Genomic DNA, 144179 nt, shown 5'->3' on the forward strand with positions numbered 1-144179 from the left:
TATCAGTGTGACTTGCAGTAACCTATGATAGTCTATGGGACACATAAATAGTTGTATGACCTGCAGTTACCTATAGACTATGGTACAGATAAAACGCTTTGGGACCAGCAGGCACCTATGATAGGCTTTGGTGCAGATATATGGTGATGTGACCAGCAGGCGCCTATAATAGGCCATGGTACAGATAAATAGCAGTGTGACCCATTATAGGCTATGGTGCAGAAAAAAGTTGTATGACCTACAGGCACATATGATAGGCTAATTAGTGCAGATCTGTAGTGAAGTGACCAACAGGCACCTATGATAGACTATGGTGCAGATCTATGGTGATGTTACCTGCGTGCACCTATAATAGGCCATGGTACAGATAAATAGCAGTGTGACCCATTATAGGCTATGGTGCAAAAAAAAGGTGTATGACCTACAGGCACATATGATAGGCTATAGTGCAAATCTATGGTGATGTGACCTGAAGGCACCTATGATAGTCTATGGAACACATAAAAAAGTTGTATGACCTGCAGTCACCTATAGACTGTGGTACAGATAAAACGCTCTGGGTCCTGCAGGCACCTATGATAGGCTATCGTGCAGATCTGTAGTGAAGTGACCGACAGGCAACTATGATAGACTATGGTGCAGATCTATGGTGATGTGACCTGCATGCACCTATAATAGTCTAAGGTACAGATAGATAGCAGTGTGATCTGCAGGCACCTATTATAGTCTATGGTACAGATAAATAAGCAGTGTGACCTGCAGGCTCCTATATGATAAGCTATAGTGCAGATCTATGGTGATGTGACCTGCAGGCACCTATGATGGGCTATGGAACATATAAAAAGGTGTGAGATCTGCAGGCACTCATGATATGCTTTGATCTATGGTGATGTGACCTGCATGCATCTATGATAGGCTATGGTACAAATAAATATCAGTGTGACCTGCAGGCTCCTATGATAGGCTATGGTGCTGATCATAAGTGAAATGACATACAGGCACCTATGATAACTGCGAACACTCTCAGATCTGTACTTTTTGTTTTGTTATTCGCATGTACAAGTACCCATCCTCGTCAACTTTGTATTTTTGTTAGATGTATTTCTGTTTGTATCAATCTGGTGAGTTAAGCCTTTTTCAACTGATTTTTATAGTTTGTTCTTATGTTGTACTGTTACACCACTGTCCCAGGTTAGGGGAGGGTTGGCGCCTTCAAACTATTTCTGTTTGTGCCTGTCCCAAGTCAGGAACCGGTAATTCAGTGGTGGTCATTTGTTGCTGTGTTACACATTTGTTTTTCGTTCATTATTTTGTACATAAATTAGGCCGTTAATTTTCTCGTTTAAATTGTTTCACATTTGTCATTTCGGTGCCTTTTATAGCTGATTATGCGGAATGGGCTTTGCTCATTGTTAAAGGCCGTACGGGGACTTATAGTTGTTAATTTTTGTGTCATTGGGTCTATTGTGGAGAGTTGTCTCATTGGCAATCATACCACACCTTCCTTTTATATATATGGTGCAAATCTATAGCGATGTGCCCTGCAGGCACCTACCATACAGATATATAAATGAAAGTGTGACCTGCAGGCACCTTTTGATAGCATATGGTGCAGATCTATGGAGATGTGACCTGCAGGCACATATTATAGTCTATGGTACAGATAATTAGCAGTGTGACCTGCAGACTCAAATGATAGGCTATGTTACAGATCTTAATTGATGTGATCTGCAGGCACCTATGGTACATATAAATTTTAGCGTGACCTGCAGGCACCTATAGTTTTGTTTATGATTATATGCGTAGGTATATGCAGCACTACTTTTTTATAAGTGGTGACTGGCAGTAACCGTTCACATAAGCTTTTATCCTCCTGCAAAAATGGCTTCAAGCTTTTTTTGCTAGCGGGGTCATTCGTGTCCTTTCGACATCTAGTTTATTTTTAATTTGGATCTTTTATAGGGCCAGTCAACAAAATGATTTGATTGTAATTCTAAACCGAAAACAATGGACTACAGAACAAATTTCTCTCATTTTTTTTTGCATGCATACAATTCAGTTTTAAGGGGAGAGTCTACTTAATTTTTTTTTACTGACTTTTAAGTGTGTTTGATATGGCATGCCAGTCTCACATCAGCGTGTAAGTGTAAATGTGTGCTAAAATTAGTTCATTATTTTAATATGCCAATAAACAAATGATAAAGGAAAAGGTATCATGATCAAAGGACTTTTTTGGCCCCTTCAATTCAAAAATCAAAAAGTATAGGAAATCTTCCAAATAACATCATTCAGAGGTTCATAAGACATTAGTCTGTTTGACATCATTATTTGTATTTTTGAATTTTGTCTTACATATTGGCATAAGGGTTTTAAACTTAACATTTAGTGCAAAACAGCAAAAAATACCAAAATAGTCTCATTTTGAGATCTTGTAAAAATTAAGTTCACAATAGACAGTAGGTAGACTTTGACATTCTTATCATTTGGATACCAGCAAGATTTTCTGTATCTATAGCATTTTATCCATATGTTCTATTTTTAGCCATGGTGACCATGCTGATGGCAGTCTGGATCATCGGGCATATGTTTTAAACTATTGAACCCAAAGATGATTGTGGCCAAGTTTAGTTTGAATTGGCTCAGTAGTTTCAGAGGAGGTTTTTAAAGTTAACAGCCTTCTGACGATCGACGAGAATAAACAGTGTGATTACTGTTGGCAAAAGTTCACTGACAAAAATGGGAATGTTTAGGAGAAAATTTCAAAATCAAAATTGGTTTTGAATAATGAATTATATTTGTTAACCAATAAGTACTTTTCTGCTTAATCACTCAATTGTTTAAATGCTAACCATAAATTGATTGTTAATAATCAATTAACAAATACGTGGATTATTAGGCAAACATATGTGTATCTATACTTCAAAATTTAAAGAGTTTCCATAGACCATAATTCCTCTGAAAGTGAAAAATATTTCATTTTTTATGAATATATTTTGACGTAGCATACTAAGCATAGTAATATGACATTTGTTTGCTTATATGTGTATTTTGTATTTGGAATAAAGTTTTGTTTTTATAGTTTTGCTATACTTTTATTAAATACACCATATCCCCTTTTATTTATATCCTCTAATTCTCTCCTTGTGCATGCACAATTGATATCCAGAATAGTAAGTATAAGATATGACTAAAAATCAATTACTTTCAAAAACATGAAACAACTATTATAATTAAAACATTTATTAGGCTAATGAAATGAACTCACACAACACAATAGTTCAATAATAATCAATAAACAAATTTAAGAATTACCAATATAGAAATTCAAAAATTGTTAATACATAAAATTAGTAGAAACAAAATATAATGTCATACACATTTATAAATAGGGCACGGGTGGGTGGGTTAAACAAAATTAAAAATGCTAAATTAAAGTAAAATTCTAAAAATATCACATTTACAAAGCTTAGCAAAGTAATGTCTATCTAGAATTAAAAATGTTCTCTAAACTCTCTAAACTGTCGAAATTGTTGATCGACGCTTCAATTCGAAATTCCAAAAATAGTATAAAAAAAACTAATTGTTTACCGTGTGAAAACAAATCTTGGAGTGAAGAAAAAAGGTATGTAATTTAACAGGTAAATGAAAGTAAGTTAAATTCAACTGATAATCCAATAAGAAAAGTTATGGCAAACTTAGGATGACGAAAATTAAGTACCAATTAAACAAATTTAATTCGTTAAGAGCAGATAAAACAATAATGAATCCGCGAAAAATTTAAATCTAGCAAGAATGGAAATTTCTTTTTCTCGGTAATTAATCATTTTTATTAAAATAAAAATTTCCAAATTACTTTCAAAAATATGAAACAACTATTATAATTAAAACATTTATTAGGCTAATGAAATGAACTCACACAACACAATAGTTCAATAATAATCAATAAACAAATTTAAGAATTACTAAGATAGAAATTCAAAAATTGTTAATACATAAAATTAACCCGCCAAACCGAAGGTCAGCCAAAAAAGAAGGTGTCAAAAATGAACCAAGAGTGCACTCTTATTGTTAATATTAACAGAATCTGCCAACAAATAAGCCTCCCTAGCGTCCATTAAGGATAAAATTAGGGATAAGCTAAAGTCAGCTTCTGAAAAATTCAAAGAGAAATCTGCTACAAAACTCTCTCCCTGAACAAAAAGAGGTTAGAATTAAACGTAACCTTTCTCGTAAAGAGTGTCCTCTCAACTCAAATGAGCCAATGTATTGGCTATAAAATGAACAAATTTTTGAATTCCAGCATACTTCAAATGTAATCGGTCTGTATTATGAAATAAAGTGAAAATCGGCCTATCAAATCTGTTATTAAAAGATTTACAAGCAGCCATGTAGCTAACCTTTACCCATCCTGTTCTAGAAAAATCAAGAAGTTGTGAATTAAAATGTTTCACTAAACTGTCGGAAAGTTTAAAATCTACTGGTCTTGGCAATTGAAAAGATAAAACACTCCTAGTTTCTTGAAAAAATCAAATTGATATTTATCCTAAATTGATCACTAGATATAATGAAAATATCATCGGTGCCAACATGAATAATAACATTACAGAATTCATTTATATTAAAATAGCCATGTCTAATTTTCCATAGCAAACGTTCACTCGTTAGACCATCAAAAGCTTAAATATCTGTATTCTTTAAATCCGGAAAATATTTGAAAACAGAATCACTTAAAACCAGTGTGCTCCTACACCATGCTTTGCCTCCTAAAACGAGAATAAAATGATTAAAAATTAATCAACAATAAAACATCATTCTGTTTGCCATAATAAGCTTCATTCAACCCATAACGGAGATAAAGTTTATAGGCAGAATTTTTCCAGTCACCTTGAAGTTGAATTAAATCAGATGGTAGACCACATTTGAAAGCCCGCGTGGCACCACCCCTACTAAAACTGTCAGTTGAAAATTTTTCTGCATCCAAGTCAATACTTGTAATGCATTTTTTTCAAAAATGAATTGAACATGTTGTAAGTAGCTGGTTTTAAAACACCATTCTTTTTTACAACAAAAGCTGAAGCGGAATCTGGAACAACAAATTTATTGCACATAGAAATATAAGCCGAAAAGGGACAAAGCGGAGAGAGAAGAAGTATTTCTAACAAGTGGAATTTGCAAACTCCTTTCTCCAAATTGTATAGTTTTAGACCAATTAAAATTCACAAGGCGGTGCCTACCAAATTAGACTTCCGACACATAAGGAAAAAGGCAAACAAAAATAAACACCAAAATGTAAAATGATTATTCTCCTCGAAATCTAAAACGTTTTTAAATTGCATTAAAATATCCGGAGAAATAGGAAAAGCGGACTTAACTTCATGCGGATTTACTCTTTTCAATCCTTTGAAAAATAATTTAAAATAGAACGAATTTAAATGCGGGAATTATAAATCTCAATGCAAATGAACACATTTAGCACCATTAATATAGTTTCTAATTAAATCAGTGCTATTAAATGACCGATTTAAAAACTGACAGTATAAACATATAATTTCTATTAAACAAGGCAAAGGAACTAAATCAAAAAAACTACAAAACAGAAAAAATGTTTTCCATTGTGTTTGCAAATTTTTTCTAGTACCGGCACATTCGACATCATGAGCGCTTTTTATTGAATTTCTTGCTTCTCTTTTCAAACTGACTAAATCACCACTCATGTTGAAACCTAAAAATAAAATCTTGTATTTCAATTTCCTGGAAAAACTTTTTATTGACAAGATTTAAAAAATCAGATTGATAAAAGGGAGACAAATCCCACCCAGATAATAAATCTGACACTCTATTATCCTTTATTCGTGTGAATTGCTTTAACCTCACACTCATTTATAGCACAAGCAAATGCAATTTCTCTTAAACAAGCTAGCTTGTAAAAACCTACTCCTCGAACAACCATGGTTTAAGACCTGGACAGAAACAGCATTGTCACAATAAATGCAAACTTTCTTTCCCCTTTGAACCCACACTTTTAAACAGTCAACAATTCCAAAGAATTAGTATGTTAATTTTGCTCAGTTATAAAACTCGGAAATGCACAGAGAAAATACTGTGAAGATGAAATTCCACCGCAACCGGACAAACATGCGTCACAAGAGAAAAACTGATCTGGTTCTGTCCATTCTTCCAGACTTAAAATGGAAACACCATTAAAAATCAGCAAGAATTCTGACCACCAGAAAAGGTCCCATTTAAACTTCTCTGATAATTGATAATTCTAAATACTGATCATCGGAATCAAACTCTCTCAAAAAGTATAGAATTCTAGTAATAAATATTCTTCCTGGTTTAACACAACTGGCTATGAAGTTTAACTTTTCAATCAACGATTGCACTTCTTTTCTGAACACCTTACTTTTTAACAACCAAGCATTAACCAAAGCCAAACTTTCAGTAAGCCTAGCAGGAGTAACTTCTAACGTCATTTTCTCCGTATCAAACCAGACGCCTAGAAAAGACATCAAGGTAACAAGGGGGACAAGCTTTTTCAAGGGATTCTTCTAAACCACAATTGTCGACCACCAGTTTTAAAATCTGATATGCATTTTCAGCTTTGTTTGGAGATTCAGCACCCGAAAAATCGTCCAGATAATAAACGACTTCAACACCAAACTTTTTAACAATATAAGACACTGCATTTGTGATTCTTTGACAAATGTATGCCGACGATTTTATTTCCATGATCAGTACTCTGTAACAAAACTAAAGAGTTCATAAAAAGGGAAAAAAACACAAATAATAATGGTGAAAACAGTTTTACTTAATATATATTTTCGAGGTCCTTCGGAATCCCAAAGATTGATTCATCAATATGTTCCTTTCATCAGTAAAATTGTCATATTACATGGTGTTGGTTACTAAACGTCCATAGGATATTTTATGAATAATAAGGAGGAGAACTGGATAGAGAATTGTATCGGAGGATTATAGTTTTGAAAGTTATCAGATTTACTTTTTACCAAGATATGCGATAAAACGAGCCATTTACAAAGTGACTTGTAAACGACAAATTACAAAAAAGATCTGCTTCATATCTTTCATTGACTTATGGTCAAGGTTTGTTGGACCCGAGGCCCCTTCCATGATTTCTGAGGGTCCCTCTTGTATCTTATGTCTCTTTATTTTTTACGTTTATCTAGAAATTGACAAAGAGGGTCGGTTAAGAACTTAAATTTACGAATTTCGATTCTTCCATTTCTATGTAGCAACATTCTAACAACACCTACATTTATTTGATATGATACTCAAGGGTTTTAGTTTCATATCGCTAGTAACTTTGACATATTCCCCATTTCCATTCTCAATTTTATTGATGGATGGTTGCTGCTAAAACAAAGTTTGTAAAACGTTAATTTTGAAAACTTAGTCCCCCTTCAAAGATTTGACGAATGACATCATGATTTGTTTGACGTTTGTATTATTGTCTCACAGTAATCAACAGGTATTTTCAATTTGTCCTGACCACAATCCCGTCCTCTTTTTTTCGATTATGAAATCGTCTAGCGTGAGCAACACTGTAAAGGTATTTCTAGAAAAGGAACTACTAACCCTTCCAAAGCACCATGCAGAGTTCACATCTGGGTTAATGACGGGCTCTGTTGCTCAGTCTTGAGTTTTCAGTGTAGACTTAGTGTTATGTGAGATTCTGTTTAATAATATTGTGTCGATTTTTCTTTCGCCATGTAGCTGTCTGTTTTTTATGACATGGCTTTTGACAGCCAGTTCCCATTAAACAATAGATCCATGTCTCCTTGAGCAAAGGTATTTTAAAATTCAAAAAGTGCTTCATTTGGTATCATCACGTCTTTTTAAAACGAAAGAGAATTGAACAATACAAGTTTAAAGCTCGTGTCACTTGTGCATTCTGTTGCACAAACAATGAAACTACCCACAACCTTTTAGATTTTGAAACTGCCAAAACACTTGGATACTTTGTGAAATACAGACAAAATGTAACATTGATATTTACTGTAAACCAAACCGAGGGCAGGGGGTGGAGGATGGGGGGAAGGTTCCCGGTTGAGTGTTCACAAACATGTTAAACCACGACACAACCTTTATATGCTTGTCAAAAGCTAGGAACCTGTGAACTAGCTGTTGTCGCTGGTTACTGTCGGCCACATTTGATTTCTTTTTCATTATCGTAGTATACTAGTAAATCCGGGCGATGGTTTCACATTTTGTAATACCGAGGTTTTATCAATTACTATACGGTATGAATTATGTTTAATGTTAATGGCCGTACTAGGATCCGTAATTGGTTAAATCTTTGTCCTTTTTGTCTATTGGTAGATGTCTACTTGGCAATCACACCAATTTTACTAAACCAGATGCGTATTTTGTCAATAAATGTCTTTACAGTGTTGCAAGAGGTCAACATATTTGAAAACCAAATCTTATACAAACGTTGAAGAGCTGATCAAACTGAAAAAGACCTAACATAATATAGCAAATTCCGGACAAGTAATCGGAGCTTTGCATGAAGGAAATCTATTTCTTAATTTTGAATTATTTCCAAAATTTTAAAACAGCAACTTCCAGATAGAAAAATTCAGAAATTGGATCAATAACTTTACTGATTTTTAAAGCCAAATTCGTATAATTTTGTATTTTTCTAGTTTTTTCCGGTTCTTTAAAGCTCAGGTAGACTTAGACACCTTAAGACAAAGTCCCTTGTGTAGGGCAACCAAATAGCAACAAATTTTAAGTTTGCGCCCCCCCCCCCCCCCCCCAACCTAAAATCCTGGATCCGCCCTGTCAATCATTTATTTAATTCGATTTTAATGCACATTTTAAGTTAAGTTTCCATAAATAAATACAGAACATCCCATCAGTCAATGGACATTTTTTATCGTTCCTGTGTTTAACATTCATATCAATACAACCACTTTTATCTGTCATCTTGGATCTTGTCCATTACAGGCTCGGGGAAATTGATGCTGACTGCTAATCATTGATGGTCTCTGTTAAAAATATGTACATAGAGACTCGCATCTCTTTATATTCAATTTCAAACACGTTGGCATTTAAGAAGATGACATGAAAATATTCTCCTTTCATATAATTTCTTTTTCTTACAAATATTTTGATGCCATCGATTATGGTAATATTCTTCAACATGTAGACATGTCAATTCTAGATTTCGTCCTTATTTCAAATATAACTTAACATCTGTTCCAATAATCTGTTATTCTTATATTACGCAGACGATAAGCAAACAACAATCAACCAATCCTAAATTACGCTTATTGTATCCAAGATTTACAGCTGCTGCAAAAATGTTTTGGCAATTCTCGGCATTGATGCCTCAGGTCTTAGGCCAGGTCCCATTGGTATTTTATAATCAAAATGGTAGTCCCTTCATTACTAGTGACCCTTAAGTTGACAACTAGACTTCTCTACAAAATGGGTTGGCTCTGTCAACGTATATGATTTCCTACTCTGGAAACTTTATTAATACCTGTTTTTTGCTGAAGACCGTATGTTTACTCCTAAAGGTCATTTGGTTATTTGTGCCGTTGGGTTGTTGCCTAGTTGAGGTTTATAGTGCATTTGCTGCCCATATAAAGGTGTACTTATAAACCTTTGCTTTATATTCTACTAGACGTATACAGTCTCCTGGTACCCCGCGTTTTTGAAGAGCGAAGGGAAAAAGACAATTTTTTTCGGTTGAACGCGAACCGCGCTGTAGACATCCAATAAGAAATTGGCCAAATACAATATCTCATTGTTTTCGCATATTTGTGTGTAATTTTGACATTTTTTTTCATGCATAAAGTTGAAGCATAAACACAACATACATACATTGTCGGCAAATATATAATGTATTTGTAATCGCTACAAAAGAGGGACGAAAGATACCAGAGGGACAGTCAAACTCATAGATCGAAAACAAACTGACAACGTCATGGCCAAGAATAAAAAGACAAACAGACAAATAATAGTACAGATGACACAACATAGAAAACTAAAGACTAAACAACACAAACCCCACCAAAAACTGGGGGTGATCTCAGGTGCTCCGGAAGGATAAGCAGATCCTGCTCCACACAAAACAGGTGAGAACAGTTCGCTAAAGCCCGCGTTTCTTCCGGTTTCTAAAGCTCATACAAATGAATTTTATATTTGCCGACAATGTACGTATATTGTCTATATATCCACCACTCCCTTAATTCGTTATAACAAAATATATTACGTTGATTTACATCTGTGGATTGCTTTTCAGTTAACCTTTGTGAATAGAGTACCCATAGTGCAGTATCTATACCATTACTTTGTTTGTATTTGTTTTAGCAATGATATACATGCTGTTTCTGTCGATTGAAGTGATAACCAGATTATGCAGCTTATGCATCAAATTTGAAATAGCAAATGCATATTGCTTCTTACAATGAAGCTATTGAAGAAAGGGTTCTTCTTGTTGAAGCTGAGTCAGACGTCCTGTATTCAAAAGTGTTACGGACATCCTATAAATTGGTATCATTTAATATCTGTAACACAGATGACTGCGGAAGCTGCTTATGTCGTAACCAAAATCTCGTCTACCCTTTCTTTATAGCATCATCGACTGTGCACTAACGTTTTTATTTGTCATTAGCAACACGCCTGATGCCACAAGTAGACCAGTAACTGTTCGTCCGTTTAAACCACCTGGTTAACCTTGATTTTTAATGAGATGTTTGTTGCTATTAAAAATGATAAGTTTTGTGTTTTCTGTTTTCTGGACTATTTTTTGTAGTATTTAAGTCTTTCTTTTAAATCTGGTTTTTGATTAACCCTTGGCACCCTCAAACTTTTTATCGCATGGACACTACGAAATATTTCAAGAATGGAAATAGTTGCTTAATAATCCAAAACACTGTCATACCGCTGATCTGTTACCGAAAGTCGTCGTCTCTTGTGTGTACTGTTTATGACGTTGCAGTTAAAATATACACCTAAGTAAAACCACATTTCTCTTTTTATTCATACCTTTTTGGCTAAAAGAAATCAGGTGTATACAATCTAATAAGTTGATTAAAATACTACATGATAAACTCACAAAGATGCAAAATGTAAGTCTTTAGTATAATTACTTTTTTATATTTCTTTTAAAAAATTCTAAAACTTTCTGAAACTGAATAGTAAAGAGATATTTTCTTCTGTTTTATTGTAAAATTATATCGTTTAGTTTGCTTTCTATTCACACCAAAAAAGGTTTTTCCACGTATTATTATCTTGACAAAATCGGACAAATTTGCACAACCTGTAGCTTGACAAAAAAGCTCAATGACCCAAAAGTACACCTCATTCTCAGGTAAGATAAAATCTTTGAAATAACTTACCGCATGCTGGGTTTGAATAATGTTTTCCGTGAAACAAAAAATAATCAATTCTTAGAAAAGCCATTCGACGTTTTTACTGGGAATTCTGTCACCTAAAAATAGTAAACCTATATATATATATATCAAAATGTAATTTATCTTTTAAATATTAATGTTTAATTTTGTCTTTACTATTGCAAAATTATGTCCTTTTATTCATACCTTTTTTCAATAAAGATACATATTGCATCTTTGTTTATTTATTCTGTGATGTAGTATTTTAATCACTTTATCTGGCTTGTATACACCTTACTTCTTCTTGTAAAAAGGGTATCAATAAAAGAAGACAAAGTTATTGTTTTATGAATCAAGTTTGTAATGAAAGTTCAATATATAAAACCAGCAAATAAATTGTAAACAAATAACCACTTTTCCTTAAAAGACTTATCTCGAGGGTATCATCCGCTCAGCAGTCAGTACTTCGGTACTGACGTGACTTGACATGACATAACAAACCTTTTTAAAATTGTCTGTTTATAAATTTTTAAATCATAATGAAACTAAAGTTTCAACTCCCTCAGGCAAAGTTGTCCTTAGATTGATTCGGCTATTTTTTTAGATCATATAGCTCTTCAACTGTTTCGGTTCTTATACATCCTTGGCTTTAAAATATTCGGTTTTGAGCGTTCCTGATGAAGGTAAATCCAGAAAATTATAAAAGTTATAACATGTTGTTTTCATTTTGTACAGCACTGGGTCGATACCTCTGCTGGTGGACTATCAGTCTCTGAGTGTATCATCAGCTCAGTAGGTAGTACTTAGGTACTGACATGATTTATAACAAACCTTTCTAAAATTGTCCGTTTATAAATTTTGAAATTACAATGTATAAAGAAACTCCCTCAGGCAAAGTTGACCTTAGATTGATTTTGCTATTTTTATGCCCTTTTTGGTCCTATAGCTCTTCAGCTGTTTCGGTTCTTATACATCTTTGACTTTCAAATGTTCGGTAGGTATGATGAAGGTAAATCCAGAAAAGCACTTCGGACGCATGAAATTTATAACGTGCTATTTTCCTTTTTTATCAATACGAAACAAGTTCCCCCAAGCAACAAACAAGATGTATGCAAGATCGAGCCCTATTTGAAATTGGTTAATATAAAATAGCGTATTTCAACCTAGCTATTATCTTCTGACATAACGAAATTAATTTAAAAAAAGTAGTATTTTCGTTTTAAGGAGAAAGTATGATGAGACATTTTTTTACCCTTTGAGTTCTGTCAAAAGGAACTATGAATCTGTCTAATAAGATTGTGCAGAGGTTCACAAGAAATATCAGTATTAACTTTTTTGTCTAAAGAAGTTTGCTTGAGGATTCCAACTTCTTGCATTTAATTGAAAACTACAAAAACTGCCAAAACCTCCGGTTTTGGTATTTAATAAAGTATTCTGATATAGTTTTACAACAAGATATGTACAATTACTAGTTGTTCATGTGGGTAAATATCTACTTAGGATACGTTTGTAACTCACATCTAATTTTGTCAAAAGTAATGTGTAAATGTAACAGCCACTATGTTCCGTCAGTTACTTTGTTCCGGCGGAACTTTTCAACTAGTTATTTCGTTCCGATGGAACTTTCCAACTAGTTGTTTTATTCCGAGTGCAGTCGAAAAGTTCCGGAAAAAAGTAGCTAGTTGAAAAGTCCTGGAACAATGTAGCTAGTTGAATAGTTAACCCTAACCCTAACCCTAACCTAACCCTAACCCTAACCCTAAGAGGAACTTTGTGACTAGTTGATAAGTTCCGTTAGACTTTTGTGGCTAGTATCTTTGTTCCCCTTTGAAAAAGGTTCAAAGATAATATGTTGCGCTTTTACTTTGCATCAATTCTCCAAATGGAACTTTCTGCCTGGTTGATAAGTTCCGTTGGAACTTTTGTGCTAGTTTGTTAGTTCCGGTTTTGACTAATTTGGCAAAAAGAAACTTTCTAACTAGTTGATATGTTCCATTGGAACTTTTCAACTAGTCACTTTGTTCCGGTGGAACTTTTAAACCAGCGGAAGAACACAGTAACTAGTTAATAAGTTCCTCCGGAACTTTTCGGCTATTTAGTTCTTTCCGCCCGGAACTTTCCAACGTCGGAACAAAGGAGCATTTACATAAAATGGTCATTTTAGGTCCAATTTTTTTTTTTTTTTTTTAATTAATCAATTTTATTGCACCTTTGCTGTTAACAATTTACTCAATCTACAGCTTCAATTAAGTATCCCTTTAAATTAGGTCCAATTTGTTAATCGAAATGTTTCTAAAATCATTTTGACAGCAAAATTGACATTTTCACACTTAAGTGTCCAGATTATATAACCCTATTAATATATCAATATAATTTACATTTTACATAGTTAGAAGGGATTAGATTTTGCAATTTCAGGGACCAGATGATGGCTCTTAGTATAAATAATCCGTTGGATTCTCCCAAAAGGAATGAAGAAAAAGTATTTTTTTATAAAGACCATAATTTTGAAATTCAGTCAAAAGGTTGTCTAATGAAAAAAAAATATCGGAATGTCAACTCTATATGCTACTCATTACAGCAAGAAAAAAAACAATTGACGCCGAAATTGCAAGCACAAAGACTAAGGTATAGACATGGTGTATGGTGGTACAGAAAGACGTACATTGAGGAGTGTGGTTTTAACACTTAGGGATGGAACATAAATCATAGAATAAGAACAGCAACTAAAAAGAGATTTGACCAATTTCACCTGATTTTATTTTTCGCATCAGAGCCATTTTCAAAAAACCTTTCAATCTTAACTGACATTTACAGTATCACAGCTAATAAAATTCTGGGTTATCTCTAAACAGATGACCACATTATAAACACATGAAGAAAGCTTAAAACCACAATTTTGACAGAATCAGGCAAATTACAGTATTTTTTCCAAATAAATATATAAGAAGGACATTCTTAACCAAAAACCAAACCGCTGTCGGAGGTAAAATTATGCATTATCTTTCTGGTACAAATAAATTCATTTTTATAAGAAATGTTCTTCAATGCCAAATTTTACAAAAAATATGGAATAATTACCAATTTGTATCAAAATACCTCCAACAGTACCTTTTTGCGCTGAGTAAGATTTTGAGTTTATGGATATAGGTAAAATGGTTGGAAATGTTACAAAAATATGAAATAGACTCTTCAATATTGAAATTCCAGTAGGATTTGACAACTGTTAGATTTTGACAATATGAGTGAAACAAATACAAGGGAAATTGACCTTCCTCTTTATTGCAAGACTTGGATACTATCCCTCATCAAGTAATCGCAAGCTATGGATTGGCAAAAAAGGAATTTTGGGATTGCCCAATTGTAATTAGAGATGATTATTACGAGATGTAACAAAATCAAAGTAAAATTAAAAACAATTCATGGCGAGGTCTTTTATAACTTACTATATGGTGTGGGTTTTTCTCATTGTTGAAGGCTGTACTGTAACCTATTTATACTTACATCGTCATCCTTTGGTCTTTGGTGAATATTTGTCTATAATAATGATTCCAAATTAGGAATAGACCACTTACGCAGAATTCATGATTTACTAGTAAAGGTAGAATGTCATCTATGCACAATAAAGGTATTTACCACCCTCTTTCATTGTTACAATTTTACCATGAATCAAGATTTTGTGCACTTACAACCTTTAATGTGCATTGTGATTTAAATCTTTCAAAGCATAAAACAAAGATTATCTTTGTCATGATTACAATCAGATTTTAAACAGAAAATATATTTTTGGATATTTTACAAATGGTGTGAATCAACGTGATATTTAAATATATATACAACACATAGCTGACAGGGTGAAGGGGTAGTTTGTTACAACCTTGGCGAATAATAGAGTAGATTGTTATCCAGAGAAAAACGTCATCCGAGGCGAAGTTGTGTGTCATTTTATTTAATATACTGAAGATTGTGTCTTTAAAAATATAAAATCATTGTCTTTAAACAAAGTATGTCGACTTTGAAACCAGAAAATTTGAAACTGCACATGTCATTTAGATTAAATCAAAATTTTGAAATAATATACTTCATTCTGAGATTAAATCATGTTTTGTATGCAGCAAAAAAAGTCAAAATTCTGCGAACAAATCATCCTATACTTTTAACATTTTTAATTATGATTCACTAATCTGAAATATGGTCAATTTTAAGTATCAAAAAGTAAAATAACAAAAATACTGAACTCCGAGGATATATCAAAACGGAAAGTCCCTAATCAAATGGCAAAATCAAATGATAAAACAGATCAAACGAATGGACAACAACTGTCATATTCCTGACTTGGTACAGTTATTTTCAAATGTAGAAAATGATGGATTGAACCTGGTTTTATAGCGCTAAACCTCTCACTTGTATGACAGTCGCATCAAAATGTCGTTTACCTAACTTATAAAACAAAACACGTATTGTAATTTTGTATAAGTTCATTATTTACTCGGATGAAAACATGAACACAATTGAAAATAAAGAATTGACGAATAACACATTTCCATATACATTGTTCATTATTTTAGAATTAGGATTAAAAGTAATGATGAGCGGCGAGATACACAGCAACGAGAGCGCAACAAACAATAATGGACACAAGATTGTCCAAAAAGGTTGTAATCATTCAAAAGGAAAATCCAATAAGGTGATACAACATTGAATTACGACTAATGATAAACCCAAAGAGGTTCTGGACTTCTGCTCATAAAAGTTTCAAGTAAGATTATCATACTCAGACTAAGAATTCAACCAATCAAAATACTGGATTTGATATTTCGAACAAAAGTTTTGAACACCGAGTACTGATTAAAGTTTAAGACCGGATGCCCTAAACTCTAGACAGACACATACAAATATGCTTTTTTGGATCTGTTTTTTTTTTCAGCATGTTCAGTCATCTCCTTTTTATCGATAAATGGAATAAAGTACATGGCTTTATAATACCGGTATGATATAAAATGAAAACAACCAGTGGCGGATCCAGAGGGGGGCGTAGAGGGCGTACGCCCCCCCTTTGCTTGCACTTTTTTTCTGTTTTTTTTTTTTGTAAAATGATTAATCAGACTAGACTTCGCGAACTTTGCCATTTCCCGTGTATTTAATTTTTATACGACAATTCTTTACTTATAAATATATTTTTTGAACGTATTTACTGTAATATATTATTGATTATGTCAAAGTCAAGTGATTCGCTACGGTGGAGTTGACTAGTACGTCGAAAAAAACGTCACTCAGTCATTTTACAGTCAATTACAGTAACACATTGCTTAGGCTGAGGATGACAAGCATGACGCCTTCAAAGCGACAAAGTATTGAGCAAGAACGTATTGACTTCTCTTTCACAATTCCACCCAACAGAAAGTAATACTCTATTACACTCTCAGGAAAAAAAAAGTTCCACAGCAATATTATTATATTGGGGAATAGTGAAGCTCCAGATATAGATATAAATCTAAGGTACGGACCATTTGATTTGAGGGGGCAGTCTGAGATATTTTAGAGAAAAAATTCTGACCCTGATTTTTGCCTTAAACAAAAATTCTGGCCGTATCTGGATTGAAAACAATAATCTTGTCCACTTTTTTGCTATTAGAAAAAAATATTTTCAACAAAATTATTTAGCATTAAATGAACATGATGAATAAAAAACGGGCGTAATTTTTTTTTGGGGGGTGGGGGTTTCATGTGAATCCCATATCTGACCGGAATGTCTGTTTCGCCGAACTGATATACTGAATACTTTTTTCAAGGCCCGACTGCAACCTGCCTGCTGGGTGTGGCCTTTGTCTCCATGTGTCGACCGTCATTCACAACTTCATTGTCATTTCCGACTCATTCGTAGCCTTTGGTTGATTTGGAACCCCTCACTTCCCTTGTTGGTTGAAACATTTCAACCAAACATTTGGATAAAAACTGCTTGTTTGTCTTTCTTCGTGTCGGTCGTATTGTAAATTTCATTGAATAGCCGTATATCTTGTTTACAACAAGAAATCTGTGAGGATATGCTAACTAACCATACAACAAACGAGAATTTTCCATGTCCATTTTTTACTGACAAATCCCACATCAAATATATTAATTAGTACATAGCTTTGGATCCATCCAATCATTTCATAATAGACAATTAATGGAGAGAATACGGCACCAAAAATGTCCAAACCCTACACTTTAACTATAAAATGCATTTTACACTTATTTTATGTTTTTTAGCCAAAAAAGGGTCTAAATTTTCTGGATTTACCTGCACATGGAACGTTCAAACATAAACATTTGGAAGCCAGGGATGTATAGATACGTAGAAATATTAGAAGCTATATGAACAAAAGGAACTTAAAAAGAAAAGGCAATATTTAAGATCAGCTTTGCCTAAGGGAGTTGGAACTTTAGTTTCTTAATATTTTCATAATTTATCAACGGGGATGTTACGGTTATCTCGTTTGCTCGTTCGTTCGAAGGTCATCCAGTCATTAATAAAGGGACAAAATTATAACAGCGATGTAAACAAAAATTATTAAAATTGCTAAAATATAGCCGGTTTTGAAAGAATTATATAAAAAGTTAAAAGATTGCATGCAGGTGGATAATCAAAAATCACATGTCCAAGCAAGACAGAAACGCTATGACCAAAAGAAAAAAGACAAACAACAGTCTATACAAGTTAAAATAAGAAAATTAAGGATGAACAACACATAAACAAGCAACATCTGTCAGTGAAATAAGGTATAAACGATTTGTAGTTCTTGCTCCACTAGTGGCATCCATTGTGTTGCTCGTGAAAAGTAAAAATCCTATTATAAGTCGCATTTTGTAATTAGCTATCAACGACAAAAAAATGAGACGGGATTGTGGTTACTACGAATACAATTATCCATTGTATTATGTGACACCAAATCACGATGTTATTAGATACGCAGTGTGATCAAATCTTCAATATTAAGAACCTACTTCCATTGATCTATTCAAAAACAAGTGCCAACAATATCAACTTGTTAGCTTTTAATGTGTTTTCTGCATCTTTTTTCAATCGTTCATCATAAATTTCTTCATCTGTTGTCCGGGCGAAACGTTTCAGATTTTTCATCAACGCCGTGTTGTATTTATAAAGGGACGTACCACTACTAATCGTATACTAAAATAAAACACGCCAACTAACCCTATATTAAATATACAGGGTCTGCACGTGTTCGCCTTAAACCAATGATATTCCTAGAAGTGTATATGAGGTAGGATAAATATATACATATGATGTCCGGAAAAACTTGCGATGCTTATATAGATATAGGAAGATGTGGTACATGTATGAGTGCCAATGAGACAACTCTCCATCCAAGTAACAATTTATAAAAGTAAACCATTATAGGTCAAAGTACGGTCTTCAACACGGAGCCTTGGCTCACACCGCACAGCAAGCTATAAAGGGCCATAAAAATTACTAGTGTAAAACCATTCAAACGGGAAAACCAACGGTCTAATCTATATAAAAAACGAGAAACGAGAAACACTTATGAACCACATCAACAAACGACAACTACTGAACATCAGATTCCTGACTTACGACAGGTGCAAACAATTGCAGCGGGTTTAAACGTTTTGATGGTACCAAACCTTCACCCTTATCTGAAACAATAGTGTAACATCACAACATAGAAATACACACTATAAAATATTAATTGAAATGGCTTAACTCAATCAAAAGACATATTAACACAAGTGAACATTCACTGAACGAATAAATTTGATCTATGATACAATGTAAATACGAAATCAATAAAATAAGGGATGAATAATTAAAGTAACAGTATTATACTGCTGTGAAATGTTAAACAATTTCAGAAAAACAACAATAACCTTAAACAAAAATCCGCCATTTACAATAATATTATACACAGGTAAATGAAAATAATTTTGTTGTTAGGTATACAGTTTAATGAGAGAAAGGAAATATTTTTACAAATAAATAATGTTGATGCTCATAGTTCGAAGAAGTGAAAATTTATAGTAATACCAAACACTTATCAAAGCTGGTATATAGACCAGATATAACCAGAATAAGTAAACATTAAATAACAAAAAAGCATTACAAATAGTATCAACAGGTTAAATTAACAAGAAAGTACGATTTGAGAGTACTCACAGTTACTGACAGCTAGTTAAAAGCCAAAAACAATTAATAATAAAAAAATCATGCATCAGAGACTAAAATCAACCAAAACACATCACAGGGATTTAGTATTTTAACGACATGGACAGTCAAAGAAGACATGACTTGTGCAATGCCAAAAATAAAAGTATCGACAGGCAGTAGGATAGTTGGGAGTTAACCTCTTAATAGATAAAAATGAACGTAGGTGTGTTTTTATACATCCCGTTTGAAAAGAATACAAATGAATATATACATGTATATGAAAATAACTTTTTATTAAAAATCTGTAAAAATAACAAGAATAAATACCGTATAAGGACAACGGCTATCCCACTGAATAAGAAAAATATGTTTCTTCTTCATCAGATTGAATAAGCAGATAGGCGATTGTTTAATTATTTGTCTCAGTTTGAAGATACATTTCTTTATAATTTACAAAAAAGGTATACTTGGTTTTTTTTTGGTTTTTTTGGTTAAATACACATAAGTTCTGCACTTCTTTTTACCGTATCAATATGCCTTTAACAAATTTAAAGTAATTTAATATGAAAGGAGGTATTCTTTGGCCACTGAAATATCAAAATTAGTAAGAATTAGTCAAACTTTTCCAAATTTATGTTCATGTTATTGATACACGAACAAGGAGATATTATTTGGACACTTTAGTGCAGAAAGGTCACTTGCAATTTCACTATGATGTCTTAAACATGTCGAAATTGACACGTCTGACCTTAAATTGTTAATTAACACATGCTTTTAGTCGAAATAGATATGAGTCAAGGCCTTACCCCAAAAAGATATTTTACACACATTTTAAAAATAAGAAGATGTGGTATGATCGGCAATGAGACAACTAACCAACAAAGTTCAAATAAATTGGATGTAAGCAACTATAGGCAACTATACAGCCTTCAACAATGAGAAAAACCCATACCGTATAGTCGGCTAAAAAAGTATGTATCTGATCAAATTTGTAACAATGTCCTGCGTCGGTTCACTGTCTGGTCACTGTCTTAATCTCTATCGGGTCACATTGTGACTTTGTCGGAACAGATTCAGCTGTTTTTCCACCATGCGAAAGAAACAAATCGGATCGAAAACGGGATAATCGGGATGCTTCCTGTCTAATATCTGATTGTTGCGGTGATTGAATACCGACGTTCAAGACAAACTTTAATCGGAATGGTCATATCAACGACGGCAGTAAAAATTCTGATGTGTTACTGAGGCCTAATGCAAATATATCAAAATATGTTCAAAAATATAAATACCGATGATTGACAGTCTAATGTCTAATGAACATCTGAAGGATGTTATTTGGAAAATTTATTCTGATTTTCAAATTCAGAGGTCCAAAAAGTGGCCTTTTCATACCTTCTCCTTATATGTTACAAAGACTTTGACGATTTCAAAATTGTAGCTTTTAACTTTCGGTTGGTTGTAATAACCAGGTTTATTCGTATGTAGACACGCCTATGCATTTAGGAGTTTGCACTAAAAAGATAACCCTTTAACTATTTTATTGTTTCATTGGTTTTATAAATAAGTCATTACGTCACGTGGTACTGGTTTTCCGTGAATTTTCAACAATTTAAGGTCGATCACAAGGACCAAAGGCACATTTGGTCTATACTGGAATACTTCAGTTTCAGCTTCTGTTTAAGGTGAGACAAATCTTATTCACTTATTTAAAAGACGTATTTATACTATCAAAAATGGAGAATTAGGTAGAAAAATGTCGTTATTATGTTATATGATTGACACATTTGTTGATTACACTGTAACAGTGACTTTTATCATGGGTTAGGGGGGAGATGGCTTAGTTTACCTCTTTTAAATATCACGATTTATCATAGGATTAAAACAATTGTTCTTTAGATTATTGATGTGTTAACTGGATCGATTAACTCACGGAAAGCTGCATAAAAGTACCAATAAGTTTTATATGAAGTTTGTGAGTCAGAAATTTCATTCAAGTTGTTTGTTTGCACATCAGTATTACATCTAGAAAAATGTGATTAATTCTTACAATTCTCAATCCTACATTTGTTTTATTTTCAATCAGTTTCAACTTTCTTTGAAACCCAGCATTCCATCATGTGTATAACATGCATAAACCCCTGATCGAGTTAAGCCATTTCAATTGATATTTTATAGTCTGTCTTTTAATTTTGTAATGTTACACTACTGTTTCAGGTTAGGGTGAAGGTTGACGCCTGTTAAAACGTTTAAATCCGGTGCATTTGTATGCACATGTCCTAAGTCAGAAGCCTGTTGTTCAGTGGTTTTCGTTTGTTGGTGTGGTTCATAAGTGTTTCTCGTTTCTCGTTTTTTTTATATAGATAAGACAGTTGGTTTTCCTGTTTGAATTGTTTTACACTAGTCATTTTGTGGCCCTTTATAGCTTGCTGTTCGGTGTGAGCCAAGGCTCCGTGTTGAAGGCCGTAGTTTGACCTATCATTGTTCACTTTTTGCACATTGTGTCTTGGATGGAGAGTTGTCTCATTGGCACTCATACCACAGCTTCTTTTCTATATAAATATACTACAGTAACATTGACATAGTCTGTACATAGGTTACAGCAACATAGTCTACCGAAAAGTCAGACAAGGACAAAAATTCGAACGTACCAATCATATTCAAGTATTTGTACACATGCATATTGAATAATTATTATTATTTCATATTCTTCACACTTAAAAAGTGTGAATTTGTTAATGTATTCAATCAAACTTTCCGTAAATAATATGGAAATTTATAAAACAATCTATATTTTCAAAAATCAGAACGAATTTGCTAAAGTGGTACTGGAAGAGTATTGTGCGTCAAGGGAATGCGTTAGTGACCTCTGGAAAACATCATGTAACATAAAACAGTGTTGGTCTTCGACAAAATAAGAACACAATGGATTATTTGACTTTGTTTAGTCAGAATGCAAAACATTATCATGATAATTACTTCAGTTTGTTCTGAGTTTTTTTAAATACATCACCTTATGAACATTCGTTTTATTGAAGTTCACATAATCACCATGATCATATAATTAACCGTTGGTGTATTTCAATGGAGAGGTAAACGTTGAATCTAAATCTAAAAGTGTCAGCACGAAACAAAACAAATATATAAATTTTCAAAAAAGTTCGTATGTATAATATCTCTGTTGGAAGCAGATTATATCTACTTTCATCATCTAGAGCTTTATATATTTTTATATTATAGTCATTTTGCTTTGTATATTCTATGATAGGAAAAGATTGTACGAAGAATTTAACATAATATTTTGGAATAACTTATTGTTTCACTTCTCGTGTTTAATCTTTCATGTATTCTAAATATATCTTCTAAATGTTCTTTGTCAAATATCGTAAATAAATTTAAATGACTACCTATAACTATACAAATATCAATGAGGTATGCGTTAAACTTATTAAAGACAATTCGAGGAAATATTTAACTTTTATAATTAATCTGTACAATCAAATTTTCTGCGGACTTTGCACGTTTTTTAAAGCAATGATTCTGAACTTCTGATAGTTTATCATTGCCTAACAGTCTGAGGCAAAGGCATTAGTCTGATTAATCATGTCAAAATAGAATGAAACCACCTATTTCCAAGCAGTGTGTCAGTTTTAATGAAAGTAAAATTATCAGCATATAGTTTGTTTCTGAGTTTCATCACCTCATGCACATTCATTTTATTGAAGTTCAAAACAAACATGTTAATTTTCAAGAACGTTCGTATGCATTAGATCTCTGTAAGTGTAAAACTGATAGAAATGAAATCAATTTACCATATTTGCTACTAGAGTGGTTTATAACATAACGTTTTAAATTGTTCATTTATGAGTTAAAACTAAGGTTCCTACTCCCTCAGGCAAAGTTGGCCTTAGATGGATTTTGGCTATCAATTTTAAGTCCATTGGGTGGATTTTACATAGATAAATAAAATCGTATAATAAAAAAGCATAATGAGATGTTAAATTTGATGTATGCCCTTTTTGTGCCTCTTTGTTACATTTATTTGTTTTTATAGTGAATAAGATGATAACACAATGTTGACTGCTGTACCCCTATTTTTGACATTTTTACCTATTGTGTCTGTTTGTTTTGTTCACGCATCGTTGTCAATATAATGGAATTTGATGCGACTGTCATACAAGTGAGAGGTTTAGCTAGCTATAAAACCAGGTTCAATCCACCATTTTCTACATAAGAAAATGCCTGTACCAAGTCAGGAATATGACAGTTTTTATCCATTCGTTTGATGTGAATGAGCTTTTGATTTTGCCATTTGATTAGGGACTATCCTTTTTTAATTTTCCTCGGAGTTCAGTATTTTTGTGATTTTACTTTTTCTGTCAAATAGATCTTCACCTATTTCGTTTCCTATACATCATTGGCTTTCAAATATTCGGTTTTAAGCCTTTCTGGTGAAAGTAAATCAAGAAAAATGAAGTGTTAGTTTTATTTATTATTTTGACACTTGGCTTGTTGTCTAAACCTATCTAACGAAAATGTCTCATTTTTGTTTTTTATATTTTCGTTATATTCTAACCTCATCTGAATTAGACTATTTCCCAATACGCATCAAACATATCGTTTTTGAAAGATTTTTTAACGTAATTCCAGACAAATTGGTAAAGTGTTATTTTCATTTTATTAATTTTTTTTGGCACTTCTTGTTGACTAACCGCGTTTACGAATATGCTGGATTTTTGTGTGTTATATTTTCGTCATATTCTAACCGCATCTGAATAAGACCTTTACCAAGACGCAAAAATTGTCGTTTTGAAAGATTTGTCATTCATTAGAAGAGAATTGTACTTAATATTTCTTATATTTATATATTATAGTCATGTTGCTTTGTATGTTCTAAGAAAGGAAAAGATTGTACCTAGAATTTAATATTAATTTTTGAAATTACTTCATGTTTCACTTGTATTGTTTAATCTTTCATGTATTGTAAATATATCTTTTAAATGTTCCTTGTCAAATATGGTAAATAAACTTAAATGACTACCTATAATTATACAAATATTTATAAGGTATGGGTTTAAGAATGTTAAAATCAATTCGAAGAAATATTTAGCTTTTAAAATTAATCTGTAGAATCAACATGATCAAACTTTCTAAGAACTTTGCACTTTTTTTTTATAAAGCAATAATTCTGAAGCCCCGACGGTTTGTTATCGTCTAACAATCTACGGCAAACGCTTTAATTTGATTACAGCAATTTGCGAAAATAGCACAAAAAACCTATTTCTAAGCAGAGTAGTTCACAATATCGCCCTAATCACACCATTGACTGTTGTATATTTTAATGGTGAGGTAAAAGTTCAATCCAAATTTGTCAGAAAGAAACAAAACAAATATGTAAATTTTCAGGAAAATTCGTATGCATTACATTTCTTTAAGAAGCTGATTATATCTCCTTTCATGATCTAAAGTCTTAAAATTGAAAATGGAAATGGGGAATATGTCAAAGAGACAACAACCCGACCAAACAGCAGAAAATAGCCGAAGCCCAACAGTGGGTCGTCAACACAGCGAGAAAATCCCGCACCCGGAGGCGGGCTTCAGCTGGCCCCTTAATAAAAATGTATACTAATTCAGTGAAAATGGACGTCATACTTAACCCCAAAACATATAAATGAACTCAAATTAAAAAACATACAAGACTAACAAAGGCCAGAGGCTCCTGACTTGGGACAGGCGCAAACATGCGGCGGGGTTAAACATGTTTTGTGAGATCTCAACCCTCACTCTTTACCTCTAGCCAATTTAGAATAAACAAACACACAGCAATACTCACAGTAAAACTCAGTTTAAAAGAAGTCCGAGTTCGATGTCAGAATAGGTAACAAAAGAAACTAAGCAAAATGACAATGATACATAAATTAACAAAGGACTACTAGCAGTTACTGACATGCCAGCTCCAGACTTCAATTAAACTGATTGAAAGATTATGTCTTCATCATATGAAAATCAAGCACAATCCCTCCCGTTAGGGGTTTAGTATCATAAAATATATGAGAAGAACATAACTTGTATCATGCCAAAAACTGGTTTTAGAACAAATGTATTTATTTCCGATGAAAAGAGCCTATGAGTGAATCAATATTAATACCAAAATATGCCATCATTAGTAAGAGTTTTAGAGTTTTTTGTTGTTTCATATCTTTCGTAAAAAGTCACAAATATGAAAGACTCTAAAGATATTCTTGTTTTCTCTGTAAATGTTATTATGACAATATGCATCACAGTAGACAAACTGCTAAAGTATCAACACAGTTGTAGTTGAATTTCACATTAGACACATTTACTAATGACAGAAATTAATCTTTTGCAGGTATTTAGATGACCAAATTTACGTTAGAGTGTAAAACTGCATGATAGAAATGATTATCAATTCACTAATTGGGTATTTAAGTGATTTATAGCATATCGTTTTAAATTGTTCGTTTGTAAATTAAAACTAAGGTTCCTACTCCATCAGGCACGGTTGATCTTAGATGAATTTGGCTATTATTTTTTTTGGTCACATAGCTTCACGCCTATTTGTTTCTTATACATCCTTGGCTTTCAAATATTCGGTTTTTAGCGTTCCTGGTGAACGTAAATCCAGACAAATTTGTAAACTGTTATTTGCATTTTATTTTCTTTTTTTTTTGCACTTTTCTTGTTGTCTAATCGCGTTTACGAATATGCTGGATTTTTGTGTGTTATATTTTCGTCATGTTCTAACCGCATCTGAATTAGACCTTTAACAAGACGCAAAAATTGTCGTTTTGAAAGATTTGTTTTCCAGTAGAAGAGCATTGTTACAAACTAAAACCGAGGAAAAACACATCAACTATAAGAGGAAAACATATCGTTTTTAAAAGATTTGTCATTCAGTCGTACTTAGATGTTGGATTTCTGTTTGTTATATTTTCATTAAATTCTAATAGAAAAACAAAGGATATGGGAATTCCATCCATGACACAAAATCAGTTCATGCACAGCAACAACAAAAAAAAAAAACACACACACACACAGAAAGCAAAGGAACAGCGCTTTTATTCTGTTCATCATCTCAAAGTCACAGTGAGGCCTTCAACACGGAGCAAAATAACTCTCACCTCACTGCAAGTTAATCTGAATTAGACTATTTACCAAAACGCATCAAACATATCGTTTTTGAAAGATTTGTCATTCATTAGAAGAGCATTTTAATTTCAATTTCTTATATTTTTATATTATAGTTTTTTTCTTTGTATATTCTAAGATAGAAAAAGACTGTACAAAGAATTTAATATAATTTTTTGGAATAACTTCATGTTTCACTTCTCATGTTTAATCTTTCATATATTCTAAAAGTTCTTGATCAAATATCGTAAATAGATTTAAGTGACTTCCTATAATTATACAAATATTTATGAGGTATACATTTAAACTTGTTAAAGGCAATTCGATAAAATATTTAACTTTTAGAATTAATCTGTACAATCAAATTTCCCAAGAAGTTTGCCCGCGTGACATTTTATCATGATAAATGGTTTATTTTAGGGCTATTATTTGGAATCTTCTCTCTGCATTTTATTGTTTTATGGGATTTTTCTTTCAGACAAAGTGATTTCATTGAAATCAATTACCATGGACTCTTTAAAATATTTCGGGGAACTTTATGGATGCACAATGCCAGTGGATGATACAAAAAATATCAAAGCGATAGTCCAAGATGTTGCGTCGTATAAAGGTAGGTGATAAAGCATTCCATTTCTTTTTTTCAACATGATTCCTTCACAATTTGAATAATTTGATTCTTATGGGAATGTTCTTTCCATCATTGTATTTTTGATGAATAAAAGGCGATGTGCGTATACGTACATGAGACAGCAACTCAACATAAGACATCTAGAGCGCAATATACAATATTGAAGAATAAAAAGATGTCTACCAAAGTGGATGCGCTTACACTTATTAACATTAAACATTAAAGCTAGCTATAAAACCAGATTCAATCCACCATTTTCTACATAAGAAAATACCTGTACCAAGTCAGGAATATGACAGTTGTTATCCATTCGTTTGATGTGTTTGAGCTTTTGATTTTGCCATTTGATTAGGGACTTGCTGTTTTGGGTTTTCCTTGGAGCAGTATTTTTGGGATTTTACTTTTTCATACCACATGATTTGTGTCAGTTGTAAAGTAAATCACGGTCATTGTGTAAGATATCAGGTACGTCATTATCCATAAAAATTTGACAAATCCACATTGATGTCGACTAACAGTAAGATATAGGATATTCCAGAACGAAAGTCAAAGGGGAATTCTAAGTAGAGGATTATTTATTTGTTAATGGATACTGTATTTTGAAATTTAACACACAATTGAAGTCCAACTGACTGATCTGTAGTTTCCAATATCCAACTTGCTACATTTAATTTAAAAGTTGAGTTATTCTAGCATTTTGCCATTCTTTTTGAATATTTCCAATGTCAATCAACTTTTGATAGTCAAAGGTTTTGAAAAACTTTTTTCTATACTCTTCACAGTCAATAGATGATAGAAGCATTACAGCACAATATTAATACTGCTAACCTTTTTAAAAGGTGTTTATCCAATGAAAAAAATATAGAATTTTTATTATTATTATTTTGTATTTTATACATAATTATTTCCAGCCGAAAATTTTGATGGAGATCAATCGCCCAATCCTTTCCCGACAACCTTGGAAGAACTCATTGAAGTAATGGATGACCTCAGAAAAAACAAAAAGCGTATGAAAGCCACTTCTACAAATCACAGCAGAGAATGGTGTAATATTATCAAATCAGAAAATGAAGTTGACGTAAATGTTATTGATTTCAAGTACGTAAGACAATACCCGATCGTTCGATTTGCATTTTGGTTTCAACTTTTATCAAAATGATTTATAGTACAACTCATCGCCGTATTAGAATATCAAAAATAAAACACCGCGTGCCCGAACGACGCATGGCTCAAACGAGTGCGCATCGGCGTTCGGTCACAAGTGGTCTTATTTTTTTTATATTCAATCACGGCGATTGGAAAATCGCTAAACTTTAAGATTAAGATCGAGAGAGAGAGCAAGATTTTGGACCATTGAATTCGAAAATCCAAAAGTATTGTCATCGATCTATACAGACGCATCCATTAAATGTTCACTAGACATTGATTACTCTGTCAGATATCATTTTTTATATTTGTGAATGGTGTCTTGCATATGAATAAAAGACGATCTGGTTCAATGACACATCACCCCAACGACAAAACATACATTTATGTTTGCTATAGGGCTTCATACGTCTGTGCACAAACTGCCAAAATAGCACCATTTTGAAATCTTAACATTACTATTTAGATATGAGCCATGAACTTAACCGATAAGACATTTTGCTACAAGGTAACTGTCACAGGGTGAATTTGTTTACTCACATATATGTTGTTATTTTGGTTGTTAATTCTATTTCGATTTGCAGAACGTCAGTATCTTATAAATGCTATATTCTGCAGACTTCGGTGTATAATACATGTCCACATTTTACATCTAATTAATTAAGTAGTGTCCACTATTTACTTGGGCATTTACCGGTAAACTTGTCGAACGGGTTGAGTAACAGTGATACCTGTATTTGATGAGCTGACTATTCACTCTCAGGTAACACCTTAACGAGTCAATGTGTGGTCAGAAATGTTTGTATAAAGTTAGTTTACAATGTGGCGTGGACACACACACTGGATTTCTGAGGTAGGATTCAATTTATTCTTATTTATTTAATCATTATTCGTTCTAAAGTGTTCAGTTTTCTGCAACAACGCAAATATAGAATAATTATTTCAATTGTAATTGTAATTTTTGACATTGCTATTTTATAAATGTAATAAGTTAATTAATGTTCATTATAATGAAAGTTTAACACGGTTATATGTTTCCGGCTGTAGTAAATATTCGAGTATCGAAATTGTTTGGTATTTTAGGAACGTTTGCGTACGATAATGCAATGATGTATGTATCTCCATAAGTATGTAAAGTAATATGCAACGTATAAGCATAAATGTATATTCAGCGTTAAAAGCTGTATATTGTGTGTAGTAATTGTATAATGATAGTATACAATAAAGTCAATTATGTGACTTGTAAAGTAAGGCATTGTACGATATGCCGTAGTTTGTATTGTGTAAAGTAAGGCATTATACGATATGCCGTAATTATTTGTGTATAAGTAATGCATTATTCAATATGCTATAATCTTCTATAGATTGAACATAAGTAGTTGTACTAAGTATTTGTCATTATTTATGCGACATGTGTAATACATAAACATATGTATATTTCTTAAGTATAGTATTGTATCTTAACGTACAGTATGTATTTCAATAGGTCCCAGTTTGCGGGCTAGGTGTATGTAGTTTTGTATTGTAAAGTATGGAGATATAGTACAGATGGTGGTGAAACCTGTTGACAGTGCGGCGTTCCGTGTTTATCATCAATAGTTTGGCAACATAGAATATTTGGAGTCGAGTCTAGACAATAGGGCAGCCGTAATGTGTACATCGCTTATGTTGGGCCAGTTTTGTGTAGTTACCGAAAACCAAATACGTAAAATTCCGTAGTATCGTTTATCCAGATTTCATAGTTTAATATAAAGAAGAAGGAACAGTTCATTAAACATTTGACAGTATTATTTCATTTGATTTCATCTATTTATATTTGTAAATTTGTACCTAATTAAATTGTTATTTTGTTTAAAGTAGTAGTCATTTATTATCTGTAAGTACAAACTCCTAAGTCAGCTCTCGTCTATCCGTGACAGTGTCTTATGCAAAGATATTAATGGTGTTTGAATATCTTTTTGAGTGAAACCTTGGTTCTTAGCTAGTTTTAAAATAATCCATGTGTAAAAAAGTAGCTCAAATGCGTAAAATTCAACATGTTCATGACGACATAAGGACATTACAACTGACTTTCTTTAATGCAGTATCCAAATGACATAATACTATTCATTTATCCGTATTTAAAAGGATTGAGGAATTTAACCTTTTTACTTTCAATTTCAGGACTAAAGAAATGGCTCATATCAGACCTCTTCTTTTAATTCATATTATGAAATGTAAACTTATTAAACTTTACTAAACCGGATAAAGACTTCTTGCATCTGCACCGAATCAAGAATCACATCACACGAAAGTTTTCGTGGAGAAGTATTAAATATGTTTCAACTTTCAACCGAAACATAAAAAAATCTGTAAAATTCTGGAATATTTGTAATTGGAATATACTTTTCATCTCATACTTCCAATAAAAACAAGTGTATCTATAGATTAACGAAACTTTGTAACTATCCAGTTGATTAGGTGATCTGAAATCGTAATGCATTTTCTTTCCCACTCGGATTATATTTAATGGTGCAGATTACTCGAATCACTATCATCCTATGCGTTACATCCGCATTCCACAAATTAGAAATACACCATTCCTGTATCCAAAAAATAAAAGATGCAAAACTAAAGTAATTGCAATATCCCAATTATATGAATATCGATAATCACATGTGCGTTTATACTTAATATTCAGAACACAGAATGATATTAACTACCTTTTCATTATGCATATATTTATGTCCTCTGACGAATTTGGACGTTTTACTGTACAGCCTTCTGTGCTTTCAGTCTTCTTTAATATGCAAATGACACTTGCTATTGAACAAAAGTCAAGGAGTTTGGTCAGATACTGTGAATACAATTATTTGTTAAGAAGGATGTTTGACCTCATGTGTTGAACTTGTCCATTTCCAAAATATGACTTTCATGACTTGGAATACGAATGCCTCCAAAGCCTTTTTCAATCAACATCAAAATCTCGGTCGATGTCTATCAGTTCAAGCGAAATATACTGAACTTTATAACATTCCTCTTTTTAGTTTGTTATAAAGGATCTAAAACGATACCTCTTATGAGATGGAATCTCGACGTAATGTTGACGGATTTGAGTTCAGATAAAAAAAAATTAATGCCTAACTTATCAACAAAAGAAAATTGTGAAACCAATCACCCCACTTTAGGGATTACATTAATCAGATGTTGATTCTAATATTAAGATATTTTAAATTCTTTATCGTTTTAAATGATTCATCCTTACACTAAACGTAAAGACATATTGATGAATAAGTCCTCATTTGCTTGCAAAAAGGTGCCCAGCATAGAAATGAATATAGCTTTCTTTGATGAAACAATTTGTACTTCAGAAAACATATGGTAAGAAAATAATTGTTACAGGAACATATATGCGGTTAAAAATTAAACATTAATACAAAAGAAATTATTACCTCAGGTTCTCTAATGTAAACCCCCTTTTAAATTTCATGCAGAAACATTCAATCAGGATCTGGGTATAGCATATGTAGGTTGACATGCATCTTATAATATCCCATAGCATTTATTTCCAATCAGAGTTACTTGAAAAGGGTAACTGCTTACAATGAAGCTACTATTGTATTTAGAATCCAAGGTAATATTGAAAAGAACTCATCGAAAACTTTACGCGTCTTTATGACTTATCAACGAATGCGGCTTATCAATGGATTTTAACTTGTCATTAGTAACACGATGAATGATACAAGTTGAAAAGAAACTTCTTTAAATTGACCATTGCATCCTGTACTGTGTTTTCAGGACTGTGGTCCTTTTTTCTATTGGTCATGGCATTGCATGTACTTTTACGATTTTTGTGACCCTTTGATATATAGGTATTGCTTTCTATTGCTGTATAAAATGGCATTTAATAATATCTTATACTTTTATCTGAAATTACAGGTATCTCAGAAAAAAGATTGAAATGGAGAACGCTACAACTCTAAAAGATAGTGAGGATGTCAAAAAAAGTTATTGCTGTTATGAAGCCGGTGCTACCATTAGCGCAATCCAAAATGATCTTTGGCCATGTACTGAACGTAAATCCCTAAACGGCAAGGTATTACTGAATCAAACAGGGTGTGTTGATTTGTCCATTGGAGGAACTATAGCCACTGCAGCGCACGGAAACGGTCTGGATAAACCGATTATAGCCGATATGGTAAGGTCTTTCAGACTAATAACAGTTCAATCGGATTGTATCAAACAATATCAACTGGAGCCCACCATTGGGATCACAAATAAAGAAGATTTTTCCAAAAACTTTAAAGGCGTCGAATTGATTCAAGACGACAATTATTTCTATGCAGCTCTTGTGAATATTGGAAGCATGGGCATTGTTTATTCGTATATCTTGGAGATTGAAGACGCTTTTTATTTGAAAGAAAATCGTACAATGATGTCGTGGAAGGATGCTAAAGGGCAATTGAAGGACCTCTTTGATGATGAAGGTAATTCACTACACAGTTTCGAGCTATTTGTTTGTCCGTACCCACCAATTGAAAAAAAGGAGATCAAACTCGATGATAAGATTCAAGTAGTGATTTGCAAGCTAGAAAAAAGTGAAGGTCCTCCAAAAGGTACGAGACCAAACTTGCACTTCGTTCAACCAGAGTGGATACGTCCAGCCTTTACCACCGCGTGCGATAAAAATCCAGAGATCCTACCGTTAATGATATGCTTGATGATGAATGCCACGCAGTGCAAAGATGTTGTGATGGATGCTTGCGAAGCTCTTGATCCTTTGTCTGGTCTAGCGGTTTCAGGGGAGGTCAGAGTCAGTGAATGCGCAATGAAAGTTGAAAGTGCAGATGATATGATAAGGAAAGTTGATGATGTAATAGAAATTTTTCAATGTATTAGAAAAAAGAAAGCAAACCAACTAGTAACAACACCATTTGCTGTACGATTCTCAAAAGAATCTAAAGCATTCATGGCAATGCAATATAATCGTCCAAGTATGATGATAATAAGCAACATACTAAAGGGTACCCCAGATGCAGAAGCCACATTAAAAACATTCCGCGATAGCCTGATGAATAAACATGGAGGTCGTCCTCATTGGGGCATGATACAAGACATGGATAAACGTAAACTGGAAAAGCTATATGGAAAACTAGCTATCCAAAAAGTTCAAAGATGCTTTGAAAATGTTTGATCCCAAAGGGTTCTGCAGCAACAAATTTACGGAAACAGTGTTTTGTCACGTAAAAAAGAAGTGAAAATCACCGAAAAGTATCAGACGACAATACCCATTGCTTTGCAGCAACATCTATGTTACTTATTTCACACTTTTGAAAGTATATTAAAAATTTCAATATGGGTAGTTTTTTTGTTGTTTTTTTTATACTATCTTTGAATTTAAATAAGCAATCATTTGAAAACGTCATTCGCCGATGTTTCATGTGTTATGATTTTGCTTATTTGTCACAAGATTGCAATATATTTTCAGTCCATTTGTATTTTTCATGTAAATAAGATATGTTAAAATGTACAAATCCTTACTTTTAACACAGAAGGTATAATTGTTTTCAACATTTGACACCTTATGAACCCTGTAAATCTCGTCTTAATATATAACCATTTTACAACACTACAAAACACTATGTGCCACTTGATAACCGACGTTCATTTTATCAATAAAACTATTCCCGTCATGCAAATGAACCCATTAAATGCAGTATTGTACGTTTTGTACATTTTGTAAGAGACCATTAAGACAGAAAGAGAAGCTATCACAGGGGTATATCATAAATCAATGACAAAACGAAAACAACCTGGCAAAACAAAAAGAATACACAGCATGCACAAGATGAGATGTTTGATATCCGTCAAATACATCAGCTGAACGATCAAAATAACAAAAATACAATATATTGGGCAACATGCAAAATTCAACAATGACATATGTTTAATATGTCAAGCTCTAAATCGTCCAGAGTCTATAAAAAGTAGCGAAAAAAATTAACTCAATAATAAAAAATATGTCATTTAAACCAAATTCCCCAAATAACGAAAATGTCTAAACAATTAAGTGACAACTCTCAGACAGATCCACCCATTGGGTCACCAGGAAAAGTGATACACGGCTGAAAACACATATTATATTCATAATTATTCTAAATATCAGCACAACAATGTTAAATCTGCAAATTCGCGGAAGTAAATTTTTGTTCTTCCCTCGCCGGGATTAGAACTCATGCTATTGAGATATCGAGACAACACCACCTGCACTGTGTCCAGCGCTCTAGACCACTCGGCCACCTAGACTGAACTAAATATTCAGCTTTCGGTGGCCTAGTGTCACCTTTCCTCATCAGTAGAATCTAGAGTTGTAACACAGTACATGATATATTAGGCATGCAGATGGAATTGATTGCAGATTAGCTAAATTATTTATCGTAAAGGATCGTAAGATGCAGTCACAGAAGTACGTCTAAACATGTGACAGTCACAGAAATAATTATTTCATCTAACTGTAGATTCTACTGACGAGTAAAGGTAACACTAGGCCACCCAAAACTGAATGTTTAGTTCATTCTAGGTGGCCGAGTGGTCTAGAGCGCTGGACACAGTGTAGGCGGTGTTGTCTCGATATCTCAATAGCATGAGTTCGAATCCCGGCGGGGGAAGAACAAAATTTGCAGATTTAACATTGTTGTGCTGATATTTAGAATAATTATGAATATCTATCTATCACAAAAATAGATAAGAAATCATCGTCATTCAAGGATAACTCGTTTCAGGATTCCACTGGCGATTTCAACCTTTTTGGCTTCTTTATAGATATTGTCCTGCAAATCATTTTTGCTATTTATAGATCATCGGACACATTTTTTAAAACAATATACCTCATGGAAGTTTGTGGGAAGGTTTGGTCCAAATTGGCTTTGTAGTCTCAGAGAAGGTTGATTTCAATTTTTACAGGCGACGACGGTCGCCACGGAGAGTAAAAGCTCACAGTGACCCTTTGGGTCATGTGGGCTAAACACAAGAAACATGGTATGAATGCAAATAAAAACAACTGTCCGTCAATGACCAATGAGCAAACCAAATACCGTTAATTAAGCTATGAACGGCCACGGCATTACAAAACATAAAACATTTTAAAACACAAAACCAACAGTCTGACTTGTATGCTAAACACAATAAACGATCCGAAAAACAAATAAGACAGACAGGAACCAACGACAACTACTGCATTATAGGCTCCTCCGTTGGTAAAAGCGCATAAATAATGTGGTGGGGTTAAATTGTTTAAAATTAGGACAGTGATGTAACGGCACAATATAAGAAAACAATAAAAAAATATGGAAAAGGCTTGACTCATCAAATTGGCACTTCTAACAAAAAACACAATAAAATAGCGCAGCTTGATACAGTCACAGAGGTCGAATCCTACGGAACAGTTGGGGCAAAATTTCAAGCTTGATACACAGGATACAGTTCTGAATTTGGATTGTGATTAAATATTTGACATAGCATAGGTTTCTGACACAAAATAAATGTGGTCTTAGAACTTAAAAATTTGTAATTGGACATTTATCTATTATGGTTCAGTATCCAAAATCTAAATACATGGTTAGATTCAGCATATCAAAGAATCCCAAGAATTCAATTTTTGTTAAAATCAAACGAAGTCTAATTTTTGGTAATGGATTTTCAAGATGTTGCAATAAATCTAAAATTTCATATTTAGCACAGTCTTTTTTTCAGTTCAATAACTCAACTATTACTTAAATAAGTTTTAATTTAAAGTTTTTTTCCCGCTAATTGCCTTTAAATGGATGATCATTCGTATCTGGTCATGTTTCCCAATAAGGTAATGATTTTGATATGGATCTCAGCTTCAAGTGGGAGTAGGCCTGATAATATATATATATATATATATATACTGCAGGGTCAGCTACATTTAAGTCGATAGATAGAAACTGTTTTATCCTCCTTTAATGTTGTTGTTGAATAAAGTTTAATTGTTTACCTGAAGGTACCAGGACTTCTAATAGAAAAACAAAGGATATGGGTATCCATCCATGACACAAAATCAGTAAATGAACAACAAAAAAACATACAAAAAGCAAAGGAACAGTGCTTTTATTGCTGTTCTTCATCTCAAAGTCACAGTGAGTCCTCAACACGGAGCAAAAAAACTCTCACCTCACTGCAAGTTTAAGACGTCCCCTAGCAACGGCTTAAACGGAATTCTTTGCGAAAATCATTTGGATAGACTTTGTAAGATGTAACACCACCCAATCAGGCCCGTTCGAAAAAGAACATACTGGAAAATAGTACATATTTAAAACAAAATAGTTCCTACGCACAGGTGTAAATCTTAAACTATGTAGCATATATTTTAGTAATTAAGATATCAGATGAAAGGTGAAGGACTGGTGTTCTTTGTAGAGCACACAATTTACTGATAATTTTGAATAATACAAAAATGTATGAATGAATTTTAAAATTGAGGGCATATATAGCCTGTTTCTCAGATATGAATGCCTGGTTTGGTGTATCCAAAATTCCGGTATTTTTAACCATAAACTAACACTGGTAATATTTATGTTCTAAATAAAGAGATTGATGTTTCATGATCTAAACCATTTTCATCGTGTAATCATGCCCCCATAAGACTGTACATATATCTTTTTTGATATTTTCTATGAAGGTTGTTTGATTTGAGTCTTTCAGAGATTTTTTTTATTCCAAAGTGTGAGGCTTCTTGAACAATGGGCATATCAGTATTTTGAAGTTTTCAAAAACCTAGTTCAATGTGTAACATTTTATTACATTATTATTAATTGGCAGAACAACAGTTTTTTGTGGTTGTAGTAGATAACCCTGTCTTTGGCTGAAATCAACCGCTACATTAGTCATATTCTGAAGTTCAAATGAATCCTTAGATATTAAAGCAACATCATCAGCACATGTTCGAGCGCAGCAATATATATTTTTAACTCTGCCTCCAAGGCCTGAATCACTGAGAATTTGTAAAAAAGGGTTCATATTAATTTTGTAGTGATCAGCGCTAAAAGCTCCACCTTGGCGTAGTCCTTGTTCTATGTTAAATAAATGAATTAAGATATTATTGCCCCATTCTATACACGATGTTGCATTTTCACTTAAATTGTTGATAATAAATACTGTTTTGAGAATCAAATTTGAAAAAGACGCCTAATTGAGATTGTATGAACTACAACGTCAAAAGCAGATTTGCCATCCAATAATGCTACATATGTAGGTAATTCATTGCTGTAAAAGATCTTATTATTTCCCTTTCTTTAATCATTATCTCTATTATCTTCTAGTAGGTGGGTGTTACTGTGATTCCTCTATAATGTTTAACATTCTTTATGTTACCTTTGTTTTTGAATACAGAAAAAAGAGCTCCAATTTTCAGAATGTTAGGTATGTAGCATTGCTCGAAGCTTGTATTAATGAGTAAAGATATTCTAAGAGTGGTTCGCTAGCATGAATGAAATTCTAACAGTGTGGTGTCATATAAACCATAGCTTTATTCGTCTTTAATTTATTGATGACCTGTTTTAATTCTTGGATGGAAATTTCTCATGTGTATAATTTTCCTGACAGATCTGCAGTATTAGTTTCGTTTCATCTTCAACGGAATCTAAGTATTTTTAATTAAAATTTTAGATAATTTGATTTTTTGGCAAGATCACCAAAATGCTTTGTCCACCCTTCCATTATACAATCAGGTGATTGGTATGTGTAATTTGTGGCGCTCCTTAATTCTTCAAGTGCTAGCTCTTTTCTGCATAGCTTTCTGAGATCATGAGTGGAGTTTATTTTTACATTCAGATAGTAATTATTATGTTCTCCTGGCTGACCTTGTTGTTACCACTCATAAAAGGCAATGTTCTTCCTTTTTAAAGCATGGATTACATTTTCATTCATTATTGGTAATTTGTACTTTTGCTTTTCCTTGAAGCAATTTTTGAGGTTGTATCTGTGTAAAGATTTTTAAATACTTGTTGAAAATTGACATATCGAAAAATAATACATGTGCAATTCAGGATATACATAGTAATTACGATAAAACATTAAGAGAGCTGAGAAATTTGAAAAGAAAATTGTTGAGTTCATGTGTTTTCAATTTAGACTTATTCATATTTTTTCGTTTGGGCTTGTATTATATTTGCTTTCGGGTTTATATGATCCGTTCATCCTATTTCGACTCTTCAAAATTCACGAGTCTATACTTAATTGAGGTAAATCATATGGCCTTCCAAATACCGTTTCGATTCCTAACATCACTGAAGAGACATTAATTGTCGAAAACCAGATATGGTGTACAAATTTTTACACCTCATAATCGCGCTATACCATCTTTTCCGCAAGTTTATTGTTTTCTGTTTGGTATTAAATAAATAATAAAGATCGATTTTGTTACATCTTGTGATCCGTTTATTTAGCATACGCCAATGGCAGTCAGCAGGGTTTAAGAACATCCGTTGTTCGAACTATTAGTCAAATGCGTTTTGTTTAAAATATACTTTTTCACTTTTTTGGTCTTTAGGAAAATGTTGTTTGTGCTGTATTTAGACCCCTCTACCAAGAAATTTGTTTTGCATTGCCATGGTTCATATCTTAATATTAATGACAAGACCTCAAAACATGGTATTTCAAAAACATTGAATTCGGATATTTGTACCCAAATTAATAACCATCACATTGAAGTTCTCAACCAAATTTCATATGAAGTCATATATGAAGAGTCACATATGAAACAAAAACCAAACATTATTTCTTAATTTAACATTAACTCATGGAAGTAAAGTAACTGATGTAAAAGAGTCAATTAAAGAGCTATAAAAGTATGAGAATGAAAACAACCATGACAAGTTTAAGGAAACGCTTTCAAAATTAAACCAGAAGGAACCAGGTCTGGCATTGGATACATTTGGTTTTCTTCATGGCTGTAGATTTGAAGGTACAAAATGTACTTGTATTATGGTTAAGGTACCCTGTTTCACAAACAGCAGAAATGACTCATTTTTCAAAATGGTTGAAAAGTGATTTGTATGATATATTTTTTTTTAAATAATTTTCCGAACATAAAAGAATTCTTAAATATCAACAACTGTATCATGCTGACTACAATTTGTAACAGAATCATTCCACTCGTCATTATACTTGTATGTTTCTGTAATTTTTAAAAGCTTTGTTGTTCATTTTGTCTAAGAAAATTCCTAGCTGATTGCCCGGTCCACATTCATATGTGTATGGAAATGCCGATTTAGTTTTGTCTCTTGTGAATAGCGTTGACATTATTTGTTCCCATTTCACTGGTTTTACCAGTTGATTAACAATGGTCTTATGGAAATTAGCATTATTCTGTAGTCTATTAGAAGTCACATTTGACAATATAGGAAATTTTGGACGATGTATTTCTATCCTTCTTAATGCATGACTGACAGGTTTCCTTGCCGAGTCCATTAAAGGAGTGTGGAAAGCACCGCTAACTGCTATACGTTTACAACTTCTTATTCCAAAATCTTTCTTATTCTTCTCTATGAAGTCTAATGCCTGTAAAATATGAATGCTTATTTGAATGAACTGCAAAAAATAATAAGCATTACAATGGTAAAATAATAATAAATCTTATAATTCCAGGTCTTTTACTTTCCAGTGTATTTGTTTTTTATATCATGTATGCACATTCATGGATCTACAATCTGTCGATACCTGTATTTTGGCATTGCACAAGGTCATGTTTTTCTCTGACTGTTTATGACCTCTTTACACTAAATCCATTGGATATTGGATGTGTACTGATTGATAATTTAGTCTTAGATGCATGATTTTTTTTATTAGTTGTTAGTGGCTATGAACTAGCTGTCAGTAACTGCGAGTAGTCTCAGATCTGTACTTAGTGTCTTTTTGTTGTTGGGATATACAAGTACCTGGCCACGTCCACTCTGTGTTTTTTTTAGATGTATTTCTATTTGTATCCATCTGATGAGTTAATCCTTTTTCAACTGATTTTTATAGTCCGTTCTTATGTTGTACTGTTACACCACTGTCCCAGGTTAGGGGGAGGGTTTGGATCCTGCTAACATGTTTAACCCCGCCACATTCTGTATGTATGTGCCTGTCACAAGTCAGGAGCCTGTAATTCAGTGGTTGTCGTTTGTTGATGTCTTACATATTTGTTTTTCGTTCATTTTTTGTACATAAATTAGGCCGTTAGTTTTCTCGTTTGGATTGTTTTACATTTGTCATTTTGGGGCCTTTTATAGCTGACTATGCGGTATGGGCTTTGCTCATTGTTGTAGGCCGTACGGTGACCTATAGTTGTTAATTTCTGTGTCATTTGGTCTCTTGTGGAGAGTTGTCTCATTGGCAATCATACCCCATCTTTTTTTTTATATATAGAAGCCAATATTTGTTTTTTTTGTATGACATTTTTTCTCATTGTATTTTTGTCACGGTATGTTTGCATCAGCAAGTATTAGTTCTTGTTATTTTATAGTATAACAACTAGCTTCAAGTGTAACTTTTTTTAACTTTTGAAGACAGGCTTAAACAACATGTGCACCAGAAATATTACTACTTTTACATTAACTTTTTGTCATTAATATACATTTTTTTCCCATAAATTAGACCTTTCATATGGCTCATCTGACATTTTATCTAAAAGATAAAGCATTGAAAAACTATTTTACTGTGTTTAGATACTTTCGTTATCACCTGGAAATTAACCTGTATATTATGACCCATGACATTGTGTTTGAATTTCAAAAGATTTGGTCAAGCAGTATTGTCATTATCATCTGGAAACAAAAGAAAACAAACCTTGTATGGTAAGTAAGGGGCATAACTCTTGAAAGGTCTAGTTCAAAACCATCAAAATCTGATTGATCTGTATTCAATAGTCCACTACAATGTGTTGAAATTCTAAATTTATTAGTAAAGCAGTACTTTGATTATCATCTGGACACTTAACTTAAGACATACAAACAGACAGACAGGAAATTTGAGATCAATATATACTGTCCCTCCAAGAGGGGCCTGATTGGGGGGGTCTCATCACGATTCACGAGTTGATTTTTTTGTCAATCACGATTCACAGAAAATAAATTTCCATGATCACGGATCACTAAAATATAAAAAAAAAAAAAATCTGTAGAAAAACGGATCACGATAGTGAAAATGCGCCGATCACGAAGAACGAAAAATAACCCATCAGGCCCCTCCTCTAAGAGGTAGGTGTATTAATATATTTGCACAGTTCACAAATTCATACTCCCATTCTCATGCTATGCTATGGAAAACACGTAAGAAACAAAACAGAACAAACATAAAATAGAAGGTGCATATTGGTGTCATAAAAGAAACAATCTTGGAATGTTAGGTTAAAATCTAATCAGCTGTTTAGGACAAGTTGAAGATACAAAATGCCTATCCTATTTGACTGGTTAAATTTTGCAGACATCAATGTCAAGTTTTTCTATGCCAAAATATGACCAAACCTCAAACTAATTGCAACAGAATGTTCTTCTTGTTTTCCTAGCTGATTTTGGGTTACTGTTGAACATATGAAAAATCGAGAAAGTTTGGATGAAGGGAAATTGTTAATTTTGAGTGAAAACCTTGGATTTTGTTGAAAAATCGCTGAAAACTGGAAATTTGCCGTTATTAAAAAACTAAAATAGCAACGTACATAATTTTTAATCAAGTCAATAGATCTTATTACAACAATGAATTTTTGAAAATATGATGAACTTCAAAGTACAGGAAGTTGAAAATTTTGGGTGAAAATGTTGGATTTTTAGCAAAAAATCGATAAAAACTGGGAATTTATGTTTTCTTAAAAAAACCAAATTCAAATAAGATTATGAGTCTTCAAATTTACTTTGTATATGTTAAATATTGAGGGAGATCAAATAATGATAAATTCGTCAAGTCAATAGATCTTATAACAACAATAAAAACCGATTGATACTTTTTCTTGAAACCAAAATAATTACGTTATAGGATAACAAAAACATGTAGTAGTTTTTACCCAAACCCCTTAACTATGCTAATTACGTTTTTTTGTGTATTCTACATAGATCTTTTGAAGTTAATTGTCACTTAATCGTCCATGTCAACTGTTTTGTTCGAATTTGTACAACCAGTTCCTTTACATTCGCCACATGCTACTGAACATTCAAGTCCGTTTTTTCTACAAGTACATCTTTTAGTGTCACAGTTTGTCTTACAATTGCATCGAATAATGTTGAGTAATTTAGAGGGAGCTGCGTCCATCGTACACTTAACTGGAACAAGGTTTCCATTAGCGACTTTCCAACCCCATTCACATGGATTTAAATTGTCCTTGTCCATCCACATTTTCATTTGAAGATAAGCCCTCTGGCTATGAAATGAAGCCGCATTTGATGTTGGCGGCAAAGTATGAATTTGAACGCACGTTTTGTTTGTCAATACTCTTGCAGCAAACTTTCTGTAGCGAAGAACGTTCAGTCCTTCATACGGAGCACCATTATATAGAGAGGAAATAATGTTTTCACCAGCAGAAATTACATCATCCTTTGTGTTTGCATTGCATAATAACTGTGCCTGAGCCTTTACAAAGTCTTGTTCTCCGAATTTCTTTAGGGTCGCTGCTTTACTGACACCGAACATTCTTGAAGTTGTGTCACAACCACTGATAGCATGAATTAAAGGTAACAGTGTACATAGCTCCTCACCAAGAAGCGATTTGGTCTTCAAAATATCCCATATTTTAATATTTGTGTTGAGTTTTGACACATTGCCAGATTTGAATATCAGCGAATTTGATGTAACGTCCGCATGATAAAGAAGGAGTACCAGAAGATCAGTGTCCTCTCCTAGCAAAACAGTTGGTTTTGTTTTCGATGACTCGATTGCAGTAAGGGCTATCAATACATCAGCATCGGCATCTGAGTGTTTAGTTTCAATTCCCTTTTCTACCATCTTTGCACTCAAGAGATTAATGAAGTTTTGCTTGTTTTCGATGTTTGCTAGAAATATTTCTTTTTTAGATTTGAAAGGAGTTCTATCCGTGAATGAAACTTTTGTGCCTATGATTCCTTTGGTGCGTCGCTGGTGAGTGGCATCTTTAGTATCTGGACCCGAGGCATATCCATCAAATACAACTATAGCATTACTGTATTTCCGTTCTACGCTGTCAACGTACCTCTGGCAAATTTCACCGAAAGAAAGTCCGCTTTGCCAGTGTATTTGATGGAGAAGAGAGCCGCCATCAATAATATACTGAGTTTTGTCGTTTTCGTTCATTTCAAATGCGCAACAATCGCCCTTTCCCCAAATAGCATCTGCAAGACTAGACTTTTGTGCTGTTCGCATGAGCCCATTTGGATCAAACATTGAACTGGGATGACTACATAGTTCATAGGTGAATATTTCAGACTGATCTTCATATATGCCATTTGATGCAGCAAGAAAGCGCTGAAAGAGAAGCTGTGAATCAACAGTAATGACATCATCATCAACTTTGATAGCCGATTTTGCACTTAAGATAATGGCCTGTTCTTTCCTTTTAAATGAAAATTCATCAATTTTCTGTCCGTCCATGGACTTTAGAATTTTAATCCCTAATTCCTTCGAATTATCAACATTGACAAATTTGTCCGCCGAGACCCCTGTTTCTATATTTCGCAAACTGGTTTCCTCTACAAAAGGATTTCTGCTGATAAGAAACGATAAAAATGTTTTCAAATCTTGACAGTCTCTCGATCTCCTTGAATCCCCACCTTCTTTATGTTGGTCACTTGTTCCATAATTGACTCCAGTAAACTCTTGCAAAGCATTGTTCATTTCCGCGCAGTCTGGCATAGATAAAATCCATTGGGCTCGCTGACCCTCTGACATACCTCTGCCCCGAGTCATACCGCCTGTCGTCTTTAAGCTTCTCATTAAAACCTGTTCTATGACCAAATCAGAAGAAAGACCTGCCCAGAATTTATCACTCCTTCTTATAACATGATAACCTGATTGTAGAAAAGCTAATACGTCAGGATGTGTTGTTTTCAAGTTCTGCATTTGTTGTAAGTATACTCGTGATGATTTGACATACAGATTGTGTCCCGAAGCTGCAAGATACGGAAGCATGTCTTTGACTGTTTGTAAATGTAGACCCCAGTTACCAGTCCTTTCAGCTTTGATGAATCTACGGAGTATATCTATCATATCCATATACTGGAACCATAGTTGTGAAGTACGAAAACTTTTGTGTGACACCCGAAAGTTATCTATCCTAGATTTTATTTGATCTAATAAAACATTTTCGCAAGCTTTTTCGACGGATATGTCCCCTTTCAGTAGTTCATCCAACATCGAATCTGCTTCATGCAACTCATCCGAAAGGTCCTCAGCGTTCATATCAGTAATGTCGGTATTTATGTAATTTGCCGGATTAATATCATTGGTTCCACTCTCATTTTCGATTTGATCTGGAAGTGGTATGCCGTATATGTGTGACAAGATTATTGACGTGAGAGCTGTGTCTATCAGGAAATGTGCCCTTACTGCTCGTGCAATAGCCTTTCCACTAGTCATATGAGTTACTGCATTTGGTGCATACACTGTTTCAAGTAGCTCAGTAATTCCAGATCCTTCCATCAAGTGACCAATGCCGCCTACAAAACTCATTTCTAAATGAAAGCCTCCAAGTCTCAAGATAACTGACTTTAAAGGACTATCCAATGGTTCATCTTTAATTATGTTCATTGCCTTCCAATAGAGGGGTTGATCAAATGTCAAAATAGGTGAACAATGTTGAGCCTTTGCTTGCTTGCTTATGAAGTTAAGTGTTGAATTTATACATGTGAGATCACTAGGATTCATGTCTATCATTGGCAAAAAAACAACAGATGATTTTCCTGGATAATCACCGTCCATCACTTTGTGCATAATGGCTGACCAACTAGGTTGGTTGCATGTCAAAGGCCAGCATACTTTTGACAGAAGGTCTAACTTCCACGTTGTATCGACCATATTTGGCTCATAATTCATGGTTGCGAACTCTGCCTGTAACGATTGTTTAGATTGCATCTTATAATAATCTATGTTAATCTTCGCTAAGTCAGAGACTTCCTTTAGTGTGGGAGACAGCCTAGGGACAGCTTTGTCAAGTCTAAATCCTGGAGTTACAGCTGCAATCATGCCCATACCATGAAATGTTCCATGACCATAAAGTGCGCAGGTTATGGTCTACGTTATCAGCTATATACTGAACGAAAGTGTCATTCCCAAACTGTGTGTCGGTTCTGTCATGAGCAGCAGCAGCAGCATTAAGTTCAAACCTTTGAACCTCTGTGTAAGAAGAAGCAAAACCAAGAGTGTTCAATGTGTCCAACAAAAACCTTGATCCAAAGTGATGATGCATTTGTACACTGAGGGCAATTTGTAGCGGTGCAATAAGTGTTCTTGGTCGGGTTGCCTGAATTATAGCTTGACCAACAGATGCAACTTTAACAGTAGAGTCGTTTTGACTAAATAATGCACTTAGAAATGTTCGTAACGAATCTGGGACAAAGGCAGTGTTTTGCTGTGAGTTTATATCAACAGAAGACGGATATATAGATTTTGAATCTTTAAGGCTCATAATATCTGCTTTTATTAGCTTAGCTGCTGTTTCTATCATCGACAGCTTTTCATCTTCTGGACTCTTAGATGATGGTCTTCTGTTAAATTCGTTCAGTATAGATGATGCTGTTCTCCTAAATGTGACTATATTCGACTCTCCGTTTACTTCCGTGATGATGATATCGGATCCAAAATGAGTTTGCAGTCTCTTTTTCATGTGCACCACACTATACGCCTTCTCTCCGCAAATTTCTTCCATAGCCTGAACAAGATCGCTTACGGTTGCAGGTTCGTCTTGTGTTTCTTCTAATTGTCTAACTATTTGCAGGAAAGCTTTCTCTGGTAAATCTTCTTTTGGTCGTCCTGGTGTCGTTCGTTTGACCTCTTTGTTTGCTTGCTTCGAAACGGGGATTTGCTTACCAGTTCTAAAATTAACACTACATGTTTGGTGGTATATTGCATCTGCAGCGTGCAAATCGGATGGCGCAATGTTTATCCTCCTCAAAACGTTTTCGGACCATTCATCATTTCTTTCTTTGCAGATGTTTCTAAGGGTCTTAGAAAAATCTGTTGTCCTGACAGGAAACACGTCGATTTCCCTTTTGCTTTCCGAAAATTTTGCATAATTTCCACAAAATAAACAGTTCTTCTGGAACTCGAAAACAGGAGTGGAAGAGCGTAAGTCACGACTTAGCTCGGTTGTCGATAAATTCTTGTCTCGCAAGTCCTTCTTGATTGAATTAGCGTTTATGTAATCACGTCGACATTTCTGATGAACTTTTTGTCCTGGAGTTGTGTCGATCGTATCATTTCTGGTTTGGCTGGTCCTATTAACTGTGTTACATCCTTTTTCTCTTAGTTGTGTTATTTCTTCACCATTGTTTAGAGAAACCCGACAGAAAAAACAAGCATCCATCATTACCTAAAAAAATGATAAAACTGTTAAGACGAGATTCAATTAATTTGGTTTTGCTTTCATATTATTTTATCAAAAGATTTGTTTTGGATACAATATTAAAAAAGATCTATGTTGACTTTTTTTATACTATAAAATAATTCATATGTAGTGTCTGTACTCATTTTGATTCAGGATTACAACAGTTATTTTTTTCAGTTTGTTAATAGTTTCTATTTGTCGATATTCTGGTTCTATTTGTACTTTCCGCCGTAGTTCATTGTGTTTTTATTACTTTATCATGTTAACGCTTATACAGAAACATATGACATTAATACAAGTATTAAGTGGCGCCCCTCCTCCTTTTCGGGTAAAATACCTGCTTGATGTATGCACAGAAAAACAACAGTAATAAAAATTGCCCCAAAATGTAATATGAAGTTTGATAGAGTGCCTTTCCCCTGCTTGGTGCATGGTAGCTCAGTTAAATTGTATAATAGTAGCTTTGTTAAACTGGACAATTCAAATGTCCCTCTATCATTTGATTAATAAATATTCATCTTATTTTGGTAAAACAATTTGTCTTTGATTTGATTTTTAAATTTTATTATCAGTACAACTTCCTTTTTCCATGAATTCAATTTTGTTGGAATGTAACCTTTTTGGCACTAACGGCGTTCCATACTTTTTTTTTTCCGTCAGCAACTCCTGGCAGTAGACTATAATTTGTTTTTTACGGGGCGATTTATATATGAAATGTATATAATTTAGTCCAAATATAAAAAGCAGAGCTGTTTTACACGTGATTTGTGGTTTAGAGACCTCGTCAAACCGAAATGAACTCATTTCTGCCCTGTACTACTTTTTGCCGTCTCCCGTGTATTTACGCCTTTCAAAAACACCAAAAATACCTTGCATGACAGCTTTTACTCTTAAGAGTGCTAAATACATATAAAACTTTTATATATAAGTCTTATATTTACTTACCAGAATGAAAAGGATGGACACTAGATGCGTCGTCTGCAGTTGACCATTACGAGTTGTCTCCCATATCGTCATTCTCAATCTACGGGCGCCATATCTTTCCATAATATTTGAAGTAAAATCTTGATTTTTTTTTCGCCAAAATTGACGACTTTCCCCTATTTCGATTTTTCTCGATTTTTAATATGTTTCTTATACGTTATATCTCTCACGAATTCCGCAAAAAACATTTCTGTTGCAATTAGTTTGAGGTATAACCATAGAATGACTGGACTACTGGGTTCCTGTGCATTGTACTTAACACATACCTGTCTATACGGGTACCAGTTTTCTTATTAAAAAAAAAAAGAACAATGATTCAGATAACTGATTCACTTTATAACTATACCAGTGTAAGTAAAAAATATTGTTGTCATTACAGAAAGATGAAAATACTGAAAGGGGTTTAGGAGGAATAACTGATAAAAAAGGAGTAGGGGGAATGGAAAACAAAACAAACAAATGAATGATAAGACATACACCAGGATTACTACACAACTTCCACTTTGCTTAGGGGGAATAAAAAGGTGGCAAATACACAGAAAATAACATCTTTGGACGTATACAAGAAAGAATGTCAAAGTTTGTCTATATATTGTCTAATATCAGTTAGGAATAGATTTTAAAACTGTGTCTTGTACAACATATTTCTCGACTCTTGACGTTTAAATTTTAATTATTGTTAGCCTTTCAGTCATAAATTAAAAAAATTAAATTTCTCAGTACAGAAACTGTGAAGCTCATTCAAAATAGAAGAACCTCTTTGTACCTCATCATGTCCAGCTATGACTTTAACCTCAGGGAACAGGTAGCTGGCTATTTTACACACAGGATCTTCTATGTGGTGGTGCTCCTTACAATACTGTTTAGCAGCTTCTGTAGCTAGGTTCAGTTTGGTTCCCCAGAAACAAAACACTGTCATCATTCCACTAGGAGTCTCCTCTGAGGCTCGCTGCATTGCCTGGGCTCTTACTTTGACCACGCTGAGGGCTGAAAATAGTGACAGATAATGAGAATAATAAACTGTTGACACAGAGATATGTCTCACTTTTTGTAATTTTGAGAGTATAACGCAAATGTTGAAATTAAAATGGCAATACTTAAAAATGTAAACTATGCAAAACATTCAAAGTCAATGAACCATGACTAAGGTGCAGGGCCAAATAAACTCAATGGAAATGAGAAATGCAAATGCTTATACAACAGCATACCACATGTATATCATTGACTTATCATAAGTGGTTCCCTTTTAACTTACCCAAACACAAACTTTAACATGTACATGTACACTATATATATATAGCTACCAGTATGTAAAATATTCAGAGTCAATAGACCATGACTGAGGGGAAGGAGCCAAATAATCTCTATGGAAATAAGATGTGCCAAACCTTATAAATCTTCATACCACATACCATTGATACACCACTAGTAGTTCCCAAAAAACTGACCTATTCACAAACTAATACATGTAAACTAAGCTAAAGTTTCAAAGTCAATAGACCATGGCTGAGGGGTCGAGCCAAATAATCTCCATGGAAACGAGATGTGCAGCCAAATAATCTCCATGGAAACGAGATGTGCCAATGTTAATACAACTGCATACCAAATACCACTGACCTAGCACTAATGGTGCCCCATCGACTGACCTAATCACAAACTAGTACATTGTTCACGCTGCTACCAATGAAACCAGAAACAGCCCGCCTAAGTCTGGCTTTTTCAACTTCGTCAAACCATGACAAAAACTGAAAGCTTTGAATGTTCAATTTGACAAAGTAAAGTTTTGTGGCAATAACTGTTTTGCCATGGTTGAGATATTCTTATTTTTCATTGTCTTTATTAAATTGTTTCTTGTGAGAATTTAGATACGAGTAAAAAGAGATTGGTATATGTTAATGAGATAGCAATCTGAGGACATAAATAAACTGTTAACACAGAGATATGTCTCGCCTTTTTGTTATTTTGAAAGTAAAATGTAAATGTTGAAATTAAAATGGCAATACTTTAAAGGGGAATTAGCTGTCAAATTCATGTTCACCGATTTGACTCAAATTCTCATATTTGATTTATAACATACTAAAACGTATACCCAAATTACAATTAGTCTGAATTAAACAATTAACAATGCATGGACTCGATAATATATATCAGCTTTTCGTGTGTATTTTAGTCTAGACGCCATCTAATTAACCATTGAGATGACCTCCGAAGACTGCCGACGGTCACATAACCCGATATGAACATAAACATAAATATAAAGAGATAGCGACCTTACAGTGCAATTGGACTTTTCTAGGTCTGTTTGATTTCATGTTATAGGTTAAATAAAATGCTTCGCTGGGCGCAGCTTGATACGACCGCAGAGGTCGAACCCTGAACAGTTGGGGCAAGTATGGACACAACATTCAAGCTTGATACAGCTCTGAATTTGGATTGTGATTAAATATTTGACACAGCATAGGTTTCTGACACAGAAAGAATGTGGCCTAAGAACTTCAATTTTTTTAATTTACCTATTATGGTCCAATGCCCAAAATCAAAATACATGGTTAGATTCAGCATATCAAAGAACCCCATATATTCAATTTTTGTTGAAATCAAACAAAGTTTAATTTTGGACCCCAACTTGGACCAACTTGAAAACTGGTCCCATAATCAAAAATCTAAACACATGTTTAGATTCAGCATATCAAAGTACCCCAAGAATTCAATTTTTGTTAAAATCAAACTAAGTTTAATTTTGGACCCTTTGGACCTTAATGTAGACCAATTTAAAAAAACGGGACCCAAAATTAAAAATCTAAAAACACGGTTAGATTTGGTATATAACAGAACCCCAATAATTCAATTTTAGATGAAATCAAACAAAGTTTAATTTTGGACCCTTTTGACCTCAATATGAACCAATTTGATAGCGGGCCCACAAAATAAAAAATCTAAATACATGGTAAGATTCAGCATATCAAAGAACCCCATATATTCAATTTTTGTTGAAATCAAACAAAGTTTAATTTTGGACCCCAATTTGGACCAACTTGAAAACTGGGCCAAAAATCTAAAATCTAAATACATGTTTAGATTCAGCATATCAAAGAACCCCATATATTCAATTTTTGTTGAAATCAAACAAAGTTTAATTTTGGACCCCAACTTGGACCAACTTGAAAACTGGTCCCATAATCAAAAATTTAAACACATGTTTAGATTCAGCATATCAAAGAACCCCAAAAATTCAATTTTTGTTAAAATCAAACTAAGTTTAATTTTGGACCCTTTGGACCTTAATGTAGACCAATTTAAAAAACGGGACCCAAAATTAAAAATCTAAATACACGGTTGGATTTGGCATATCAAAGAACCCCAATAATTAAATTTTTGATGAAATCAAACAAAGTTTAATTTTGGACCCTATTGACCTCAATATGAACCAATTTGATAGCGGGCCCACAAATAAAAAATCTAAATACATGGTAAGATTCAGCATATCAAAGAACCCCATATATTCAATTTTTGTTGAAATCAAACAAAGATTAATTTTGGACCCCAATTTGGACCAACTTGAAAACTAGGCCAAAAATCTAAAATCTAAATACATGTTTAGATTCAGCATATCAAAGAACCCTATATATTCAATTTTTGTTGAAATCAAACAAAGTTTAATTTTGGACCCCAACTTGGACCAACTTGAAAACTGGTCCCATAATCAAAAATTTAAACACATGTTTAGATTCAGCATATCAAAGAACCCCAAGAATTCAATTTTTGTGAAAATCAAACTAAGTTCAATTTTGGACCCTTTGGACCTGAATGTAGACCAATTTAAAAACGGGACCCAAAATTAAAAATCTAAATACACGGTTAGATTTGGCATATCAAAGAACCCCAATAATTCAATTTTTGATGAAATCAAACAAAGTTTAATTTTGGACCCTTTTGACCTCAATATGAACCAATTTGATAGCGGGTCCACAAATAAAAAATCTAAATACATGGTTAGATTCAGCATATCAAAGAACCCCAAGAATTCAATTTTTGATGAAATCAAACAAAGTTTAATTTTGGACCCTTTTGACCTCAATGTGGACAAAGTTGATAATGGGGCCCAAAAATCAAAAATCTAAATACATGGTTAGATTCAGCATATCAAAGAACCCCATATATTCAATTTTTGTTGAAATCAAACAAAGTTTAATTTTGGACCCCGATTTGGACCAACTTTAAAACTGGGCCCATAATCAAAAATCTAAATACATGTTTAGATTCAGCATATCAAAGAACCCTAAAAATTCAATTTTTGTTAAAATCAAACTAAGTTTAATTTTGGACCCTTTTGACCTTAATGTAGACCAATTTGAAAACGGAACCAAAAATTAAGAATCTAAATACACGGTTAGATTCGGCATATCAAAGAACCCCAATAATTCAATTTTTGATGAAATCAAACAAAGTTAAATTTTGGACCCTTTGGACCTCAATGTGGACCAATTTAAAAACGGGGCCCAAAATCCAAAAACTTAATACTTGGTTAGATTCAGCATATTAAAGAACCCCAAGAATTCAAAAATAAAACCCCATTGAAATTGATCAAGAAATAAGCAATTCATCAAAGTATCTTCTTTTGCACAATACTGTGCAATTGAATATTTCTTGCTATTGTGCAATACTGTACAATTGACAATTTCTTGCTATTGCGCAATATTGTGCTATTGGATATTTCTTGCTATTGCGCAATACTGTGCAATTGAAGATTTCTTGCTATTGCGCAATACTGTGCAATTGAAGATTTCTTGCAATTGTGCAATACTGTGCAATTGAAAATTTCTTGCTATTGCACAATACTTATTATATAATGATTTACACATCCTGTTTGGTGTGTATCTCCTACCATATCATTATTATTTGCTTTTAAATATTAATCAGAAATAACCAACTTAAAATGGAAAATTTTAAAAGAATAAAAAAAAGGAAAAAAAGAAAAAAAAAAAAATCCCCCCCCCAAATTTTTTGAACCCCCTTATGATTCATCACCCCCAAACTCAATCCCAGCCTTCCCTTTGTGGTATGGTACCTTGCAGTACAATTTCAGAGAGATCCATACACTTGAACACAAGTTATTGTCTGGAAACTAGAAAAATGCTTATTTTTGGCCCCTTTTTGGCCCCCTTTTCCTAAACGTTTCGGGCAATTACCCACAAACTCAATTCCAGCTTTCCCTTTGTGATATGGAACCTTGTAGTACAATTTCAGAAATATCCAAACACTTACACACAAGTTATTGTCATGAAACTAGAAAAATGCTTGTTTTTTGCCCCTTTTTTGGCCCCTAATTCCTAAAATTTTGAGGCAATTACCCCCAAAATCAATTACAGCCTTCCCTTTGTGATATGGAACCTTGTGGTACAATGTCAGAGAGATCCATACACTTACACACAAGTTATTGTCTGGAAGTTACAAAAATGCTTATTTTTGGCCCCTTTTTGGCCCCTAATTCCTTAACTGTTGGTACCATAACCCCCAAAATCAATCCCAACCTTCCTTTTGTGGTATTGAACCTTATGGTAAAATTTCATGGAGATCCATTCACTTAAACTAAAGTAAGAGTGCGAAAACCAATGTGTCTTCGGACGACGCCGGACGACGACGACGACGACGACGACGACGCCAACGTCATACCAATATACGACCAAAAAATTTTCAATTTTTGCGGTCGTATAAAAAAAATTTTCAATTTTTGCGGTCGTATAAAAAAAATAAGTTAATGATCATTTTTACCTGTAAAAGAATGATTTTTTTGTGGATCGAATCAGTCAACGAAATGGTTCACCTTTGTTTCACTTTCAATGTTAACATTCTCTTCCTTTTAATGGCTAAACACAACCAATACATGCGTAACCAATCTCTAGCTAATGGGTTAAATTGAAGGTCACATGAATACGGATTCAATGAGGTCGAATTATTCACTTGCAAGTGAATAATTCAACAGTGATGTTTCTTAACTTATTTTGACAAAATTGAATTAAACTGGCTATTAAAAGCCAATTATTATTTCATTATTTCACTTTCATTAATGATTGAACAAAAAAAATCATATTTCATTTTTTTTATTATATCTCGTAACTAATGCCCCTTTAACATGTACTTTAAGAAAAATATTCAGTGAATGAGCTAGGACTGAAGGTAAAAGGGCATACCAAATATCATTGACTTACCAACAGTGGTTCCCCATAAACTGACATAATCACTAACTAATACATGTAAACTAAGCAAAAGTTTCAAAGTCAATAGACCATGACTGAGCTAAGCCAAATAATCTTTATGGAAATGAGATGTGCCAAAGCTAATACAACTGCATACCAAATATCATTGACCTACCACTAGTGGTTCCCCATAAACTGACTTATTCACAAACTAATACATTGTTGTCGCCGCCTACACCTGAAACAGCATACCTATGTCTCACTTTTTGACTCTGTCAAGGCGGAACAAAAACCAAAGGACATCTAAAGGTCAACAAACTTATTGTACTTTTTTCTTATGATGACAGCACCTGTTTGTTTATCAAGACAATATCATTTCCACTGATTTATTTTTTTTTTTTATTTTTAGCTGCTGATTTTCTTTTCAGTTATAGTGTTGTTGATTTTAAGAAGACATTTCATAAAAGTTCATTCAGTTAAAAAATCACACTAGCTAATGTTGAACGATTCACCAAAAAATATGGTAATTGCTGGTGACTGAAGGGAATCACATATTAGTAATATAATAATGTATAAAAAAAATTATTGATACATAGTAATAAGTTAGTAATCAGATAATGAAAGTGTCATTCTCTCATGGGTAGATCTTTATAATAGTAATTAAAAACAATCTAGAGTTATCTCTCTTTAAACAATTTATGAAGCTTATGGGGCAGTTACGGCTAGCCAATTCTCTGCAAGAGTATGCAACATATGGTCTGGATGACAAAGGGGGAGATTTGTGTGAACTTAGAAATGGTTATCTCCCCCTAATTGAGTACCTGTACCAAGTCAGGCTATCTGGACCATGACCTTGTTGCTCAATTTGTTTTTCTTTGATGGTCTTTTGTATTGTTCAATATTTTTAGTAAATTCTATTTATCCTTTTTTCTGCATTATTAATAATCAGGGATCCCCATGATCTATTTTAAAATGGCACATCACCATTGTCTAATAATCTCTTCCATGGTTCCGCCACAATCAATTTGACAGTTTTTAGAAAAGATATGTAAATGTGTGATAATCAGTGTTATATTTCTTTCATGATTATATGCTTATAATAGGCCCTGTGATTAGGCTCAATGAAAGTTTTTAGTAATTACATTTATAGCTTAAGCATTTTGTGCTCAATTCAATCAAACTAATAAATCTCGTAATTGCAAGACTGTGTCACTAAACTATATAAAAAAAAAAAAAAAAAGAGGCTGTCAGATTGACAGCAAACCGGATTTTCCTGCATGAAATGATATTTGCAAATCTGGACCCCCAAACAGGATCAAGTAAAATAAATAAATGAATTTTTGTAGGGTTCAGAAATGGAAAGGCCAAAATCAATCACTTTTAGCTACTAAAAGGTCTACAACTGAACAAGGATAAAAGCAAAAATAGTGAAAATCGAACCTGACCTTCATTTAGCATGTTTAGCCACAGGAAGCAACAAATATATAAATTTGAAAAGATTTCGCCAAAGTGTTTTCAAGTTATTGCAAGGACAACACTCTACATGTAAGTATCACTTTTCACCTACCTTACTTAAAGGAGTACACCTCAACGACGATAAAATCTAAAATCGTAAAATTGAAATTGACCTTCATTTAGTCACAGGAAACAACATATATCTAAATTTGAAAAGATTTCGTCAAAGCGTTTCCAAGTTATTGCACGGAAATAGTTTGGCGGTCGCCTGCCTGCCTGCAGTACATCACCAAATTTTCCTTTGGAAATCAGGTTAAAAATGAAATTCAATTAAGGAATCACATTTAAACAAACAATCTAAATATATATAGCTATACTACTATATGTAAGTACATGTACCATCTTCAAAAGACATCATTCCAGCAAATACCATAGCAGCAAACTCTCCAACACTGTAACCAGCTGTAGCAATGGTATTCTCTATACCCTGTTATACAACAAAATTATGATATAAATGTACTTATCAATTAATTTTCCATATAACTTGATTTTAAGTGACTTAACCATGTTAACACTAAATAAGTTGGGTGTCGTTTACAGAGCAAATATAGATCATATTCAAGAACATTTAAGGTACTGGCTACAATTACCTGAAAATAGTAACAAAAAGTAATACATGTCAAAGTCATGCATGTATAAGAAATAATTATTGTTACTTTCAAGACTAATTGCCGAAACGTATTTCTGTACAAGAAATTACATGTAACAATAATATAATACATACAATGTCATATGAAACTTCAAATTTAAAAAAAATGTTGAATGTTTTAAATACTTGAAAGGCTAAGTTTTACTATGAAAGAAGTGTATGTGAACTTTCTTGTAAAAGTAAATCCTTTATATTATAAAAATCTTCATAAATGTACTGCTATTCAATTATTGTCTTCCGGTACACTAATTGGCTAATCCCACATGGAGATTTTGAAAAGTTGGCAGGTACATGTATGCAGTCAAGGGTCTAGCTTAAATAAGTTATTTGAGAAAAATAACATACATGTCGTTATTGTGGGCTAAAATATAAAAAAAACTGTGATAACGTTTGTATATTACATGTTTCAAAGAGGCAATATACATACTTTACTTTGTTAAATTGTATACAAGTTCTATTGGTATTATTATTGTCTTTATCATGTTTATGTATACTTAAACTTTTGATAGATATAACAGTTTATAATTTGCCAATCATGTATAGTACACCTATGTTTTTACAGAAAATATATGCCTGTAATAACTAAAGGGTGTTATTACAGCTTTTCTACATGTCTTCGAAGCCATTTCTCAGACATATATCACAATGTGTTTTAATTCATTGTAAGAAATAATGATCAGAGCATGTGATGAGGTTCTGCGCAAGCTTCCCAGTAACTAATTCCCAAGTGTCTCATTTTATAAGTTACATGCCTGTAATAACTAAGCCTTGTAGTGTATCCCTTAAAAGCTTTGTCTCATTGATTTACCATGGTTGATAAAAAATGTATTAATTTAATTGGAAATATTATCAAGGTTATGCATTAAGTTTCTGCGCAAAGTTTCAAGAAATCCCTTGAGTCCACTAAAAATAAAAATATAATTTGATATATTAACTAATAACAAACATATGTTACTACAGATTAAGAAATAAGGAGCAGACAACTCATGAAAGTACATGTATCTGTAATAACACATGTATGTTATTTTTCTCTAATAACTTATTTAGGTTAGACCCTTGACTGGTATGTACAAATGTATATGGGGAGGGGGAACAGTTCAGGGAAGATCAGCTTGGTGTTAGTAACTTCTTTAATTGAGAATTTATTATTGTTCACCTGAAAGTTTTCTTCTTTTAATCTCTCAATAGCTGCGACCGATGTCACAAATACAGCAGGCTGACAATGTATGGTTTTATCAAGTTCTGATTTTGGACCATAAAGACATAGTTTCAGTAAATCATATTTTAGTATTTCACTAGCATGATCATAAAGTCCTTTGACACCTGGAAAGGGTAACAACTGTTTACCCATGCCAACAAACTGGCTTCCTTGCCCAGGAAAGAAAGTAAATGATTTTGTCTCTGGGTCAATTTCTGGTCTTATTATTTGTGAATGTTTTTCGTGTTCTTTTGATTTTTTATTTTCATCAACATCTGATGAAAAAGTCTCTACAAATCCCTTATCTTTATCTGAATTTGTAATCATATCATCAAGCATTCCCTTGACTTGAAGTTTGCCATGGTTTTCAGATTCTAATGTCCTACTAACACTAACAGACCTAGAATGTGATGAACGTAACGAATCAGCTTGTCGTTTCCTATATCTTCTAGGTACATAACTTGCATCGCTTGCAATGTCGCCTGATGGAGAATGGCTTGTTTGTTCGTCTGTTTTCCTAGAACAAAACATCCGAAGACAGTTAAGAAACCTGGCATCAGTTAAAAACTGTCTTTGCGCGACCGAGAAAATAGAGTCTTTTAACAACAATGGGAACATGATCTTAAAGTTAGTCGCTTAGTTCTAAGGTATCAATCACTTATAAGTGCGACAATGGGTAAGAATTTGGCCTCCTTGTCCATGTGCTAGTGTTTACAATTAGGTATCGAAAATGAGTCGTGCTCCGAAAATGAGATCAACGTGTTTACGACAAATATCATATTCAACAGGATTCTGATACAAAAATTCTACTTTTAGCATATTTGATCTATTGTGATGAAATTTGAGTTTTCTTTTAGACCATGTTTGCTAAAGCCGAGAAAGAACAAAAAATCTTTCACCGGAAGTGAAATGAAATATTTCCCGCGAATTTCAACACGTGACAAAGAGCCATCACAAAACAACAAAAAAAAGATCTAACAGTAAGGTATTGACAAACTTGATTTTAAACTATGTATACAATGCTTATTGACAGTTTCGGTTGTTCAGTTTATTCTTCAAAATGCAGCTTCAGAGGCTTCACAATATAGTTTTTACTTGTGCTCTGATTTTTACAGGCCCGACATATATTTTACAAGCCTGGGCTGGGCCTGCGGTTCAGTATGATTTGTGTACTAAAATACAATAAAAATTACAAATTATACAATATATGTTGTTATCAAATTAAGGTACCTCGGAATGCAATGACCAGGATAGATTCATACTTCAGTTGGTTAACTTAAAATGGTCACAGACACAGGAAAAAAAGTCCACTTTGATATGTATGTCGGAATAATCTTCCAATTTTGTACAAGTAGCGAAAAAGTCACAAAAAGTTATTTCATGATGAGGAACTCAAAAAAATAGTTTTATTTCTGGTTGCCCGAACAACCCTTATTAATAGGTGTCGACCCTTCTTTTCTTCTGAAAAAATAAAGTAAATATATGTCAGCATTTTTTGCTGTGATGGGGGAAAAAGCCCTACCTTAAGGATTTCCTCAAATCGTCTGGATCTAATTGAAATAAAGTTCACAATAAATTAAATACATGTTATTACCCAAAATAAAAGAAAAAACAAACAAACAAAATAAAAGAAAGAAAGAAAAAAAATACTGTAAAATTTATGAAATTTTATGAAAATTTTGTGTTTAGCTCTGAAGATGATTTCCTTTTAATGTAGTGATGGTTTTTTTTATTGCCAAGCATGAGACTTTTACTTATCATGCTTATATGCAATTTATGTCAGGAAGACAGTGTTTTTCAACCCTTTTGTACTTTGTTATAAAAATAATGTACATGTATCTATTTATTTTGTAGAATAAACCTTTTTGGTTGACAACCCAACATGTCTGAACCACTGACACCTCGTAGAAGTAAACGAGGGAGGACATCAGAGCCCACTTCTCCAACAACAGATGAAAATGCTAAAACTCGTAAGGTTATTTAGGAAATGATTTGTTAATTATGTTTTATGTATGACATACATTTCAGGATATTGATTCAGGAAGTATGGCAATTTGTTGACTTTTTCACTAGCATGGCTAGTCTTAAGGAGGGAACAGACAAGTCACAAAGATTGACACAAAATATAACATTCCAAATTGGCGGTTTGGCTCTCTTTACGTTGAAAAACAGTGATTTTAATCTCTTGGTATTGCACTTTCAGTCTAAATTTGGTAGGGTTATAACCAAATTCAGGTTGATATTCAGAAAAAAACAACACTGGTAATCATACATGTACCAAATCTCCATACTTTTATAAACTTGTATGAAGGATAAATGTGTAATAGATTGGGCTATTCCATTAAAATGTATGTGGGAGGGTAGGAAGGGAAGTTTAATTATTGAATGTGGATCATGGGTCTTTTTTCAGTATGTGTCTATTACCAATATGCATAATTATCTAAAATGGTTCTTTGTTGTAGGGATATTTTGAAAGTCCTTTCCTACCCTCCCACATACATTTTAATGGAAAAGCCCTTATTAACATGTACATTTCTTCCATAATAAGAACTTGCCTATAAATTTTGTAATACATGTACAAGTGTAACTCTATAGGGTTATGGACTTGACTGTTTAACCTCAGATTTTGTATAAATATTAGATTCAAAAGCCTACTCATTATTCTAAGCTATTTCATTTTCAATTCTTATGAAGATAGTAAAAAATCGCATGTCCACTCCAAAATTAAATGAAGCTGTAGTGTTCATTGGATTTTAATTTCTATTAAGATGAAGCTTATGTAAAACAATATTTTAAGCATGTATGCTTCAGCATGTAATTCAGTATGCAAACATAGTATTTTTTAACTTCCTGCATTCTTAATTTAATCATTCATTTGTTTTATATTTTAAGCAACCAGAAAAAGTGGAAGATCAGGTGCAACAACACGTATGTATATATATTGCCACATTATTTTGTGCTGCCATTGTTTCTAAAGCTGTAAAAAAAAAATGGTGATTTGGCAAAATTAGCATTGAAAGGGGTCATAAAAATTACCGTTGTAGAAAGGTATCAACTTAGAAATCCACTGGTCAGTGTAAATCACAAGAGTCCAACTTAAGGTTGAAGTTTCCCGTGTAGGCCAGTATAACTTGTCTGAAGCTATCAGAGTGAATCTAATTAATACCAAAAAAATTATTTGTATCAGGGCTCACACTACTTCAAAATCATAGGGAGAAGTGACTTCTTTTTTTGAATCTAGTAGGGAGAAGTGGTGAATTTTGGAAGAGAAGTGCTTGTTCGCTTGCGGCACTGCAATGTTTTTTTTATATAGGAGTTAAATTCATACCTGAGTCAATTAAAGTAAAAGTTGTTTCAGTTTATGTCTTAAATAGTCATTTATAGTTGCATAATTATATTAATCCTCTTTGTCAGAATCTACCAGCTAAATATCTAGCACTTATAAGAACTTTTTTATATCAAAAAGGAAAAGAAAACATCTTTATTATTAATAAAATTGCAATTAAAAAACTTATTCTGTTTATCATCTTAATGAAATTCACTGTTTCTCATTAAAAAGATATATAAATTTCACAAAGGTACTTGTAAGCAACTTTAATCAATGAATTGAAACAATGCATTTACATGGAAATGTATACATTTATCAAGGAGATCCAACCAAAAGTCTATTAATGCTTGTGGAATGCGTAATTTTCACTTTTTGGGTCATTATTCTTTTGTCAGCTGTTCAATTCAGGCGTCTGTAGTTATTATAGTAAGAATACAGATTTCGTTCATAGCTGGTCCGCTTCCGACTCTGATCCCTGGTTCGTACAAATATTTCAATGGCGGACGAAGAAAATTTACGAAAATGAACGAAGTTTGACAAGCGATTCAGAAAGGAATATGAAGCTTTTAATGCAATCAATGGATCAAACATTAATTAAAGGACAGGTAAGCGACTTTTGCACCCTAGTCGCCTGCTAGCGTGAGCCCTGTGTATTGACCATTAAAAAAATATTCAATGAGTAAAGAAACGCCATTAAAAAAATATTCAATGAGTAAAGAAATGCCATTAAAAAAATATTCAATGAGTAAAGAAACGTACCAAACCAATTGTTTACAAACAGGAAGAAATTGACATTTTATGTAGAAGAAAACTCTAAATAAAAAATGAGAGACAGATGTATGGACAATCAAGAAAAGATTTCTTCAAACAGTAAACATTTTAAAATTATAAAACTACCAAAACTGAGAGGGAAGTTTGGTACAATGGATATGAGTTGTCTTTAAAACTGCGGAAATAGATTACAAAATGTAGGTACAGCTTTATTGTCAAGAGTCAAATAACTAAATTTGTGGTTTATGTATTTGTCATTTCATATGAAGGACAGTTCCCAGAAAACTACATAACGACATACTGTTTGTCATTGTTTGTATTTCATTTGGGTTATTCTAGCTTCGTCAACGAGAAGTAGCGCAAGAAAAAGCAAAAGAGATGAAACTTCCTCACCACCTTCAAAACGTAGAATGGATAGTTCTCCTGGTGCTGACCTTCGACCCCTGCCTTCATCTCCTCCATCAGGACCACCAGCTGAGGACACTTCCCTGTTTTCCAGTCCACCTCAATCTAGAGCAGGTATGTAGCTTGGTAGATAATAAATATAAATAAGAAGTTGTGGTATGAGTGCCAATGAGACAACTATCCATCCAGTCACAACGGTCTAATCTATATAAAAAATGAGAAACACTTGTGAACCACACCAACAAACGACGACCACTGAACAACAGAATCCTGACTTAGGACAGGTGCATAAAAATGAATATAAGTTTGCTCTGTCAGCAAGCAGTAGAAGGCTATTTTTATTAGTCAAATTTGTGTGTATTAAGACTACATAAAGGTTTTACAAGACTATTCCACAAATGGAAGTTATAATTGAAAACTTTTGAATTTGGTCTAACAAAGAGCAAACTGAGGTTATTACTTTAATTTTTGATTATTCTTAATATATTAATTATATTATTAATCATATTTCCTGTTATTCATTAGCAAAATACTTTAAAAGGCATTAATGGTAAGAATGAATGTTTTCAGCTCCTACCAGTGAAATAGATTTGAGTTCACCTCTGAATTATGGAACACCAGGATCCAGAGGTGGTCCCCGTACACCTGGAGCAGCTGCCACACCCATCAGAACAAGACCTGATGTCAGAAGTGACAGGAAGCTGAGACAAGTCACGATTGGAGGATCAGATCCAAGTGTTGGTGGTTTTTACTATGCAGTTGTTTTGAATATGTATTTAATATTTGTCACAACACAAAATATTGAACCAATGATCAATTAATACTTATATATGAAGTTAGTCAGAAATTAATTAACTGTTTGAAAGACATGAGCAGGGATTCACACAGGCTGTCAAGGGTTAATTGCTAGGATTGAAAACTTTTAAAGACATTGGAAACTGGTCAGAGGTTGCCTTTTGTTTTATCATTATGTTATTTTTAGCTCACCTGGCCCGAAGGGCCAAGTGAGCTTTTCTCATCACTTGTCGTCCGTCGTCGTTAGCTTTTTACAAAAATCTTCTCGTCTGAAACCACTGGGCCAAATTTAACCAAACTTGGCCACAATCATCATTAGGGTATCTAGTTTAAAAAATGTGTCCGATGACCCTGCCAACCAACCAAGATGGCCACCATGGCTAAAAATAGAACATAGGGATAAAATGTAGATTTTGGCTTATATCTCTGAAACCAAAGCATTTAGAGTAAATCTGACATGGATAAAACTGATTATCAGGTCACGATCTATCTGCCCTGAAATTTTCAGACAAATCTGACAACCTGTTGTTGAGTTGCTGCCCCTGAATTGGTAATTTTAAGGAAATTTTGCAGTTTTTGGTTATTATCTTGAATATTATTATAGATAGAGATAAACTGTAAACAGCAATAATGTTCAGCAAAGTAAGATCTACAAATAAGTTGTTATGACCAAAATTGTCAGTCAACCCCTTTAGGAGTTATTGCCCTTAATAGTAAATTTTTAACAATTTTTTGTAAATTTTTGTAATCTTTTACAAAAATCTTCTTCTCTGAAACTACTGAGACAAATTTAACCATACTTGGCCATAATCATTATTAGGATATCTAGTTTTAAAAATTTGTCCGATGACCCCGCCTTCCAACCATCATGGCCGACTTGGTTAAAAATAGAACTTAGGGGTAAAATGCAGTTTTTGGTTTATATCTCTGAGACTAAAGCATTTAGAGCAAATCTGACAGGTGGCAAAAATGTTCATCAGATTTAGATTTATCTGCCCTGAAATTTTCAGACGAATCCGACAACCCGTTGTTGGGTTGCTGCCCCTGAGTTAGTAATTTTACAAAAATTTTGCAGTTTTTTGTTATTATCTTAGATATCATTATAATATCTTATATCTAATACTATTAATTATGATTTTAACCTTATTTTACATGATTTCCAAAGCATCAGTAAATACAGGTGAGCAACACAGGCTCTTGAGAGCCTCTAGTTTGTCCTGTTGGGACTTGAATGTTCATGGTGTATTAAAATTTATTCAAAACTGGCTGAATTTATAGCTTTACATATTGTAGACATATTGTACAGACTTTTGTCTGTCTTTTAAAAGCCGTGTGGTGTCAATCTCTTTGTGTTACTGAATTGTTGATGTATCCTGCATAAAAAGTAGTTGTAGTTTCCACATTTAGTATGAATATTAGATTAAGTGCAGTGTGTTTTGCCAGTCCAAAATTGAAATGGTTGGGTTGAAGAAAAAAATAGTACTTCTATTGAGATGTATATGGGAGAGATGAACTGTTTCTACACAACTACATATAAGGCCAACAATGGTGTTTCTGTGTTAAAAAATATCATGTTTAGATATAATTGGACATTCTATTGGGTTGCTGTTACATTACTTTCAACTTCATTTAACCTTCATCTCCTCATTTAATATCAGTATGATAATCGTTTTAATGAATTGTGTATATACTATAATGTTAGGGATTTTTGTCAATTGTGTTTTTTTTTTTTTTTTTTTTATGTGAACAGCCCAGTTATATCATTGACACCTGTTTTACAACTTTATGAACGAAGTACTTCTGAAAAGAGCCTGCAGATTTAAACTGATTATTGTAAATGTTATACTTGCTTTATTAACTATCTTTTTACTGTTATAGGAGCCAACAAAAATCACTAGTGATATAACCAGTGATCCGAATGCTGGTCCACAACTGGTCATCTGGGGAACGGATGTTGTAGTCAGTCAATGCAAAGACAAGTTCAGAAGGTTCATCACTAAGTATGTGGACAAGAACATTGCCGGTGATGAACAGTTTGATGGTATGGATATCAATGAACCCTACTACCTGCAGAGGCTGGAGGAGGTCAGTTGTAAATTGATTAAACAAAAGTTCTTATACTTATGTTTAATAACCTGAAACTTTCATTTATTTATAGAATACAAGACTAGTTATGTTCTTAATTCACGATTTTCAAACAAATTAAACATATATATATAAAGCTTATCATGTTGTAATTTTCTTGTACAACTCTTCCCCTCATTTCTGCTCTTGAAACATATATCATAAATGTATACGAATAAGGCAAGACTATTTCTGATACTAACAGGCAAATTCAATCTACAAAATACCCTACTAGTTTGCATAAGGGCTATTCCATTAAAAAGGAAGTACTAGGGTCGGAAGGCAATTTTTAAGTACCCCCACTACCAAGAGGAATGTACCATGTATCTTAACACCAACCAACAGGAAGTCGTTTCATAATAATACAAGAACCAACTGGAATATATCTAACTTATTTTATTCTACTTTACCACAACCAAAGGAATTGTTATTTAAACATTATAGTTGCTGGACAATTTAGAGGGGGTCAACAGGATTAAGGGAACCTGGGAATGAGGGGGTAGGGTTGGAGGGAAAAAATGAGATCAAACTTCATTGTGTTTTAAGTTTTAAATCTTAAATATGAAAAATATAATTTGGTCACCAGGGTTTGAAACATTTCAAATCTTATAAAAATCACTGATGAAAATTAGATCTGTGGTCTATAGAACTGCAAATGTTCTGTTAACTTAATGTATGTTGGCCACGTTTGCTTCCAATTGGCTTTGTTGGCTCAGAGATGTTTGAAAAAAGTTTACAATGACGCAGACAAAAGATACGAAGAATCAACAAGTGAAACTGCCAGCTACTGCTCACTGATGATACCCCCACCCAAGAAATTACCTCTTGCAATTGTAGATATATGTATACTCTATAAAAACATCCACATGTAATATCAACATTTATTAATGATAAAGAAAATTACTGTCACATAATTTTCATTGGATTTTGACATAAAAATTTGTGAACTAAAAGTTATTTTGAGTTTCTGTATATTAAAAATATTTCATGCTTTTTCTTTCTTTTCCATATATCTTTTGGTTTTCAATTCTAGTGTTTATATTTCATCATCATAGATGTATTTTATCACCTGTCTGGAATTATTATTTTTTTATTGTATTTGATTGACAAACCCGGAACTACCCTTATCAGACCCCGGAATCTGATCTGGTATTGTAATCGTCTTCATTTCCGGTTTAGGGCATCCATTGTTTTTCGATGTTGTTTTTGACTGGAGATTTGATTTTACTCGTATTTACACATTACTTGTTGGCGATTTTCAGTATAAAGCTAGCGGTTGAACAAAATGAGCATCGCTGTCATGTATAATAAAGATAAAAATAAATTTTGAGATCGTTTGGAAGTTTTGGTCCCAAATTGAAAATTGGGAAAAACGTAGGGTATTTGCCATTGCCAATAGGAATGGGTCCGGGATTTGGACCCTGTGGAATGCTGGCCTAGCTAGTAACCAAAACGAAAGTCTGATTGCAATAGTGGAAGGTCGTGGATCTCGCACCACCGCTAATTTGAACCTCCGAATATTATTTTCAATAGAATTTGACATCGTTCGCCATGCGCTTGTCATTAAAGGGAAGTAACTCTTGCACGCACTTCCGGAACTGGTACCACAGGTAGAATACAACGTTGCGCCTGCCGCTGCGTAAGTCGCGGGAACAGTTCTGTTTTCCAAAATAACACGATAAGGGCAGGAGACAAAAACAATCGGTTATCTAAGTCCTTGCAAAACCAATAATAATAAATAACGAAAAATAACACAATGAAACCGACAGTCAAAGAAGACCAACAACCAACAATACTTAGTTTCTCAAAACACCAAGGGCCACTGGCAATGAAAGCTTCACCACATCAACAACCAATGGGATTTTTTATAATTGCCGTCCGACCCTGGTACATTCTTTTTAATGGAATAGCCCTAACTAGTTTATTCTCTTTTTAAACAAGAGACTAAAATAGATAACAAATTTCCTATGCACACCACACATAGATTTATTTCTGTTACTTTAGTTTATAAAATACTTTTTTTCCTCTTTCTTTTTTCTTATTATTTGAGTGTGTAAAAAGTATTTGGGTTTGCGTGTTTTAAAGTTACAGTATGGGTAGAGACTTATTACTATAAATAACGGACTGGGACATGTCGGAAATGAATAATCCGACTTTTTTATGGTAGGTAGTATGGTCATTAATCAACAGATCCAGGTGTGAACGGTAATATAATTGTCCTTTCATCTCAATCCGTGCTACTAGATTATTACGCTTCACTGATTTCAGAATCAGGTTACCTGTGATTTAAACCTCTCAGCCACTTTATTGATTAGTTCTACATCGTATTTGACATAAAATATTTTTACAGGTGAAGTACTGGAGACAACTTTGTTTTAATAAAAGATAGCCTATTTGTTTAATTATGGCTTTTTATATTTCAAATGCTGTATTTATTCCTCAAAATATTATTTTCTATGGTCCCTTGTATTTTTTTTGTTATATATCTTTTTCGTATTTGTTGGCATACAGTTTTTAAAATATTTTCTTTTTTATTTCTGGAAGGTTATTTTTGTTTTACTGATTTATTTTCCACGTAAACCCATTGATTAGCAGAAAGATGTGCAAAGTGCTACTGTATACGTTTTAGTTTGACAACACTACAATTGTATTTAATTTTCAGTCTGCGTTGGGTCAGTTCTGAAATAAAAATAATTACACTGAGCAATACTTGTATACTAGTAGTTTGGTGATTCTTTATAATTGTGAATTTACTTTTTACTGTAAACAAATATTGTCCGAAAGTTGGTGATATATAACTAAAGTAGTACGCAAATAATAACACTAGAAGAAGATATCAATTCTTCTCGGGAATTAGGTTTATTTTGATATTTCTGTGTTTGTTAAATATGCATGAAATAATTGCCACTGACATGAAATGGACATTAAAACTAGAAGCATTCAATCGTTTGATGACCAGTTAATTAAATATTTACTATGATTTGTAGTCTAAAGAAATGCAATTACTCCTATTTAAATAATTTTATGGTGCTGCATTGACTCTTAATTGCATAATATTAATTTACGCACAATGCATGTTAACTTGTTTGTTGTATTTTTGACACCAATCTAAAAAAAATATTTGCCGTGAAAAGACAATTGCATGATACACATATCAGTGATCAACAGCATGTGGTTGAACTTTGAACTTGACTTCACTCACAATACAATGTTGAATGCTAAAAATAGCTGGGATTAATTTTGTCAAATGCACGTGATTTTCATATGGTGGGAAATATCGTAACAGTTAACACAGGTGACCTTACTGACCGACTGTGGGAAAATCTATTCATGATTTAATTTGATACGTAATGATTGGCAGTATTGTGCGTTAGTTTTGAGGCTCTTTATCGAGATCCATTAATAATTGATTTACCAGAATAGAAAATTTAATCCTTGTAATTATAAACAAAACAAGCTTTTGTCTTCTTTAACTATTTTATTTATTATATTTATCAGTCAACACCCAGATTCCTATTTAAATAATTTATTCGGACACCTCCTTTAAAGTTCGGGAATTATACAATTTAAACTGCCGACATCGATTTACAAAATCTTACTGACTGCACGAACTTTAGAGAATGGCTAGAAATAGGATGCAAAAGTAAAGACGGCTGATCATGAATAGTGTAAAACTTTGATCTTCGTGTATTGATTGACACAATTCGTAAAATATGTTTATAAAAAACACGATTTTCATTCAAATTTCAAACATGGAAATAGAAAGGCAATATCTTTGTTATAATACAACGAGTGTCAACAAATCTGTTATTTCCATTATATGTAAATTTATTAACAAACAAAATTTAAAATAATGCTGGGTCATAGAATATTGACGTGCATATGAAAAGTTTTTATTATATAAATACTAGGATTCGAAAGATGATCACGGCGTTATAAATATTGTAAAAAAAACCAATTGTTTCAAAGAGATTAACAGGAAATATATGTCAAAATAGAAAGCACGGATGATCTGGCTGACCGAATTGTTTTACTTGCGAGAAATGATTGACAGGTATGAATAGACGTAGAGGCTCCGACGGGGAACGTGGTATCGAAAGGAAAATAACAGTTTATTCACAATGCCTATATTCAATTTGTTTATATACTTTATAAATATGATATGTTGACCTTATACTTAAAATTGTGTTTCTATTAATAACATAAAGGAACAGGACGTTAAAAGGAGGAAATATTGTAACCATCAACGAAAACTCGTATAATTTACGGGATTGATGTCTCAACATTATGATTAAAACTTCGATTGAAAACAGTCCTGGTTGTTATAATTTTGAATAAAATGAAATATTAACGGTTTACAAATACAAATAGTTTATTGGCACAAACACAATTATTATAATTGGCAAAACATTTTTACAGTACATTGTTAAAAATCGTCTTTCTTTCATTTTCATGTTAAAAAAAAGTTGATCCCATATTCATATTAAATTTTTATTTATATTGTAATTTTTTCTTTGAATACAAAACAATATTTTACATTTATTATCTATCCTCCATAAATACTAAAATATCTGTACAGGTAAAATTTAATTCTAATCAATTTGGTACAGATTGATTTACGACCTTCCACTCGGATATTGTACAGGTTAATATCACAGAAGGTGTTAATTACACTGAGACAACTGTCCGGCCAGTCTGACATCTAGACGGATTAAGACATCCATAATAATAAGTCTCTACCCGTACTGTAGGTGGACAATAAAACCAATGCCCTACCTGTTCTAGGACTTAAAATTGCTATTATGATTGAACCGGTAACTAAAAGATGCCAATATAACCAGTTAAATTAGTTTTTGTTTCCACATTTACCATAGCTTATTTAGAATTCATTGTTCCTTAGGGAGCAACCATTTTACTTCAAGGGAGGGGGGTTATGGTTTTTTGTCTGAGTTAGAATTTTTTTTTTCGCACAAAGCGATCAATTTTATTTAGTTTTTCAATGTAATCAATCACATTATATTTTTCAATATTTAACACTATAAGGTATGGGGAAAACCTGGATTCAGAATATTTTTTTTGTCATCTACTTGACCAGAATATTTTTTTTCATCAAATTGGGGATCAGAATATTTTTTTCGTAAAACCCATAACCCCCCCTTTGAAGTTAAATGGTCGTTCCCTTTGACTAAAATGCTAACTTTAATTTTCAAAAAATTGGCAGAAAGGTCTTTTATAAATACATGTATGTACTTTTCAGATTAGTGTAATTGGTGAGCCGTTCCTGAACTTTAACTGTGAACACTTGCGTGAGTTTGATGCCGAACTTTACCGACAGTTAATCTGCTACCCTCAGGAAGTGATACCAACATTTGATATGTCTATCAATGAAATGTTCTTCGACAGATATCCTGATACCGCATTGGAACACCAAGTTCAAGTCAGACCGTATAATGCTGCTCTAACTAAAAATATGAGATCTCTCAACCCTGAAGGTAAAATTTATCAGAAAGGCTCATTGTTTTCAAAATTGACACAATAGATTGGACAATGGGGATTAAAGTTTGCCTAGTAGTATAAAAGATAGTTCGTCCTGAATATGCTTGGAATATTTGCCACTGGACGTTAAGCAACCAACAATCAATCAATATAAAAGATATAAAAGATAGTTTGAGTAATTTAAAAAAATTATGAATCAATTAAAAAAATTTAATAACAAAGCAAAAACAAAAAAATAGTGCTGTTTTGAAACAGAGAAACATTTGATACATAATATGTAAGCCTACTCAAATGCAGTTTGAAACTCTTGTCGAGATAGAGAAAGCAGTGTCGACTTAAACATATAATATGAAATGTCATTGGTTAACTTATGGCAGTGTGCTCATACCAAAGTCGTTGAAATTTATATTTGCTGCATTTAGGAGTATGAACAAAGCCTGATTGGCTTGCAGTTGAAAATAAAAAGGGTCACGTTTTCCTCGTGCACTTGCAAGATACAAATCTTTGACTTGATAAATCAGGGCATATCCACATGAAACTTGCAAGCTCTCGTTCTGAATCTGTATGTAATATTGACTGCTGGATGTTGTAAATATCGGTCAATCAATCAGATAAAACCCTATTATGTTACTTACCATTGAATCGAAATAGTGATAATAATTTTTTTTAAATGATTGGTTGAGGTAATCCAACAAGATCAACACAAGTCTTAGAGCCAAGTTTAAATGGTGGCGGTATACACTGACAATCACTTAAATATGCTCTAAATCTTATAGCAAGATGTTTTGTTGGGCCATAAAAAAGAATATGTTTGTTTGCCCTAACCCTACCTACCCAGAAAATATCTGCCTACTCAAAATCTTTCATTGTCCTGATGTGAAATAGTTTTTTTTTAATCAGATAGGCATGAAGACTAAAAAACATCTGACACTTCAATTTCTCTTTGCCGAAAAAAAAAAAAAAAATTGCCTACCTACCTACCCACTGTCTCTACCTTTGGGAGGAGTTTGGGCAAACCAAAAAATTTTTAAGTGTGACCTTGCATATTCATTGAACTTTGAAGCACCAGTTTTCATTGGTTATGTTTTTGCATATTGAGAATGTCAATCATTTTCCAGTCTTTAAAAACACATCCTATAACATAAATGATAGGTGTTTATTTTGACTTATAAGCCAATTATAAATTATCATTTAGTGCATCTGTTGTTTTTTTTTAATTGAACCACACTTTAGATCGTGGTAAAAGTGAACATTTGATTGCAATTAATTTCTTACATTAAACCTTAACAAGAATATAAAATAACCTAAACTTATTAGCATTTTGTTTTATAGTTGATATGCCCAGTATTACTATCATAAATGATTTTAAATTTACAAATGTGAAGGAAAAAATATGTTTATTTTCAGATATTGACCAGTTGATAACAATAGGAGGAATGGTCATCAGAACAACAGCTCTAATCCCTGAGATGAGAGAGGCTTTCTTTAAATGTTATGTCTGTGGGACAACAGCATCTGTGGAAATTGACCGAGGCAGGATTGCTGAACCTACTCTTTGTACCAACTGTAATACAAACCATTCCTTTGCTCTGGTCCATAACAGATCACAATTTACAGATAAACAGATGATCAAACTACAGGAATCGCCAGGTAAAATTCAACACAAATGGTTTTAATGTTTCATCATTAAAAAAGTAAAGTATGAAGTTTTAACAGTTTCAAACAGGCCACTTGAAAATATAAATAACATGATTTTCTAAATATGGTAACTACTATTAGTAAGCTAGCTACAAGGTAAGGTAGCCATAGATGTTACTTGAATAACACATCTGAAGAATAGGATTAATGTTAAATTGTCAGACTTATTATAAGGCTTTCGCCCTTGCACAATATCTTTAAAGACTAGTTATATACAGTTTAGGCACAATTTCACAACCACTCATCAAAACAAATATCATGAGAAGCACCTTTAAATCCTCTCAAAACGTAAAATATATAACTTCTACCAAAGTATATATAACAAACTGCAGTAAGAAGAAAAATTCGTAAGGGTTCCGCGGAACCCAGTGTCTCGCCCACTTTTTCTGTTAATCGCAGGCTCAACAAAAATGAGGAAGTAAATCAATAAAAATATTCCTCTTGATACTATCTTTTGATTGTAAGAAGCTTCTGTCCAAGTTTGGTAAAAATCCAGGATAGTTTATGAATCTAATAAATGTTTAAAAACTTTAACTGAAGACTGAATGTAATGTTAACTGGAAGAAAACAAAATTTTCTTCTAGATACTAGCATTTGATCATAAACAAGCTTCTGTCCAAGTTTGGTACAAATCGTAAATAGTATAAGAAAGTTATTAAAAATTTAAAAACTTTAACCACAGAGTGAATATACTGTGTTTCCTGGCAGAAAATCTAAGTCCATTTAAAAGTAAAATACGGAAAAATGGATTTATTTTTTTACAAAATTTCCTTCTAGATACTAGCTTTTGATCATAAACAAGCTTCTGTCCAAGTTTGGTACAAATCCAAAATAGTATAAGAAAGTTATTAAAATTTTAAAAACTTTAACCACAGAGTGAATGTATTGTTTCCTGGCAGAAAAACTAATTCCATTTATAAGTAAAATACGGAAAAAATGGAATTTTATTTTTTACAAAATTTACTTCTGGATACTATCTAATGATCATAAACAAGCTTCTGTCCAAGTTTGGTACAAATCCAGGATAGTTTGAGAAAGGTATTAAAATTTTAAAAACTTGAACCACAGAGTGAATGTAATGTTTCCCGGCAGAAAAACTAAGTCCATTTATAAGTAAAATACGGAAAAAATGGAATTTTATTTTTACAAAATTTACCTCTGGATACTATCTTATGATCATAAACAAGCTTCTGTCCAAGTTTGGTAGAAATCAAGGATAGTTTAAGAAAGTTATTAAAATTTCAAAAACTTTAACCACAGAGTGAATATTTGTGGACGCCGACGACGCCGACGGAATGTAGGATCGCTATGTCTCGCTTTTATGACTAAAGTTGAAGGCTCGACAAAAATCCTTTTAATAATAGTTGAAATATTGACAAAGTAATCATACAGTGTAATATACTTTCCCATTGCTATCAATCCCAGCATTTAAGCAGTGTTTTAGGTACTGTAAACCAACTTATTTTCGCGAGTAGAAAAATAACGCGAATATAAATCATTGCGAATACGTAAAATTTGGATTTTTCCTCATTTATCTTCAAGTAAATTTTAGAATCGTGAAATTAAATCGCCGCAAAATGGGTTAGAAAGGGCTGAACGCGAAATAAAGTATCCGCGAAATTAGGTTGGTTTACAGTATTATGTGGTATTTAAAGCTGAACACACCAACTTTTTATGTCTTTTTATGAATGTGTGAATCTAATTTCTTTTCAGAGGATATGCCGGCTGGACAGACACCTCACACAGTAATTCTGTATGCACACAATGACCTTGTTGATAAGGTGCAGCCTGGTGATAGAGTCAAGGTCACAGGTATCTACAGAGCCACACCTCTTCGTGTCAACCCAAGAATGAGAAATGTCAAATCAGTTTACAAGACACATATTGATGTAGTTCACTTCCGTAAACTGGATGCCAAGAGATTGAGAGAAAGTAACAACGATGAGGAGGATCAGTAAGTTCAACAGGGAATCAATCAGAATAACTACTGAAAGAATTAATTTTCATTTGTTCTTGTAAAATTGAACTTAAAATTTTTTACATCACTTGGCACCCAGTGTCTGTGAATTTTTTCAAAGATCTTCTCCTCTGAAACTTCTCAACCAATTTGAATAAACCTTACATCACATGATTGTCATGAGGATTTCTAAATTGAAGTTAATTAATTCTATTCCACTCCAACAACAAACATGGCCCTCATGGCTAGAAATAATGGGGAGAAAGGAGGTAATTGTCTCATATTGTGAAAAAGCTAATGGATACAGAAAATTATATCAGCAAAAATGTTAAGGATTTCATCTACCTTATCTCTGTTTGTACTAAATGTTTCTGACAAATTCTATAGTTGTTGACTTTGAATGATGATGATAGCTTGAAATCTATATTAGATTGACAGAAACTGTAAACAGCTAAAATTTGAAAACCATATTAGCCAGACAGAAACTGTAAACAGCTAAAACTTTAAAACCATATTAGAGATACAGAAACTGTTAACAGCTAAAACTTGAAACTATATTAGATAGACCGAAACTGTAAACACTTAAAACTTGAAAGCTATATTAGACAGACAGAAACTGTAAACAGCTAAAATGATCAACAAATTAAAATCTATAAATATTAATGGGAATTTTGTTCATCCTAATATTTTATGTTAATAGTAATATGGCATATTTTATTAGATGTGTGATTCAGACTGCCATGGAGCCTCTAGTTAAAAAATATGATACTTTTATATATAGAAAATGTCCTTTAGATAGTCTTCTTTCACAACAGTTTTGCTTCTGAATTTTGCCCAATATTTGTAGAAAAAATGTATTGTCTTTAAAAAGTCACAGTAAACTTAACCTATTCTTTTCTGAAATTGCTGTTCAAATATAAGGGCTATTTCATTAAAATGTATGTGGTAGGGTAGGAAGGGAAGTTTAATTATTGAATGTGGGTCATGGGTCTTTTTTCAGTATGCGTCTATTACAAATGTACCATTATGCAAAATTATCTAAAAAATGGTTCTTGGTTGTAGGGATATTTTGAAAGTCCCTTCCTACCCTCCCACATACACTTTAATGGAATAGCCCTATCCAATAATAAGTGGTATAGAAAGTTAAAAGCACAAACTTTTAAAAAAAGAAGAGGAAAAAGTGAAGACCACAAACACTACAGCCAAAGTTGTTAAGGTCTATAGTTTGCTAGCAAAAAGTTACAGAAATATTTCTGTTATGCCCATTTTGTTGCTTTTATTTATTTCCTGTTACTGTAACTTGAGAAGTGTGAATACAACGCATCAAATATAGGTTTTATTATGATGCAACATATGGTATCTTTAGTTTGCACTGCTATTTTTCAGGAAAGACACTAATTTGAGTGAAGAAAGAGAAGAATTCTTAAAGAAACTGTCTAAAAAATCTGATATATATGAAAGATTGGCTAGAGCAATTGGTAAGTACTTCCATAGTTACCAAAAAAGCTGGTTTCTGTATGTATACGTCACTGTTAGATGGTTAGATGATAAGTATCTGTGATACAACAGTTATACATAGGAGATTATGTCCAATAAGTTCAACTAAAAGAAGTTAAATCTTAGCATATCTGTTGTTTCGGAGAAAATGTCAATTTTCTACTATTTACTTTTTTAATAGAAACAGCAAAATGAATATTGAAGACAATCTTAAAATTTTGTTGTTGAAAAATAGTTGATTCCAGAAGATAAATGAAAGCATGTTTACATTTTTTATTGCCCAGCCTACAAGACAAGGTGCAATATGTTTACCTGTCTTTGTCTTCTTCTGTCCAGTATGAGATTTTGTTTTGGTTGAAAATAGAACCATAAATTTGTGGTTAAAGTGTTCTCCCCAGGCTGTATTAGCCCATCTTAAAAATAAAAAAGGGGGATTTTATTCCTTTAAAAACAGGATTCTTTCAGATGATATGTTAGCCTTTTTAGCTCACCTGACCTGAAAGGTCAAGTGAGCTTTTCTCATCACTTTGCGTCCGTCGTCCGTAAACTTTTACAAAAATCTTCTCCTCTGAAACTACTGGGCCAAATGCACCCAAACTTAAACACAATCATCATTCAAGTATCTAGTTTAAAAAATGTGTCCGATGACCCCGCCAACCTACCAAGATGGTCGCCATTGCTAAAAATAGAACATAGGGGTAAAATGTAGATTTTGGCTTATATCTCTGAAACCAAAGCATTTAGAGCAAATCTGACAGGTGGTAAAATTGTTTATCAGGTCAAGATCTATCTGCCCTGAAATTTTCAGATGAATCTGACAACCCCTTGTTGGGTTGCTGCCCCTGAATTGGTAATTTTAAGGAAATTTTGCCGTTTTTGGTTATTATCTTGAATATTATTTTAGATAGAGATAAACTGTAAACAGCAATAATGTTCAGCAAAGTAAGATCTACAAAAAAGTCACCTTGACCAAAATGGTCAGTTGACCCCTTAAGGAGTTATTGCCCTTTATAGTCAATTTTTAACCATTTTTCGTAAATTTTTGTAATCTTTTACAAAAATCTTCTCCTCTGAAACTACTAAGACAAATTTAACCAAACTTGTCCACAATCATCATTAGGGTATCTAGTTTAAAAAATGTGTCCGATGACCCTGCCCGCGAACAAGATGGCCGACATGGCTAAAAAATAGTACATAGGGTAAAATGCAGTTTTTGGCTCATATCTCTGAAACCAAAGCATTTAGAGCGAACCTGATGAGGATAAAATTGTTCATTAGGTCAAGATCTATCTGCCCTGAAATTTTCAGACCAATCAGGCAACCCGTTGTTGGGTTGCTGCCCCTGAATTGGTAATTTTAAGGAAATTTTGCCGTTTTTGGTTATTATCTTGAATATTATTATAGATAGAGATAAACTGTAAACAGCAATAATGTTCAGCAAAGTAAGATTTACAAAAAAGTCACCTTGACCAAAATGGTCAGTTGACCCCTTAAGGAGTTATTGTCCTTTATAGTCAATTTTTAACCATTTTTCGTAAATTTTTGTAATTTTTTACAAAAATCTTCTCCTCTGAAACTACTAAGACAAATTTAACCAAACTTGTCCACAATCATCATTAGGGTATCTAGTGTAAAAAATGTGTCCGATGACCCCGCCCGCGAACCAAGATGGCCGACATGGCTGAAAAATAGTACATAGGGTAAAGTGCAGTTTTTGGCTCATATCTCTGAAACCAAAGCATTTAGAGCAAATCTGATGATATAAAATTGTTCATTAGGTCAAGATCTATCTGCCCTGAAATTTTTAGACCAATCAGGCAACACGTTGTTGGGTTGCTGCCCCTGAATTGGTAATTTTAAGAAAATTTTGCAGCTTTTGGTTATTATCTTGAATATTATTATAGATAGAGATAAACTGTAAACAGCAATAATGTACAGCAAAGTTAGATCTACAAATAAGGCAACATGACCAAAATTGTCAATTGACCCCTTAAGGAGTTATTGCCCTTTATAGTCAATTTTTTACAATTTTCATAAATTTTGTAAATTTTTGTAAATTTTTACAAAGTATTTTCCACTGTAACTACCGGGCCAAGTTCATTATGGATAGAGATAATAGTAAGGAGCAAGAATGTTCAGTAAAGTAAGATCTACAAACACATCACCATCACCAAAACACAATTTTGTCATGAATCCATCTGTGTCCTTTGTTTAATATGCACATAGACCAAGGTGAGCGACACAGGCTCTAACGAGCCTCTAGTTTAAACATGTCTTTAATAACAATAAGATACTTATTTTGGAAAAAAAAGTGTACTTCTTTTTTTCTTTGATATGAAATAATTTACCCATTGTACATGCTGATTGAAATTTGAAAGCTGTATGATATCCATTTAAGATAAAAGTTAAAGAAATAACACCAAAATTTTGTTATTGAAACCTTTCTTTATATATGCATTGTATGTGTCAGTGAATTATGAAGTTGTAAATGAAATATATAAATATAAGTGAAACAACTAAAAGTGAATAAATGACAAACCTACTGTGAAAAATACTTACTCTTTTAAAAAAAAAAGAAGGGATGGGGGTGTTAATCAAATCAAAATACTTAATTATTTGGCATTTTAATTTTCAATGCTAAATAAAATGTAAATGTAACTTATTTCCATTTCTGTAAATGCATATATGAATATAAAAACAGGTTTTAATGTCTATTTAATACTACATAACCAACATGACATGAAAAATGTTACATTACACTGCAACGCTTAAGGGAATACGATACAGTAGCAGGGGCAGATAATAATGTTTTCAAAACTTTTCGTGTTGTTCTCGCGACGTTGTTAATCAGAACGTTGTAATTTCGCGAAGTTTCTAATAAAAACGATTACATTTCGCGACGTCGAGTTACATTTGCGGAAAACATTTGTAGTCACATTTGCGGAAAATCCGCTGACGTCATAAATCCGGTTGCGCGAATTTGAAACAAAGTACCTGCTAAGAAAATCGGCCATATCACGAGAAAATTGTTATATTTACAAAATGTATTCATTAATAATGATGTCAACAGTATTAACTTGAAATGTGAAAAAAAATCAAACCACAATCATAATTATGTCTTTGTTTTATTTCATATAGGAAATGAATAAAAGATATATAAATAATAATACGTCGATGAGACAGAAACCCAATTACACACAAAGTCCAATAAGTAATTTAGACATCAATGTACTGTCTTGATCAATTATAGTATCTACACTATTTGGTAAACTCTAAATCGTATGGAAAATTGTACGGATAAATTTAACAGAGACTATCAACAAAATGACAAAATAGCATGATAAATAAAGACAACGCCCCATACTGTTCCTGACACTAAAAAGTTTAACGGTATTTTTAGAATTCAACCAGTGAAATATATATATGTATATGTGTATGAAAAAGAACTGTCAGTTAAACACAGTTATAAGCCCCGTATTATAGACGGAATGACGGACATACAGACAGGAGTAAAACAATATCCCCCCCCGCAACGGAATTGTGGGGAGAGGTATAGAAATACCATGAAGACAAGCTTACGCAACTTATCTATTGATACAGAATAATGCAATTTCATGCTCTAATACCGACTGCTGTACTTCCTATGAAATGTTAAACTACACCGTAGTGGACTATATTGAGACAATTACGACATGAATTTGCTCGAAACAGCTCTAAATATTCACTTTTTAAACATGTTCAGAGTAGTTCTAAGCTGACCCGAGTTAATGTGGGTATGGTTTTGTGTTCATATAATGCCTATATAGTAGGCCGTTAGTTTTCTTGTTTAAATTTATCACATTTTTATGTCAGGGCTTTTTAAAGCTGACTTAACAGTGTGGCTTTTTTTTGTTGAAGGCCGTACGGTGTCCTTTAATTTCGTTTATCTTCGTAATTTGAAATATGGTTGATAGTTGTTCTCATTGTCAATGATACCAACTGTCCTTATCTTTATAGTATCCCACTTACTTTATAATATTGTTTCATATTTTGTCATGTCGGGGCTTTTTGAATAATTAAAATTATGCCCAGGCTGTGTTGTCTATATGAGTTGACGGACTAATGTCGGACAGAGATGCAAATTTTTTTTTTTTATCAGATTTATCTTCTTTGTTTCCGCACCTTTCTTTTCTAAAAGTATTTACTTTTTGTATCCAAGTTTCGTAACAATTCATAAAGGTTTGGCAAATATGTTATGCTATTTTACGAGTAACCAACTTTGAAATTTTGATGATTAATACATTGTATCATTGCTTTCGAAAAAAAATCTTGGCTATACCACTGAACTTGACAGCGTAATCGTGAATGGCGGGAATGATTTCACGACGTTATTGCGATTAAAACTTATTTCAACGTAGTTTAGCGCCCTATTGGCAACCTATTGGTTTGTCATTACAAAATCAAGGTTTATTGCTTTTATTGTAAAAACAAGCACATGGACCCCCAGTTTTTTCTTTTGCAATCAATCAAATAATGTTTAAAGAACGCTCCGCCAAAATTTTAAGAAAAAATCAACGATCGAATTTTTTCTGCACTTCTGAATAGACGCAAAAATATTGTCAATTTCTTTATTTCACTAATAGTAATGTAAATTCATAAAATAATTATTTGGTTTAACTTTAAACTTGTTACAGAATTGTCATGCCATGGATCAAGGGAACATTTTACAAAAAACCTGGTTAAGTTATGACTGTTCGTTCAAAAGTATTGTAACTTTCCTTAAAAGTCCTTTTTTATGAAATTTCAGGGTTTTCCCTTCAAATATGCAAATTTCTAACCAAATTATCTCAAAAAGTAAGTCGTGAAGGTATATTTTTCTTCGCATATTTCAAAAGTACACATCGAAATTGACCTTCTACCAAAATTTCAAGAAAAAATCAACGAGGGATCTCTACTGTATCGTATGCCCTTAAGGTGACTCAATCTTATATCACATGCTTACCACAGCGCTATCAAAAATCCTGGGGAGAACACTGGGTTATATTAACTTTAGATTTATTACACATGTTCATTATGATTTAAACTATTAAATATATATATGCCCAATTAGGGCTGTTCCAGAAAATACTATGCCCCCCCCCCCCCCCTCCAGGGAAGGCATTTTTTAAAAATTTTATGTGTTATGTGGGTGGTTGTATATGAAATACCAAAATGCAAAGGGAGTGTTGTTCTAATTTATTTTTATTTCTGTAGGTGGTAGGGGTTAAAAAAAAAGTGCCGCCCCTAGGGGGGGGGGGGACATAGTATTTTCTGGAACAGCCCTTAGGATTTTCAATGTTCACTGATGATGGAAATGTATCAAGTTAAAGTTTTTGCTTAGGATAGTTAACCATGAAGTTGTGGTCACATCAGTACGCATGTTTAGTATGATGTTTTATTTTAAAAAAATAATTCCAAATTGGAGTATTGACCCAGATTGCATGGTTCATTGAACAAGGAAATATGATAGTGCGTGGGAGCATGGTGTCTTATGGACATGCTTTTAAATTAAAAATACATTTTTCTAGCTCCAAGTATATATGAAAATGAAGATATAAAGAAAGGAATATTGCTTCAGCTCTTTGGTGGGTGCAGAAAAGACTTCACAAACTCTGGAAGAGGAAAATTCAGGTAAATATCTAGAAAAAGAATTCCTAGAACGCAACTTCCAGAAAAATTTTGTCTAGGGTCCTTTTAAGGCTTTATATATAAATGTTTCTGTAAGTGGTCCTGTTTTGATCATACTTTTGCTTGATACACATGCAGTATCTGGAAGGGAACAAAGTGTGTGATTCATGCTCAGATAACAATAACTTTAAGATGTTTAAAACTGTTGAAAATACAATTTTGATTCATCAAGGATAACATTTGAATAAAGCATAAATGAAAATAACACACATTAGAGAGAGAAAAAAATCATAAATTTGACCTGAATTTATATGTGTACAGTAATGCCTAAAAAAACTATACTTTGGGGGCATGCATGCTTGTCCCTTTATCTAAAGACTCGTTGTAAATTTTAATGTGAAGGTGTATGTAAGCACCACAATGCCATCAAGACTGGCAAATGTAACTTTTTCTGGACCCTTGGATGTAAAAACCTGCATTATTTTTTACAGATCTGAAATGAATATATTGCTGTGTGGTGACCCAGGTACGAGTAAATCTCAGCTTTTACAATACGTGCATCACCTGGTGCCCCGAGGACAGTATACATCAGGAAAGGGATCCAGTGCTGTTGGTTTGACTGCATATGTGACTAAAGACCCAGAGACCAGGCAGTTGGTACTTCAGACGTAAGTAATTAGTGCAACTAATTGATTGCTAGTTATGCCCACACCATAGGTAACAGGGGCATTTACTGTTACCCTTGACAGTCCTTCAGTCCCTCCGATTTTCGTTTCCACACTCTAATTTAAGTTTTCCTGATCCAAACTTTATGGAACTCATGCACAATGCTAAGAACCAAATCTAGCAGACAGAGTTCGAATTTGGACAGTGAGTCAATTACTGTTCTAGAGTTGTGCCCTTTTTTAACTTGGAAAATTACAAATTTTATGGTTTCTGCACTCTTAACTGAAGTTTTCCTCATCCAAATTTTAATGAGACTCATACAAAATGCTAAGAACCCACATTATGCAGACAGTTCGAATTTAGGTTGTAAGTCATTTACCTTTCTAGAGTTATTCCCCTTTTTAACCTTGGAAAATTGCAAAGCTTGAGTGAGGGCATTTGTGTTCTCAGACACATTCTTCTTTTATTTTTTATTTTTTTATTCTGTACATTATATGTAGGAAAACTAGTTGTTTGGTCTTGATTGGTCTATTCTGATTTATTTTTAAAAAAAAAGGAAGATATTTAACTGCAGTTTACCTTCAGCTTTGGCTTTTGCCATATGGATTCCATAAAAATATCTCTCTCAATTCAGAAATTATATGCATTTGTTATTGGTCAAAGGAACAAAAATGTGAGATTGATTATAATTTCAATTTCAGGAAATGATTCCAACAAATAATGGGAGCAACATGACAAATTATTATGTTTTGACTTATTTTTTCAGGGGTGCCCTTGTGCTGAGTGACAATGGTGTTTGTTGTATTGATGAATTTGACAAAATGAATGATAGCACCAGATCGGTTCTTCATGAAGTTATGGTAAGATTCTCAAACCTAATTCATGAGAATATTAGAAATCTTAAGTATCTGTGAAATTGTTGAGAAAGTACAGATGTATGGGGTTTTCTTTTTCTTTCCTATTATTCTTTGGTCAACAGTTCTCAGCATTTGAATGTCCCTCTTGGTGCATCTTTACTTAAACTTCTGAAATAATGCCCTATTAATTAAGTTAGTTTAATAAAAGTACAAGATAATGCAAAGCAGTGCAGGGACATAGAAATACCAGGCATCTGACCAGCTTGTAAGCAGTTTTTTTATGAAATTTATATTACAGGTTTGGTTGGCTTGCTTGCTTTGTATTAAAGTTTGCTCAAGCATTGTAATTAAGATTGACATCTGCAAACAATATAAGTAGGCGGAGTTAAACCTGTATATAGGTAAATTTGATTATTTGATAATGTCCAATCAAATTTAAATATAATGTATACAAGTTTAACTCCGCCTTTTTTTCTTTTTTTTTCATATGTCAAAATTACAATGCTTGAGCAAACATTAATACAAACAAAACAAGCAAGCAAACCAAACCTTTATCTTGCTATCATTAGCTGTAAAGGTTTACATCATATGAGTTAGAAAATTAGTTCTGACCAACTATTTTTTTACACATAAATAAAATTAAAAAATTCAAACCTTAAAGTTTTAACCTACAAAGAATATATCTTTCACATAATAGAATGCAGGAAAACTTATCCCCATGAATAATCTATGAAATAAATAGAGACAGAACCACGAACATTTGAACCCTACAAAAGTTTCTACAGTAATTGCACTTCAAAGGTATAACTCCCACAAAAACACACTGATGAAAGTTATTCCAGAAATATGTTCATGTGGAAATCATAGCATACAAAATATTGTGTTAGCATTACGGAATACTGAATTTGGAGTGCTAGGGTCAAATGGGACTTGTAGTATTAATGCTGTTAATCTGATTTAGAAAATATGTCTTTACAGTGTAATTATAATTCATTGATAATGATCTTTACAGGAACAGCAAACGTTATCCATTGCCAAAGCAGGTATCATCTGTTCGCTGAATGCCAGAACATCAATTTTAGCTGCTGCCAACCCTGTAGAATCTCAGTGGAATAAAAATAGAACCATTACGGAAAACATACAACTACCACATACTTTGTTGTCAAGGTAACTATCAATCTTAGCTGCTGCCAACCCTGTAGAATCTCAGTGGAATAAAAATAGAACCATTACGGAAAACATACAACTACCACATACTTTGTTGTCAAGTTAACTGTCAATGTCTGGGTGTCAATATGAAAAGAAGGAGATGTGGTATGATTGCAAATAAAACTACTAGAGGTCAAATGGTGATGTAAGCAACTTAACTTCAGATTTAAACTTTTTGTAATGGTGACTGCAACTACCAAACATTATTTTGAAGTTAAACTCTAGCAATATGATATGCTTGTCACACAACTACTCGTGTTTTCTTATGCATGTACCATTGGCACACTTGTATAGGTAAAAATACTCCTCTTTTAAACACTAATATCCATATCACACAACCTGCACATCATAAGCATTCTTATGTGTCATCAAAGTAACTAAAGTTACAGCACCAATAATCTAACTGCATTTACAAAATCATTTTTAATCTGCTCAACACTATACTGCAGTGATTGGAAATTTGATGAATGAGACTTCGGGTCAGCTGTTGGTTGATATGGTAAATTGTAGCATCTACACTGGTAGATTGCAAATGGGTATTAAGATTTATTTATCCTGAAACACACATGTGTTACAGATAATACTCTGGAGGAGCAAACCAAGAATTTGTCCAAAAAAAAAGCAGATACTTATCACCAGTGGCAAATTGACTTTGTAAAAAATTAATTTTCCTAGTTTGTGATAACACCAATTGGCTTGTGGGGATTTTAATTTATAGTTGTAAGATTAACATGTTCAGACTTAATGGAAAACTTGATTTTCGTTGGACAATAAATTGTGTGATTGGAGGGAGCCACGAAATCCTCGAAAATTTGTACACCAATGATATTGGTTTAACAGTAATGAGTTTTGGGGGTTTTATTTTTTAAATGAATTATGTATATTTATGGTCATGAGATACAGATCTGGCATGTTTTGTCATCCTGAATATGCATTCTGGTATGTTTTATTGTAGGTTTGACCTTATTTTCCTGATATTGGACCCTCAGGATGAAATGTATGACAGACGTCTGGCCAGTCACTTGGTTTCCCTATACTTTCAAAGTGAGGAGGAAGAACATGAAGATCAGATGGTTTGTTATATGGAAACTGTAATAGCTATGCTATCCATCCCATAGATTTTTTTTATCAGAAACTGCAAATCAAGAGTATCCTGGAATTTGGTATCAAGATTCATGCGCACGTGCTACACTTTAGGATGCATTTTCAGACATCTCACCTGTTTGCCAATTACTTTTAATTTCTTGTACATAATAGCCAAGTATAAAATGTCCTCCCATTTTTCTCAGGAACAACAAATCAAGGCTGTCTGAAATTTGGAATCGAGCTTCTTGTGAGCATCTTTACTGTGTGATGTGTTTTCACATTCATCATTAGGGTATCATTAGTGAGCCATAGCTTACAGGTCAACTTGTTAATTCTGGCAGCACTTTATGCCATTAGAATATGTAGATAAGTTATAAGGACATATAGGTGCATTTTTGGGGTTGTATGCCTAGATTTGGCAGATAAGAGTATATTGTCAATTACATCTGTTGTCCATGAAATTTTACGAGTCGAAATATAAAAAAAAACATTACCAAGCTGTCATCCCTTCATATATAACTTCACCTCAAGCATTTGTCAGCAGGTCAGAGATCAATGAATTACTTAAAATATTACATACCTGCGCATCCACAATCATAAGCACACAGGAATTACCTGAGAAAACTTAATACGTTTTAACCATAAGCACACAGGAATTACATGAGAAAACTGTTGAATATGTTTTAACCAAAGATATGAAACTTCAAACTTAACTGTCAACATTCTTTCTATGATAATAATACTCTTAGATTAACAATTTCCAAGACCATATTCTGTTTGTTACATAAAGGTGGCATTTCTTTGTATAGGATCGGATATGCATGTGCGAGTGATAAGGCACAATGTTGTTCAGAAGTCTTAAAAAATGTTTGCATGGTTTTATTCAACTTTTGAAACAGCTAATTGTACAGAGTTCATAAAACTAAATTATCATGATAAATTATAAAACAAAAATCAAAATATTTCTACTAGAAACAAATTATTTCAGGACATGGGCATTCTTAAAGACTACATTACATATGCCAAGAGATTTATTAACCCTAAAATCAGTGAGGAAGCAGGCCAAGCATTTGTAGAGGCTTATGTCATGATGAGGAAGGTAGGAAGTGGACGTGGTCAGATATCTGCCTACCCTCGACAGCTTGAATCTCTCATTAGGTTGGCTGAGGCCCATGCAAGGATGAGATATTGTAGTACTGTAGAACTAGCCGACGTGGAAGAAGCCAAAAGGTAGTTATAGTGTGGCCTATGTCGTATTAAAGGATGCAACTTAGAATTGAAATTATGATTTATAATCTGTTAAATTCTGCTGGTAATCCTTTGGATAAGTTTCTTCTAGAAAAAAATTAACAGGCAGAGGTTCGTTTTTGCATTTAAAGATGTGATTCACAAGTACCTGAGTCCTTCAATGATCTAATCAGGTTTTTTGCAAAATTGACAGTCAAATTTGATACTCTTGAGAAAATTATTAGTATTGATGTTTAAAGTTTTAAGGCAACATATATAGGTCAAAGGGTACATTAATGTGGTTAACCAAAAGATCCATTTCTTCGAAAAGTCAGAGCTCCATATCAAGGTTTTAAAGTTTCATACTAGTATTAAAATAACGTATTATGTGCTTTTATAATGGACAGTTCACATTCAGTGTTCTCTTTTATTATATATATTCTGTGGTGCAAGCATCTGACTGCTCATTTTAAATATATTATACTAAAAACTTATTTTTATCACCAGCAACAATGTATGTATTGAACTGAAGCATCATGAATATAATTGAAGTATAAGAAATCAATTTGAAGTCTATGAATAAAACACCATTGTTAATTACTATCTTGCTTATGTTTTCCATTCTTATCATTTAGTATGATACACAGAAACAATGTTTTGCCATCAAATTCTTACTGAAAAGTCTATAAGAGAAATTTCTTACTAAAAAAATTGAAAAAGTCTTCCGTCTTTTTGTTTTCCAGGCTGTACAAAGAAGCACTAAAACAAGCAGCCGTAGATCCATCAACTGGCAAAATAGATGTTACAATTCTGACAACAGGTATCAGTGGAGCTGCTCGTAAACGAAAGGCAGAAATAACACAGTCTCTGAAGAAGCTCATCAAAGAGAAAGGAAAAGTTCCAACTCTCAAACAGCCTAAACTGCTTGAGGAATTTAAGGAAAGATCTGACTTTGTAAGTACTTTTGTATTTTTTATGAAAATTTCCAGGCATTATAAAAATTGGCATTAAAAAAGGGGAAATAGCCATAAAAAAAAACCCAGCTCATTTTTAAAATCTTCTGTAAGCACTTGGCCAATTTTAACCAAACCTAGCCTGCTTTGTCCTTAGGGGTCTACTTGAGAGCTATGTCAGATTACCCTGTCATCAAACTAAATAGGCTGCAATTGTTTATAATAAAACAGGGATAAAATTGAGAATGGAAATGGGGAATGTGTCAAAGAGACAACAACCCGACCATAGAGCAGACAACAGCTTTTTTAGCTACCTTGCTTTAAAGTACATGTAAGCTATTGCCATCACTTTTCGTCCATGAAACTACAGCACCAATTTCAACTAAACTTGAAATGAATGATTGGTAGGGTACCTCGTAACAAGTTTGTATTAATTCTTCTCATCAACAATTATGGGCCAACAAGTAAAAAAAAGAACAGAAGGGTAAAATGCATTGTCTTTATATCTAGAAAACTGTTAATAGGAATAAATAAAATGCTAAGCTAGGCGCAGCTTGATACGACCGCAGAGGTCCAACCCTGAACAGTTGGGGCAAGTATGGACACAACATTCAAGCTTGATACAGCTCTGAATTTGGATTGTGATTAAATATTTGACACAGCTTAGGTTTCTTACACAGAATGAATGTGGTCTAAGAACTTAAAATTTTTAAATTTACCTATAATGGTCCAATATCCAAAATCTAAATACATACACGGTTAGATTCAGCATATCAAAGAACCCCAAGAATTCAATTTTTGTTAAAATCAAACTAAGTTTAATTTTGGACCCTTTGGACCTAAATGTAGACCAATTTGAAAACAGGACCAAAAATTAAGAATCTAAATACACGGTTAGATTCAGCATATCAAAGAACCCCAATATTTCAATTTTGGATGAAATCAAACCATATCATTATTATTTGCTTTTATATATAAATCAAAAATAACCAACTTATAATGGAAAATTTTAAAGGAAAAAAAAATCCCTCCCCCAATTTTTTGAACCCCCTTATGATTCATCTACCCCAAACTCAATCCCAGCCTTCCCTTTGTGGTATGGTACCTTGCAGTACAATTTCAGAGAGATCCATACACTTGAACACAAGTTATTGTCTGGAAACTGTAAAAATGCTTGTTTTTTGGCCCCAAATTCCTAAACGTTTAGGGCAATTACCCCCAAACTCAATCCCAGCTTTCCCTTTGTGATATGGAACCTTGTAGTACAATTTCATAAAGATCCATACACTTACACACAAGTTATTGTCCTGAAACTAGAAAAATACTTGTTTTTTGCCCCTTTTTGGCCCCTAATTCCAAAAATTTTGAGGCAATTCCATACACTAATACACAAGTTATGTCTGGAAGTTACAAAAATGCTTATTTTTGGCCCCTAATTCCTTAATTTATGATAAAATTTCATAGAGATCCATTCACTTAAATTAAAGTTAGAGTGCGAAAACCAATGTCTTCGGATGACTACGCCAACATCATACCAATATACGACCTCAAAATTTTTTTGCGGTCGTATTAAAACTGGGGAGAGGGGAAGGGTGGGGGCTTAAATGCTCACTTATTGTGCCAAAAATATCAAAATACTCCTTATAGAAAATTGCCGCCTTCAAATAACATTTTTTGTCTCGCCTTGACAGATTCAAAAAGCGAGACATAGGTATGCTGTTTCCAGCGCGGCATTGTCAACAATGTATTAGTTTGTGATTAGGTTTAGTTTATGGTGAACCACTAGTGGTAGGTCAATAATATTTGGTATGCAGTTGTATAAGCATTAGCACATCTCATTTCCAAGGAGAATATTTGGTCCTTAACCCTTAGTTTAAATCATTCATTTCAAGTTTAGTTGACTTTGAAACTTTTGCTTAGTTTACATGTATTAGTTTAGAACAGTTTAAGATGAACCACTAATGTTAGGTCAATGATATTTGGTATGCAAATGTATTGGCATTTGCAAGTCTCATCTCCATGGAGATTATATAGCCCCACCCGCTCATCATGATTCATTGACTGAATATTTGCATAACTTACATTTTGTACATGTTAAAGTATTGCTATTTTAATTTCAACATTTGCATTATCAAAATAACAAAGGTGAGACATATCTCTGTGTTAACAGTTTATTAACGAATTTTCATGATTTTGCATTTTTATCTCAAAAACTATAATGAATAGAATAAAACTGTTATCAGTACAAAAAGGATCATCTATAAGATCAACAAAACTGCCACTAAAACATTTTCAAGTTTGCAAACATTTCTGATTGCAAAATATATAAAATGTAAAAAAAAAAAAGTGGACAATCTATACTGATGAATGAACAAGAAAAGTGATGCACACTTTTACTATAGAGTTGAATTTTAAAAAGGTTAGAGCATAGAAATAAATGATCTAATTGGGCCTATATTATTTTAATCATAATTTGCACAAAGTCCTTTTAATGTTTTATCAGTGTTTATATTAAATTTTTGTCTCTCTGTTTTTGCAGCCTGTTACTAAAGACATGTTTGAAGATGCATTGAAAGAATTGCAAGATGAAGATTTCTTGATTGTCACCAATAAGTTGATCAGACTGTGTCAATAGGAGTGTCAAGTTTTGTACAAATTACCAAATACCACTGTGTTCTATTAAAATGTGGGATTACTTACTAACAGTATAAAATGTGTTTCCAAATACCGAAATGTGTTCAGGAATTTATGGTCAAAAGATCAGATTTGACAGATTATACAAAAATCAGGTGTACAGCCAAATATGACTTATATGAATACTATTGTTAATATATTGAAAGAAACATACTTCAGAAATTTTTAATGTGAATATAAAGATATTGAAATTTTTAAGAATTTCACATATGTTAACAAAAGATTTGAAACAAACAAGCATGTACAATGTTAAATATATTATAGAGTGCTGTCTAAAAACATGATTTCATGTAATATATAAATAGACAGACAAATAAATATAGTACAACTATGTTTTAATTGAATGTGTTAAGCTCACCTGGCTGAAGTGAGGGGTAGGGTAATGAGAGTTATTGCCATCACAAGGCCTCTATTTAAAAAAAAAAGTCTCCCGAGATCTAGTTTGAAATCCTGTGTTAATTGGAAACTATTTTTATCTGAATCTTAACAAGATTAAAATAGAGATGATGTATGATTGCCAATGAAAAAAGGTTGTGAACAAATACAGGTCACTACTATACAGGCCTTCAAAAAATAGCAAAACCCTAACTATACAGATATGCTTTTTGTTGAGTTCGTAGCTAATGCCCCTATAAATGACAAATTTTACCAATTATTTTCATATTTGCCTTTTATCTTGAAAACTGTCAGAGATGGACAGAAACTTTAAATAGCAAAAAATGATCAACAAGAGAAGATCTTCAAATAAGTCAACATAGCTAAAATCGTCAGTCGACTCTTTATTGAAGTTATAAAATAGGTCCTATCATAAAAAAAGTTCGAAAAAAGATATGAGAGACGGCAAACAACTACCACTGAATTGGTAGCTCCTGACTTGTGACCGGTACATAAAGAATGTGGTGTTGTTTAAACATGTATGCAAGTGCTCAACCCTCACTGTAACCTGGGACAGTGCACAAATTAAGAATAGCAGGAGAAATTGGTTGAAATTAGCTTGATTTGTCAGATCATCACAAAAGACCCAAAGAACTAATCAAAGAGTACTCACAGTTAGTGAAAGCTAATTCAAGGCAAAAAAATCATTTTCCTTAAATGATGCATCAATATACATATAGCAGATTTGTGTAAAGACATCATTCGTAAATATAAATCAACATGCAGACATCTTATACGTTTCAGGTATTTCACATCCAATATTTTATGGTAATATTCTTTACAAAGCAAAAAAATGTCGGCATTCACCTCAAAAGCTAACCAAATCTTTAAACAGACTTATTCGGAAAGGATATAGTTACGATACTGTTGTCAAGTCATTAAGGATTGCATATTTTGGTATTAATATTGATTCACTGATAGGGTCTTTGCATCGGAAATAAACACATTTATTCTAAAACCAGTTGTTGGCATGATGCGGGTTATGTTCTTCTCATATATTTTATGATGGTATGATACTAAACCCCTAACGGGAGGGATTGTACTCGATTTTCATATGATGAAGACATAATCTTTCAATCGGGTTAATTGAGGTCTGGAGCTGGCATGTCAGTAACTACTAGTAGTCCTTTGTTCATTTATGTATCATTGTCGTTTTGCTTAGTTTCTTTTGTTACCTATTCTGACATCAGACTGGGACTTCTTTTAAACTAAGTTTTACTGTGAGTATTGATATGTGTTTCTTTATCATACATTGGCTAGAGGTATAGGGGGAGGGTTGAGATCTCACAAAACATGTTTAACCCCGCCGCATTTTTGCGCCTGTCCCAAGTCGGGAGCCTCTGGCCTTTGTTAGTCTAGTATGTTTTTTAATTTTAGTTCATTTATATCTTTTGGAGTTTAGTGTGACGTCCATTTTCACTGAACTAGCACACAATTTTGTTTAGGGGCCAGCTAAGGACCACCTCCGGGTGCGGGATTTTCTCGCTGCATTGAAGACCCATTGGTGGCCTTCGGCTGTTGTCTGCACTTTGGTGGGGTTGTTGTCTCTTTGACATATTCCCCATTTCCATTCTCAATTTTATCATAAACGGTGAGACCTTGTCCAATGCCAATGCTTGGATATATGGTCCCATATAATGAAAATTTACTCAAAAACTATCGTTAAAGAGAATTTGACAGGAAGAAAGTTGTTCAAAATGTTGAGATGTACCCTACCAATACATGTGCAAAAAGGTCCAACTAAAGGTTGCATGAATACCGATTTAAATGAGTTGAATTATTGACTTGCAAGTCAATAATATATCATAAATATTTATTTATAAAAATAAGGGGATGTGGTATGATTGCCAATGAGACAACTATCCACCACAGTTCAAATAAAGTGGACATAAGCAATTATAGTCAACCATACGCCCTTTAACAATGTGAAAAACCCATACTGTAGTCGGCATATTATTTTGACGAAATTGAACTAAACTGACTGCTAATAGTTATTTATTCCACTCTTAAAAATGTTTAGAAATTGGATTTTATATTTTTGTCGAGTTTGTAGCTAATACCCATATAAATGACAGATTTTACCTTTAAAACTATAATGGATAGATAAACTTTTAAAGCAAAAATGATCAGCAAGACCAGACCTGCATATAGGTCAGCATATAAGAAATTGTCAATTGTCTTCTGATGCTAGTTAAATTATCCTTAGATGGCGATTTTTGTCTCGCCTTGACTTAGTCAAAAAGCAAGACCTAGGTATGCTGTTTCCGGCGTTGGCAACGGCGGCACTGTCAACAATGTATTAGTTTGTGATTAGGTCTAGTTTATGGTGAACCACAAGTGGTAGGTCAATGATATTTTGTATGCAGTTGTATAAGCATTGGAACATCTCATTTCCATGGAGATTATTTAGCCCTGCTCCCTCAGTCTTGGTCTATTGACTTTGAAACTTTTGCTTAGTTGACATGTATTTGTTTGTGATTAGGTCAGTTTATGGGGAACCACTAGTGGTAGGTCAGTGATATTTGGTATGCAGTTGTATAAGCATTGGCATATCTCATTTCCATGGAGATTATTTGGCTCTGCCCCCTTAGTCATGGTCTATTGACTTTGAAAATTTTGCTTAGTTTACATGTATTAGTTTGTGATTAGGTCAGTTCAAGGGGAACCATTAGTGGTAGGCCAATTATAATTGGTATGCAGTTGTATAAGCATTAGCACATCTCATTTCCATGGAGAATATTTGGCCCCGCCCCCTCAGTCATGGTCTATTGACTTTGAAACATTTGCTTAGTTTATATGTATTAGTTTGTGATTAAATCAGTTTAAGATGAACTGCTAATGTTATGTCAATGATATTTGGTATGCAAATTTATTGGCATTTGCACGTCTTATTTCCATGGAGATTATATAGCCCCACCCCCTTATCATGGTTCATTGACTTTGAAACTTTTACATAGTTTACAAGTTAATGTTTGTGTTTAGGTTTGTTTAAAGGGAACGACTTATGATTAGTCAATGGTATTTGGTATGTAGTTGTATTAACATTGGCACATCTCATTTCCATGGAGATTGTTCAGCCATGTTCCTTCAGTCATGGTTCATCGACTTTGAATATTTGCATGAAACTTACATGTTAAAGTATTGCTATTTTAATTTCAACATTTGCATTATCAAAATTACAAAAAGGCGAGACTTATCACTGTGATAACAGTTTATTACTTTTTTTTTCTGTGTATTTGGCAAAAACTGTAGAAGATGAGAGAGAACTATAAACAAAAATATCAACAAAAAGAGATTAAGTCATGCATTATCTTCTAGTCTGCAATGTTGGAGATGCACATAGACCTAGGTGAGTGAGACAGGCTATTTAGAGCCATAGTTAATAAGGTCAACCCCTTTAAGGTCAAGTTCACAGGTACTAGAAATGAACCAAAATCTGTATAAAACTGATTCTCCACATAACTATGTTGTCTTGTATAGGATTGGAACATAATTACATGGTCATATATAATTGGAGAAAATGTTTGGTGAGTTTTGGGACAAGCATTAATGGTTATGGTCGCAAATTTTAAAGAGCCATACTAGTGCAGGAATTAAAGCTGTTTCATAATGAATACTGAAGAGCCTTATTTGGACTGTCCAGAGCCCAATAAGAGAAATAATCTTACAGTTTTTGGAATAAGATTCTAAATGTAAACTGAAACTTTCATTGGAAAGGGGTTGCTGAATACTACATGTACTAGTAACTGGAGAACCTTGCATGGGATTCCGATGAAAATTTCTGTCAAACTTGGAGATCAAATTCTCTGCTGGCAAAATATGGATTTAAGATGAAACTAGAGCCTGGTTCATAAGTGTTTCTCGTTTCTGGTATTTTATATAGATTAGACCGTTGGTTTTCCCGTTTGAATGGTTTTACACTAGTAATTTTTGGGGCCCTTTATAGCTTGCTGTTCGGTGTGAGCCAAGGCTCTGTGTTGAAGACCGTACTTTGACCTATAATGATTTACTTTTATAAATTTTGACTTGGATGGAGAGTTGTCTCATAATGACATTGACACTCATACCACATCTTATATCTATTGTCATAGTCCCATTACTTCCATAAAGCGATCCGAATCAAAATAGTGGTACAATATGGTCAGCTACACATGATGGGAAACAATCCTATCAAATATCACATGACTGTGGAACGGTTTCAAGAGGGTTTGCGTTTACACGGTGTCATTGGTACAATACTAAAACATGGTCTAGTTGAACTGACGGTAAAGGAAGGTTGAGAGAATATATGACGACAACAAATTCTACAAAGTATGCAAGCTTTTTTGTCAGTCTCTGAATATTGATGTTTTTTCTCTCGGGCGAACGGACGGAGACCATTACCATTGATTTCGTTTGTTAAGTAATTATAAGTAAGTTCACAGGGAGGGGAAAATGTGCTTAGAAAAATGAAAGTGATATATAACAGAAATATATATGGCTCTGTTTATATAGACCATCTGGAGCCCGGCTATTACACTAATATATAAGTCCTAGGTTACCATACATATAGAAATTCCCAAAACAATGCTAGATTTTTTATTTGTGTTTCATGACATCACATAAGGATTCCAAAACTAATAACATTACAGGTTTTCCACCGTCTATTTCCCCCCTACCTTTTACAAATGACTGTACTCTGGGACTGCTATAACGGCACATGTTTTATATACATGTATAGAATTGTCTCGGCTGTACTTAAGTTTCATCTTTAAGGTGGGTTGTCTTTTCCCAATTTCAGCTTTTTTGTATTTTTTTACCCAATTTCCACTTTTTTTTCAATTTTTCTTAGATCCCCCATTTTTAATCCCTATATCCCACGGTGCTTAACATTTTCGCGCATTATCATTACGTTTGCGCGCAACTTTTGATTATTTATATATCTATTTTTTTCAGTGCTGAAAATGTGAAGCCAATTTAAAGCAGCGTGTGCTTTAAGAAAATGAATTCGGGTAACTTCTCCATTCTGATATTTTCGTTATGCATCGTACATTTAAGATTTGTTCACTCTAGTTGTTTCTGACAACCAAAACTCCATGTTTGTGTGTTGAGGCAACTTATTAACTAAAACGGTCACTATTCAGTAAAAGTTATGAAAATACTATTCATGCACTCTTCATTATTCGCAGTTAAGGTATATATACCTTCAGCGATAACGGGATTTCTATATTTTTTTTAAAAATAAAAACTAAGTTCAAAATGAATAACTATAGAAATATATTTATTATGAATTATTTTTATATCTATCTATTTTACATTTGAAATGAATGCGTGCAAATGTAATAAAAGGCTGTTTTCACATCACAGGCATCTAGACAGGGACGTTAATTGTCTCTGAAATTTGTTTTCCTATTTATATTAAGGTATATAGGGGGAAAAAATTCAAAGACAAGTGCCTGTGGTTCAAACGTAAAAAAAAGGCAGTGGCTATTTTGCCGGCTCCGTCAAAATAGCCTCTTAGGTGCTATTTTACCGGCTCCGGCAAAATAGCCTCCCTGGCGCTATTTTGCCGGCTCCAGTCAGTGTAGTACAAATAGAAAGCCTTACTCGACGCCTGCTATATCAACTTCATATAGCCCGTTACAAGATGGTATGTGGACAGTAATAAATCTAGTGCGAAATGACAATAAAATAAGCGATTCCGTTATCTCAACATCTATAAGGGCGTGGTTGGGGGAACCACACAAATTTCTGGAATTAAGTGAACTAAACTGTAAAATAAAGGATTTTACGCAAATTGTGTGGGGGTAGGACTTCAATGTAAATATGCGCACATCAGATATCGAATGGTGGAGGGAGTAACAGCACTGTATATAGATTGCACCCGAGCTGAGCATGAAATATGGTTAGATGCCCAATGATGGAAGGAGAAGCAGCAATGTATATAAAGAGAGCACCTGTTCTACATATGAAAATATGGTTACTCTACAAAGGGGGTTTAAAGATAAGTTACGGATTAGATAGATTAGATTTATATATGAAATTTTTTTTTTTATTGAAACTAAAGTCAGCGGTAGACGACGGTCTGGTGATAAAGGAGGAACACGTAGAAACCCGCCCTGAAATGGTTTCCTGTTCTTGTCTAGACAAACTAGTGAATATAAAATTAATAAAGAAATATTGTATAGACGATGCATGGCAATCTATTGACAGCAGTTGAATTTAATGTATATATCTGCATTTTTTGCAAAAGTGATGCAGACGCAAAAAATAAAAACAAAGTGTTATATGCAGTTCGTGTCTGCAGTGACAACATCTTCCTTGTGCAAGACTTAAAAATGCACCAAAAGCAAGGCACTGGTTTTGTAACACTTGTAAAGCATTTTGAGGTTGTTGAATGTTACTTTTCATTTCAAAACTTATTGGATATTTTTATTGAAATTTAAATTTAGTTCTAATGTCGATTTTAATATTCATGCTTTGCTTGATTTGTATTATATTTTTGAGAAATACATATTTTTTTTAGAGCCTTCTTATAAAAGTAAAGAATATCAGTTTTAATATGCATGCTTTGCTTATGTGTAAATGTTTTAAAGAAGACACATTTTTTAGAGATTTTGTAATAAACTGTATGTTTCTATGTTTTTTTCTATTTATTCTTAATCATTTACTGAAAATCTGAATTAAGACCAGCAAAATAGCAAAACTCTATATAAATCGCTATTTTGCCGGAGCCGGCAATATAGCCACTGCCTTAACAAAATTAATCCCCGAATGCGCATAAATGTAATGCGCCCATATCGCCGGATCCCACATCTCCACATGTTTACCCCCTGATGATCCTTACTGACTGGATGATTTTCATTAAAATCTGACAAACAATAGATCTATTTTGACATTATAATAATTTGAGATCTTTTTGAACAATTTGAAGTTGACACCAACTAACGAAAATATTTTTAATGTAATTTACAGATTAATAGAAAACCCACCGAAGTTTCAAACTGCTTTTGGGTAAATTTCGGATTCTCATTCACTTCCTTTCCGACATCCGACTAAACTTCATCATCATAACAACATTATCTTTGCGTTTGTAATTGGTTCAAAGAGTCCATGCGATAAAAGAAATAAAGATACATCGACTAATAAATGTGACTGATTGAAAAAAATTGGAAAACACTTTGGTAAAAAAACTACATTCCTGGTGATACCTTCAATCCTGGATATCACTGATCAAGGGCTTTTTTCTATACTCTGTTATCTGCAGTTTGTCACTTTATTCATTTTTTTCTGTAAGGGACGACCATTTGATATTCTGGGGGGGGGGCCAGGAGGATTTGTTTTTGATCGGTTATTTATTTTTGTAAACTAAGAGGACAGATTATCTATTTTCTGCACTGTTGAAGCAAGATTTTTCATTTTCATTAAAGCAAGGGACTGATTATTTATTTTCACAACTATATTTAAAATATTTGAAAACATACAATTTTTAAATTTATTTTTTATTATAAATAATACATGAATAGTCCAATCATTATGTACCATTTAATCAGAATTAATCATCATCATCTGTAGAAATGAATCTTCTGAATTCCCAACTGCATATACATGTATTGCATACATACAAGATATCAAAGTTTGGCTGTAATTAGTGTCTTTTAAAAGTATTGCAAATCATTTATGCCGAGCGGAGCGAGGCTAAAAAAATTTGAAGGGTTTTGGAGCCGCTGAAGCCCCCAAGTTGCTATAGAACTAATGATGCAAAATGTGTTTCCCATACCCTTTCTTAATCTGAAAATGAAAGTTCTGTTTTAATCATTTTTTGACAATATTTTGGTCTCAAAGCAACATGTATAGATTCAGTGTAAGACTTAAGTTTTTAGGAACAACATCAAAAAACAAAGATAAAGCAAAAATTTAATTCACATAGTTAAGTATGTGGCTGCTGTTTTTTTTTTAAACTCTTGATCAAGTTAATAACAAAATTACTAAATTACAAAAGGAATGCAACACTAACAGAATACAGAAGGGCAATCAATGAACAAAAGACAAATAAATAAGAAACATTGATCCCCAAAAAACAGGATCTACGTCTGAGGGAGAACAGAACTTGCTTCTTGCGAGACACTTGATGTGAAAACAATTTGATATGAAGACAAGCTTTTGGTTTTGAAATTTCCTACATGAGGCATTTGCCTGAATGTAGTTACTGCCATATGTAATAAAAGTGAGTCAAGTGTTCCTGAGACAATATACCTCAAGTTAAATGAAACCCATTTTTCAGACATTTCAAGTATTTTAAATAATATTTATACTTTTATTATTCAAAGATTTGGGAAGTGATTCCCGATTTTTTTTGAAAAAAAAAGTTGAATTTTATGAAGAATCTGGTGCAATCTCATGCTCTCAAATAGACCTGCCGAGTAATTTATTTTTAATACATTGCAAGTCAGGTTATTTATTTTCAAACTACCACAGAACAAACCATTTATTTTTGTGATTATCAAGGCTGAGTTATTTATTTTCAAAATCCTCCTGCCCCTCCCCAGAATATCAAATGGTCGTCCCCTAAACAAAAAAAAAAAAGATCCAAGACACAAAATCAGTACATCACTACATGCACAGCAAAAGAATAAAAACTTAAAAACACTAAAAGCAGAGGAACAGCGCTTTTATTGCTGTTCTTCATCTAAAAGTCACAGTGAGACCTTCAACACGGCGCAATAAAAATCACCTCACTGTAAGTTTTAAGACGGCCCCTAGCAGTAGCATCTTTGCAAAAATAAATTATTTGGATAGACTTTTTAATATTTAATTTAGCTGCTGAACCATAGCTCATAGGTCCTTGTGATATTTTTTGACAATTTGCGGATCTTTCTATGATCTGCGAAATGTCAAAAAATATCACAAGGACCTATGAGTTATGGTTCCGCAGCTATATTTATTTAAGTTATCTGTTTCCTTCTTCTGGCCACTTTTCAACTTATGGTGATGATTTCAGTGTTTATATCACCTCGTTATTATTAATCAGCCCCTAAAGCATTTTCCTATTCATTGTGCACACAGCAATGAGTTGATGAGCACATACAAAATACATGAATTATCGCTATTCATGAATCTACTGCACTTGATAAGATGATTTGTGACACCTAAAATAGTCCTTTTATAAATTTATAAATCAATATGAGGCAGGTTTTACCTGTGAAAGAAGACAACTTCTGTACATAAATAACTATTTAAATACTGATTTTTTGCAAACTTAAAACTTCAGTAAAATGATTTTGAATCTTTAACTAATATGTAGCAGATATTCCAAAGTTTTCATTTATTTTTGCGATGTTTGCATTTTTTTGTTTGTTTAAAGTGTTTCAATGTAGAAAAAATATTTTTTAAAATAGAAATAACACTGATGAACATTAGAAAATACATTTGCAGAGGCGGATCCAGGTGGTCACCCACTCACCCAGTGCATGTGACATTCAAGTTCCTCAAACATTAATGGTTTTCTGCTGTGATGCCAAAATTAGAATATTTTTTATTCATTTTGAGTCTTATCATTCTTAATCCTATACCCCCTTTCATCAATTGTCTAAAAATTCTAATGTACATTAATTTATAACTTGATGTGATCCTTGACACGTTTGAACGCAGGCATCCACGAAAAATGAACCATTTGCTAATTTATTTGTTACTATTTCTATGACATTAATATCAATAAAACAAAATTTTATTTTTATAAGAGTTTGTAAGGGCATGAAGGGTGAGAAGTGAAAAGTACAGGTTCCAGCCCCCATTGGGGAGGAAGTAAAGAATGATATCTACTCTTAACATTGTTAGGTTGATTTTCTAGGCACTTTATATATATATATATATATATAATATACATTTACTCTAATGAGTTTAAATTCACATGAACATCACTTAATGGTTTTCAGAACAGGATGGGCCTTAGGAAATTATAAATGCAATAAGATATTGATTCAATGCGAAAAGTAACTTTGAAATTTGATAATTTTCAAATATGAATTGCTTATATCTTAGTCATTTGAACGCTGTTGGATAGTTGTCTCATTGGCAATCAATACCACATCTCTATATTTTTATATATATGTACAATTTAACTCTTGACTGTTTTTTTGTCTCGCCTAATAATATTTATTATTTTTTTATTTATTTATATGCAGATTACATAAATAAAGGAGACAAATGAGTTTAGCAAGGATACTTTGCCGTCGTCTTACTGTTCATCATGGTAGTCCAGCAGTACAGATAACTAAAACTATAACAGATTCAATCTCTTCACGATTGTTTTCGTGTATAAGTGCTTACAGACCACAAACACTGACTTCAATACAGGAATCTAGGTCACAGTTCCCTAATCATGGACTTTCTAAGTTGTTGCTCCCTACTTCCACATCTATTTTATCAGTAAGAACATACAAACCAAAGAATGTCTTGAAGTTAAGATGTGATGGCTGCTATTTTGAACGACGAAAAGGAAGATTGTATGTTGAATGTACCTTAAAACCAAGACACAGACAAATGAAGAAAATGCCTTCAGGTTTATTATACCGAGATGATTATTCTAAAGGAAAAATTCATGAGGCATGTTGGTGGAAATATCGAGCAGACAGATATTACAGACAAGGAGAAACTGAGTTCACACATTTTAACTGGTTAGGGGATAGGTTAGGAAAAGAAGTCTAAGATAGAAAAAGTTTTTGCATGTAAAAGTTGTGTGAATGGAGTTTAATAAATGATTTCATCTTCTTTTTTATTTATTTCACAAATCATAAGTTGAAGAAAGACAGACAAAGCTATGGTCAAAAGTTAAGAGAAAAAGACCACCAAACAAGCAACAATCCAAAAAACACACTACAGACACTAAAGATTAAACAAATGAACCCCACAAAAAAACAGGTGCACCTGAAGAGTAAGCAGTACAAGTCCCGAAAGAGCACCCAAGGTGTTACTCCTAGAAATTATTAATGGCATTAGGTAATGGGATGGTAGCTATGATAAATAGAACATATTCATGCTCATCTGTAATAGATATTGCATATTAGTCTACAAAATCATGATGGCATACCTAAAACATATTAATGAATTATTCAGTTCAGTGCCCACATTAGTCCAATGTCATTTTTTTTAATATCAACTTTTATATTTGTATTGATAATTAAGGAGAGATAATAAAAATGAGAAAATATAATTAATAATGCATTTATCTCTTTTATTTTCAATTACCCTATTATTATTTTATATCATCAAAAGGGAAATTTATGTTTTCAATGAATTTATTTGCTTTCTATACAAATCTCCACCCATTTTGAAAGAATTCAATTAGTAATATTTCAGAAAATAAGAGAGATAAATACATTATTTATCTCGAACTTCAGTTATCATGGTTATAGTTCAACAAATCATAGTGGTATGTAAAATCTTACCAAATCTGTGACATAGCCCATTTACTATACCTTGACCTTTAATTACCATTTTTGTTTTGTTTGTCAAAACTATAGTCCAAGATAATGTATTAATAGGGAAAAACTGTAAATAGTGAAAAATAACCTGCAGGACTCAACCTACAAATAAAAAAGGCAACATGGCTGAAATTGGAGTAATTGCACTTGAATTACCATTTTTCTCATATTTGTGTAAATCTCTATGAGAATTAGCTCAGTACATTGGTAAGTAAGGATATTTTATTTTTCTCCGTCTGCCTTCATAACTGCAACCTTATGTGTGGATGATATTATGGCATTTTTATACGACCACAAACAAATTTTTGTGGTCGTATATTGGTATGACGTTTTCGCACTCTAACTTTAGTTTAAGTGAATGGATCTCTATGAAATTTTACCTAAAGGTTCAATACCACAAAAGGAAGGTTGGGATTGATTTTGGGGGTTATGGTACCAACAGTTAAGGAATTAGGGGTCAAAAAGGGGCCAAAAATAAGCATTTTTGTAACTTCCAGACATAACTTGTGTGTTAGTGTATGGATCTCTCTGACATTGTACCACAAGGTTCCATATCACAAAGGGAATGCTTGGATTGATTTTGGGGGTAATTGCCTCAAAATTTTAGGAATAAGGGGCTAAAAAAGGGGCAAAAAACAAGCATTTTTCTAGTTTCATGACAATAACTTGTGTGCAAGTCTATGGATCTTTCTGAAATTGTACTACAAGGTTCCATATCACAAAGGGGAAGCTGGAATTGAGTTTGTGGGTAATTGCCCTAAACGTTTAGGAATAAGAGCCAAAAAGGGGCCAAAAATAAGCAATTTTCTAGTTTCCAGACAATAACTTGTGTTCAAGTGTATGGATCTCTCTGAAATTGTACTGCAAGGTTCCATATCACAAAGGGAATGTTTGGATTGATTTTGGGGGTAATCGCCTCAAAATTTTAGGAATTAGGGGCTAAAAAAGGGGCAAAAAACAAGCATTTTTCTAGTTTCATGACAATAACTTGGGTGTAAGTCTATGGATCTTTCTGAAATTGTACAAGGTTCCATATCACAAAGGGAAAGCTGGGTTTAAGTTTGGGGGTAATTGCCCTAAATGTTTAGGAATATGGGGCCAAAAAACAAGCATTTTTCTAGTTTCCAGACAATAACTTGTCTTCAAGTGTATGGATCTCTAAGAAATTGTCCTGCAAGGTACCATACCACAAAGGGAAGGCTGGGATTGAGTTTGGGGTGATAAATCAGAAGGGGGTTCAAAAAATTGGGGGGGGGGGATTTTTTTTCATTTTTTTTTCTTTAAAATTTTCCATTTTAAATTGGTTATTTCTGATTAATATATAAAAGCAAATAATAATGATATGGTTTGCATAGGTAAATTAAAAAAGTTTAAGTTCTTAGACCACATTCATTCTGTGTTAGAAACCTATGCTGTGTCAAATATATATAATCACAATCCAAATTCAGTGCTGTATCAAGCTTGAATGTTGTGTCCATACTTGCCCCAACTGTTCAGGGTTCGACCTCTGCGGTCGTATCAAGCTGCGCTTGGTATTACAGCAGGTGATTTTAAAACTCAATACTATCCTCCAGAATATACAACCGTTTATCTAGTATTTTGAAATTTTCAATAAAAAAAAAATTTAATCAACACACTCCGATCTGTGTTTGATGTTTTCTGCTCTATATTGATCTGATGAGTTAAACCCTTTAATATCCTTCCTAAAACAAGATGTTTGCATCTATGTTGGTCATTCTTTTTTATGAGACAAATTAAAGTCATACGTATTCTTTCAGTTTGTCTTTGACTTTACAATGGGGAATACTAGTGTAAAGGGTATCGATGTTTCTCTCAGTTTGTCTTTGACTTTACAATGGGGAATACTAGTGTATTAAAGGGTATCGATGTTTCTCTCAGTTTGTCTTTGACATTACAATGGGAATACTAGTGTAAAGGATATTGATGTTTCTCTCAGTTTGTTTTTGACTTTACAATGGGAATACTAGTGTAAAAGACTCTCCATTGTTGACGCCATCGCCGAAAAAGCAATCCCTATGTCTCGATTTCCTCGACTTTCGTCACAGGCAGACAAAAATCAGTTGAAAAGCAGGGGCGGATCCAGGATTTTGAAAAGGGGGGGCCGTAGTATTAAAGATCGCCGAGCGGAGCGAGGCGAAAAATTTTTGGACCCTTTTTTGGCTAAAAAACATAAAATAAGTGTAAAATGCATTTTATAGTTAAAGTGTAGGGTTTGGACATTTTTGGTGCCGTATTCTCTCCATTAATTGTCTATTATGAAATGATTGGATGGATCCAAAGCTATGTACTAATTAATATATTTGATGTGGGATTTGTCAGTAAAAAATGGACATGGAAAATTCTCGTTTGTTGTATGGTTAGTTAGCATATCCTCACAGATTTCTTGTTGTAAACAAGATATACGGCTATTCAATGAAATTTACAATACGACCGACACGAAGAAAGACAAACAAGCAGTTTTTATCCAAATGTTTGGTTGAAATGTTTCAACCAACAAGGGAAGTGAGGGGTTCCAAATCAACCAAAGGCTACGAATGAGTCGGAAATGACAATGAAGTTGTGAATGACGGTCGACACATGGAGACAAAGGCCACACCCAGCAGGCAGGTTGCAGTCGGGCCTTGAAAAAAAGTATTCAGTGTATCAGTTCGGCGAAACAGACATTCCGGTCAGATATGGGATTCACATGAAACCCCCACCCCCAAAAAAAAAAATTACGCCCGTTTTTTATTCATCATGTTCATTTAATGCTAAATAATTTTGTTGAAAATATTTTTTTCTAATAGCAAAAAAGTGGACAAGATTATTGTTTTCAATCCAGATACGGCCAGAATTTTTGTTTAAGGCAAAAATCCGGGTCAGAATTTTTTCTCTAAAATATCTCAGACTGCCCCCTCAAATCAAATGGTCCGTACCTTAGATTTATATCTATATCTGGAGCTTACTGATTGGGGATCACTATTCCCCAATATAATAATATTGCTGTGGAACTTTTTTTTTCCTGAGAGTGTAATAGAGTATTACTTTCTGTTGGGTGGAATTGTGAAAGAGAAGTCAATACGTTCTTGCTCAATACTTTGTCGCTTTGAAGGCGTCATGCTTGTCATCCTCAGCCTAAGCAATGTGTTACTGTAATTGACTGTAAAATGACTGAGTGACGTTTATTTCGACGTACTAGTCAACTCCACCGTAGCGAATCACTTGACTTTGACATAATCAATAATATATATCAAGTAAATACGTTCAAAAAATATATTTATAAGTAAAGAGTTGTCGTATATAAAATTAAATACACGGGAAATGGCAAAGTTCGCGAAGTCTAGTCTGATTAATCATTTTACAAAAAAAAAAACAGAAAAAAAGTGCAAGCAAAGGGGGGGGGGGGGGGGGCGTACGCCCTCTACGCCCCCCTCTGGATCCGCCACTGCTTTGTAAAAGAAAAAAGAACACTGCTTCAAAAAAACAAAATTATGAAACTGACTTCATCAAGATCATCCGGTTTGAATTTGTTACGTTTGGAGAACGTGTATATCAACACTACGGAAACTCAGCATTCCTATGCCTATGGGAACCAACTGTGCCCCTCTTCTCATCGACCTGTTCCTTCATTCATATGAGGAAGCCTTCAGGCAGGAGCTTCTCGTGAAAATGAACAGAAGTTAGATGTATACCTTGATTTTACGTTCCGCTACCTCTCACAAAAATAATCAGTCTAATTTTGGAGACAAGGGTGAATTCATTTATCCATTCGAAATAAATGATACCAGAGAAACAGTTATGACTGCCTCATATCTAGAAACTGGCAATGGGTGTCGTGAGAGGATAAAACCTTGTGACAAAACAGATGATTTCAGCTAATTTCTATGTAGCAACATTCCAGCAGCGCCTGCAAGTTGATAGGATATCACAGAGCTTGCGTTTGCTGTTTACAAGAAACCTTTTGGACCAAGGATCTCTACGCCATCCCTTCGGAAGTATTACGGGCGCCATCATGAGTTGTTTGACTGTTATGGAATATCTGCATGAGCCACAGATGACCAAAGGTATAGATGACCATGCCAATGAGACAACACTATCCACCACAGACCAAATAACGACCTTCAACAATGAGCAAAACAGTAAACCCTATTATATGCTATAAAGAGATATAAGAAGATATGAGTGCCAATGTGACAACTCTCCATCCAAGTCACAATTTGTAAAAGTAAACCATTATTGGTCAAAGTACGGCCTTCAAAACGGAGCCTTGGCTCACACCGAACAGCAAGCTATAAAGGACACCAAAAATGACTAGTGTAAAACCATTCAAACAGGAAAACCAACTGTCTTATCTATATATATAAAAAACGAGAAACGAGAAAAACTTATGAACCACATCAACAAACGACATGTACAACCATGCACTGAACAACAGGTTCCTGACTAAGGACAGGTGCAAACAAATGCAGCAGGTTTAAACGTTTATACAGGCGCCAACCTTCACCCTAACCTGAAATAATAGTGTAACATCATAACATAGAAAGAACACTATAAAATATCAACTGAAATGGCTTAACTCAATCAAAAGACATATGAACAAAACAAGCAAACATACACTGAACGAATAAATTTTATATAAAGGATGTGATGACAAAATCTGAAATGATTTAAATGGGAAAACAATCATGATATAAACCAACAAAATAATGATAAAATAGTTATGACAGACAGCAACCAATGACAACCACTTGCCTAGTCTGCAAGGTCCGGTCTTGTACGTAACAGGCACTTCAAGCCAAAACAGCGGTGTTAACTTTTACTTATAAAAACTGCATCTGTCTTTTTAAAGTCTGGTCGAGGCTAATTATAACATGTACAACACTGCAACCTTATTGAGTTTTGTTAACGTTAATATTACCTTTTTATGATACTTCTTTTGGATTTTCTATCTTCACTAATATTTGTATTTAATGTGAATTGCGACTTGATGGCCCCGCAAAATTTGATCTAATAAAACTTGGACTTTTTGTGTAATTTGTATTATTTACAGGCGAGGATGCAGATCCAGACCGATTTTGTAAATTGAGGTTTCTGTGAATTGGACCTTGAAAGGCTCGGGGGGCTACTTTCCGGGTGTTTCCCTACCCTTTTCATATAATTTAGATTTTAAAAATGGATACCTTTTTCATATATTGCGTATAGGTAAAAATGTAAACTTTCCCAAATTGGTTGGGTTACGTGAAATCGAGAAAATATCACCTTTGCTACGAGCTCATGCAGATTCTTGGTATATATGTGTAATGTTTACTTACGGCGAGACTTTCGGCTGTGACAGAGTGGCTTTTCATATAAGTAATGGGAACTTTATTGACGGCGTGGCTTATTATATATTTCTGATAGTTTTCCCACCTATTCGCATATTTTCAAGCTGGACAATGTGACCTATTCCAGCGGCACGTCCTATCACCTTGTATATAGGCCACCGGCCCACCCCGAGTTGAAAGTGAGTGTCAGTATACACACGTTCACTGCAATTTTCGTCAATATTAAAATGTTATATATAATTAAAAACTTCAGAAAAAAATGAAGACGAGGAGGCATCCTGAATACGACTATGATTTAATGGAAATATGAAACGCATGTGTACAGGTTTAGTTAAATATTAAATGAAATTATATCGAACCGGAAAGATGAAAGAAAATAAATAAGAAATTTTGTAATGACGTACACACGTGGAAAAACGTCAATAGAGGGTCAAAAATAAAAACGTCTGTTATTGTAATATATATGGAAAAGAGCAAAAACACATTAAACAAATGAAAATAAGTTAAAATAATATCTAGAATATTTACATAGGCTAACAAAATTAAATCACAAATAAATAATTATCTAGAAAAACAGGGTCCTTCCCCTAAGCACAGATACCCAACTAATATTCATTTGCAATATGCTTTTTGTACCCAAAGGTTCGTATGATTCATTACTTTGTCCTTAATAATCTTTTTTTTTCGTTTTTTTAATGTTTTTTCCCTTGATTTTTTAAACTGAGTTGTCGTTCTTGCATTTTTGTTTCCCCAGCAGGTGTCCGATTAATTTCATCCAATGAAATTTAATCCTGGTATTCAGTACGAACCTACGTCCATCCATTGTGAAGTTTTGATATCTGTTTGGTAAAGAAAGAAGTATATTTTTCTATGATCTTGGTAAAGATCTTTATTTTTTAACTTCGCTGACCCATATGCACCTCCACTCCGTAAGTCGGCATTCTTTGTTCAGAGTTGATTGATCATTCTATAGTCAGAAAAATAGATACAAGTGTCGAAGACTAGTCTGGTAAAAAAACGAAGAGCATTCTCACCTTACATAAATTTAAGAATACAACGAGGAATTTTTTCAAAAGAAATGTAAACTTATTTTCAGGGGATGGTGTTTCTTTTTATGTATCCATCAACTTTCTCTATTATCCCGTCTAATTTCCACTTTTGGGTCGAACCTCTAGTATAGATCAATGAACCAGACCAACCATGCAAGTTCTTAAACACAAAACCAAATAAGCTCTTCCAGTACGCCAAAGGCACTAGGAGCGTTAATTTACGAATCCCACCACATTAAAAAGGATGACCTACTTGTTTCACACACTATACTCATTAGACTATAGTCCATAATATGCCCCTATTCAATTCTTGCCTTGTTCTAGTGTATGAAATGTAGTGAAAGGCACTGGTTTGAGGTGAGGTAGTTGGCAAAAATGTTTCCTGTATAGACTTAATAGGGCATGATAAGGGATTCTGAGGGTGGTCAAATCAGAAAATCCCTCCAGACACAGAATGCCAAAAGGGATTACACACACTAGGGATAAAGCAGATATTTTACATGATGTATAGCCTACAATATACAATTTTGGCTTTACTCAGTAAAAGAGCCTTTTGAACAAACGAAGAGGCACTTATCTTATCATAGTACATGTAACAGATTGCCAAAATACTTTGCGTTAGAAAATTATTTTGTGTCTTAGAATTTCTTGTAAATGTACCTCAAAGGTAGACTCTTTGTGTAAAATGTTTATTGCCCTGAAAAGGGCTGTTAATAAAAGATTCATGCTCGACACTAGATGAATGTGTTTCCTAAACACTCAATGAGCTTTTAATATGACTGTTGTTTGAAGGCTTCTGTATTCCCCCCCCCCCCCCCCCCCCCCCCTCATAGTCGTATTCAGGATGCCTCCTCGTCTTCATTTTTTTCTGAAGTTTTTAATTATATTTAACATTTTAATATTGACGAAAATTGCAGTGAACGTGTGTATACACACTCACTTTCAACTCGGGGTGGGCCGGTGGCCTATATACAAGGTGATAGGACGTGCCGCTGGAATAGGTCACATTGTCCAGCTTGAAAATATGCGAATAGGTGGGAAAACTATCAGAAATATATAATAAGCCATGCCGTCAATAAAGTTCCCATTACTTATATGAAAAGCCACTCTGTCACAGCCGAAAGTCTCGCCGTAAGTAAACATTACACATATATACCAAGAATCTGCATGAGCTCGTAGCAAAGGTGATATTTTCTCGATTTCACGTAACCCAACCAATTTGGGAAAGTTTACATTTTTACCTATACGCAATATATGAAAAAGGTATCCATTTCTATTACTTCACCTTAAAATGCCTTTATCATGTTTATTTTTATTTAAATATCGATGTCTTCTACTTTCCGCTAGAGAGAATTTGAAATAAACAAATTATAAAGATTATGCGGCTGCTTTTGTGTAGTCTCTTAGCGTTGTTTTAGCTTCCGAAGTATGTAATGCTGCCTGATTTAAAGATAATCATCGCCTGCAAAACTGTTACTTTTGCTTTCAAATAATAAAGAACACTGACCAATAAGAATAGTCAGAAGAAATTGCTGAGAACTGTAACAATAAGTATTTAACAAAGCAGCTGTTCTGCTTAAAAAAGATAAATTTCACATTCAAAATTCACCACCAACAGTCAAGGGTCTAACTTAAATAAGTTATTAGAGAAAAATAACATACATGTCGTTATTGTGGGCTAAAATATAAAAAAAACTGTGATAACATATGTATGTTACATGTTTCAAAGAGGCAATATACATCCTTTACTTTGTTAAATTGTATACAAGTTTTATTGGTATTTCTATTGTCTTTATGTATACTAAACTTTAGAAATTAAACTCCTTTTGGTGAACCAACGCCTGTGAAATCGTTTTGGTAGAGTCCCTGAAGTGGATACCTTGGTATGCCGGGTTGTCAAATAATGCGAATGAATGCACCACTTAAATAATACTCTAAATTGACAACAACACTTCAAATGGTCTGCAATTTTATTATTTAAGGTCTACATGTTTCGCCTGCAAGGCAGGCGTCATCAGGACAATTTATATAAAAAATAATAGGTATGAGGTACTCAAAGTGGTACATTAAAAATGACGTGACAATTCATAATGGTAAGTATTGGTAATGTAATGTTGATTGTTATTGTACAGATAAAAATAGAATGATTAAAAATAGATTGAAAACGAAAGTGTTCGTGTTGTAAATAGATTGTAATAAAGTTCTGTATAATTAGCACACGGTGGTATTACTGGTACATAAGTCGATTATACTTTCATCATTTGTTACACACGAACACTTTCGTTTTCAATCTTTTTTTAATCATTCTATTTTTATCTGTACAATAACAATCAACATTACGTTACCAATACTTACCATTATGAATTGTCACGTCATTTTCAATGTACCACTTTGAGTACCTCATACCTATTATTTTTTATATAAATTGTCCTGATGACGCCTGCCTCGCAGGCGAAACATGTAGACCTTAAATAATAAAATTGCAGACCATTTGAAGTGTTGTTGTCAATTTTGAGTATTATTTAAACTTTAGAAAGATATAACAGTTTATAATTTGCCAATCATGTATAGTACACCTATGTTATTACAGAAAATATATGCCTGTAATAACTAAAGGGTGTTATTACAGCTTTTCTACATCTCTTCAAAGCCATTTCTCAGACATATATCACAATATATTTTAATTCATTGTAAGAAATAATGATCAGAGCATGTAGTGAGGTTCTGCGCAAGCTTCCCAGTAATTCCCAAGTGTCTCATTTTATAAGTTACAAAAATGTACATGCCTGTAATAACTAAGCCTTGTTATTACAGCTTAGTGTATCCCTTAAAAGCCTTGTCGCATTGATTTACCATGGTTGATCAAAATGTATTAATTGAATTGGAAAATCAATTATCAAGGTTATGCATTAAGTTTCTGCGCAAAGTTTCAAGAAATCCCAAGAGCCCACTAAAAATAAAAATATATTTTGATATATTAACTAATAACAAACATATGTTACTACAGATTAAGAAATAAAGAGCAGACAACTCATGAAAGTATCTGTAATAACACATGTATGTTATTTTTCTCTAATAACTTATTTAAGTTAGACCCTTGACTGACCAAAAGGGCTATTGAATACTTTGGAACAGTCAGGCATTTGAGCCATAATAAAAATATGGCAGGTGGGGAAACCCTCACAAAATTATTTTAGTTTTGGTCTAGGAGGATTTCATCTTATCAAGTGAATTTTTAACCTTAATTTCTGTATACAGATATATATTTTATTTGATAACGTTAAACATGCATTTTTTTTATACAGGTTACCATAGTTTTCAAGTTACCCATGACATAACTGAAAGGTAAGCATTCAGGACTGAAGTAAAGCATAAAAAGCAGTAGTTTTTAGGTTACCATTTGTAGCAGTGTTATGTTTCATACTCTAAGTCTACATGAATTTAAAGTTTATTCTTGTTGCATGGTTTAATACATGTAACATGGACATTTGGAGTGAAAACAGGTTATACAGGCATGACAGGGACAAAAAAGGCATACAAAATTCTGCAGCAATATTCCACTTAACTAAAATTTTAACATGTGAAAGAATTTATAAGCTACGGTTATCCAGTGTTTTCACTCAAGGTTTATGCATGGATGTGGCAGGGTATTTTTCATCCCTCATCCCTACCAACAAAAAGGACACTAAGGACAGATTTGAGAGTTCTCACAGTTACTGACAGCTAGTTCAAAGTCAATAACTAATAAAAAAAATCATGGCTCTAAGACTAAACTATCAATCAGTACACATCCAATGGATTTAGTGTAAAGACGTTATTAACAGTCAGAGAAAAACTTGACCTTGTGCAATGCCAAAATAAAGGTATCGACAGATTGTAATACCATTAAAGTGCATATGTATATAATAAAAAAAACTAGTATAGTCATTTCAGTCAATGTTCAGACTTATCCAAGGCAGTAAATTCAGTACTGTTCAGATCATTTGCTTGTAGTCAATTTAGATCTGTTCAGTCAAGACTATTGAGTATTCAGTAGTTGTAATTTACTTGTACAGATCAACAGCATATAGACACTGAATTGTTGAAAAGCAACTGAACAGTACTGAATTTACAGCAGTCAATTGATCTGAAAAATGACTGAAATACTGAACATGACTATTAAGTGATTTATTGATCAGACTGTTCAGATGATGTTAAGAGCAGAATGACGGAAACAATAACATACATGACATAACTCATATTGTAATGGTCATTTTATGGATTTATGTAATAAATAGATAATATTAAGGAGTCTTAGATATGATGTATTTTGTAATAATGTTATAATTGTCTTTATTTGTATCTACATTTTGTTCTTTGTTTTTTATTTCAGAATAAATCAAGTAATTTGTGATATTTCCTGGTGAGTATATTTATAGTTGTTTTATTTTAATACATATCATGCATATAAACTAAATACAGCCCACAGTAAAAAAAATATACATGTATACATCACACACATTATGATTAAATATAAGGTTTATTCAAGTGTTGACACACTGATAAGAAGATAGCATTATGATTTTTAAACTTCAATAAAGTCAACAAGTCTACATATAGCAATACAAAATGAACACTTCATAAACTGTACCTTTTTTTCTGCACCAGATGAGCATTTTGACAATAAATGTCCAGTGATGCTCGAGGCCAAAATATTTGAAAATCCAAAACTTGTTAAAAAAAATTAGGAGATTATAAACCTAAAAGGACAAAAGTATAGCCTAAAGTGGGCAAGGAATCAGAGCTTTGCATGAAGGAGATAAATTCCCTAATTAAGCATAATTTCCAAAATTTTATAACGGCAAATTTTTATAAAACAATATCTATCATGTCTATATTTTAATGACAGTAATTAAGTACTGGGTTTTGGGATATCCTGGGTGACGTACAGTCCACCAGCAGAGGCATCTACCTAGTGGTAGTAATAACATTAATGGTACCAATTTATCCTGTTGTACAATTTAGATACACTAAAAAAAGAAACCTAAATGAACATGAATAAAATGAAGAAAAAAAATTGATCTACAGCTAACTAACAACAAAAATACATTTTATAGATCATAATTAGGGCCCTGCCTAGTGGTGGGTCGCCCTATAGTGATCAGTCTTTCCATCTGTAACAAATTTTGTCCACTCTATATCTAGAGAACCATTATAATTTCGTACTTAATACTTGATATATATGTTAACCAATACCAGAGGGTGTGTCATAATGTTTGTACAACTCCCTAGGTCAAAGTTCAAGGTCAGCGATGCACACAGAGATGGCTCCCATATCAATGATGTCTAGTTATAGTTAATTATTGTGGATTCATTTATTTTTGTGGTTTGAAAGAAAAATGTATTTTGTGGATGTACAACTGTATTAGATTTCAAAGTCTGCATGCATGCCAATAGCAGTCAGAGCTCAGACGTAAATAAGTCTTAATCTGCTTTTGACTCGTAGAGGTCTAAATTTGTAGATTCAAAGATTTGTCTCTCTTTAATTTAAGACAATTTTTGACTTCAATAAGTCGATTACTGTTAAGAAAGAAATAATTGACCTAAATAAAAAAGTTGCAAATATTGACTTCTACAAGTCGATTAGTTAACAAAATTGGTCAACTTGAAGAGCTATGCATATTTATATAAAGGTCATGCATCTATATGAAATTTTGACAATATTGAAAGACAATGCATTGTCTTCAAAAGAAAAATATGCATGAGAGCCTAAAAATACGGAAATAATGTCTATTTACTTAACAATGCAACCATCTATAGCCACACTAAATAAGGAAAATAATCTTATGTTAGGTAAAAATGTTCAATTAGATAATTAAATATAGATAGCTCATGTCCATGTGAACTTTCAGACAGGTTTATGATGTCTTAAAGGTGGTGCACTTTGGCCAGCAAATAAAATTAAGTCTTTTCATAAACATAAACTTAAACAAGTCTGTCATTTTCTGACTTAAATAAGTCTGAAAATGAAAACACAATTTTATGATAAAGGCTTTTTTAGACTTCTGTAAGTTTATGTCTGAGCTCTGACTGAATAGAAAACTTGTACATTTAAATTTGTGGTTTACCTATATACCCAAATGACCTACATGTGACAAAATCTAAAAAAAAATTGGTATCCAGCGAAAGTACAAAACTAGGAAAATAAAGGCATGGAAGGGGTTTTACAAAATTCAAAAGTGACTTAGTCACGGTTTGTTGTGTACTGCTGACTCATCAAATGTGAAATGATTTATTTTTGTCTTCAGAAACCTTTTCACTGTAGTCATGTAAGCATGGTAAAGTTAAATTTAATAACATTGATGGTACATTTTTAAAATGTACTTATTAGGGGCTTGCTATGGGTCTTATTCATGTTATTTCACATATCATACATATTTCTTTTTAACATGAAGTTGTTAGTAGTTAATAAGTGAACCATTGTCATTTTTACAGATAACGATGAACTACTATGGTGGTCCTGGAACAGACAAGAATGGTCTCTCCCCAGGCGGTTATTATCCTGGTGCTAGCTATGGACTACAACAGCAAGCTGGTTTAACTCATGGTCATCCACAAGCAGCTGGTATGACCCCTGGACTTGCACAGCACCCCGGTCTGACTCCAGGTCATGGACAGCAAACCACTGTTCCATCATATGGAACACCTGTGTCAACTCATTCTTACGCAGGTTATACTGGAATGGCACCAGGACAGTCCATCTATACAACAACAGGATATTCTATACCCCAAGGCTATCCTTCAGCAATGAATGGTTCTGCAGGGTTGACGAGCATGGGAGCATTCTATTCTACACCACATATGTCAGCTTTACCCTATTCTACTCTGCAGCCGATTCCCCAAGCAACACCTTCTATACCCTCCGTAGCATCTCTACCATCAGTTCCAGCCGTGCCACACATACCGTCAATACAGCAAACACAGAGTGGCTATCCTGCAAGCCACCGACAGCATCAGTTGTCGTCGGCTTACCTGTCTGATCCATTGGCCGCCAAACAGGCCGGCTATCCAATAGGCAGCAATCCACTGATGCATCCAGGCATGTCTTCTGCGTCAGTACCAGGCATGCCACATGGATACCCAGCAGGAGGTGCAGTCCCCGGAATGGGTTATCCCAACCCATCATTAACGAATGCCTACGCAGGAATGCCTGGTGTCAGGGTGGCACCTCATACAGGCCAGCCATATGGACCAAGATACTGAACATGCTGAATATAGTATAGGGACTATTGTAATTACAAATGCAAGTCCTTCGCTCAGTTTATATAGATCTGATCATGACTCTGTAGCTATTTATGTATTATATTAAGACATTTTATTTTTTCAGTTAGGGTATTTGTAAGTTCTTGTTAAAATTGTTAAAACAGATTTTTTTTATATATAAAATTGATAGATCCTCTCTGATAGGGTTTCAGTCACTGAAGACCTGTATAAGTAACTATAAGCAAGAAAGCAAGACAAAATATTTATAGCAATAGGATAATTTTGTTATTAATTTTTTTTTTTTTATATCATGTTAAAGTGATTTAATTGAACATTTTGATTAGTCAAAAGACATTGGACTATTGCTACAGGCATAAATTAATAAATTATATTAAATGTGTTCATAGTAACCATAAAATGGTTATTTTACTAAATATCTTAATAATGAATTAAAAATATACCAAGATGAAGTTGTCAGTTTTGATGTGTTGATTTAATGTAGGGCCTGTGAAATTGACAAATCTACAGCATGTACAGTTATCTTTATTGTAAGCTTGGCATTTATATTTTTTGTTGACCCCATTTATATACAAATTTGCCAGTCAATGCCTTTTTGCAGCATTGTGGGTATATTTTTGTATTTACATTTATTTGTTATTTTTTGATAAACAATACAGAAAAGTTTTTATAAAACTTTTTTGTTTTATCTTCTTTTTTAAAATTTTTTAGACAACTTTTTTTTTCACTGCAACTTAAGAATTTTTCAACGTTAATTTATACCATTATGTTGTACTTTTTTCAAAAAATATAAGTTATTATAAAAAATTAGTTGTCAGTATGTTAATACTGCCTGATACTACATACATGTACATGATCATTGTATCGATCCATTCACAGGACTTTATTTCTCACACAGAACTTTACATACATGTAACATATACAGGTGGTCTATGAAGTTGCCGTCAAAACATCTTTAGATTTGATGTAAAGATTCAGATAGTTAGTTAATCCTTACACGGTTCAAATTTCTTGAATCCATACAAAAAAGCTGGCTTCTAAAAATGATGGAGGATATAAGCTTTTTTTCTGTTTTCCATCATTCCATGAATTTCCATCATCTCACTGCTGCAGCAGGGTTCTCTTTAAAGATTTTTATTGCGAGTCCTCGGACTCTATCATTTTTAGCCATGGCAAGTCCAACAGTTAGATTATAGAAGAAGAAATTTTACTGCTATTTAATTTATTGTTTTAGTCCCCATGACAAAATAGAGCAGACAATGACATCAAATTAAGATTAATTTTAAACTTTTGCTATAAAATGATATGTTTGCTCAGTTGATACAACATTTTACAATCTTGATGCATCTTTGGATTCGCCAGTTTAGAAATTGATGTGTCCAGACAAATTTTCATGAGCTAAAACTCCTGGACTTGCCTTAGTGAGAACCTTTATCTGCATAACAGTAAACTTTTGGAAAGATTTTTACTGTAAAGCAATTGGATGAATGACCTATTCTACCCAAATTCAACTCTCCTGAATGTTTTTACTTATATAGGACACCAGTAAGGGATAAAATCATTATACAATGCCACACATAACAGAATTTATAGATTGTTACAAATTGCAGTGCCTCCATGCTATATGTATTATTTAGCAGGTTAAAATAACCCCCCCCCCCCCCCCCCTAAAAAAAAACCAAAAACATGAATTATTGGCATTGGAAAAAAGTATTTAGTGAGAGTTTGCATCTATTCAATATTGATGATTTTCTATACACTATCTTAATAGTCTTAACATAGTGTGATTTCCTCAAAAGCCAAAGCTTGTTGGATCTTTATTGATGCTTGATCATCCTTAAGATTTAAAAAAAAATTGTATTTGCTATTTCTAGGCAGCATTTTGGTATATGAGCAAAGGACAGTCTAAATAATGTGTCCTGGTATGTTAATTTGTTTTAATGCAGATGATATGGGGTTATTGGGTCACATTTAATGTGTCCAATATTGTTGGTCAATTTGTCTTGGCTATACCACTAAATGCTGCATAGAATGTATGGCACACTCTTTACACTGAATGCAAACTTTGCCCAAATTCTTTATAAATTCCTTACAAACCAACTAGCCGCAATGAAACTTAAAGCAGCATACTGGTGTACAGAAATATCAACCTCTAAAAATATTTCACAAACCTGATCAAAAACGTACATAGGTAAACCAACCAGTATCCAAGAAGATGCATTAATATACTTCAGCTCACACTATTTCCAAAACATATATATTCCTATAAATTTATCCATACCCCGACACTCAATTGTTTTGGTTACCAAAAAAAAAAAAAAATCCCAAATTTGTTTAGAATTTGTCGGTCTTGAAATTTGAATGTGAATTAATGAAATTGCTTCTTAAACTCCAGCACAAACATAAATTGAAGCATCTCAAAACAGGAAATTTCTACAATTTTTATTGTTATCCTACTGGAAATAAACACAAGCAAGATATAGCAAACAACAATATCAACCTAGCCGTGAACTAAATATAATAACATGAGACTTAAAAGCTTTATTTCAAGTTAGGATATGCAATAAAATGACAAACATAAGGGTGCTACCATTTGATTTTTATGAGGGGCTAGGATGAAATTTGAAAAAAAGGCAGGACAGGAGTTTTGAGTAAAAAAAAAAGCAGGATGAGCAACTTTGCAGAAAAAAAAGGCAGGATGACAATTTATGTAAAAAAAGTCAGGACAGACTAGAGTGAAAAATAAAAAGGCAGGACAGACATTAAAACTAAAAAAAGATGCAGGACAAAATTTTTCATCCTAGCCCCCCATAAAAATCAAATGGTAGCTCCCTAAGCGGAAGAGTTTTTAAAACCGACAAAACAAAAGCACACAAAAATCAAAACAATATATCAAGTCAAGCACACATACAATTAAATATAGAAAGCAAGAAAGCAATATATTATGCATATATACAACACAAAAGTTATGCCAAGCAGCTTAAACAAGCACACTGAAACATGCACTGATCAGGGGTAAAAAAACAAAGGTAAAAGGGTTTGCAATATAAAAAAGCACATAGACTAGTTAAGTAACCAAAAGAAGCAATATAAGGCAACAATAAAAATTACCATGCAGAAAACAATGAACATAATTAACTGGTTTTGCAGACGAGACATTGTCATGAGTTGTAAGACCTAGAATTTTCAAGTTCTGGAATTGATTTAAAGATAATTGCTTACACAGCTCATTCCAAATTTTTAGCACCACGCATACCTTAAAAATGTAATAAAGGCCATATGCAGTTGTTCTAACACGTGGTATTTCTGCTGTATTCTGGTACTATCCGAAAGAGTAAGAGATTTCCTTTAAATGGTTAAACCAAGAAAATAAACAGGACATTATTTGTTTATAATTTTGAAAACTTCAATAGCCAATGATCCCATTCTAATTTTTAAAGATGGTAATTTTGATTTGCAGAGTAGATTTTCATAACTTGCTGAATAGTCTTCATAAATAAATTTTAAATCTCTCATTTGAATTTTCTCAGTCTTTTTTAGCATTTTTAGTTGTTTGGATGCATTTTTGCATATTATAGAGACATGCTCATTGAAATTTAGTTTAAAATCTATTGTTACTCCTAAAAGTTTAACCTCATTATTGCATTTTGTTTCAATACCTCCTTAATTGAATTTTAAATGTTTGTCTCTAGTTTCTGTCTCGCCTGCGACTTTCGTCGCAGTGAAAGTTGCAGAATGCAAGAAATAGGGATTTCTATTCGACGGCAGTGTAAAAGATTAGTATAAAGCTTTATCTTCAGAAAGCAGAAGATCAGGACGCTTCATACTATGATACCTTTTGGTACGAAGTTTCCGTCTGTCATATTCCCATTGTTCTAGACTTCATTTTCATGGTCCAGCGACTGCTTGAGAAAAAAATTATAGTTTTCAGTTTTGTTATGTGCATTTCTCCATTGTAATAAGTAACATAACTTCATCTGCTATATGGATTCCTTGCATCGTCTTCATGTCTGTCAAACAGAGTTCACCTGACCTCGACCTCATTTCATGGATCAGTGATCAAGGTTAAAGGTGACATAGGTACTTGGGGACAGGACCATTTGATTTAGCCCCCTTTTTCAAAATCCGTAATTCATTTGGTGTTCTTTTCATTTCAATTATTATTGTGTTTTTCGGTGTAACATTTACATAAATATACTACAAATAACACGTATTTGCTATATATACTATCAAATCTTAGTCTGTCCACAGTGGTCACTGGTGATATACATATAGAGAGAAGGTACCTATGCTATACCAAATTTAACTCAACTCGGCCACAATTCATCATTGGGGTAATTAGTTTAAAAAGTGTGTCCGAAGACACCGCCTGCCAATAAACATGGCCGACTAGACTTAAAAATAGAACAGGGGTAACATGCAAGTTTTGTATATTATCATTAAAACCACTAAGTAGAAAAAATCTAACAGAACAGAAATGTTCAGAATGTTCAGATCTACCAATTGTCTATCTACATCAAAACTGCCACAACAGAGGCGGATTTAGAGCGGGCAGGGGGGCCGGGTCCCCATTATGGAGCTATACATATATGGTTGATTCAGACTTTTTACCTGTTCCACATCAAACTATGCCTAGTTTGGGAGTTCCTTTGGGTAAATTTCGGAAGTATAGTTAGAGAATTCTTGTTTATTTAACGAAAAAATATCATCAAAAGAATGTAAGTGTTGTTGAATTTATCAATTAAATGGAATTTAGACGGGTCTTTACTGAGTTTGGCCGTAAAATGTGATTATTAAAAGTATATACAGGAACAAGTCTGATATTAAAGGGACACAAAATGATGTTTAAAACGAAAAAAAAACAAAACAATCTGATTATCTAATACAGGATTAGGAAATAATATTAGGGAAAAAATACATACCACCCTATCTTTTACACTGACTAGATAAGGTTAATATACTCTTGACGTATCACCATACTATAGGCTCTAAAGAGCATTTGTAGCTCACCTACGTCTATGTGCATCTTCAACAAAAAACACTCTCCAACATTGTGGACTAGAATATAATTCATAACAATAATTTCTTTTTTTTTTATCTATTATTGCAGATAATGTTTTCTGTTTATACTATATATCTGTTTATCTTCATTAGTTTTTGTCCAAAACACAAAAAAGTATAAAAAAAATCGTCATGTACTGGCATACCATCCTTGATCAAAGGCAATAACGCAAAAAATTGCCACTTAAGAGCAAGAATAAGGAGTTGACTGACGATTTCGACCATGTTGACGTATTTAAAGATGTTGTCTTGCAGATCATTTTGCTTTTTCCAAGTTTCTCTCTATATCTATTGCAGTTTTCAAGATAGTAGCTAAAATGAACAAATTCGTAAAATTCGTCAACAAGTTGTAAATATTATCTTGCTGATCAATTTTGCTATTTAAAGTGTCTATCTATCTAGACATCGTTTAAATTCTTGTTGGATCGTTTATTAAATTTGTAAACTTTATACCGACTTGCATCGTCATTTGATAGCCAGCAAATAGTCTGGTTATATTTACACGAGAAACTTTACACAAAAAATCACGACAAAAGGGACGATTTTCTTTCCCTATTTTGTTAATTTTCCTTTTTTGGACGATTATGTACCTTTGGTCCTGTCTTACTGTGTTTATATATCCAAATTCGGTCTGTAGTTACGTTTTGGATTTTAATGAGCGTAATCTATGTATTACTGGTAAATTATTAAGTCAGGGATTTCGTTACCACACATTACTTAAAACCTTTAATAAATTCGTCAATAGATACAAATATTTGGTTTGCAAGTTTGGCTGTACCTATAGAAAACTTATTTCAAACGGAATGGCACATCCTTATTTTTACGGTTATGTTATTTACCGTGCCAGTGAAATTTAGTTACGATCCGGGTAGAGATATCAATCCTTTAGCTAAACTTATTCTAAAAGGTTACCAATTCAACACTGTAATTAGATCTTTAATATTGTTTTTATTGGTATAAATATTGATTTTGTAATCGGTAAATAAAAGCGGTATTAAATATTATTGTTATACACATATGCACTTTAACGATACTACCTACTATACAATCTGTCAATGCCTATATTTGCCGTTTTTTTTTTCTAAAATCCTGAAATCTTTGATAATTATTTATTATTTCAAAAGAATTGTTATACAAATTTAGAGCATACTTATGTAAAGAAGATTTTCCAAATGATTTACAAAAATCCGTTTGTGTATATCTTTTGAAACAAAAAAGTTAGGTGTGCCTATCCAAAGGACAGAAATGTAAAAAAAAAAAAACCGAAAATTTTGAGTAAATGTCTAGAATTTCGACCCCATTTATCTCTTAAAGTAGCACATGAAGGTATATTGTTTTATTACACATTTGGATTGCTTAGGCGAAAAATAGCTTGTATGCAAATTTTCGTCAAGAATTCACCGTGGGATCGGAACTGTATATATATATATATATCGTATGCCCTTAAGACCTTTTTCAACTGATTTTTATGGTTTATTCTTATGTTGTGCTTGAACACCACTCTCCCAGGTTAGAAGGAGGGTTGAGCGCTGATAAACATGCTTAACCCCGTCACATTCGTTATTTGCCTGTCCCAAGCCTGTAGTTCAGTGGTTGTCGTTCGTTCGTGTCTGTCATATGTATTTGATTTTCGTAAATTGTTTTGTAATTAATAAGGCCGTTAGTTTTCTCAATTGATTAGTTTAATATTTTTCATGTCTGGGCCTTTTATAACCGACTATATGGTATGGGATTTTCTCATTGTTGTAGGTTTAATTGCCCACTTCATTTGAATTTTGGTGGATAGTTGTCTCATTGGCAATCATACCACATCTCTATATATTTATATAGAAGAAAAACCTCGCCAGTGTTACATTTCAACCCCTCTACTACACAAACACATATTATTTGATAAAGGACTTACAATAAATATTAAATGTCCTCAACAGAAGTTTCTTTAGTACATTGCAATTGCCAAAACGATCGCTATTTTACCTATTGATCATTACCCTTGAGGAAGACATTACATATCCTTTCATGTAACATGTGTAAGACATTGCCTCAGTCTTCGAGTCTACATACAGCTGTGTGGAATAGAGGTAAGAATACTTGTTTCTTCTCCCTTTCTCTCTTTTAATAAAAGCAATTACTTTTAAAATTGTGTACTATAGACAATTTTCTAGAACCTAAAACATGTAAAAAGTCGTCCCAAAGTGTTCATTTGGGTAAAGTAAATAGGAAAAAAAATTAAATGCAAACATTTCTTTTGTGTGCGGTTGGGTTGCTGTTCGTTGATGTATATTCCACACCTTGTTTTATTCACAAGTACAATTCAATAAAATATGATTTTCAGAGGTTATTATTCTAAAATGTTTTTCAAACATCGATGTGCCGAAGTCAATGTCCGGTAAGAAAAATATTCTTATTTTATGCCTTTTAAGATCACAAATGAGCACTAAACACGAAAACATATTTCCTATTTTAAGTTGAGAGCAACATTTTCCTTAATTGATAATCAGTACCATTATTATAAAATACAATATCAGTCTTGTAAACAGTGACAGTGATGTTTTTTTCTTCTATGATTTTGTCGTCCTGAACATGCATGAAATATTTGCTACTGGACGCGAAGCAACCAACAATCAATCAATCTATGCTTTTGTCTGTCCTTCTTCGAACGATAAGTTTGATTGGATGCAAGACTTTTTTTGTACGAATTACACTTAACATACCCATGTGACGCTTTGAAGGTTTTTAAAAATATTAATACGCTTTTTTCAAACACTTCCAATTAAAGTAGAGAATATAACTTGAACTCAGTATTTTGGATCATTATATCACATTTTTTTGCCACAGATAATTCCTAGTGGTCATTGCTGTTCTCTGTCGTTTCCATAGTTGTTTAAGTTTTTAAAACAAGTTATAAAAACTTTTTGATTACATGAGAAGAACAAATTAATTAAAAAAAATAAATTGCCAGGAATTTGATTCATAAATACTAGTACGTCAAATAACTTGTAAATGAGTGAATATTGTGAGCGTGTAATGAAGTAAAACTAGAAAACACATGGTAAAGCTAAAACAATCACCCCCCCCCCCCCCCAAAAAAAAAAACAACAAAAAAAACAAAAAAAACAAATATAAAAATAGGTGTCTTGGTTACAGATACAAGATATCCATTTTGTAGAGATTTATATACAAAAGTCTAGATTAGCCATTTTGGGACCCTTCCCCTTCCCCCCCGAAAAAATAATTTTGAAAATCTTATGTATCAGAATAATAAAACAAGATCTATGCACAATACAGATAGATTATTTCGTGAAGTTTTATAAGAATCTAATATCTGGTTTAGGAGGAATAAATAACGAACAAACGAACTTGACGGACACACCGATTGCTGAATATATATCTTATGTTCTTAAAATGTTATATGCTGCTATAGTAATCATTTTAGCTAGTATGCATAGCCTTGAAATTACACGATCAGTGTTTTTGCATAAATTACCTTCGAGGAAGACATAATACATCCTTTTAAATATGAATTTGTCTCAATCGAACTTACAAATTTGAGGAATAAGGGAGGGTCTGGATGGGGTTTACAGAATAGAGGATAATGGATTAAAAGTATAGAAAGAAGGGAAAACAATATAAAGAATAAAGAAAAATAGACACACAAAAATAAAGAAAAGAGAATAAGGGTAAAAACAAATAAATATAATAAAGCAGAATGGTATAAAAAGTTAATGAATGAAGAAATTGAAGAGTAATGAAAGAACTCTGCACCCCATCTATACCCTCATAAAGGAAAATAAATATCTTAAAAATCAAAGAATTTTCTTGCATAATTACCCTTTTCCACTGCAAAGTAATTATGGCTAATTCGAAATTTACATACTTATTGTCATATATAAATTAGCGCCCTTGTAAGAAAGATCGTTGACTAATATCTAGACGTTTTATATATATTAGAGTAATTATGAAAATAAATATACTATATATAAAAATGACTAAAAGAGATGCGCTAAACGTTTTGGGTAAGTAAAGTGTGGTTCAAGGTTATAACTTTTCTTTACATTGCAAAATAGAAGTCTTATTACAGTGGCGGATCCAGAAATTTTCATTTTTCATAAGGGGGGCCCGCTGACTGACCTAAGGGGGGGGGGGGGGGGGGGAGGGCAGTCATGCTTCAGTGATTCCCTATATAATCCACCAAATTTTTCCCACGAAAAGGGGGGGGGGGGGCGGGCCCTCCAGCCCCCCCCCCCTCCCCTGGATCCGCCTATGGAAGATTATATAGTCGAAGTGTGTTATTCTCTTGCAATAGGCAGGGTTCGATAAGTTTTAGTACCATGCATGTATATTCGAACTTGTAAAGTTTTTGCCAAATTGAGTGTTTCTTTCAGTGGTAAGCTAATTTCTTAGGGAGCTACCATTTAATTTTTATGGGGGGGGGGGGGGGGGGGAGGGGCTAGGATGAAATTTGAAAAAAATAGGCAGGACAGGAATTTTGAGTTAAAAAAAAAGGCAGGATGAGATTTTTTGCAAAAAAAAAGGCAGGATGACAATTTATGTAAAAAAAAATTTCAAGATAAACTAAAAAAAAAGCAAGACCGAATAGAGTGAAATTCAAAAAGGCAGGACCGAATAGAGGGAAAAATAAATAGGCAGGACAACATTTTTCATCCTAGCCCCCCCCCCCCCCCCCCCCCCCCCCCCCAATAAAATCAAATGGTAGCTCCCTTATGTTAATTACAACTGTCAAATTCGGATCTTACGTTTGCGTTGCCTCCCATGACAGAATCACAGGATTTAAATGAAATAAATGACACTTCATTTTATAGAATACATAGCTTTCACAGATTGCTTTGATGATTCTTGTATTTCTGTTCTGAATGATGTTGTTTCCAAGAAATTTTGTATGTGGGTTATAACCTCTCAATATAATTTAATTTTGGATGTAACGCGTCTTCCGATTGGCTGACGTTGTTTTGTTTATCAGCTCATAGACATAATTTTGTCATGTGACCTTGACATTATCAACGTTTTTTCATGATTTACTCCGGTTTAAAAGGAATTAAGAATTAAATTATAAGAAATGACTGTAATATTTTTTCTGTCTATTCGAAATAACATAAAAAATGTGGTGCACACTTTAAAACATTAACATAATATTTCTTCATAGACAGAAAATATATTACAGTCATTCCTTAAATTATAATCAAAAGTGTGATTGCCTGAGGTTTATTGTATTATTTCTAGTTCTTGAAAGTGTTTTTTTACAGTGTTCTATCAGCTGCAATTTATCGCAGTACTTTGATAAATGGTTTACGGATTCATGGTCATGCATACAAAAGTTTTGTCCATCATGAGATAAAATTTGATAATGTAAATTATTCTTGTGGTAAAATACATTATTTGGACCGTACTCTTTGATCCTTCATATATTTCTTTCAATGAAGACCAAATCTATTATTAATTATTTTGTATATTTCAACAGATTAAACCATGCTCTCACGTTCAGGGGTTGTTTTAATTCTGATTCTGCTGTATCTAGGTAAGTATAGTATACTGCTGGAAATATTGCTCATAAATAACATTGATTGTTGTTTGTTTCACTTAAGTATTATATGCGTATCGAGATCTAGGACTAGAACAAATTCACAAAACCACTAGATATGTCTTACAATGTACATCGACTGGAAATAAATTATTAATTTGACAATATCAATAGAAATTCAAAACATGTTGCATTGCAACAGCCATGTGATTCTATTGGGTGATAATTTTCGGAAAAGCACTGAAATTTGAAGTTTTATATATAAATATATAAGTTTGAATGTTTTGTACTATATCGTATAAGCAAATTGAAATATGCGATTACGATATGACATGTGTTTCAGAAATTACCTTGACCTTGCCCGAGTTGATGGTATTACATCTTACATAGTCTACCCGAATTATTTGCCCTATATATACGTCATTTCATACCAAGTTATCTAACATATATCTCAATTTGCCCTGTGGGTGACTTACGGAAGCCTTTTAGTGACTAAATGTTTGTATTGTTTTTCGACGCTTCCGTGTGATTGCCAGGCTAAATCATGACAGTAAATGTTTTATTTCTTTGCCAGATTTATTTTATTGATATTACTAAATGGCTTTGTTCTTTAATTCATATTTGTGGCGTGATCGTCACTTTGCAAAAACAATCCACTCAAACCGACACATGGGACCGTCTCAGTTAAACTTTCAGTGAGTTGAGAGTTTTTATTTTGCTTAGAAGGCCTCACTGTGACTTTGAGATGAAGAACAACAATAAAAGCGATGTTCCTTTGCTTTTTGTGTTTGTTTTGTCGTGCATTTACTGATTCGGTGTCATGGATGGATACCCCATATCCTTTCTTTTCTATTTCATCAGAGCAAAAGTTCTGGAAAATAAACATATAAAGCAGACAAACTATAACCACTCATTTTCTTGATGTAAAACCCAAAAGAGCAGGGACCAATTTCCCATGAATTCATTTCATGCTGTAGGGCATTTTTAACAATTAGGACTAAAAAACTTGTTCACAGATTGAACGACAGCTCATGTGCATTTTTAGGTTGCATATTTCTAAATATGTGACAAAGCTTTAAATGCGTAAAGATTGCTTTTGACCGTAAATTTGGTACATACTGACAACTTTTTAGTATAACATTCACGGTAGAAAATTACTGCACCAGATCTCAGCACCAGATGCGTGTTTCGTCAAAGAATGTCTCTTCATTGATGCTCGAGGCCAACATATTTGTCAAGCCAAAACTTATACAAAATTAATGTTTACAGAGCTGAACAAACCAAAGAGGACCTAAGTAATAGCCAAATTAGGACAAGAAATGAGGGGTTTGCATGACGGAGATTATAGTAATTATCTAAAAAATGAATATGAATGACATCCTACAAAAAAATCTAAATTCTGTTTGAAGTAAAGCTATGTCTTTCAGGTCAATGTTGGTTGAAGAAGTTTTTCATTGCAAAATTTTTCAAAATATGTAAAATTTTCATAATTGTATTTAAAAATGTCTAAAACACGAATGTATAGCACTGAATAACATTTTTTTATATATCTAAAATGATTGTAAAATATTTAAGGAGGGGGTAATGGGGGGTTCTCATCACGGTTCACGAGATATTAAATTTGCTTATTACAGTTCACAGGAAATAAATTTTCCTGATCACAGTTCACAACTAATTTAATAATCGTTCACTCATTTCCTGGAAAGTTTTAGTACATTTACTCTATTTCAAATCAGTTTGGATATCACCATACTTGAGTGAATTATTACTATAAAAGAGTCTTTGATGGAAAGGCTGAGAAGTAGCCAGTTGGGAAAGAACATTCCAATGGAAGTGTACCCGAGTACATTTGGCATCTTTGAACTCGTGTACCAACATATACTTGCCAATTGGAGATTTTTTTCTTTCAACAAATGATTTCAATTTGACTATGCTCAAGTCTTATTATTTTATATCTATGACTTTATTTCATTATTAATTTTACTATCGAGGTATACCATCCTCATCCATATACCTTAACAAATCTTTGATTATTTTTCACGATAAAGCAATGGACACGCACGCATTTACCAGATCGAGACCAAGCAAACACACAGTAATTACCTGTGTTCATTCATAGTGCAGTGTTTTTAAAACCCTTGAAATTCATATTGATATAACAAAAGCTTCAAGGAACAAGCAGGACTACACAAAACTAATGGGAAGACAATACTTTGAATTGAATAAGCAATGTTTAAAAGTAGACAAAAAAAAACCTGAAAAATATAACTAGAAATTGAATAACAAGGTCCCTACCGAAAATTTTGGTTTCAATTAGGTTCTCCAGATGAAACCATAAGAATTAAGTAAATTATCAGCAAGATTTCCCCGTGAAACTTGGGACTCGGATCAGCGTCTCGACTCAAATCGTTGTCCTATTTTCAATTCAGCTTCCACTGATGTCAACATCTCAAATCATGGTCAGAGTAAACTTTATCAAATCGATGTGCTTTCCAAATTATATTGCGTCTGTGTATAGCAACCTCACCAAATAATCGGCATTTTTATTATCAATTGCTTTCCATTCATTAATTTATATAGATCAACTGGTTAGTACAGTTTATTCGTTATTTCAAAGCCTAAGTAGCGTATGTATCGAATGATTCTTGTAAACATATGTACTCGCTTCGGCAGTACATATACATGTACTAAAATATATACGTCCATCAATTTGAGACAGTGAGAAACAGGGCGAAGCTCCCCATAAGCTGTAGAGGTTTTGCAATTTAAACAAAAAGAATCTATTAGGAATTAACGATAGCAGATGTTTTATTTTATTTCATCATAATAATGTTAATAATGTCTTACGCTATTAAAGTTATACTACAGGGGCCTGTTTATCGAAGCAGTCTTAGGATTAGGACGTGTCCTAAGACCAACTTAGGACATATCTTAGTCCTAAGTGGGTTTATCAAACATGTCGTAACTTAGGAAAATCCTAGGAATTGTCCTAACTTTAGGATACCAATTTTGGTGTCTTAAGATGGTTTTAGGATGGTCCTAACTTTAGGATATATTTAGGATGGTTATTTTATAAACAAATATGGCCTGTATTGGTTGCATTTACTGTAGGGAACTACCATTTGATTTTTATGATGGGGGTTGGGGTGGCATAGGATGAAAATTTTATGACGGGGGTTTGGGGAGCATAGGATGAAAAATGTTGTTCTGCTTTTTTTGTTGTTGTAATCTCTGTCCTTCTTTTTTATTTTTCATTCTATTCGGTCCTGCCGTGTGTTTTATTAGTTTATCCTGACTTTTTTCACATACATGTAAATTGTCATCCTGCCTTTTTTTACTCCCAAACTCCTGTCCTGCCTTTATTTCATTAGTTTAAATTATCCCGACTTTTTTTTACGTAAATTGTTATCTTGCTTTTTTTGCAAAGTTGCTCATCCTGCCTTTTTTTTTTACTCCAAACTCCTGTCCTGCTTTTTTCGAATTTCATCATAGTCCCCCCACCCCCTATGAAAATCAAATGGTAGTTCCCTTAATGCATATTAAATCCCTATCCCTCTTTTCAGCACCATTTGTTGCAACATTTGACAATTTACCAAAAAGCAAAGTGTTACTCTTGTCCACGTCGTCCAGAAGAGTCTGTAGTTTTGCATCGGTAGAATTCGAATTTCGTCTCTTATATTCACACATATCATCGCATGTTATTTGCAGTAATAAAATAGTTGAAGAACTCAGTATTTATATGAAAGATGCACGAGATTTGCCTTTGAACTTTTAAGTATGAAACCGTGACACTTCGAATTCAGCTCACTCAAAGCATATAATGATTTTACCGATTATATATTTTATTTTAGCTATTTACAATTCGTTTGTTTCAATTCTTATATAAAACGTAGTTATATGTTTTGTCTTATGTTTTGTTTTATGAGTTAAAAAGGTACAATTATAATATAAAAAGTATTTATCACCTTTAATTTAAAACTAATAATTATTTTCTAATTATTTATCTTTTTTTTAAATTATAGTTATTGGTTAAATTTGAAACAATATTTTAATTTTTCCATTTTCAATTTGTTATTTTCTTTTACGCCAATACTTAAAACCGCGGTTAGGACATCCTAGCTAAGATAATCCTAAGATAGCTTCGATGTGCATGCTGAGACATGTCGTAAGTCGGTCCTAACTTTATCCTAATCTCTGTCCTAAGAAATTCTTAGGACTGTTTCGATAAACAGGCCCCAGATCTATGAGTTGATTACTAGTACCAACATCATTTTCAATGTTCAAATGAATATATAAATGTTCTCAAAACATTTACCACTTTTTTCAAATTGAATAATGGCAGTGAATTTCCTAGGTTTTAATTCTTTATAAATTAATGGAGATGGATATGGAGTATTATACGTTAATGACGCAGCAAGACAATAAAACAGCTGTGAATCCACCAAGAAACCGTATCAGCTGACTTATAGAATCGAAAAATATTCCGGGTCTCAGCTAGCGATGTTTATGGGTTCCCAATGGATAGTAAAACTGTCAAATTGTAACAAACCCCACTGTTTACTGTACATGTAGTGAATGTCAACACACAAATATGTTTAAATTTTAGACGCTACCGGTTATATATGAGGATTTTCAGAATGGGGTCTTCAAATATTCATTATATTCATTATGTATAAATATTCATTATATATTCAAGGCTTATAGTCTCACTACTACTTATAGCCCCTTTAATAAATTAAATAGAAATTAATTCTTGTTATCCATAATTTGATTTCCTTCTTTTATATTTTAACACCATCTTAAACCTCTATTCTTGAAAGTTTAAATTAATTTCTGGGCATTTTTGTGTATTTTCTAAACCTCACCAAGTCCAAAATATAGGCTACTAGAAATATTTCAAATTAATTTTGCTTGGGGTAGGATATAGACAGATAGAAATTTGTCAGCTTAGGATATAGACAGATAGAAATTTGTCAGCTTTTATTGTGTCCATTTCTTTGACTTCGACATATTCGAATTACTAAAAACTACCGCAAAGGGGTAGTGATTTCCAATTAGGGGGTGCATAGAGATGTACATGTTTCCATAAGTCTTTGACTCATAAACATTAAGTAGGGTGTCTTTTGCATTTTTGGAAAATTGTTTAAAAGAATATAAAAAAAAAATGTTTTTATTATTTTTATTATTATTCTAACGAGGCTTGTGTCTCGGTTGCCGCAACGTAAGCTACGCCAAGGCTTATAGTCTCACTTCTGCTTATAGCCCATTTCATAAATTAAATAGAAACAAGCTGGGGTAAAAAATAGGTCTAATACCTACGTGTTCATTTGCAAAATCGGAGTCAGAATCATACACTGAAACCTGAGCAAACTACCAGGAACCAGCTCCGCGCTACTTAAACTTTAGCGACTAGTTTCCGTAAATTGCTTCAAATAGTACCATGCAGTCCTTTATAACAACTCTTAAGACAAAGGGTGGTTTCGTTTGATGTGTTTGAGCTTTTAATTTCGCTATTTGATTCGGGACTTTCCGTTTTGAATTTTCCTCGGAGTTCAGTATTTTTGTGATTTTACTTTTCTCTATTGTAATACCACAAAACTGTTCACGAAGAACGACGACTTAACATCTTCATCACAGAGAACGTAAATAAAATTTAATTGAAAACGAGTCACGAAAAATGCCCTTATCACGAGTCACGGACAATAAATCAAAGCAAAAACGAATCACGGCAAGCAAAATACCTCGATCACGAAGGACGAAAATAACCCATCAGCCCCTCATTTAAGGTATGTTATTTTATACCTTTCAATATTCAAATTCCAACAGATTTGAACAAATTACATATATTGAGTTAGAGAAATTCAGCCCTTTTTGGTGTTCGGTGTGCATTCATTAACCAATAAAATTAGAATTGATCAAAATATATGTACTATATCAATCAAAAATGCTAGGTACTGAACACTTGGGGATGACTCCCTCCGTTAACAACTGTACACCAACAGAATACAAGGACCAGACCTATTCATTTCTGTGTTGACCAAACAAAAAACAATGCTGAGCATGTTGAAGTATATTTATCATAGTAATTAATAAGCAGAAATGAAACTTAAATATTCAAATTAAAATAATATAATATTGTTGATGAATGTTTCTGATATAAACTATAAAAAAACAAATCGTGAATGATCATAATAAAGTAACATGAAAGTGATAAATTTTTGAAAACTTGGAAGATGTTGTTGAGCCATTTCATTAAGATGTCGTTAAGACAAGAATATAAAAAAAAAAATTAAATCGTGCATGCAAAGAAATTACACATTAGCGAACAAAATAATATTACGTTAAAGGACATGCGATACAGTTAAAAGGGGGTGGGGTGGGGGTGTTAATAACGTCGCTAACATGAAATGTTATTTTTCGCGACGTCAAAATGTACTATATTTATTGTATTTTTGTACTTCTTTTTGGAAAATTATATTTTTAAAGATTATGTCCGGTAATGGGTCTGGGTCTTTTGTAAAATCATGAAAGTTTAATAAATATGAATTATTTTTGAAGAATTGTATAACACACATTTGGAGCATAGAATGTAAAAGAGGTAATAAAAATGTTTATTTTTTTCACAAACAACTGCTAGTTTTTATCTTTTGAAACAACAAAAAAATTAGGTATGACCAAAAGAAAGAATTGTAAAAATAAAATCCACGAAATGTTTAGTAAATATATAAGGTATATTCTTTTAAAGCATAATTGAATTGATCCGTGGGAAATAACTTGTGTGCAAAAATTTAATTTTGTTTAAAAAATAACTGTGGGATTAAAATTACATCATATGCCCCTAATTTTAGGTGTATCATTTTACTATACACGGGAGATACGTGGCTGACGTAATTAAAACACCATTTTTTTTATACAAAACTCTTATGCAGCGACTGAATAGGGATAGTGTACAGTATTGCTTGTCATATGACTATATCACTTACTATAAAAGTTGACATTTTCTTCTTAAATACATATAAGGATATATTTCTATATTGAGCACTCTGTATTTATGTGGGCCCAGTATTGTTTATCTGGTATTTTTAAATAATCTTTTTTTTCTTTTTTTTTAAAATTTTTTTTAGTCTCGTATCACTGAATAATGCCATAGACAGTTAAATCCCCAGAAATCAGCGCCATAAGGGATTTAAGAAAACAATAGTATGTTTTTATTTTGTGTTTTTTCGTTTTTTCAAAATTAGAAAAAAACGTATCTTTTCTATTAAATTCATACATTAAAAAAAGCCGGAAAACAAGAGTTTTGTACATTTATGTTTTTCTATTAATAAAATCGTTATTATGTCTTAGGATTTTTACACACGATGACTAACTTTGGATAAGCGAATTCACACTGTAAAATAAGGCACGCCGTTATATACTTATTCATCGTCCTGAACATGCATGAAATATTTGCCACAGGACGTTAATCAACCAACAATCAATCAATCAATCATATATACTTATTCAACGTTCAAGATATATCATATAAGATATCTAATAAAGTTTATAACATATCTTATATAACAGACATCTGATAATTTCTAAGTTATCACTAAGATATCTCATAACAGATGTAAGACATCATACACATGTATATAAATATAAAATAATAAAGAATAAATATAAATATAAAATAATAAAAAATAAATATAAATATAAAATAATAAAGAATAAATATAAATATAAATTAAATTAGAAATCTTATATCATTTAGATGTAAGATATCTAATTCAATAATTACAAATAAAATGTATATATTTGGTATATATATTAATTAAATCAGATATCTCCTATAATTCAGATACAAGATATCAAAAATAAATCAAATGTAAAAGTATTAAGATATATATAAATAAAATCAGATATTAAATATTGCATATAAATTAAGATATAAAAGTATAAATATATATATAAATTTATAAGGATATCTTATATAACTCAGATACAAGATATCATATATAAATTTAAAATATAAAATTAGAAAAAAAATATATATAAATTAAGATATAAAAGTATAAATATATATATAAAAGTATAAATATATATATAAATTTATAAGGATATCTTATATAACTCAGATACAAGATATCATATATAAATTTAAAATATAAAATTAGAAAAAAAATATATATAAATTAATCAGGTATCTTATATAATTCTTTTTGCCACTGGACGTTAAGCAACCAATAATCACTCAATATATATTAATATAAGACATCTGATAAATACTTGAAAGTTTAAAAATGTTGTAAATATAAAAAATATATAAATATCTCATAAATTATAAGATATTTCACAAACTATGATATCTGATAAGATTTAAAAGATATCTTGAAAAGTTATGAATCTTATAAAATAGGAAATATTCTATCAAATATGTTGAGATAAATGAACGTTGAATAAATATAGATACGGCGTGCTATATTTCACGGATGGTGTAAAATAAAATTGATACTGTGTTAAAGTCAGATTTATATTTTATTTATCTGGCAGATTTTTTCGTTAAATAAATATATAGTCCAATTTAATTGGTTTAGCATTCTATGACATTTCCGGATTAAATCTTTATCAAAAACGCTAGACTTCCGGTTTGAAATTGAAATAAAGGTATGCGTTAGTTTCTTAAAAAGGTTTGGGTGGGGCATGGGAAAGAGGGAGACAGAGACAGAGAGAGAATGGGTATTAGCATTCAACTTTTAAGACTTAGTTATTTACTTTGGGTCAGGTAGCCCAACCAAAAAAAAAAAAAAAAAAACTAGAAAAAATGAAAAAAAAAAATAAACGTACTACTTAAGGTGGTACCCAACACTTTGACTAAAATTAATTTGGCTCGTTTAATTTTCATAAAATTTTGACAAAATATTTACTTTGACCCGTTGAAAAAATACAAAAATTTCAAAAAACTTGAACCAATCACTTTCTCGGAAAAACTCTAATTTTAATCGTTGAGAAGCTTAATATTTCCTTAACAATACAACGTAATTAAAACGTTTAGCTGATTTTACAGAGTTATCTCCCTGTAGTGTTAGGTACCACCTTAAACGATATTATTGATTGTTTATAAACAGACGTGTAGATATTGATATACATGATATATGTAAATATGCTGAAGCTAACAGTCTTGGCTATACAAATATAAAAAAAACTTCTTTAAAAAACAATTAGATTTTCTGATTCATTCATGCATTTACAGAGTATTCTCTGCATAGAAGTTGGGATTTCAGCATTTGCTTCTTTTGTTGTAGTCTCATCATGAAAATTGTCAAAATCAGCAAAATCGGCATGTTGATAATCTTTTTGGGCAAATAAAGATTCATCATTAGCGTCCACTGGTGTTAAAAAAAAGAAGCCGAATTTCTTTGCTCCATGAATAAAGCTCTTCCTTATCCACCCGAATCCAACACTGCCATTCATAAGAGATAGTTTAAGCTTAACTTGGTAACCTACAAAAATAAATAAAAATTAAAAAAAATATGTTTAGGATTTCCCATTTCTTATTACTTTCTTGTTGTATGGGTTAAATGTAAATGCGATTACATTCCCCTCCCGACCATTTCACCCAAGGGAATGGATGGGTACTACTTTAATATACTGCCAATTACAAATCAATGTTACATTCGTTTATTTTAATTTTTCTATTTTAGGATGTACTTTGCTCAGTTTTTAAGTTAAACTAGTTAGTTCCCAATTTTGGCAACAATAATGTACAGTTTCAATGTCACGGAATTTTCTATAAAAAGTGTTTTAATGACGTATGCTATGATTTAAAATGGGTAAGTTGGCAACAAGTTCTCTTTGGTTGAAGTAATAATTTAGACAATGAATTAAACACACAAACCTGTTTTGACTTTAAAGATACCCCCGCTGTCTACCTCTCGACGTTTCACTGGTACAGCATGAACACCGCCATTTAAAGGAAAGAAACAATCATCTGAAATGTTAAATACCAGAATCAAAATTGTAAATCAAAAAATGTTTGTTAAGTTTACGTGAAAAGTTCTTTATCCTGCAATCGACCTTTCCACTATACTAATACAGGTGTACAGATAACACGAAGCGATATTCGCATACTAGACGTATATAGTCTCCTGGTATCCTGCTTCTGTTGCGAGCGAACGGTTATGTCAAATTACTGTTTACGCCACAGTTCAATTTGGGGTCCTCATTGCAGTCCGCGTTTAAGTCATGTCGATTTCTTTCAAAAACAAATTCAGCGATTGGGATGGAAAAAAATGTACAAAAAATTTAAATTAATTGCAGGATAAAGACAATAACTCGGCTCGAAACAGGAGTAATAGCTCGCTAAAGCTCGCATTACACCCGTTTCTTAGCCTCGTACAAATACAGCTGATATTTAAAGACACTAAACAGTTATTGTCTATATTACTTTATTACTGCAATATGTTAAAAACACTCTAACTGCAGTACAGAAAATATCAGGAATGTATTTTAAGTGATATTTCACATTTCAACATTGAGCATATCGTTAAAATACACTGCCATTGCATATCTTATATCTGCTTACCTTGTCTTTCACAGTTACCGGTATCTTCTCCGACGTCAAAGAGGTATGCCTTTTCTTTTTTGGATCTTTTAAAGTATGACCCGTTGTTCATACCTAAGTTTTTAAAATCACATTGAGTGTATTTTACTTTTGGAATGTTTTCTGTATGTCCAGTTGCTTCAAGGAATTCCTTGGAAAAAATGAAAGAAAATTTACTTTTTGTTGTAGGTTTAAACAATTTGATCTGGCGAGTTCTTTCACCTTTTGGTCTGGAAAAAGACAGTAAATTTATAATATAAAAATAAGAAGATATGGTATGATTGCCAATGAGACCAAAAGAGACCAAATGACATAGAAATTAACAACGATAGGTCACCGCACGATCTTCAACAATGAGCAAAGCCCAAACCGTATAGTCAGCTATAAAAGACCAAGAAATGACGAATGCAAAACAACTTAAACGAGAAAAATAACGGCCTTTAATTTATGTACAAAACAATGAATGAAAAACAAACATTCTACACAGCAACAAATGACAACAACTGAATTACAGGCTCCTGACTTGGGACAGGCACATACAAAATGTGGCGGGGTTCAAATTAGTTTGTTGGCGCCAAACTCTCCAAAATGATTTTTCAAATGACCAGAAAGAAAGAAGCTCACTTTTGATTATACTCATGACAGTAAAAGTATTCTAAAAAGTATAAAACCAAAACTATATATATTTATTATAAGTTATATTTAAATCAGTGCAGACTAAGAGGGTAAACTATAACTGAACATCAGTGGAGACCGAGAGGGTCAACTATAACTGAAAATCAGTGCAGATTGAGAGGGTTAACTAGAACTGAAAATCAGTGCAAACAGAGAGGGATCACTATAACTGATAATCAGTGCAGATTGAGAGGGTTAACTTTAACTGAAAATCAGTGCAAACAGAGAGGGATCACTATAACTGAAAATCATTGCAGACTGATAGGGTTAACTATAACTGAAAATCATTGCAGACTGATAGGGTTAACTATAACTGAAAATCAGTGCAGACTGAGAGGGTTAACTATAACTGAAAATCATTGCAGACTGAGAGGGTTAACTATAACTGAAAATCAGTGCTGACTGAGAGGGTTAACTATAACTGAAAATCAGTGCTGACTGAGAGGGTTAGCTATAACTGAAAATCAGTGCAGACTGGGGGGATAAACTATAACTTAAAATTAGTGCAGAAAGAGAAGGATCACTATAACTGAAAATCAGTGCAGACTGAGAGGGTTAGCTATAACTGAAAATCAGTGCTGACTGAGAAGGTTAACTAAAACTGAAAATCATTGCAGACTGAGGTGGGTTAACTATAACTGAAAATCAGTGCTGACTGAGAGGTTTAGCTATAACTGAAAATCAGTGTAGACTGAGGGATAAACTATAACTGAAAATTAGTGCAGATAGAGAAGGATCACTATAACTGAAAATCAGTGCAGACTGAGAGGGTCAACTATAACTGAAAATCAGTGCAGACTGATAGGGTTAACTATAACTGAAAATCAGTGCAGACTGATAGGGTTAACTTTAACTGAAAATCATTGCAACTGATAGGGTTAACTATAACTCAAAATCAGTGCTGACTGAGAGGGTTAACTATAACTCAAAATCAGTGCTGACTGAGAGGGTTAACTATAACTGAAAATTAGTGCAGACTGAGAGGGTTAACTATAACTCAAAATCAGTGCAGACTGAGAGGGTTAACTATAACTCAAAATCAGTGCTGACTGAGAGGGTTAACTATAACTCAAAATCAGTGCTGACTGAGAGGGTTAACTGTAACTGAAAATTAGTGCAGACTGAGAGGGTTAACTATAACTCAAAATCAGTGCTGACTGAGAGGGTTAACTATAACTGAAAATTAGTGCAGACTGAGAGGGTTAACTATAACTCAAAATCAGTGCAGACTGAGAGGGTTAACTATAACTCAAAATCAGTGCTGACTGAGAGGGTTAACTATAACTCAAAATCAGTGCTGACTGAGAGGGTTAACTATAACTCAAAATCAGTGCTGACTGAGAGGGTTAACTATAACTCAAAATCAGTGCTGACTGAGAGGGTTAACTATAACTCAAAATCAGTGCTGACTGAGAGGGTTAACTATAACCGAAAATCAGTGCAGACTGAGAGGGTTAACTATAACTCAAAATCAGTGCTGACTGAGAGGGTTAACTATAACTCAAAATTAGTGCTGACTGAGAGGGTTAACTATAACTGAAAATCATTGCAACTGATAGGGTTAACTATAACTCAAAATCAGTGCTGACTGAGAGGGTTAACTATAACTCAAAATCAGTGCTGACTGAGAGGGTTAACTATAACTCAAAATCAGTGCAGACTGAGAGGGTTAACTATAACTCAAAATCAGTGCTGACTGAGAGGGTTAACTATAACCGAAAATCAGTGCAAATTGAGAGGGTTAACTATAACTCAAAATCAGTGCAGACTGAAGGGGTTAACCATAACTGAGATATATCATTGTAAAGGACATTAAATAGAATATAAACTATTTCAATGACTTTCACGAATGCGCATAGTTGGGCTAGGAGTTAAATATTTTTTCAATGTTTTAATTTTGGATAAGTTAGACTCTTTACTACGTAGTCTTTTAATGTGTAGAAAATGCAAGGATTCAGTTTTTTGATGCAACGTCATTGACAAAGTCTTGACAACACCTATTGTTGCATGACGTCATAGAATTGATATTACCTACAAGTTTTCTTTCACTGCGAAATTTCGGTTTTTATTGACTGAATTGAAGCCAATACAATGTAATAAATGAGTTATCATAGTTATGGTAAGAAGCCACGGCAAAATTTTGTGTTGCATTATGGGAATTTTAAATTATTTTTTGGGGTTCTACCTGAGTTTAATATAACATACGACGGTCTGAATGGGTTACAGAATAGAGAATAATGCGCAAAAAAGTGCAAAATTATGGGCAAAATACATAAGGAATAGAGAAAAATTGGCAAAATATTTATAAAGAATCGAGAATAATAGGGTGCTAATGAGGTGCTAAAATATCAAGAATAGAGAAAATCGCATAAAAAATAAAGAATACAGAAATAAAGAACACCCCATCATGACTTTCAAATATGTGTTATAGTAGTCTATGAGGATTCCACTGATTGATGGAAGCATTGTCTACATGAAAGCCTGGACTGATCGCAATTTACAAAAACGACTGAGGCAAAGCGAGACTTACTGACAAAATTTACGTAGGTACCTGGTGGTACTTATATGTATATTCAGATATATCTGCCCTTATCTATAACTGATTCTTATTTTTTTTTAAATAAATATCTAGTTTCCAAATCTATAATCGTCATAGAAATATACATATTTTGAAAAGAAATAAGAGTGTTATGTAAATTAATAAATATGTGACATACCTCAGGTATTGGGGTAACATATGCTGCTGTCGTTACCTTGTATAATGTGTCAACTACCTCACTAACGTTAAATGTCTGCAGCTGATTTCTAACTAAGTTAAACCTGTAAAAAATGTAATTCTAATAAACACTTCATTCATATTTTGAAATAATTTTAATCAAATTAATACTTTAATTTCAATCAGAAGAACTTGAACTTATGATGTTAAAACCCTAATAATGGAGCGCAAATCTTATTCCTAGCTAGGCATAGATGACCTTAGACAAAAGCACAGCGTTTTGAAAATTTTGTTATTGAATGCTCTTTTACTTTATAATTAATTTTTACTTCCAATTGTTTTGCTTCGGGTGCTACTGCTTAGTCTTAAACTAATATATTGACTTAAACAACATACATACATTGCCTGTTTCCCAGGAATTTCATACATGAGAAACAGGAAATATATGCCCTCAATTTAAGAATTCATTCATATATTTTTTTTATTATTCAAAATGTGTTCTACAAGGATCACCAGTACAATATTTACTACTTTCCAGTATGTTCTTTTTGATCGTGCCACATTTGGTGGTTTTACATATAACAAAGTCTTCTCAAATTATTTTGGCAAAGAATTCCGCTCAAACCTGGGCTAGGGGCCATCTCAAACTTGCAGTTAGGTAAGATTTTTTTTTTGCTCCGTGTTGAATATGTTTTTTTCAGTGCATGTACTGATTTTGTGTCATTGATGGATCCCATTATCCTTTGTTTTTCTGTTAGTAGACGAAAACACAAGCCTGACGATTTTAATTATAATAGATATAAGAAGATGTGGTATGAGAGCCAATGAGACAACTCTCCATCCAAGTCAAAATTTATAAAAGTAAACCATTATAGGTCAAAGTACGGTCTTCAACACGGAGCCTTAAATCACACCGAACAGCAAGCTTTAAAGGGCCCCAAAAATTACTAGTGTAAAACCATTCAAACGGGAAAACCAACGGTCTAATCTATATAAAAAACGAGAAACGAGAAACACTTAAGCCTAGCATCTTTGATGAATCTATACTATTATCTGAACATAATCATACCCATGGTAATCATTGACCCAGAACATTGCTTGATCTAGTTCTTCCTGTGTCTTTGTTATACCTTCTTTCATCTTGGACATTAACGCAGTTTTTATTGAAGCTCCCAACTGTAACAATTTGAAATAGACAATTATAATTAGGTCACTTTTTTAATGTCACGATTTTGATTATCATTTTTATGCATACATGTAAAGAAAATCTGATAATACCTAGAAAAGCTTGAATTTAACAGATGATACAGCCTATATTTACTTACATGGTAACTAAGATTAAAATCTCAGCGAGCAATCATTTAGCATATTGATTTATCTAAATTTGCAAAACTGAATTGTACCCCCACGGCCCTTTACTTAAGGGAATAACCCTTTTAAAGGGCCTCCTGTTTTGTATGCAAATTTAATTTATTATAATTATATATGACGATCGAGTTTCAGATGTTTAAATTATATGCCCTTGTTTCATACAGTTAGCAGGATTTCAGTCGACATCTAAAAATGGATCTGTTTTAATTAACTCACCTCTACAAGCTCTTCTCTAAGGACTTTCTCATTATCTAGTTTGTTCTTGAAATTAGCGAAAGCAGCTGTATAATCTTCAACAGCCTTTGACTGTTTGTTGACAAGATCTTTATATTTGATTTCGAGTTTTCTAGGAACACTGCCTTCAGTACATTTATTAATTCTAAGAAATGTTTCAAGCTTAGAACTTCTTTGCTTGGTGTAGTTTTTCAAGGACCAGCATTCCTGTAAAAGAGAAATCAGTATTATAGCTATATAATATTAAAATATTAATATAATTTAGTTCTTGTCAGGTCTTAGTGGTAATATGCTATAGTATAACTTTTACAAAGATACAAATATGCAACTATAGGAAGTCGTACTATGGAGCTTCTGGCCTTTGTTAGTCTTGTATGTTTTTTTAATTTTAGTTCATTTGTACGTTTTGGAGTTTAGTGTGACGTCCATTTTCACTGAACTAGTACACAATTTTATTTAGGGACCGGCTGAGATTATGACAACAAAAACTCATAATGTTTTAAATGCTATGAACAAATACCTTATTTCATGAGGTAATAAAATCAATTACAAACTGAAGTGCTCTGAATAGAACAGCTCATTTACACCAATTTGAATAACAACAAAAAAACTTACTTTTTGAAGTGCTCTCAGTTTATCAATGATATTGAAATGAGCCCCGGCTATGCCATTCCTTCTTATTTCCATTTTGAGGATGTCTTTGCAATATGCTTCATCAAATCTGTAAACAGCACATAACACATTCTTTTAGTGTCCAAAAGACAATCAAATATTTTTAAGGGACTAAACCGGGCACAGGGGCGTATCCATCCCTTTTTAAAAGGGTGTTCCCAACCCAGGATAAAGGGGAGTTCAAGCCATATGTCCCCATTCAAATGCATTGATCGTCCAAAAAAGGAGGGGTTCCAACCCCCCAAAACGATGCATTACCTAATGTGGGGTAAAAATCAAGTAAACAAATATCATGGTGGGACAAAACGATGCATTACCTAACGTTGGGTAAAACTCAAGTAAACAAATATCATGGTGGGACAAAACGATTCATAACCTCATCTGGGGTAAAAATCAAGTAAACAAATATCACGGTGGGACAAAACGATGCATTACCTAACGTGGGGTAAAAATCAAGTAAACAAATATCACGGTGGGACAAAACGATGCACTACCCAACGTGGGGTAAAAATCAAGTAAACAAATATCACGGTGGGACAAAACGATGCATTACCTAACGTTGGATAAAAATCAAGTAAACAAATATCATGGTGGGACAAAACGATGCATTACCTAACGTGGGGTAAAAATCAAGTAAACAAATATCACGGTGGGACAAAACGATGCATTACCTAACGTTGGATAAAAATCAAGTAAACAAATATCATGGTCACAAAACGATGCATTACCTAACGTGGGGTAAAAATCAAGCAAACAAATATCATGGTGGGACAAAACGATGCATTACCTAACTTGAGGTAAAAACGAAGTTAAACTAACCTCATTATAAAACTTCTCTTTCCTCATTGCCCTATCATCTTACATAACGCAGGCAGGTTTATAATGCAGTTTAAAAAAAATTGGCAATGATTTTCGGTGTTTGCATCGCAATCTAAATCTGACGTCATTTTCCTAACTAGGCCTATTCGACACGTGATTTGCTAGAACGTTTCGTCGACGTCAATTTTAAGCTTGTCACGAATAGCTGATCGGGCACCTTGTTATGAAAGAGTCACTGTCATCAGTCCAACAAAAACACGTTAATATAGAAGTGTACGTGTTGCTTATATTTTGAGGTAAGTTTGTTTTAAATTATTTTAGCCTTCTACTGCCGAGCACCGTCGATATTCATTTCATTCACGAGAGTATGAATGTAGCTATAGTCTGTAGAGAAAACCGCATTGTTTACTTAAAAATGGGGTTATTCGTTACACGTTTCGCTGTAAACATGATGAGGGCAGTCTGTATACTATACAGACAAACTTCCTATGAATGATTTATGCACGTTAACACTATTTTACTCGCTTATAAACAATCATATCCTCAATGACTATTGACTAAATGACATTTTGCAGACTGACCTGTCATGCACGGATGCGGGTCAAATATTTTTAAATATGGGCTTTTAATGGTCAGCAACCGTGAATGCAACGTAAGCATGGTAAGGAGTGGAATTTGTTAAAAAGTCTGAACACCATGCCTACCAGCTTTCCCCTTAATAGACGTATTTACACTTGTATGCAAATTTGTCCGCCATTACGTAAAATCACACAGGTTCCCGTAAACTTTGACATCATAATTCAAAACATTTGACGTCACAATTAAAAAGTGATTGTTGCCTGACGTCAAAAGGTGATTCGGAGTAGATCTAAGGTCATTCGGAGGCAAAATATAGCTAAATACCAAAAGTGTAAATACGTTAATTCCCCTCTCTCCCCTTAAAGATCTATTAGGTATATTTGAACATGAATTCTTCAGATAGCCCTGTTTGCACATGCAAAATCATTTCTTATTTAGGTGTTTATTCCAAT

At 33.1% G+C, this 144179-nt stretch overlaps 4 protein-coding genes and 2 long non-coding RNA genes across 11 annotated transcripts; 5 read left to right on the top strand and 1 right to left on the bottom strand.

Annotated features, from left to right (window-relative positions):
• Window positions 1-21128: 21128 nt before the first annotated feature.
• Window positions 21129-33793, top strand: LOC127702934 (uncharacterized). The gene is made up of 4 exons (XM_052207251.1): window positions 21129-21218; window positions 27161-27292; window positions 28222-28408; window positions 32375-33793. The coding sequence occupies exons 2-4, from the start codon at window positions 27190-27192 to the stop codon at window positions 33627-33629; spliced, it is 1545 nt and encodes a 514-aa protein (XP_052063211.1). The 5' UTR covers window positions 21129-21218; window positions 27161-27189; the 3' UTR covers window positions 33630-33793.
• Window positions 28418-30312, top strand: LOC127702935 (uncharacterized). The gene is made up of 2 exons (XR_007982574.1): window positions 28418-29309; window positions 29943-30312. It is a non-coding gene; the product is annotated as an uncharacterized LOC127702935 (long non-coding RNA).
• A 5701-nt stretch (window positions 33794-39494) lies between the features above and the next one.
• Window positions 39495-58340, bottom strand: LOC127702937 (malonyl-CoA-acyl carrier protein transacylase, mitochondrial-like). Of its 2 annotated transcripts, XR_007982575.1 has the most exons (5): window positions 57502-58340; window positions 56036-56123; window positions 48751-48971; window positions 41285-41368; window positions 39942-40015 (listed from the first exon to the last, which is right to left on the bottom strand). XR_007982575.1 is itself a non-coding variant. In XM_052207256.1 (4 exons), exons 1-4 carry the CDS (start codon window positions 58159-58161, stop codon window positions 39617-39619), a joined length of 1368 nt encoding a protein of 455 aa, XP_052063216.1. In that variant the 5' UTR covers window positions 58162-58340; the 3' UTR covers window positions 39495-39616. The 2 variants fall into 2 exon arrangements, 1 of the variants encoding a protein (XP_052063216.1); XM_052207256.1 differs by lacking the exon at window positions 41285-41368 and having other exon boundaries at window positions 39495-40015.
• LOC127702936 (DNA replication licensing factor mcm4-A-like) lies at window positions 55510-90285 on the top strand. Of its 3 annotated transcripts, none has more exons than XM_052207255.1 (18): window positions 55510-55726; window positions 59398-59513; window positions 60436-60471; window positions 61982-62161; window positions 62618-62784; window positions 64721-64927; window positions 70224-70458; window positions 71870-72112; window positions 73874-74114; window positions 75504-75595; window positions 81161-81263; window positions 81752-81928; window positions 82693-82786; window positions 83796-83950; window positions 84948-85065; window positions 86067-86308; window positions 87049-87259; window positions 89798-90285. In XM_052207255.1, exons 2-18 carry the CDS (start codon window positions 59426-59428, stop codon window positions 89891-89893), a joined length of 2685 nt encoding a protein of 894 aa, XP_052063215.1. In that variant the 5' UTR covers window positions 55510-55726; window positions 59398-59425; the 3' UTR covers window positions 89894-90285. The 3 variants fall into 3 exon arrangements, with proteins under 3 accessions (XP_052063215.1, XP_052063212.1, XP_052063213.1); XM_052207252.1 differs by lacking the exon at window positions 55510-55726 and adding an exon at window positions 58468-58528; XM_052207253.1 differs by lacking the exon at window positions 55510-55726 and adding an exon at window positions 58475-58523.
• A 7155-nt stretch (window positions 90286-97440) lies between these two features.
• LOC127702938 (uncharacterized) lies at window positions 97441-101136 on the top strand. The gene is made up of 2 exons (XR_007982576.1): window positions 97441-97550; window positions 100551-101136. It is a non-coding gene; the product is annotated as an uncharacterized LOC127702938 (long non-coding RNA).
• Window positions 101137-107962: 6826 nt separating this feature from the next.
• LOC127702939 (elastin-like) lies at window positions 107963-115930 on the top strand. 3 transcript variants are annotated; one of them, XM_052207258.1, is made up of 4 exons: window positions 107963-108102; window positions 111528-111567; window positions 112595-112624; window positions 114697-115930. In XM_052207258.1, the coding sequence occupies exon 4, from the start codon at window positions 114703-114705 to the stop codon at window positions 115462-115464; it is 762 nt and encodes a 253-aa protein (XP_052063218.1). In that variant the 5' UTR covers window positions 107963-108102; window positions 111528-111567; window positions 112595-112624; window positions 114697-114702; the 3' UTR covers window positions 115465-115930. The 3 variants fall into 3 exon arrangements, with proteins under 3 accessions (XP_052063218.1, XP_052063217.1, XP_052063219.1); XM_052207257.1 differs by having other exon boundaries at window positions 107963-108052; XM_052207259.1 differs by having other exon boundaries at window positions 107963-108019.
• The last annotated feature ends 28249 nt before the right edge of the window (window positions 115931-144179 follow it).

This window comes from Mytilus californianus, unplaced genomic scaffold (assembly GCF_021869535.1).
Source record: "Mytilus californianus isolate M0D057914Y unplaced genomic scaffold, xbMytCali1.0.p SCAF_5, whole genome shotgun sequence".
NCBI classification, from domain to species: Eukaryota; Metazoa; Mollusca; class Bivalvia; order Mytilida; family Mytilidae; genus Mytilus; species Mytilus californianus.

Excerpts from the sequence above, each read along its gene's own strand:
- LOC127702934 (XM_052207251.1), top strand. The coding sequence starts at position 27,190 with ATGGACTCTTTAAAATATTTCGGGGAACTTTATGGATGCACAATGCCA. Across the intron at positions 27,293-28,221 it reads AGATGTTGCGTCGTATAAAG|CCGAAAATTTTGATGGAGAT; the intron begins GTAGGTGATAAA and ends AATTATTTCCAG. Across the intron at positions 28,409-32,374 it reads GTAAATGTTATTGATTTCAA|GTATCTCAGAAAAAAGATTG; the intron begins GTACGTAAGACA and ends CTGAAATTACAG.
- LOC127702937 (XM_052207256.1), bottom strand. The coding sequence starts at position 58,161 with ATGTTCCCATTGTTGTTAAAAGACTCTATTTTCTCGGTCGCGCAAAGA. Across the intron at positions 48,972-56,035 it reads AATGATGTCTTTTGAAGATG|CCCTCAGCGTGGTCAAAGTA; the intron begins GTACATGTACTT and ends CACTATTTTCAG. Across the intron at positions 40,016-48,750 it reads TCATAGCTGGACATGATGAG|GCATTAGACTTCATAGAGAA; the intron begins GTACAAAGAGGT and ends CATATTTTACAG.
- LOC127702936 (XM_052207255.1), top strand. The coding sequence starts at position 59,426 with ATGTCTGAACCACTGACACCTCGTAGAAGTAAACGAGGGAGGACATCA. Across the intron at positions 70,459-71,869 it reads GAGATCTCTCAACCCTGAAG|ATATTGACCAGTTGATAACA; the intron begins GTAAAATTTATC and ends GTTTATTTTCAG. Across the intron at positions 86,309-87,048 it reads GACGTGGAAGAAGCCAAAAG|GCTGTACAAAGAAGCACTAA; the intron begins GTAGTTATAGTG and ends TTTGTTTTCCAG.
- LOC127702939 (XM_052207258.1), top strand. The coding sequence starts at position 114,703 with ATGAACTACTATGGTGGTCCTGGAACAGACAAGAATGGTCTCTCCCCA.